General features: G+C 36.4%; 1 long non-coding RNA gene across 1 annotated transcript; it reads left to right on the top strand.

The window, feature by feature from the left end:
* Positions 1-29,615: 29,615 nt before the first annotated feature.
* Positions 29,616-116,343, top strand: LOC119531042. The gene is made up of 3 exons (XR_005216174.1): positions 29,616-29,727; positions 112,689-112,746; positions 116,299-116,343. It is a non-coding gene; the product is annotated as an uncharacterized LOC119531042 (long non-coding RNA).
* The last annotated feature ends 27,836 nt before the right edge of the window (positions 116,344-144,179 follow it).

The raw sequence follows: 144,179 nt of genomic DNA, 5'->3' as shown, positions 1-144,179 counted from the left end.
TTTTCATTAGTGTTAATGGGGGGCTATATGCATAAATCCTCTTCCCTTTCCCCATATCAATGGTGGAATAGATGCCAAGAGAGAGCTTTCTGCTTTTTCTCTCACTGATTGGTTTCAGATGGAACACAAAAGCAAACCCCTGAGCCAGAGCCCACTCATCCTCCACACACCACACTCCGGGCTCTATTCACACTAATTTCTCTTTTCTCCTTTGCTTTCCCAAGAGTGGCCATGGCTGACACCACCCCCCCCCCCACCACCACCTTACTTCATCCTCTCCCAAGCTGTTGAAAAACACTTCTCATTTTTTCTCATAAGGAGCTCAAATTATTCTTTTCTTCTTGATATAAGTAAATCAGGATAAGCCAAAAAATGCACAAAAATATAAATATATTCCCCTTAGATCCCACAAAGACTCTTGAAACTTCTTTCAGTTTCTGGGACCCCAATTCCACATATGGGTCTGCTCTTGCTTGAGCCTGTTTACTGCATAGTGATGTCACCTTGCTAGTGTGATAGCTCTCCAAATTTACCCTGGTGCTTTTCAGGACTCTGAGATATATATCTTAATTATTGTCAGGTTTCCTGTAATCTCCAAATTCTCACCCAAATATTTATCTCTCAGCTTGTCAGAGCATTATGCATTAGGGTGTAGGAACTGGCCAGGTTTCCATTAGCAACCTACAGATGATCTCTCCATTCATTTTGGTGCCAAATCACACAACTTGCTATAATGCTTTTTCTTTCTTTAAATTTTTTGGTTTGCTTTTACAAGCATATACTTCTTGGTGAGATTTTTCTCCTTATTCTGGTTGTAATCTAGTGAGAGGATGGACGTGGGTTTCCCTGGCAGCACAGAGAGGGCAGTCTCTTCCAAATCAGAAAGGAGAGGATAGTACCAAATTAGGACACAAAATCCCAGATTTTTATTCGGTTGCTCACTGTAAGTGACTGCACAGTTCCCATCTGCAGAGATGAGAGTGACAATGAGAAAGTTGAAGAAAGAAGTTGTAATCTCATGGAGTATTTATGGGTTCCATCTCTTTTGTTAAATAACAAAAGCAAATAGCATCCTCTGTAGTAAAATGATTAAAATCTAGAATGAATGTTTATTGATTTGTACAAAAAAAAATTCCCAAAAATCTGTTTGTTTTTTTTTACATTTAAATGCCTTTGGATCTTTAGGAAATTTGATAAAATTTACCTTGAACTTCAACATATTTAAGTGTTTGTCCAGGTAATTTGGGGGACTCCCCCTAAACCAAAATTACTCCTTTTTTTTTTAAGTTTGGTTTTGCTTGAATGATCGGGTAAAACCAGATTAAAATTTTCAGAGATCAAACTGCCTCTTGGAGCACTAAACTTTAAAATGTTACCCATATTAATATGTAACTTTACAGTTTTACCTATCAGTGTTGCGTTATTAATCCTCAAGAAAACCCTGTGCTTCACATATCACAGTCTCATTTTTAATAGAGATCAGCTGATTTTCTTGGGTCCCACTGACCCACATCTTTTGTCATTAATCTGGGTTTTCTTTTGCTCCAATGATTATTTGATGAAAGGAGACCTAAGTCATCAAGCTTATCAGCAAGACCCTTTGTAATCCCTCCTTATTTCACTTATTTTCTGAGTACTTGTCCTTCTCCATTTCTGTGTCCATTCTCTAACTCAAAGTATGTAATAAGGAAAATATTAAGTACAAAATTAAAATGTTAAGGACACAGGGCCAAAAAAATATTTCTCCCTCTATCCCAGAAACTCCCTTTCCTTTCCATAGGTGGATTTAATATGTGACCTGCATGTTGGGAACATTCCTCATTGAGATTTGGGGTTCAGGGTGCTGAAAGCCTGTTGGTCCTTTACAGGCTATTGTTAAACACATCACTGGGAGCTATGTTCAGGAAACATATTTGTAAGAGAATGGTCATCAACATTAGGTCTGACTTCAAGGTTCTTTGCTGATCTGTCATTTCCTCATGATCTAAGATGAGCTATGTGTAATTATTAATTTTTCTAAGAATCAGATACATTTGTTGGAATAATGGCTCTGATTTACTGACAAAAACTATTTGAGTAGTTTCAAGGAATTCTGAGTGTGGCTGTGAAACAGTGTCCACCCTTCCCGCAGCAGCCTGATGGCTTGATAATTAAGAACAAATCGCCTTGCTGACAAGGTCTGCAGCACTTGATAAATTTTCCTCAAACTACATTGAAAGATGAAGTGAGGCACCCGGGGAGGAGCCTTTAAGCCTGACTCAACATGGGAGGGTATAGAATGTCAATTATTGCCACTAATGTGGACGGGTGGCATTGGAGGTTTTGAGGGACTGAAATCCTGAGACAATCTGGCTGATTATGTAGAAGTGATAAATGCCTTAACAAAAGCATGCATCTGAATTAGAAATGAAATAATTTGAAAGTCAATGCAGCGTAGACTTTAAATTGCTTTTGGCCCACAAACTTAATACACTGGCACACTGGCATAATAATTAAGCCAGGGAGTTAAGTTCTTAGAGAGCAAAGTGATCACTCTTCTTGGACAGGCAGGAAACCTGTAATCCTTATACCCACACAGGTCTAAAAAAAAAAGGATAAATTGCAAGACACCCTTGTGTCTTTAAAAGGCTGATGCATGTGTATATGTGTTGAGAGAGGAGGAGTGAGAATGTGTGCCTACTTATAAATATAACCAGCTTTATGCGCAAGCTCCTTATTCATGTATGGAAATGATCAAATGCCCAGGGACCAAGTTGTTAAACTCAGCAGCTCCAGAAGATGTGGTTTGGTTGGTTGTAGGTTCAACCACCATTCTTTTCCCCATAATGAGAATAGACCTAACATATTAAGGGTCTGCCCACTTTCCTCTTGTTTGCTCCATTGACTGCCCCGGCTGGATTGTTATGAGAACTAAGTGATCCTTAAAAGAACAAAGCACAACTGTCTTCTCTTAGAATAACGAAGCGCTCTCAGCACAACACAATATTATGTCTTTGATAAAAGGTCTAAGTTAATGGTTGTTGCTAATATCTTCACCAACATCAGGAATAACCATAATAAATAGACATCTAGAGATATGAATGGACCTGCTCAAGAGAACAGTTGAATCAGTGAAAACCTGAACTCCTTTATTTCCTTTTAAAAATATTTTTGAATGAGTATTATGTGTGCTCATTCTCAATAATATAAAGATGAGCAAGATATGGAGGTGAGGGGAGAGAGACCTTTATGTTCATAAATAATAACTAGGGTAAACCAAGAGACAGGAGAGAATGGGGTTCAGAGAGGGGTTCTGCATCCAGGAATAGGCTCTCGCCAATTTCTCTTTGAAACATAGGGTTGTGAGTCTCCTGCCAAATCACAACCCAGTAAATTTGTTGAGAGAGTACTAAATTGCCTGGAAGTAGAAAACAAAGATCCACCCAATGGCTAGTATCCAAGACCACCGGAAAAAGGAAACTAATCTAAATTTACGACAGCACAGCTCAACTTGTGGCCCAAAGACCACTTACTCAAAATTACTTGGAGTGCCCATTTGCAACAGATTTGTGCTCTCCACCCGGAATTTCTAATTAGAATCTCTTGGGGGTAAAACCCATAACCTGCATTTGAAACAAATTCCTCAGGTGATTTTTACATACACTAGAGTTTAAAAACCAATGCTGTGAGCCAGGAGAGTAAGTTCATTGGAGGAATTGCCAGGGATTTCCTTGAAAGTCTTGGTTAGTTATGGAGATATCATGAGCACCCTCTTTTCTGTCCCTAAATTCCCAAGATAAATCAGATGCAGAGTAGATCTCAGAAAGAAAAATGAATAGAACAAAAGATGGAAAGTGGGGAAAAAAAGAAATCATACAGGGCTTACTTTAAGACCTCCTTTTTTTCACACACCACACAAGAAGACATTCTAATCATGTGTCAAGTTTTTACAGTGGAGAAGGCAAATATCTAGCACTTGTTCCTCTCTTTCTACCTTCAGCATCCATAGTAACCATTGTTCATAAGTTACAACACTTTCTGATAGAGTCCTGATATTACCTAATGATTCCTCCCACCATCCCTCTGTGTAAAGACCTCCAGTCAACTGGAGTTGCTACCAATGATGACACATCTATGCCATATTTGTGTACACAATTGGTCCCTGGCTCCTTTCAAGGAGCAAACAGGTGAAAATCTATTTCTACATGAAGTGCCTTTCAAGGGATTCCTGAATGCATTTGCTCTCATCTTCCTTTCATGCCACTGGTATTATAATGTGGGCATGAGGCTATGTTTAACTTGGGGTCACATTTCCTCAAAATGTAAACATATATTCTCAGAAGGCTATCAGGCTGAGTGGGGACCAGGGTTTGAAAAGCATTTTGTAGATTATTTAAGCAAGTTCTCCAAATCTTGGTGCAAAATAGTGTAATGTGATTAGAAGGCAGGCTCTGATGGCAGATTGCATGGGTCATGTCCCTTCTGTATCTTTATGGTAGTGGATTGGGCAAGCTAAAAGCTTGTTATTCAGTCTCCTTACCTGTGAAATGAAAATGATAATGCCAGCTAGTTTGTCAGTATATTGACTGGATTAAATGAAATATTGCACAGTACCTGGCAAACAGATGTGCACATGGGTATAACAATTTGTGCTTCTTTTCTCCATTAGAGTAAATTGAGAGTGAGAAGAGCTAATCAGGTTATGGACCTAAAAAATAAAAAGGCAGCTGGAATTCAGTTTTTTAATTCTAGGACTTAAGCTTGAATAGTAAAAATGATCTCACCAAACTCACATATGATCTCATATCATTCACCAGGGTTGGAAAGCACATATGGGATCAGAGTCCAAATCCAAGTATAGGACAATGTATTTTGTCTGTCGAGTCTTCTGGGCTATCCTAGAGCATTTTAATTTGGATGATTGTGGCCTCTGGTTGAGTGATTATCTCAACAAAGAAGAAAAAATTTCCATAGAGAAAAATGTCATGAAAGGGATTCACCTATCTCTTAAGCATTGTGTTAAAATACAGACGAGACCATTGTAATTATGACTCAATGATTCTTTGCCTCTCGTAAGTAGCATCGGAATCTTAAGAGGCTCACGCTCTCTCAGTCATTTCTTTATGGGACTCCTGACACTCTGATTTCCAGAACTATAGTTTACCTTGGTAGCTGCTCTGCAGAGTGAGCACCGGTCAGTTTCTTTCTTCTTCCTTTTGGAAAAGTAATGAACTGTTGGTTATAAAGAGTTGAAAACAAATATTAGAAGGTCATTGTGCTGCTAAACTTTGATATACTGAGAAATGTGAACTTTAGCAGGGCTTCTAAAGTACTGTCACGCAGGAACCAGGGAAGTAAATGGATTCATCTATCACTGCTGAAAACATGGACACAGCCTCATTGCTTGAAGGTTGAGCATGGAAATACTCAACCCTGATTAAATGGCCATAATTCCTCAAGGCTGTGACATGGCTGGCGGGCATGGGAAGCTGGGACCTTAAAATATAAATTGTTGGAATTTGTAATACACTGTCACTCTGACAGGAAGAAAAAAAAAAAAGGAAGTGTTAGATTCCCCCTAAATTTAAACTATTGGGTAATTATTTTAATATTTCCAAGTGTGATTTGAAAATGAATTTTGATGGTCAAGAGAAAAATCCATATTTTTTTCTGCTTTAACAGAAATATCAGGGGGCAGTTTGCATACAATGGTAATACTTAATGTTTCTTTAAAATTCATACCTTTTTTGATAGCTTGGGTGATTTGTTAGTAGCATTATCTTAAAGTATGGATTGTGAGGTTTGGATAATGAGGGATGCTGAACAGTAGATTTATCCTGGAAATTCTAGACACTTATGCTGCAGAAATGAAAAATCAGTGAGTGTATTTAGTTTCTTTCATGAAGAAACCTCCCACAGATACTCCAAACTTATTTCAATTCTTTAAAATAATAAGAGAATGTACAGGTAATCATTGGAGCAAGAAACAGATTATTTGTCTGGCACTCAACTGAGGCTGGAATCATGGCTGGAAAGCATGCTTGGAAACCTAGAAGTCAAGGTTGTGTCAGTTTTCCTTTATTTTGTTGTGCTCAGCATATGTATCTGTAAGTGAACAAACATTTGGTGGAATGGTTAATTTTATGCATCAATTTAGTTAGGTTAGAGCGTCCAGTGGTTTAGTTATACACTAATAGAGATGTTGTGAAGGTATTTTAGTTTTGATTACCATTAACAATCAGTTGACTTTCAGTAAAGGAGATTACTGTAGATGATGTGGGTGAGCCTCATCCAATCAGTTGAAGGCCTTAAGAACAGGGAATTGAGGTTCAAAGAAGAAATTCTGCTTCATGTCTACACCATCTCCTCTTGTCTGATTTCTAGCCTGCTGTCCTCCCTTACGGATGTCATCAAAAAGTTGCAACACCAACTCTCGGCAGAATTTCCAGCCTGCTGTTTGCCCTACGCATTTTGAATTTGCCAGTTCCATGATTTCATGAACAAATTCCTTAAATCTCTCTCTTTTAAATATATATGTATATCTCTTCTTAGTATTCTTTCTCTGGAGAACCTTCACTAATACACTATCTAAAAAGAGATTTGATGAATAGTCCTAAGATCCTAAATCAATAAAAGCTATTGCTGAGGGGGATTTGAAAAGCATTTCCATAGCTCTAATACATATTTTCTGGTCAGAGCAATAAGTATTTATTAAGCTCTTACTATGTGTCTTGCTACCCACTGTGAAAAATGGGACAGAAGAATAATGGGTATCTTCCTTCAAGTTGCTTAACATTTAATGAAACAAAACTCAAACCAAATAAGCATCTAAACATATGTAACTGTATAGATATGATTGATTAAAAGGCAAATAAGGTGACATGTATTCCACGAAGATAGACAACAATACAGGCTCAGCCTTGTGGAAGGCTAAATGGGGTAGATGGGCCTTCAGAAGGATCTTGAATGATAAGGATGATTTTTTAAGTCTGAGGGAACATTCCTGAAACAGTACCTTTCAGAGGTAAGTCCCTCTAAGGCTGTGCATGATGGCAAAACATTTTCTGTTTTTAATTCACTATTTGATTTTATTCTTAACTTCTCTTATCTCTCATAAAACTCCCCTTTGAACTCCATCCTCTAGCGGTTAACTCAATAATCCCTAATCTGCATTTTCCTCTAATTAGGATTATTTTGTTCAGAAAAGACTTCATTTGTGGTCCCACCATAACCTACCTCAACCCCACAGTTTTGTAAAAGTCCCATCAAATTCCTATTCTTGTGAGAGCCACTCCCAAAGGGATAGGCTTTCCCCTCATCGTGCAATGTTTAGTCTGCTAAAAATACTGAAATGCAATATACTAGAACTAAGTTGGCTTTTACAAGGTGGATTTATTAACTTAGAAGCTTACGATTCTGAGGCCATGAAAAATGTCTAAATTTAGGCATCAGTAGGTGATGCTTTCTCCCAGAAGACTTGCTATCAGAGATCCAGGACTTCTCTGTCACATGGCAAGACACATGGCATGTCTGCTGGTCTCTCCTTCTCCCTCAGGTTTTTTTGCTTTTGGCTTCTGGATGTTCAGTTTGTGACTTTCTTTCTCAGCTTCTGTGTCTTTCTCTCTGTGTTTCATCCTCTTATAAACGATTCCAATATGAGGATTAAGCCCCACCTGGGGCATGCCTCAGTTGAACTAACCTAATCAAAGGTCCCACCCACAATTGGTTTATACCTGCAGGAATGGCTTATCTTTAAGAATGTGGTCTTTTCTGGGGTCCATAAAGCCTCCAAACCATCACAGTACTCTCTTTATTTTGGTACTTACATATGAATCTCCCTCTTTCTTCACTCCACCTCTTTCACTCACCATATTGTACACCCATTGAGTCTTAGACATCTTTGCATACTGTGCTGGTTTGAATCTTTTATGTACCCCACAAAAGCCATGTTCTTTTAATCCAATCTTGTGGATGCAGACCTATTGTGGGTGGGACCTTTTTATTAAGTTGTTTCCATGGAGATGTGACCCACCCAATTGTGACTAGGATCTTTTGATTAGACTCTTTCTGTGGAGATGTGGCCTTCAAGGTTGGTCTTAATTAGTTTACTGGCATCCTTTATAAGAGGATAAAAGGCAGAGACATTTTGAAGAGAGCTCAGAGATGCTTAGAGAGAAAATGCCCAGAGACATTCTGGAGTCAGCCATTGAAACTACAAACAGAAGAGAAGCTAAAAGATGAAATCCAGAGTTTGTCCCCCAGATGCTTAGAGAGAAACACCCTGGGAGAAACAAGCAAGGATGCACAGGAACTTAGAGAGAGAACTGAGACAGAAGCCTGGAGACATTTTGGAGACAGCAATGGAAACTAGAAGCTAACCCCAGAAGAGGCCCAGCAGACTCCAGCCATATGCCTTCCCATATGACAGAGGAACCACAGAGGCCATCAGCTTTTCTTCAGAGAAGGTATCATCCTGTTGATGACTTAATTGAGACATTGTTATGGCATTAGAACTGTAAATTTGTGAACTAATAAACCCCCATTGTAAAAGCCAGTCCATTTCTGGTATTTTGCATTCCAGCAGCTTTAGCAAACCAGAACACATACACAAACAAACCTAAGAGAGTGCTCTACTTACATGCTTAGATGCAGAATAAATACCTGTTCATTTGAATTTCCAGCCCTCAATCTTTCTTCAAATAACAGAAAAGTTGCATAATGCTCAGAAGAAGAAAATGGGAAAAACAAATGACTTCTTCCTCAGGAATGAGCAGGTGAGTGCTACTGGATTAGAGCCACTTAAAGACTGGGCATATGTCTTGTTCATCACTGCGTTCCCAATTTTTTTATAAAACCTGTCACAGAGTAGGTGCTGAAAATTGTCTGATGAATGAATTAGTTAATGAATACGCATGGGTGGTTGTGATATTTTTGAGCTTTACGGAACTCATGGCTGTGTCATCAACATATTTATCAGCACTGTCTGGATTTGCCAGGTTCTGACAGGTGGTCTTAGTGAGATCAATAGCATGTGCACTGCCCCCTTCTCCCAGTGCAGGCAGTTTTTCACAGAGGAAGCTGTAACAGGGTAAGCTACCACAGAAGAAGACAGATGTAAACTATATGCCAGATCTTGATTCTGATAGTCAAAAGAGAGTGATCTGCTTGAAATGGGAATATATAAAAAGGCCCATAATCTCTCTTTATCTTCTGATTTAATTAAGTCTCAAATGACTGAGATTTATGATTCAATTCCTATAAGGAAGTCTTGTGCCCCTCCAGAAGTCTAGGCAAAAACGTGGCTATGGCTTCTGTAATCTCTCTTTAACCTGAATACTCTACAGCTACAAATGACATATTTTCCATATGATCTGTAGGTCTTCCCTCTTACAAAGTCTGGAGAGGCATATAAACCATTTTTTTTTTTTTTTCTGTGAATGTTCATTGTCTGTTTGGGGCTTTAAATGAAAATAGATTACCTGATTATAGGGAAATATGACATCCAGGTGCTTCCTGAAAAAAAAAAAAACAATCAAAAATACTATTTTTAAGTTCCTAGATGAGAGGCCAACAGAGATGACAAATCTCACTTGGACCAGGGTTACTCCCATTTAAATAGAGAATTCTAGAAACACCTAATGCTAAATGAATCATGGTCATGAAGATCAAAATCGTAACCCATTTAAAGTGAGTAGTTAATTGAAAAAATCTGTGTTCAGCTGTGTCCACTGAAAACTCTCAATAGCTTTAAAATATTTACATTCTTCTATTTATTTTTTGCATGTGCCTTAGCACTTTTATATACAGATGTTGCACAATATCTCATCTGCTGACTAATCAGAAGACTTCTCCTGCAGACCTGCAGATACCCGTGACGTCTCACAAAGAAATAGGCAATGTAGCAGAATTAGCAGGTGCAAACATTCTTCCTGGTTTTCTTACACTGAATCCACATCAATGGTAAGGATATATCTGACTAGTTCAAAGTGATTCATTAGCACAAAGAAATAGCAGAGTGGGAACAGTTCTCAGAGCCTTTGGCAAGCATGTTAAAGCAGGCCCATGACAGATGAACTCAATGAACTAACAGCTTAAATAGCAGTTGGGAACTTGGAGTGCTGAGAAATGAATGTACTGACCTTACAATAGTGAGCAAAACTTCATGACTAGAAAACACAAACTTTTGGGCCCTTGTGGGAGAATGTATCCCATTATGTGGTGCTTAAAGAGAGGAGAAGGGGACTATACAAGTTATACATGCCATTAATTAAACTTAGCATAGAGAGGCCACTGATGTCTACCTTACTGCCTGATTAACATATTGGGTCAAGAGCATAAGATATTTACTGACTGTTTTTGCATCAGAAACCATAAGGGAAATGGCCCCTCAGAAGTACATCTATAATTCATAGACAAAATCAGAAGCTGTGCATGTAGGCTTACATCGCTATGCATTCTTTCCCCTCATTCAAGTGAGAAGCAGTCATGTGTAAGGAAGGTCACATCATGCTGTGTGATTCCATTTTTCTTTCTGCTGTTTTCAAGATGTTTTGGATATCCTGAGGCCTGGGCAAGGACTTTGGGGAAAAATGGGATAGGTAGGTTAAATTAAAGGAGGCTTATTTATTTTAGTGGATCTCTCAAAGACCTGCAGGTATCTAATTAGACAAAAAAAAAATGAATTACTATAGCTCCGGAATGTGTAAAATGCCTCAGAGACTCCATTATCAGAATAAATTATAAATACATATGTGCAGTATATTTTATTACTTTGATATGTCCTGATTATTAATATAGACACTGCATTAGCCATTACAGTATTTTTTTCTCAAGTATCTGTATTTACCGTCAGTCTTATACTTTGTTGTATCAAAGGTGGGTGTTTGACATAATTTGTTATTTATCTTTTGGAATATGTATATGTTGTTGATTTTTTAATAATTAATGTATTATTTCACAAATTTCAAACAGAATCCTTATTCTGGATTTTTTTACTTAAATGATGGCCTACTCATATTTTGCAATTTCTCCTACAAAAATTAACAATTTTAGTATGCCATTAATAGAAATTAAGTGAACCAATGAAATTAGCTTTAAACTGGGAATTATAAGTTACTCGTGAGGGCTGTGCAACCAATCAGTTTAAAAATTAGATAGCTCAGAACTGTCATTTCCTAAGCACCAGGGAGCTGTCTGCCAATTGCAGTAAGTAGTTGTGGGGCTGATCAAATCCCTAGCCAGTTTTGGGGGTGATATGGCTGGTAGAGGGATGACCTGAGACAAATAAGTCATCAATGTCTGAGCCTGGCATAAAGCATTATCCATCACTACACTTTGCTGGTGCTCCAAACCCCTTCTGAATCCCTTTTAGTTTAGTTTGCAAAGATAAAAACTATTACTTTCTGGTCATTTAAGTCCAAATCCCCCAAAATACATAGAAACTGAAAATGGCCAGTTTTGAATATTCTATTTCAGCTCTCAGTCTGCTGAGCTTTTCCATATCTAGGTCAGACAGTAGGATTCTAGAAAGCATAAACATAGTGTGTGCTGGTGGGCTGGTTCTTTGTGCCTTGTATGTTGTAAGGCAATATGGATTAACATATGTGCATGCATTAAAAAAATCTCTGCTCATTCTCCAGTGATTATTAGGTGTGTAACTTTGCCTCCAGTTCCTGTAATTCTTGGGTCATAGCAATTTCCAGCCACACCAGCCAGCTCTTGCCTCATACTCCTTCGTTAGTATGTGATCGTAAAACTTCACTATAAGTCTGTGTTCCAGGACCATTGTACCTTCAGTGATCCATCCTAGTTGGTGCTATATACTCACCCAATCTCAAACCCTCACTTTATTTCTATCACATCTGAAATCCCTCTCAGTCTTGTTCCTTTGACCTGTAAGCAAAGGAAAGACATAAGTGACAGAACCATCAAAACAGACCAAAGGCTGTTGATTGACCACATGGAACTGGGTACACATTCAAAGGTGTCTCTGTATCTGCCCAGGCTGGTTAAATGTGGATAAATGATGCCCATCTGCAAGCCAGCTGTTGCCTTTGGATGGATCCCATCTGATATAGTAATCCCAGGAGGTCAAAGAGAAGAGCCTTTTGGTTCCCTGCTCTACAGACATATGGTGGTGCAGGTGGATCCTAGGCTAGTCCAAGTGTCAGAACTCAGAGAAGGAAGGGTGGCCACACTGACCCTTCTTCCTATAGCTTTCATCTGCATTACATGTTCATTGAATTGCAGGTATTACTTACGACAAGCACCTTGGAAAACGGAAGACTTTGTTCTTTTCCTTATCAGCAGAAAATCACCAAAGGGAACTGGAGAATTTTCACAGATTCCTTTGTTTATTCCTTTATTTCTACTTTTAAATGCAGTATGTTTCATGAAAAAGGAAGAGGATGGGAATCATTTTTAAAGTTTGCAAAGGACTTGACTGATTGACTTTGTTTAAAGAGATGAGAGGAATTCAAAGTTAGATTATTCCTTGTGAGGATGACAATCACCTCTGACGTCTATTCTGATGTGATCTCTCGAGAAAACATCAATCAAAACTGGGAGCTGATGGTGACATGGAAAAGATAGACAGATATAAAGTCAAGGAGAAACTTAGATGAAATATATGGGAACTAGCACAAAAAAAATTAAGAACATTAGTATTAATTTAAGAGTTTCTTTAGGAGGGTCAGCAATGATATGAAAGGAACAAAGACAAAGATCTTTTGCAAGACAATAGGTCAGAAAGAATGAATAAATCAGGCATTAATGAGCAGATTGAGAGTTCCTTTGGGATGTCTGAATTCAAGAATTTCCTCCCAAGTCTCATCTCCAGTCAGTCCTGTGAAATCCTGTAACAGGCAAGGGCAAGAAACAAGCTGTGCAGTTCCCTGCTCCAAGCTTCCATCCTCAATCCGTCTTCCATAAGCACCTGATCAGGCATCTCTGTTTGTAGTGAAACATGTGAAGGAGGTAGCAGTTGCCTCTTTCCCAAAAACTTCATTTACTCCCACAGGGCCTTCTCTCTATTTTAATTTCTCCCTTCCCCACTGCCAACTGCTACCTCAGTCTTTTCTGCAATGAAAGAAAGGGATCTAATCAGTTTTGTGCCCCTGTGGACTTTATTAATATTTTTATTGCTATTTTAGTTAAAAAATAATTTCTGGAGCAGCCATTGCAGAGCCCATCAAAATGAATCCATCATTTAATTTCAGGTATGGTCAAGAGCATGTGTGGGGGATTTGTGACATGTCTCAAATCACTCCACATGTCACCTCTCTACTTTGTTTTAAGATTAGCCACATGTCAACGATGGTCTTTGGAGTGCTCATTTGAATGGGGAGTTCTTACCTCTCAGCCATAAGGTTAATCTTATCGGTACACATTTCAACTGGAATGCAGAAACCGTTTGGAAAAGGAAGAAGCTCACAAAACATTTTGATTAAAGTGATTTCTCTCTTAAGGAAACCTTACTGTATTAAAATAATATTTGTCAGGTTATTTGTGGAGTGGGAAACAACTTGAATTATCAGTATGCTTCCCATTTGCTTTATAAAGCTAAGTGGCTATTTTCTCATTACTGAAAATCATTAAACTATGCAAACTTATGTCCCTGTGGGCATGTATGACCTGTTTTTCTCTTATCCCTTATTTCCTCCTTCATTCTATGAGACTAGTTATGGATAATGGTTGCTCCATAGAAGTTTAAATCAAACAGCTTCCTCATTTAAATTTGCCTCCAGACAGTAGTTTGCTTTCTTAATTAATGCTATGAAAACACATATTATTATCTTTACCTGACAGATGTTTTGATTAACACCAATACCTATAGTTTTGGTTGACTTAAGTCCTCTTTTCCCCCTGTAGAGAGGCTGTGCTCTATTAAACAGCTGTTCCATTTCACCCCAGAGTTTGCTGCGTTTTGCTAAATGTAAAAATAGTGTTTATTTATCATAGAGTTTCTAAAGTTCTTCATATCAATTCAAATACAGTCTCACCGTTCTCTTAGGCAGATAAACATCCCTCACACACTCTCTCACTCTTTCTCTTGCTTTTTCTTATTCTGTCTCCCTCCCTGTCTCTCTCTCACACACAGTATCAGTATCTGTATAACTTCACATAATAGAATGCCTATGAGCAATCTTGAAACACACCTCATAATTATAATGATAATAAAGATAGTGGTAATTTATTGAGCAACTCTTATGCACTTGCCTTTATTATAAGGTTTTGCATTACATTACCTCATTTGTTTTCAAACTTTTAAAGTAGGAAATAATATTATTCCCCTTGTACAAAGGAAACCAGCTGAGGCTCAGAGCCATTAAACAGAGAGTCAGAGGAAGAAGAGCTTGCTGTACCGTCTTCAGATCCATCTGTTTTTCGAGTCGTAATTAAGCATTCAAGCTTACTGCATGGCTACTGTTCACTTGAAATAAATGAACCAATCTCCATAGAGTAGAGTGCTTTTTCTAACATGTAAAACTGATCATGACACTCTACAACTTAATATTATTCAAAAGGCCCCAATTTCTCACAAAATCAAGTTCAAGTTCTTTATCATGGCTTCTCCAACTCTTCATGGCCTGACTTTGGCTGACCCCTCTGAGTCCATCTTCACCTTTAAATCTGCCTTACACCAAGCATTTGTCTATTCAGCTTTAGTCTATTTTCAGCTTGCTTCTTTCCTGACACTTAATGGCTACTTGGATCCTAGACAACTTTTCCTCTGGGTAGGTTTCATTGCAACCTCTCCCCACCACCAATTTTGTTCTCTCTTGGTGTTTCCACATCAACCTGAGCTCACCTATTTCTTTATTTTCTTACTGAATTTTCCTCTAACTATTAGACAAAAAGATCCTTGAGGGCGGGGGGTAGCTACTCCAAAACTGTATTTCCTTCCCTTCAGTGCCTGGCATCAGGTTACATTCCAAAAATATGTGCTTAACAAATGAATAAACAGGCAATCAAAGGAGACCTAAAATAACACTGTGATATACCTTTAAAGAGTTGATATATGTTGGTGCTTATAACACCAAACTGATGTATGGGAAAATGAAACTTCTCTCCTTTCAGGTCAGTGCAGTGGTCTGGGCATATCGTGAGAACAAAATTTGGCAAATGAGTTGCGTTAATTTGGCAGGAACTATTAGGAAGAAGTTTTCCTTTAGCTGAGGGTATTGAGCTGGAGGAATGTAGATCTGCATCTGTGGATAGCCTCCAAATAGATAAGCCATACACACATGCAGACATAGACATTTATATATATTTAATGTCTTTGTCTAAGTCAATCAATCCAAGTTGGGTTTCTGCAATGTCCTACTAAAATAATCCTGACTAGTACCCAGTCTTGGTTTATGCTCTCATAATTCTTAACTATTCTTCAATCATTTAAGAATTCTTAAATGTTTGCCTGAGTTATTCTGAAATGTAAATGTGATCATGTTACTTCCCTTCCTAAAATGCTTCTGTGATTCTGTGTAGCCTCTTCAGTGAATGCTTTAGTACTGCACCCAGTCCCATCTTCCTATCCAGCCCCATTTACTGCTGCTCCCTCATGGGCCATGGCTCTAACTCTTACCCTCGAAAGTCCCTCTACATAACATGATGTTTCACTCTTCTGGACCTTGGCAAATACAATATTTTCTGTCTGCATGTCATTAGCATTCATCATTGTGAATATATGTCCCTACATTCCCTGTTTCCTATTCAGTTAGTTGATTCATCCTCTTCTCTTGTGTACAATTTAAACCTTCTTATCTTAGCATGCATTGCACTGTATTGTAATTGTTTAATTTCATGGCTGCCTCCTCACGGAACACTCCTTAGAGTTACTTTTGGGGTCTTGTTCCATCTTTGTAGACACATTGTATGACATCCTTGAAAAACAGTAGTTGTTCCATAAGTGTTCACAGAATGAATAAATAAAGGGATCGAGTTAGGTGGTGCTTTTTCTTTTTATTATTTTATCAATATAAAGCAAGGGTTGGCAATTTTTTTCTGTAAAGAACCAGATAGTAAATATTTTAGGCTTGTGGGTCATATAGGCTGTTCTGGTTTGCTAATGCTGCCAGAATACAAAATACCAGAGACGGATTGGCTTTTATAAAAGGGGGTTTATTTGGTTACACAGTTACAGTCTTAAGGCCATAAAGTGTCCAAGGTAACACATCAGCAATCAGGTACCTTCACTGGAGGATGGCCAATGTCGTCCAGAAAACCTCTGTTAGCTGGGAAGTCACGTGGCTGGCATCTGCTCCAAGTTCTGGTTTCAAAATGGCTTTCTCCCAGGACATTCTTCTCTAGGCTGCAGTTCCTCAAAAATGTCACTCTTAGTTGCACTTGGGATATTTGTCCTCTCTCAGCTTCTCCAGAGCAAGAGTCTGCTTTCAACGGCCCTCCTCAAACTGTCTCCCATCTGCAGCTCCTGTGCTTTCTTCAAAGTGTCCCTCTTGGCTGTAGCTCTTCTTCAAAATGTCACTCTCAGCTGCACTGAGTTCCTTCTGTTTGTCAGCTCATTTATATGGCTCCACTGATCAAGGCCCACCCTGAATGGGTGGGACCATGCCTCCATGGAAATTATCCATTTAGAGTCATCACTCACAGTTGGGTGGGGCACATCTCCATGGAAACACTCAAAGAATCACAATCTAATCAAAACTGATACATCTGCCCACACAAGATTTTATCAAAGATAACGGCATTTGGGGGGACATAATACATTCAAACTGGTGCACAGGCTCTATCACAACTCTTCAACTCCACCACTGTAGCATGAAAGCAGCTATAGACTATAAGTGAATGGACATGACTGTCTTCCAGAAAAAAAAGAATTTCATTACTTCATTTACAGAATCAGGTGTCAGGCTGGATCTTGGCCTTGGCCTTGGTTTGCCAACCACTGGTATAAAGGAAAAGGATTGACTATAATTCTTAAATTGAGTATAAGTATATCTTGAAAGAGAGCTCCTTGCATGAAAGGGACAAGGGGTACATAGCTTTTAAGACAATCATTTTGAAGCTGATGTCCCTTTGATATAAAAGCTCTGGTTTGCAGCCTAACATGACAGTTGTTACCATATGTTCCTATAGCTCTATTATTTTTTATTAAAATCTCCCCAGTCCAACAAAGGCAATTTTATGCAGATAATAATATTATCAGGGGTGTATCCTGTTTCTCTTTTCATTTTTTAAAATTCCAAATCACATATTCTTTGTTTTTTGTTTTGTTTCATTTCTGTTTCTTAGCTTGCTAGACACATGGTGGAATTTTTGATGCTTTGGTGTACAAGAATATCACCAGTATTCAAATAGTCTTTATATAGTTTATAAATAGCATATAATATGCTTTTATTATATAAGTTTTAAAGAAACTTTGTATCAGGGCATTAAAACACTTTAAAGACTACATTGCCACATAAACTTTCATGCCTACCAAAATAGTACATCCTTTTGAAACAGTGGAATTTATACAGCAAGTGGTCCCCAAATTAAATGTTCCAGATACCTATTGTCCCACCCCCAAATATAATAAGCAGAATAGGACTACACTGGAAGTCAAGAAATCTGAGTTTTATATACCACCCTGCCAATCATTATCTGATAACATAAAAAAATAAGTTAACGTTCTAGATTTAACTGGCAAATGAGGGATATGGACTCAATTTGGATGTCTTCTAGATCTAGTATTTTACAGCTCTAGATTTAAATCACTTAGGATAGTGTTTCTCAATGAAACACTATTTTGATACACTTGTGTCAATGTGTACAAAGTATCAAAATTTCTTCATTTTGTAGAAATATCTTGTTTATTTTGGGCTGATAAGCCTTGTCCCCTACTCACTGAAATCTATGCCCCCCTACCAATGTATGAAATTAAAATTTCTCCCACACATTCCTAAACACATAAACATGTGGAGCATTATCATCCCCAGTTGATAAGCTACTTATCAATTTCTGCAGAAGCAGTTTTTTGGGAATTTTGATTGGGATTGTATTGAATCTGTAAATCAATTTGGGGGAGAATTAAAGTCTTAATAACTTTGATTCTTCTAAACTAAAATTGTGGTTTATATTTCTGTATATTTCGCATTTCTTTAGTTTCTCAAAGCAATATATAGTTTTCAAAATAGAGATTATACATATTTTTCATAGACATAGTCCCATGTATTTTATGTTTTTGATGCTATGAATATTTATTTCTTATTCTGGTTGTTTGCAACTAGAGTATAGAAATAAAATGGAAATTTTATCATTGAAAATATAGCTCATCATCTTGCTAAGTTCACTTATTATTTGCTCAATTATTATTTTTTTTTGTAAATTCCTTAAGGTTTTCTCTGTCAACTATTTTGTTGTTTTCAAATCAAGACAGTTTAATTTCACCCTTTCCAGTCCGAATGTGGTTTTATTTTATTTTATCACTTTATTGTAAGGCTTAGAACTTCATTGAAATGTTTACTGGAGATAGTGAGAGCGAAAAGCTTTGACTTGTTCCTGAATTAAGGAGAGCAAATTTATTTTTTCATCATTAATATGACATGGAATTTTTGCAGTTATGCTTTATCCATTTGAAGAAATTCCTTTTTATTCATATTTTGATGAGCTTTTTTATTAAATGTGGCTGGTAAATTGTGCCAAATGTGTTTTTTAAATCTGTATTTTTTCTCTTTCATGTTTGATAATTTGGTGAATTGCATTGATTTTTAAATGTCAAAACAAGTGCAATAAATGCCCCTTGGTCAGAAAGATTTATATTTTCTGTTTCTGAATTTGATTTGCTAATATTTTGTTAATTGTTTCTGTATCTATGTTTATGAAGGAATAATCATCTATACTTTTTTTTGTAATATCTTTGCAAGATTTTGTTATCAGAGTTTTTCTGGATCATAAAATGGGTTACAGAATCATCCCTCCCCCTCTATTTTCTGAAGGAGTTTCTGTAACTTTTTATATGTTGTTTCTTTTTACATATTTGAAATAATTCACCAAGGAAACCATCTGTGCCTGGAGTTTTTCTTTAAGACATAAAGTTTTTCTTTATGGTGACAAATACAAATTCTTAATAAATATAAGGCTGTAGGAGGTGTTTTCCTCTTTTGTCAGTTACGGTACATTTCATTTTTCAAGAAATTTGTCGCTTCATCTAAATTGTAGTGTAAAGATATTTATAATATTGCCTTATTATCCTTTTCATTTGTAGACTGCTTGAGCTATCCCCTCTTTCATTCCTGATACTGGCAATTTGTGTTTTCTTTATTTCTTGGTCAGGCTTCCTATAGGTTTATTGATTTTATTAACATTTCAGAAAGCAATAGGGATTTGTTAACTTTATATTGATTTTTTCTAACTTCATTGATCTGCTCTTATCTCTATTTCCTCCCTTCAATTATATTGGGTTAAATTTTTCTCTTTTTTTCCTACCTTCATATGATAGAAACCTTAATCTTTGAATTTTAAGAATTCTTTCCTTATGCAAGACTTTTAAAACAATTTCCCTTTACCATTGCTTTATAGCAAGGGTCAGTAAACTTTTTCTGTAGAGATTCAGATAAAAAAAATATTTTAGGCTTTACAGGCCTTACTGTCTGGGTCACCACTACTGAATTTTGCTGTCGCAGTATGAAAATAGATAGATAATATATAAATGAGCAGAAGTAACTGTGTTCTAAAAAAACTTTATTTAAAAAAATAGGCATTAGATGAAATTTGGCTCTAAGGCTGTTGTTTGCCAACCATTTCTTTGGATACATTTCAAAAATTGTTACATGCTATATTTGAAATACAATTCATTATCATATGTACTTTCTTTTGATTTCTTTTTGGCCCATGGGTATTTTAACATGTGCTGTTTCATTTCCAAATATTTTTGGCATTTCTCTCTATCTTGTTATTGATATCTAATTTAATTCCTCTGTTATTGGAGAGCACAGTCTGTAAGATTTTAATAGTATGAAATGTATTGAGATTATATTTTATGCAATAGCATAGGAAAGTGTTGGTCAACATGCCATGTACATTTGAAAAGGATGTATATTCTGCAGTTTGGGGTTTTAATATTTTATATAAATATCAAAGAGTTCGAGTTGGTTGACAGTGTTATTAAAGTCTTCTATGTCTATTTTGCTTCTATATATGTGCTTTTGCCTAGCTGTTGTCTCAATTACTGAGAGAGTGCTAAAATCTCCAACTGTGACTGTGGATTTGTCCCTATCTCCCATTTGTACTGTCAGTTTTTGTTATATGCATTTTGAAGATCTATTTGTTGTATAAATATTTAGAATCATTATATCTTTCTAAATCTTTTTTGTAGTGACTGGAAGAAAAAAATCATTTTAACATATTTAGACTTATAAAAATGTGGTCAGCTAACATGCTGAGTGACAACCTTCCTTTTGTCTACAAAATATAAAATCTAACCACAGCAACTGGAAGGGCCTAAGCAGAAATGATCCACCTTTCATTTCATCATCTTCACTTTATCCTCTGAGCTCACTGTCCTGGCTACATTCCTGGGCCAAGATACTAGAGTCTCGCAGTAGATCAACCAAGCCTATACAGCAAAGACAAAAGGAGAAGAATGCCTGGCAAGAGACTGAGTCTGCCAAGGCCACCAAACCAGGAGCTTCCTTTTGATAATGTATATGATAGTCCTGTTAAATATGTGCTGGTTTGGACCTGTAGGTACTCCAGAAAAACATGTACTTAAATTTAATTCATTCCTGTGGGTATGAACCCATTGTAAGTAGGAACTTTTGATGAGGTCACTTCAGTTAAGGTGTGGCCCACTTCTTAATCCTATTACTGGAGCCATTTATGTAAGGAAATGGAATTCAGAGAGAGAGAAAGCCGCCGAAGGAGCAGCCAGAAGCTGAACATCAGTGCAACCCAGAAGAGAAGGGAGAGACCAGGAGATGCCACCATGTGCCTTCCCATGCGACGAGCTAAGGACCAAAGGTCCCCGGCAGCCAGCCCCAGGACTCCAGTCTTTGTGGAGAAAGAATTGCCTTGATGATGCCTTGATTTGGATTTCTATCTCAGCCTCAAAACTATGAGCTAATAAATTCCTGTTGTTTAAACCAACCCCTTTCATGGTATTTGCTTAAGCAGCCCAGAAAACTAAAAAATGTCATTTGTATTTAAAATAACATATCTATTCTCAACAGCATGTTAGGATATTTACTTTTGCTTTCTACAAGCCCATAAAGATGAAAAGTGAGCACATGCTTTTGCGGAGAGACAATAAATCCAATTTAGATCAGAAGTAAATTTGGACTGAAGGCAAGCAAGTAAGGAAAGAAAAGCAGCCTATAACCCTTGGAGGGAATTCAATAGCCAGGATCCAATTTGGGAGCTAACCTTTGTACACCATATCACTTGTCATGAATATTAGAGTAACATTATAGTCTACTAGGTGAAGGCTGTATGTTGAAGGACCAAAGAGACTAACATAGTTCGGGAATTTGGGGGGGCAAGAGTCAAGACCCACTCAAGCTAACCCACAAAGGAAGTGATTTATTGCAAGAAGTCAGTAGAGAGTTATTGAGAACCTGAGGCCAAATACTATGTCATAGCAAGGTCTCATGAAAAATGGGACCTAGAGAAGTTTTGACATCAAGAACAAGACAGGCAGTTGAACCCTAAAGGACAATTCCAGCCCCAAGAGTGTATTTATTAATCTAGTTATTCCTGACTTCTGGATGACTGTGTGTCTCTTAGAAGTGGGCAGGAATGGAAGAAGGCAGCCAATTGATGAGCAGAGAGGTGAACCATGGTGTATACATATGAAGGAATACTGTGTGTCTGCAGAAAGGAATGGAGTCGTGAGGCATGCAATGAGGCGAATGAACCTTGAGGACATTATGTTGAGCGAAACAAGCCAGAAACAAAAGAACAACTAATATGAACTGACTATAAGGAGAAAACTCTGAGAATTAAATTTGAGAACACAGGTTACCAAGAGATAGAAAGTGGGGAGAAATTGGGCAATCAATGATTAAGGAGTACAGAATGTTCAGTAAAGTTCAATGTAAAGGTTCCCAAATGAGTAGCACAACACTGCGTGATGGTGGCACAGTATTCTGTAAGTGTAATTAATAAAGTGGAGTGGAGGATGGTTGACAGAGGAAGGCTAGAGTTGTGTATGTGGAACCAGAATGAAAGAAAGAGGATAAAATCTGTGACTGTATAATTCAGCGAAACTGAGAGTGGACAATGATGGTGGTTAATTGCATAAATATAAGAGAGTTTTTACACGAACTAGAACAAATGCATGCCACTATTACAAGGTATTAATAATAGGGTGTTATATGGGAAAAAATACAGTTAATGTAAACTAAGGTCTATAGTTAACTATAACATTGTAATTTTCTTTCATTAATCATAATGAAGGCACTATCCCAAAGCTGAATGTCAATATAGGCGGACATAAAGGGTATGGGGATTTTTTTCTTTGGAAGAAATGAGAATGTTCTCATATTTACTGTAGTGGTGAATGCATAACTGTGTGATTATACCAAGAGCACTGACTGTACACTTAGGATGGATTGTATGGTATGTGAATTAAACTGTTGAAAAAGAAAAAAGAAGTGAGCAGGGTTATTGCAAGGGGTCTTTGAATTCATATACATACAAGGAGCTGTCTGTAGAATGTAACAAATTTACAATATATAGTTCTTATACGGTCTGCAATGTGGAGAAATGAGGGCCCTTGGGAAGCCTAAAATGTAGCAGCTCTTCGAGTCTATACTTCTTAATTACTCAACATCTATTTAATAAAAATGGAGGCTTGGAACCTTGAACAGGTTTATAGAGTTTCCACTTGAAGATGCCATCTACTGCAGCAGAAGAACCAACCTACAATTGAGTGAGAATTTAGTAAGTCTGGTTTAGTTTAAGTTAACTAACATGGTGGTTTGGAGCTATGTACCCAGAAAAAAACAGGTTCTTAACTGTAATCCATTCATTCTTTTGTTTGTGAACTCTTTTAAATAGGACTTCTTCATTAGGTTACTTCATTAAGGTGTGGCCCAGATGAATCAAGATGGGTCTTCATCCTATTACTGAAGCCCTTATGGGGAAGGTCACAGAGAGAGAGAAAGCTAGAGGAGCAGCCAGGAGCTGAACATTTATGGAACCTGGAAGAGAAGGGAAAAGCCAGCAGAGGCCACCATGTGCATTGCCATGTGACAGAAAATTCAAGGTTCAGGGATCACCAGCAGCCGGCCCTGAATGCCATCTTCTGGGAGAAAACATGGTCTTGATGGTGCCTTGATTTTTTTCTCCTAGCTGCAAAACTGTGAGCCAATAAATTCTTGTCTTGAGTTGGCATTTGTTTTGGCAGCTAGGAAACTGAAACAACTGACAAACTTATTTTTTATTTATTTCAGTGGCATTCTGGTGCCCTTTATAGATTGGCATCTTGGCCAGCTGTCTGGCATGTCCACTCCTTAATCTGGCTTTCTGCATATGGGCCACCTTTTTTTGTTGATTTGTTTATTTTTCTATTTGCATACACTATTGTGTAATGTTGTAAAGTGTCAGTAAATTTACAATAGCTTTTAGTCATTTTCTCAAACACTGACAGTACATTAACTATACTATGGAGTTCTGTAAAATTCTTTGGCATTCAAAAACAGTCTTTTTACATGAAAAATTTGCAAACTAGTATATTAAAGTACAAGGCTTCCAGCTGCAAAAACAAAACCTGTTTTTATTTTCTGTGGGATGCATTTTCTTTTTATTTATAAGCTCAATCTCACTTATAAATACAACCAGAGTGTCTTTTTTCATTCAGCGATTGCTTTCTATTTCATTTTATTCATTTACCCAAATACCCACTTTCTTTATTACAGAAATCATTTCTCATTTGTTGTTCCTTGCTCCCTACCCCTGCCTGTTTCCCACTGAATAAGGCAATGTCATCTGTAGAAATGCTGGGATTTACATCATTATCTGTCTATATTTCTCTCTCAAAATAATTTCACATCTATGGCATTATAAGTGTCTTTCAGTTTAAACAATTCTAAAATTTTCGTAGAGTTTTCCAGATGTTATTTCTGAGTGGAAACTTTGTTAAACCACGTTCTTTTGGGGCCCCCCAAAATTTGGTTGTTTTTTTTTTTTTTTGCCTTCCTCTCTTTGCTCCAAATTGAAATTGAGTTCTATGCCATTTCTGGTTGGAAAGATTTTCTATTTTTTTCCTTCCTCAGTGGGCCACACTACTCTATCCTTTTGGAGTAATAAAATATCATTTAAAAGAAATGTACAAGGTAATGTCCACTAAGCTCAAACGCCATTAAATATTTATCAATACAATAGTACAAGTTTGACTGTGAAATAAACATTGGGCCTTGTAAATTTAGAAGTTTCCTGTAAAAGGGAAAAATATTCCTCTCCAAGCATTTGCAGCCCTGAATACTGGACTTAACAAATAAATAGTTCATAGTGTGCCAAAACTGAATTGCCAAATGATTGACCACATCCTATACTGCACAAGGAAAAGGCCACTATTGTTTGTACAAGTGTGTTTCATTCAATGTTTGACTTTGGTGAATAAATAGTATGAAGTTAGCATTTCTAAATTAACCCTTGTTTTCCGCTAACTACAGGTGAGGAATGTGAGTATAAGGAAAAGAAGCTGAAGAATTTAGAGAAAGAGAAGCACCAAGAAATCTTCACCTGTCACAGCCTGCTGAGATACCAGAATTGTGATTTGAATTGGGGGGAATTAGCTCCAACTCAGTGAATTTTTGTATTCATATCTATGTATAGGAAAAATATCTACTGTTTATTGTTTTTTCCCAGAAAATAGCAAGAATAGAAATGTGAAGTAGATAGTGATTTTATGGTTCTAGAAGGCAGATGAACTTCTTCTTTGAGATACATGCTGACACCAATGCTAATATTTTAGTAAAAGGTATCTTTCCAACAAATATGTAGCCTTACCAGAGCTATTTTACATTGGATAATTTTCCCATTTCTTGTTTGAATTGGGAATACTGGCTTTGATATAGTCTATGATGACCAAATTGATAGATTCAATCAAAAAACACCAAATTCAGAGCACCATCTTTTAGTTTCAAAATATTGTAGAATATGTTTGTGTATAGACATGTGTGTGTGTGTGTGTGTGTGTGTGTGTGTATACACACACATATATACCTCAATTGGCCTCCTAAAGCAGCAATTATCTATAGAATACAGATAATATACATTAACATAATCATGATAAATATTTCTGAGATTAGAGCTTAGAAATGAATATCTCAACATAACAATGGTGATTATGATAAAAGGTACAATATTCATTCCACAAATTATAAAGCTCGCAGATTACTTCTCACCTTTCAGTTCAACTGATACATAGCCCTGTAAAGAAGGCAGGAGGGTTCCAGCATGCTAATTGTATAGGTAAGGGGCCTATGACTCAGAGTTTAAGGTCACACAATCAACAAAAGTCAGTATCCAAACAAAATCAGGGATCTTATTCCTAATACTATGATACCTCTAGTTATGAATTTGCCTAATTTTTATAAGTAAATTATAAAATGGTCTTTCTTGAAATAAAAATTCTGAGATCTTGCCTATATATGATCATGACCCAACAACTTAGTCTGCCTTTCCAGGTAACTCCCTCAGATGATGATTTAAGGTAGCAAAATCAAAAAGGAGATTATACTGATTTAGAAGGTGGTTGGAAAAGCAACATGCCATCTGCTACCATGACATTCTACAACTCAAAATCAACTTGTTACAAATAACTTTGTCCCAACCCAATTCTTTGGCATGCCACATCTAATGAATACATGGCATCCCCAACCACCAGTTACCCAATGTAAAAACTTAGAATCATCCTCCAGGTCTCTCATGTCTTCTTTCTTTACTGTGATATTTTCTAAACCCACTCATATCTACTAAATATTGGTCCCATCCAATCACGCTTCCCCCACATCTCCAACCAAATTGTGGGAAATGGATATAAAATGTCTTCTACAATAAGAGAGGTGAGTTCTCTCCCATCACATTTAGAGTTTATTACCTTGTGCTCCAACGAGCTCTCCAGGTGTAGGAGTGTCCAATTTTAGCTTCAGCCTTCAGTGGTGTTTGCTCAATTGGTTTCTCTGGCCTTGCTAATGTGCCCAAGAGAGTTTTAGAAGCAGCTTGGGAAGTTATTTTCTGTAAGCAGATCCTCCCAACATTTTTCATATCCCACCACTGATATAACATCTACCATAGGACAAGTGTAAGGCTGTTTTTATGATGTCTGTAGTTTACCAAAAAATACTTCAGTAATGACACTGAGATATTAGACACATGCCAATTAGTTAAATCTTTGACTCTAGTGGCAGATGCACCCACCCATAATTTGCATCTCAGGAACTACACAGTAGCAGTAGGACTCTAAATTCTTCCTTTATCTATGTTCACGGTGAATATCAAAAAAGGGTTTCCATTTGATTGATTCATTGCTGGCTAATCCACCTAATGAATGTTAGAAATGGGCTCTCACTGCTGAAATCCAAGATATTCAATATATGGGGACCAACTAAACATATGTTAGGGACTTTCCCGTACTTGCATGAAAACATCACTATAATGATCCAGTGAGGACTTGATCTTATACCTGGGGGATAATGTTTGAAGCTAAATTTCCAAACTGTCCTGCTTTCAAGTGTGAATGCTGCAAGATTCTTTTGCCTGAAGCCAGCTGTGGGGACTAGTCTTGTATCTGAAAACTTGGTGATTGCCTTGAGTGAACCCCCCATGCAAGGTTGGGAGAGCTAGACTCTGCAGAGCAGTCATGTGGGCTGCTTTTTGTACATACTTGTTAATGAGTGTTGAATAAATAAATATCTGTATGCATGGCAGAATTTGGACATGCTTTCATTAGAGCTTGCAAACAATGTTGACAGTGAGTAGTTAACATTACTCACCACGAGACTTCTTGGTAACTACCATTAACAACCAAAAACCCCAACAGTTGTGCCTGACCAGTTCTGTAGGTCACTATACTTCTATACATGCTGACGAATGGACATATGGTTATAATGATGAGTCATACTAACATTTCTATCTCAATACTCTAATCAGATTCAGAATCATTAGGATCACTTTTTGTTTCTTCAGGGTATCAAGAGAAAACAGCAAAAAGCATACTCAGTAAAAATCAGTGCTAATTTGGTTGTTTTATTAATAACTCATTTACTTGAGGAATATGCTTTCTATTTTCATTTGAAATGCTTAATTTTCATATAGTATTTTGATGCTATTTCCTTTATCCTAACATTTGATTATAAAGTCTCCATGGAAACATTATATCTTTTCACAATTCTTCCCCCCTGCTCTGTTAGGAAAATAGCAGCTCAAACAGGTTCTTTTATTAGAATCTATGATTTTTTCCTTTGCAATGTTATTTGAGGAGATTTCATAGTGCCCTGTAGTTATTCTCTGAAAAATTATTTTATATCATAAGATATAAATAAAAATAAATATATATGGAAATATCCTGTGTATAGCATTTGAAAAGATTTTTGTATATATTGTTTCAATATATGCATATATTATAGATTCATACAAACAGAAATCAGAAATATATATGTATTTATATATACACACAAATATATATATATTTGCCTATATATGTATGGATGTTTTTACTTATATATAGGTATACACACACATAAAATTTTAGATTTAAGTAAAACCATCCATTATAGACCAGATCCACATTTATAAGACCAATATAAAAACAGGCAAGGTGCTAAATAAGGGACATCCACTGGTGATATGGCATAATTGACAGAGTATAATATAATTATATTCTAAATGCATTTGTCTTTCAATGAGCTTAATAGCACCAGAACATTATTAGACAGGCCTGAAGAGTAAAGGAGAAAATAGTTTTCTCACCTTGACCTTGAATATTACCATATCAAATTCCATTAAATTTCTGGCATCTGTGTGATGGACTTGCGTTCTCTTAGAAATTAATCTGAAGTGTGGAACTATGAGCTACAGAAGCTCTGTAGACCACATATACAATGAATAATGTCTTTACAGGGTTGGTGATGGAAACTTAATCTGCAAACTTACCTTTAATCTAAGTGATTTCAAAGATCCAGATAACAAGGTATCAGTAATAATGGCATATGTTTTTGGGCTATTCACCTAGGTAATTTTGCTCCCCTCTCTTCTTCTCTCCTCTGCTCCTTCTCCTCATTTTCCATCTTTGCTCTATTGCTAAAGTCCCATGTCTTTCATCTCTCTCTCCTTCTCTCTGAATTTGCAATACTTGCTGCACTTACTATGACCGTTTTGAAAGTTGAGGTTTTCTGGGAGATTAGTAAAGAAGTCTGATCCATGGAGAAGAGAGCCCCACGTCAAAGTTATGTGGTTCAGTAAATGTATAATGAGGGGCCTGTCCTCTAAGAGTTCAGGAGGCTGGGGGAGGTTAACGAGGTCTATCGGGGAACCCAGTGCTCCTGCATCTGGGTGGATTGGTTAGAAGGCAAGAGTGGTGTCAAAAGTCTAGCCTAAGAAAGTGGTAAATAGGAATGATGCATTCTGCTCTATTAATTTAGGTCCTAGGACATTAGTTTGAGAGTTGCATACCTTTCTCTAACTGCACTGATAAGTTTTCCAGTTTAGCAAACTTGAATTTATGAAGTTGGACTGTTAGAATGAATATAATGGATGTCCTGTGTATGTTGTTCTTGCATGAGCAGCCACTGGTTCTGCCTGTGCTAACCTTCCAAAGTTGAAGCAGAAGCCAGTGCCTCATGCAGCCAGAAAAAGCAAATCCACTGCACAAAGCCTTTAGCGAGAAATGTCTGTTTTACTGAAGATTTCTGAGAAAAGAACTAGAGGGTTTGTATTAAATGTTACATAGGAAAAATCAATACAAATCCCTGTTAGTCATTTCTGTTCTTTTCCAAATGTAAGCTTTGTCCTTCAGTCATGAGGTCTCCTACTCTCTACAGCCACTTTCAATGCAGACTCACAATTTCCCCTTGCTGATGTTCTGGTACCAGAACCAGGAATCTTCCCTCCGGGTCTCCCTATATTTTTCTTCTGTATTATTCCTTTTCTGAGTAGTTTAAATCTGTAGCAGTCCTTACCCACCCTAATTCCCAAATTTGTTTCCCTTGATTAAAAAACCAACCACCCCCTTTATTATCATCTGACCTCCTTAGAAATCTGTGGGAAAGTGTTAATAAGTTCTTTCTTTTCCTATCACACATAAAATACTATTATATACATTGTTTACTGCCTATGTGATGCTGTGGAAGAGACTTAACTTCTCTGAACCTCAGTAATAATAGTATTTATTGCAAATGAGGATCAAATGAGTTAATATGTGTACAGGGTTCAGAATAGTGCCGGTCCATAGTAAGGGCTATAGAAATTTAAACTGCTATTTTTTTATTTATCATACATAAGAAATTCTTGGAGGTTATTAAAGGGGATTTTAAAATAGGATTTTCAACACTGTCAATAATAGCGATGAAAAGAAAAACTAAAAAGTGACTTAGTTTTAAAATCCAGCCTCAAACTGCAACTTGATCAAAACAATCTTTAAAAAGAACTAAAGTGTTTCTTTTTCTCTCTGGTAGATTTGGCAGGACTCAAGTGCAGCTCTCTGACCTTGCTTTGAACCCCAAGAAAACATCTTTTCTCTATCAGAATCCCTGCCTTCTCTTTGGTTGCACTTGGAGGCAGTGATCAGATGATCTGCACTTTCATTTGGTAAGTGTCAAAATTTACATGGGATCATGAATACCTAGCTGTCACTGCCTTGCTCTAGGCATCTTGCCAGGCTGTGAAGTTGAATATTCAGTTGGGTTTGTATCTCATCATTACAGCCATGGCCTTCCAGGGGTGGGGGAGAGGGGAGATGCAAAAGGGCCAGACAGCGATGAATTAATGAAGCTCTGTGGGAAGTCTAAATAGAGACAAAAGTTTTCATCTGTATTTGTTTAAGAATGTTGAAGTAGAGCCTGCTTTCCAAATGCCATGTCTAATTTAAGAGCAGGCCTGCAGTGGTAATAGTTCAATATCACCAGTCTCCTCTGCCTGCTAACGCTGATACCAGGCAACATCATGCTGGGGAAACAATTATATCAACATAATTGGGAAATATTTTTTCACTGCAGTTCTGCCTTAATTAAAGCTCATTTTTCATCTTGGGGAAGGAAACGTTTTCTCAAAACTTTGGGCTATATTCAAATTTCTTTCAATAAATTAGGTCTCAATGAAGTACACAAAGGAAGGTCAGTGTAGATAAGAGTTAAAGAGAACCAAATGGAGATTTTTGCATCTGGTGACACAAGTTTCAATTCCAGACCTACCACTGACTGGTTACATGACCTTAGGCAGGTGACTTCAACTCTGTAGGTGTAGATTTCTTCCTCAGAAAACTGCCAGTGAGAATATATGCTTCTGAGTATTGTTGTGAGGAAAGAAAACTTGCTTATGAAAATATCTGGAGAGGTACAGTGGTAGAAAGTAAGATCTTGGGTAAGTATGGTTCTAGCTAAGCTGCTTTGCATGAGCAAATGAGAAAATTTTTGTTTTACACCCCTGAGAGGGACAGTACAAGGATTTGAGAATTGATAGAGGAAGGAGATGGAAGTTAACAATATGGCAGAAGGCTGGACCTGTGTAGGTTCATACATCTCCATCTGTGTTGTAAGACTTTTAAAACTTTTAAGAACATGGACATCTAATATATAATTTTTTATAGCTGCTCTCCAATGTTGGTGTGACCCCTTTCCATTATCCGTGAATTCTCAGTGATGTCTACGAAACGTGGGTGGTTATTTGAATTGTTTATTGTTGGTGGCATTAGTGGTGGAATCTGAAATAAGGAGCATCTTAGCTGAGATCTGTCTCTGGTTCGACATGGTACAGGTAAAGGGCACTGCTGGTAACAGATTAGCCACAGAAGTGATAGTGAAGACATAAGAGCACCAGTAAATCACAAGTATCTTGGAGGGATGAGGTTTACTATTGAGTATGGAAGAGAGGTTTGAGATAAAGATATTTTTGTTTGGTAGACCTATCTAACAATGGGTTACAGACATACAGCAATTAATATCTGAACCAACTTACACAGACCTCAATACATTTTTACTGTAGTTATTAAACCAATGATGATACATCAAAACAGTAATTACATATTTGTCTAAATAATATTTTACCTTTTATAATGTCATTTCACTTTTGTGATCTCCCTGTCTTGTGGATCAGATTGTTCCTTCCCTTCTTCAATGGGTTCTCCCAAAATATCACAATTTATTCAAGTTTAGGTAAATATATTTTCTAGTAGACATCCTTTAGAAATGAGATCACATTCACCTTGTGTACCTCTTTGTTCCCAAAGCCTAGTAAAATGCCTGGTACACAGTTGGCAATCAGCAAATATTTTTTAAATGAAACATTGGATTTGATTCTAACAATATTAGATAGAGGAAATATTGCTTCTTTTTATTTAAAGTTGAACTGAAGATCCAAGAGATGTGCCCAAATTTACAAATCTAATAAGTAATTAAGTCATAATTTAGCCCTAGACCTTCTTCAAGTTTAGCTTTCCACTCATTATGCTTTATATCATCACAAACTTTTCCAAATAGATAAGACAGCAAGTAACCCGAACTTAAGATTTCTGAGTTAATTATCTTAACTTTATGGAAAATCGGACTATACTCTCTTCCGAGTACTACTCTAAAAAGAGATTGAATGTTTAATGACAGATTTTATAAATTTGTTTAACTTGGTGCTGGATTTTTCCTTCATTCCTCAAAATTACATAATTTTATTTTCCATACTAATAACTTTTAATTTCCCTTCTGTTTCCAGCCTAGAAGAAAAGAATGCTCATTGTATTAGACTTAATGAATTCATTAACTTTGAGATGGAACCTGGGATCCTGAAATCTTGAACCCTGATCCTTACTCTAAATTGTCAGAGTTATCAAGGACTGGTTACCAAGGACTTTTGCCTTTAAGTCTTGAAGAAGCATGTTGGGAATGAAAAACAGATGGAGAAGGGCAGTGCCAGGGACTCTCTAAAGCCAAAGACTAACCAAGTTCATCAAGACCTATTACTTATTTCCTCATTTCTCTTGTCTGGTTCTCTCATCAAACTCAGCTTAATATCAGATTATTGCTGGAAAGTTGGTTCTTCACACTTTCAGAGGTTTGTCATCTCTGCAATATATAAAGTACAAGATTTTGGACATGTAACTTTTATCCACATATAACCCTATTCGTTTCAGATCTTTCTGGCTAAAAATAGCAGAAAACACAGCTGCAGTGGCTTAAACACGTGTAGGCTTATTTATTTTATGTAACAAGAAGTCCAGAAGAAGTTACTCATTCCTTGAGAGCTTGGATGGATGCTTAGGGTAGCTCTCAGGAACCCAGCTTCTTCTCATCACTCTGCCTGAATGCCAGAGCTTTACACCACATGGTTTTAAGATGGCTGCTGTGCCTTCAGGCATCTAGTGTGAATATCAAATAGTAAAAAGGGAATGAATTCTCTCATAGGGAAGCCTTGCCTTTTTATTCATCAAGAGAGAGCCTTACAAGAGACTTGTGTCTACATCTCTTTGATTAGATATGTTTCAAATATCCAACAGTAGCTGGAAGTGGCTGGTGTAGAAGGGGTTGTTGCTGGGGTTGAATTGAAAGATCAACAGTGTCTGCCCAAATAACTGATTTAAAACTCACCTCAAAAACCTGGGTTTAGTCTTCTGTTCTCAATGTTGCTATCACAGATCTCTAAAGGGTAGAGGACAGGATATCTAACTATAATACATCTATTTTCTACAGTTAAGCTTTAAGGATGTCCCAGAGTCTCAGAATCTAAGACTTGATAAGGACTTCAAAGCTCATATAGACCAATCCCACATTCAGGGCTGATTCTCATGAATATAACTTTGAGCAGCTTGTCTTAGAAAATACCAGCAATTTCCATGAGCCATTGGCTGGCTGAGGCTGCCCATCAGTAGAGTATGGTGTTCCAATTTGCTTTAGATCTCCCTAAAGTTGCCATCTACCAAGTAAAGTGGCTTTATACTCAGCATTCCCCAGGGCACAGATAGGAGGAGGAAGTGCAGCAGATTATACAACAGCGTGATTATCTGGGGTTCTTTCTCCTAGGTAGCTGCTGCCAGCCTGGAAGGCTGATACAGACAACTAGAATAGTCTGAGAACGAAATTAATGGTTAGAACAAGAAGTGTTGTCAGGGAGATTGCCAACAAGTCCTTTTCCTAGAATATTAGCCATTCTTTGAAAGTAACGTGGGCGGGCAGACTAAATTGTCAGTTCATTTTGCTGGATTTAAAAGGGGAGAATAATAAGAACTGCTTGCTTTTGAAGATGGCTCCCCCATGGCATGGCTTAATAAAGGAGACTGTATTGACAGGCTTGAATTAGCTCATCTAGGTGGAGACATTTTAATATTTCATTGGCAGTTTAACTTTTATATATACTCAAAAGCTTCTGATCTGGTCCTTAATAGTCAGGGAAGTGAGAATAAAAGGGGTTCTTTTAATTTTGAGTGAGCAATTTATAATTTTTTGAGAAAGTATAGAAACACGAATGTTCTCACAAATTACATGTTTTTGAAAACCAAAACAAAACAATACCAAGAGATTTCCAAATTCATCCACTGCATTGTTAAGGACAGATTACATCAAAATATATATATAATGCCCTTTACAAACTGCTGTGGAAGTTGTTTTGACTGAATATAATTGTCTCTATGCCCATTTTAGCCACAGTTTTGACAAACTTTAGAAAATGTGAAAGCACAAAATTTTAAAAAAAGAATTCTTTAACACCCAGAAAGAAAAAATCTCCACTCCATAAAGTCTCTACTACAATGTGATTTATTTGATGTTTATTTGATGATTTATTTGATGTTTATTGATGTTAGATTTCATTTTCAAACTTTTAAAATATGTTTTACAATTTCCTTTGAGAGATATCATCAAAAGAATGTGCAGAACTTTCTCAACAAATTCCAAAGACTTGTTTGACTACACAGGGACATTTAAAAAATTACTTAGTTCAATACATATACATATACATATACATATACATATACATATACATATACATTGTAAGTAGAATTTTTTGACAAGGTTACTTCAGTTAAGGTGAAAATTATACATAAATTATATATGTAATTTAGCTTTGGGGGTTCTTGTTATCATTGATACACACTCATGTTTAATATTTAATTGAAAGTTTAACTTTTTCTATGTACAGAAGCTGCTGATTAGAGATTTAATGGTCAGGGAAGTGAGAATAAAAGGGAGATAATTCAAGCCTGCCAATATAAACATATCCTCTACTTTTAGAATCTCCCAGTTCTTATTTCTAAAGTTATAACATTTTTAATCCAGCAGAATCAACTGGCAATTTAGCCTACCTACCCATAGCTAGATTAGGTAGGTAGGTAGGTAGGTAGGTAGGTAGATAGATAGATAGTGTTTTAGTTTCCTGGGCTGCTTAAGCAAATACTAACACAATGCTTTGGATTAAAGAATAGGGATTTATTTGCTTATGGTGTTGAGACTAAAAAGAATTTCCAATTCAAGGCGATACTTTCTCCCCAAAGACTGGGGTCCTTAGCTTGTCACTGGCTTGTCACGTGGCAAGGCACATGGCTTTATGTCCTGGTCTCTCCCTTCTCTTCTGGATTCAGCTTCTTGCTTCTTGTGTGTGAGCAGCCACCTTCCGGATTTGGCCTAGTAGACAAGCTGCAGCCTGCCCTTGAGTTCCCCCCGCCCATCGAGTGGTGCCAAGATGGCGCCCACATCCTGCTTCCGGCTTCTGATGTATGTAACCACCCGCTGTATTCACCAATCATGCTTGTGTGCGTGGCGTTAGCCTATTGGATACACGCAAGGTTTATAAGAAAGTTCCCGGGCAAAGCTCGGGGAGACAGCCCACAAGGAGCCGTACCTGACGGCCGCATCGAGGTTGTTCTCCCCCGAGGTGTCTCGCCCCGGGTGGAACCTGTAAAGATGATGATTGCCTAGTCCCATTAAAAGTTTATCTGCTTTACCACCGCGAGTCCTGAGTGATCACAAGTGCTCCGGGTAAGACGTTGTCCGCACCCTCTCTCCCCTTATCTCTCTGGTCCCCATCGCCGGCCGACCGAGGACTCGAGGCGGGGCGGAGAAGCGCCGGACAAGTGGTGGCCCGTACGGGGAACTTCGAACCCGCAACCTCATTTGCGTTCCCCTCGCCCCGACGGAGACGTGCTTCCGGGATCCGTGGTTTGACCTCCGCGACTGATCACCGCGAGAAGGTAAGCACCCCCTTTCCATACGAGGACTAGGGCCCGTGGGCGTTCAGGTAGCCCCGGGGACTCGGAAGAGCTCTCCGAGTGATTACAAGACAGTGCCGGCTGCAAGCATGGGGCAGTCCGGGAGTTCACCCCTACTAACCCCCTTAAAGACCCTTTTGAAACAGTGGGGTATCTCAGTTAAGAGAAGCTCTCTCCAGCGATTTTTTGATGATGTGGCCACTTTTGCCCCCTGGTTTCCTTGTTCTGGCAGCCTTAATCTGCCCTCTTGGATGAAACTTGGTCGTGATATAGACCGAGCGCGCCAAACGGGTGTCTGTTTGGACCCGATTCTAGTCCTTATATGGGAGACTGTTCGTGCAGTACTTGAGTTAGAATCAGCCACAGGCCTAACTACGCCTACCGCCTTGTTGCAGGCGCGACATGCACTCCAAGAGGCTCAGTCTGTTTCATCTGCGGAGGGCTCCCATAAGGGCAAGCCGCTGGAGTCGAGTGCTAGTTCTGATAATTCTGACTCAGAATCTGAAAGTGAGGCAGATGAAGGGCCGGAAGCGCCTCCGCTGATTGACCTAGAGGGGCCTCCTGTCTCACCCACGCGGCCCTCCGCCCCACCAGCAACGGCTGCTGCGCCTCAGAGGATGCACCTGCATCCGGTGGATGGTTTCAGCGGTTCCGTAAAGGGCCCTTATAGAGGGCTCCCTCTGGCGGACATGCCGAGTACATACCCTAACCTTCCCGCGCAATGCCCAGAATCCCCACCCGACTACGCGGACCCTCCGCACCCTTCACCCAATAGGAGGCATTTTTGGAGGTGGAGCCCTTTTACCACATTCAGACCTTTTGGCGTTCTTGGCGGCTACCGACCGCTGCTCAATGAACCCGAACCAGCCTCCGAGATGTTCCCAGTCATTATCAATCAGCAAGCTCGTAATCATGAACCCTATGATTACAAGCTCTTGAAGGAGCTGAGGCAAGCCGTCCATCAGTACGGCCCTAACGCCCCTTACACCCTGAATATGGTTGAAAACCTCTCCGCCCTAAATCATACACCTGCAGATATCCTTCAGCTGGCTCGCTCTTGCTTGCCTCCTGGCAGGTTTATCGATTGGAAGGCGTGGTTTGAGGAGTTAGCTGAGGAACAAGCCGCAAGAAACGCTGTGGCAAGGCACGGCGGGTGGAATGCGGATATGCTTTTAGGGAAAGGTGCTCACGCCCAGAATCAGACAGGATACCCCCAGGAGGTTTATGCCCAAATTTTTCGCTGTTTCATAGGGGCTTGGAAAAAATTGACAGGGGAAGGAGAGGCGCAGGCTTCGCTTAGCGGCATACACCAGGGTCCCACAGAACCTTTTGTAGATTTTGTAGCGAAAATGCAGACTGCGGCTGAGAGGATTTTCTCAGATCCAATGGTTGCAGAAACTGTGGTTAAGCAGATGATTTTTGAGCAATGCAATAAGGAGTGCAAGGTTATCCTGGCACAGAATAAGGGAAAGAGCTTGACAGAGTGGGTTCGGCTTTGCAGGGACGCTGGCAGCCCGTTAACTAATGCGGGGCTGGCTGCTATGTTAGCCAGCTCCTTACAAGTAAACACAAAGGACCCCAGAGCTTTAGAGGTAAAGCCAAAAAGATGCTATGGCTGTGGCCAGTCTGGGCATTTTAAGAGAGACTGCCCCAATAAAGATCAACCGCCTGCCGTTCAGCACCTCCGCGGGCCACGTGCAGTCACTAGGCTGTGTGGCCGCTGCCACAAGGGGCCTCACCGCGCCGAGGACTGTAAGTCAGTCTTCAATGCGCAAGGAGTACGCCTTTCTGGTCGTCCTGAGCAAGATTCAAAAAACGGGCAGGGGGGGTCCACCCTTGCGGTGGGCCCCCAAACACACCAACGGACGATGCGGCCCCCATCCAGACCCGCGCATCTCCCGGATCAGCAGGATTGGACCTCCGTGCCACCTCCGGGCTCGTGCTAACCCCAGCTATGGGAGTCCAATTGGTGGGGACCTCTTTCAGGGGGCCCCTTCCAGTAGGAACCGTGGGGCTTATATTAGGGAGAGCATCCATAGCGTTAAGAGGATTAACAATTGTGCCAGGTGTTGTAGACTCAGATTTCACGGGTAATGTCCAGGTTATGGTGCAGTCTCTGCAGGGCACTCTGGTCATTGCAGAGGGCGATAGGTTGGCACAGCTTCTGCTCTTGCCCAGCCTGCATTCAGTCTTTCCAAGCAAGCCAGGACAGAGGGGGAATAAAAGATTTGGGTCCTCCGGAGAAGTTTTTGAGGGTCTTCAGATGTCCCTAGAGTCTCGACCCATGCTGACTCTTAAAGTACAAGGCCGAGCCTTCCTAGGTCTGTTAGATACTGGAGCCGATAGGTCGATTATAAGACAGCAAGATTGGCCCCCCGCTTGGCCAACGAACCAAGCGGAAGACACCATCAGAGGGATCGGCCAAATCTCAGCGCCCATGGTGAGCACCATTACTCTCCATTGGGAGGATGAGGAAGGGCATCAAGGCAGTTTTCAGCCTTATGTGCTGGCCCTGCCTGTTTCGTTATGGGGAAGAGATATTCTAGCTCAAATGGACGTGACTTTAACCACTGGTTACTCTCCAACTTCTAAACAGTTGCTGAATAGAATGGGATATGTCCCGGGCAGGGGGCTGGGAGCCTCCTTGCAAGGGCGCGTGAAGCCCATTCAGGCTGACTCTAACCCCGGTAGACAAGGCCTGGGTTTTTCCTAGGGGCCACTGAGGGTGCATACCCGCCTACACCTATAAAGTTAACATGGAAAGTTAAGGCTCCAGTCTGGGTACCTCAGTGGCCCTTACCTCAGGAAAAACTTTCAGCATTGCATGCTTTGGTGTCAGATCAGTTGGAGAGGGGGCACATCGTCCCTTCCACGTCACCCTGGAACACCCCTATCTTCATCATCAAAAAAGAAATCAGGTGCGTGGAGGCTTTTACATGATTTGAGGGCCATAAATAGTTGCATGGAGCCTCTAGGACCTGTCCAGATGGGGTTGCCCCTTCTCTCAACTCTGCCGGAGCGGTGGCCTGTTGTTGTCATAGACATTAGAGATTGCTTCTTTTCTATCCCACTTCACCCTGAGGATGCCTCAAAATTTGCTTTAAGACAGACAACGGCCCGGCTTACGTTAGCAAAGCTTTTCAAAAGTTTTGTGATGTTATGGAAGTTAACCTAAAACACGGCATCCCATACAACCCTCAGGGGCAGGGTGTCATCGAGAGAGCGCATAGGACCATTAAAGAACTATTGCAAAAGCAAAAGGAGGGAATAGGTCATGGTCTGTCCCCCAGGGCCCAATTGTCTGCCGCCCTATTTACATACAATTATTTAAATGAAAACGCATCAACCATGACGCCTGCCCTACAACATACCACCCCAGGTCCTCCGCATAGAGGCCTGGTCCGTTGGAGGGATGTTCTGTCGGGGCAATGGAAAGGTCCTGACCCAGTGCTCAGCTGGGCCAGAGGCTCTGTTTGTGTCTTTCCCCAGGAACCAGGACGCCAACCAGTGTGGGTACCGGAGAGATTGGTGAGAACCGTGCAGTCGCCTGAGAACACCAAAGAACTGCAGCCTGACGGGTCGTTAAACCCCCAACGTGACCTGTTGGATCCAGTCCTCAACTCGCGTGATGAGCGGTCAAATGATGTCGACGGTGTCGACCACTCCCCAGCAGACCGGGAAGAGGGCCAGGAATATTGACCTTTTTTCCCTCCTGGTTCTCTTGGCCTAATCTGACCAACTGGGTTCTTCTTGCTGTGGGGTTATTAGTAGGTTTGATCATTGTTAAGAGTTTGCTGGAGCGTTTGTTTCAAAGACAACAGCAATTACGTGTTACCGCCATGATGGCCATGTCCTCTGCCTGTAACCCTCCTGATAACTATAGTCCCTCTGCCCAGCACCCATCCCAACCACTCGAAGCTGGGCATTCGGGGGTAAGGTTCGCAGCTAAGTATATGAAAAAATCTCGTATATAAACATTCGGTACCAGTGGCCCTAATTTTTGTCTCAGGTGGACCTCTTACGCAGAGTCCTAGTTGTGGCCAGACGGGACCCTTGGCGTTTGCACAGAGGCTCCTAGTGACGCCCTCGGCACTGGCTACCTTCTCCTAATCCTCCTGTCCCCCAGTTGCGAGACTGAGTACTGCAAGGAGGGCCACGTGGTTTCCGGCTCACGGGTTCTCCGGTCTCTATATGAAGTGAGCATTCTGGTCGGTGCCAGAGGTCCCACCTTGGTATGGCCGGGACCTAGTCCAGACTCCCCAAAGCACCAAAAAATACGTTGTGGGCCATCTTGGTCCACGGGAGCACATTCATCACTGGAGACACTGGGGCATAAAAACAAAAAAGGGGGAGATGTGAGCAGCCACCTTCCGGATTTGGCCTAGTAGACAAGCTGCAGCCTGCCCTTGAGTTCCCCCCGCCCATCGAGTGGTGCCAAGATGGCGCCCACATCCTGCTTCCGGCTTCTGATGTATGTAACCACCCGCTGTATTCACCAATCATGCTTGTGTGCGTGGCGTTAGCCTATTGGATACACGCAAGGTTTATAAGAAAGTTCCCGGGCAAAGCTCGGGGAGACAGCCCACAAGGAGCCGTACCTGACGGCCGCATCGAGGTTGTTCTCCCCCGAGGTGTCTCGCCCCGGGTGGAACCTGTAAAGATGATGATTGCCTAGTCCCATTAAAAGTTTATCTGCTTTACCACCGCGAGTCCTGAGTGATCACAAGTGCTCCGGGTAAGACGTTGTCCGCACCCTCTCTCCCCTTATCTCTCTGGTCCCCATCGCCGGCCGACCGAGGACTCGAGGCGGGGCGGAGAAGCGCCGGACACTTGTGTTTTTTTCACTTTCTCTGTCTGAATTTTACTCTGTTTATAAAGGACTTCGGTAATAGGATAAAGACCCATACTGATCAGGCTAAACCACACCTTAACTGAAGTAACCTTGTCAAAAAATTCTACTTACAATGGGTTCACACCCAAGGAATGGATTACATTTAAGAAATTTTCAGCTGCAAACCACCATACTCTACATTCTGGATGACAAAAAGACATGTTGTTTCCATATGCAAAATGTATTCATTCCATCAAATGTCCTAAAAGCCTTACGCTATTTCAGAAACAATGCTTAGTACAGAGTCTCATCAAAATTGATTATGGGTATGTTCTGTCATGGGGCAAACTGTCCCTCTGATTGTGGACCTGGGAAACCTAGAGAACAAGTTATCTGCTTCCAATAAGCAATGGAGGGACAGATATAGGATAAATGTTCCCATTCCCATAGGGGGAAATTGGAAGGAATATGGGCGTCTGGGTTTCCCAACAATTCTGAAACTAGCAGGACATAATCTATTAGATCTCAAGGTCTAAGAGTCATCTATGGAATGATGTTTTGTCCTCTGGATCTGATGGAGAGGCAGCATTATCCTTTACAAGTGTTTGTACAGCAGCCATGCTCTACCCAACACTGGGGTGAAGGCTCTACCTTCTCCAGGCATAAAGTCTTGTTCCACCCTTGAAGTGATTTTTCCTTCAGTTTGTCTCTTCTCTATCCCTTTTATTCCAGGCTGGTGGTGGTTCCATTCATACATATCACACAAAAACACTTACCATTTTTCTATGTAGCTCGCAGTGGTCCACTGCATCAAATAGTAGTAGGATTGTCCAAAGATCCTCTTGAATAATTAGAATAACTTCTAATCCTGACTTGCATGGACATTTCTGACAGGTTCCGTGTTCAGTTAAAACTTCTCATGTAGCACTATTCTCTGGGGACTCATTTTCCAGAAGCTCAGAATTTTCCAAACCATTAATTTCCAGTTTCTTTGTACCTAGGAGTTCAGTTCTCAGCTTATCCCTTCCTTTCTCATTTCACTATAAGCTGCAAGGAGAAACCAGGCTGCACTTTTCATACTCTGTTTGGGAATCTCCTCAGCTAAGTATCCAAGTTCATTTCTTTCATGTTCTGCCTTCCATCCAACACCAGGACTCAATTTTGCCAAGTTCTTGGCCACTTTAAAATGAGGATGACTACTATTCATTGACAATTATAGATAAGCTGTATAATCTAAATACAGCTAATAATGTTCATGATTTTGCCTCTATATCATTGTCTTCAGCAGTGTATATCTGTGTCTAGTCATCAACACCAAAAAAGGATCAAACAGGGTTGCATCTATGGGCCAATAAAGTCAGATGTCTGTTGACAGAGGTACTTCAACATATTTTGGGAGAACATAGCAGATTCATTCATTCATTCATTCATTCATGTACTAAGAACCTGCTATGTGAGATATTTATTTTTGAACTGGGTCTACAGAGATTAGTAAATGCTGTGTTAGTTCTCAAAATAGTGAATATTTGAAGGAGTTAGACAAGTGAGAGGGCACTGAAAGCAAACTTTGACTTTACAATGTTAAACTACGTATTATTTTTTGACAGCAAATTGAAAATTAATACACTTACTGGTGGTATGAGTAAAGGACCTGGATGGAAGAACATGACTTATAAAAATTGAGTATTGTAAGAAGAATTTAATATGTGGGCTATTTGCAAAGATATAGGCAGGATAAAGAATCCACAAAAGATAGGGAAATATTTAGAACTGAGGGCTGGAGAGGGAGTCCTTAGTGGAAAATGAAGAAAGCTGTATGGAAAGGCCTTTCAGATAGGAGCTTGGACCTTTGATTGACAGCTTCAGATGCACCTGTAAGGAGAGAGCTGGGAGAATAAATATCTGCACCTCTTTCTGTACTCCTTCCAATCCCCTGCTGGAGGTCAGTCTTGAAGCAGGGCCATGGGAACCTTACCGGGGACATGGAAAGGGTGGAAGAAGGTGGAGGCTGGATCAGAAAACATCTGGCACAGTGAATAGAAGCACAAACTATAAGCCAGCCCTCCGGATTTTAAATACCAGCTTTGCCACTTACTAGCTTTGACCATAGACAAGTTATTTAAGCTTATGGTGCATCAATAGATTTATCTTTATTATGGAGATTAATAACAGTACTCATTAATAGAGTTTCTTTTAATAAATATTTTATTTGAGAAGAGTTTTAGATTTACAGAAAAGTTGAGAAAATTGCATTGATTTCCCACATAACCCACACCCAGCTTCCCTTATTATTAACATCTTACATAACTATGGTAAATTTGTCACAATTAGTGTACCAATATTGATATGTCATTATAGACAAAAGCCCATAATTTAATCAAATTTCCTAGTTTTTACCTTTGTCCTTATTATGTTCCTGGGTCTCATCCAGGATACCACATTACATTTAGCCACCATGTCTCCTTGGTCTTCTTTTGGTTGAGATTGTTTCTCAGCTTTTCTTATTTTTGATGGCCTTGATAGTTTTGCAAACTACTGGTCAGGTACTGGAGAAGAGTACAAGTCAGAAGGATCTCAACTGGGACATTTTTTATATTGAGATATAATTAATATGCCATAAAAATCATGCTTTTAAAGTGGTTTATAGCATATTTAATAGGTGTAACCAACACCACTATTTAATTCCAGAGCATTTTCCTCTCCCCAAAATGAAACCTGTACCAATTAGAAGTCACTTTCTATATCTCCATCCTCCAAGGCCCTGGCAACCACTAATCTACTTTCTTTGTCTGTGGATTTGGCAATAAACGGAATTTATATATGCATGTAAATGCTTCTACAGATTTCATGTAAATGGAATTATACAATATGTGCCCGTTAGTATTGGAGAGGAAGACCACAGAAGTAAAGTGACATTTTCACCATACCATATTATCAACAGACCTACCTCTATTGATGTTTACCTTGATCATCTGGATATGGTAATATTTGCCATGTTTCCCAACTGTAAAAATCCCTCTTCTTCTCCTCTTTCCATACTGTCTTCTATGAAGGGAAATCAGTATGCAAAGTCTACACTTAAAGTCAATTATTCTCCATCTTCTGGAGGGCAGAGTATCTGTGTAAATTATCTGGAATTCTTTTTCATGGTAATCTATCTATTCTCTATCATTTAAAATTCTATTTATATCAGTATGTAATCATGGATATCTATTTAATAATTTTGGTTATAATTCAATAACTGTTAATGTTGCTGTTCAAATTGTTTCAGCTTTGGCCATTGGGAACTCTTCCAGCTGTGCCTTGTACCCTGTTGATACAACTACATCACTGTATATTTGTTGAGTACTTCCTTGCTTTCTGGCACCATAAGATGGCCCAGGCTCATCTTGTATATTTCATGCCTGAGTTCTTGAATCAGCTATTTCCCCAAGGAGTATAGTTTTCTTTTATTGGAGACTAATATTAAACCAAATCTGGTGCTAGTTGTTTTCATTGCTATTAGGAAAACATTGCTTTAAAACCCTCTCAGCTGACAGTGCAGGGAAATATATGTGTATATACTAACTCATGCACACACACATTTCTATAAGTACCCTTCTGTATCTATATTAAGTTAAATAGGATTTCATTCTAATGTCTCCAACTCTAATCCATTACCACATGGATCATTCTAGACTTCTCCCCTTGCTTATCTGTAACCTCTCACTCCAAAAGTGAGAAACCTGGCTCCCACCCTCCACTCTCCATTTACTCAGTTGTTCAGTACTGTACTTGACAGGAGTCTCAGAATTAACTCACACCCCTTTGGGAAACAACTTTACCAAATAAAATGCAACACTTACTTACAGTTTCTTTGGCCTTTAATTTTATAGATTCCACTCATTTCCAAAGTTACTTAGAGCTTAACTGTATGTCCCCACCTTATTCAATGAGTTTGCTATATGCATTTTTAGTATATTTAGATTCCTTGGTCACATTCTACATTATATCCTGGCATCCCTTGACCTCCTAAATAATTTTTTTTAAATTTGCATACATTTATACTTTGTGCTGTGAAATTCTATGGATTTTGACAAATGCATGATGTCATCTACCTACCATTATGGTATCATACAGAATAGTTTCACCACCTTAAGAAATTCAGTATACTTCACCTACTCAAACCTTACCCCATCGTGAACCTGTGGCAACCACTAATCTGTTTGCCTCTCCATAATTTTGCTTTTTTGCTTTTTCCAGAATGTACTATAGTTGGAATCATTCAGTATGCAGTTTTTTGACACTGCCTTCTTTCATTTAACAATAATAATTTAAGATTTATCTGTGTCTTTGCCCAGTTTTATAGCTAATTCATTTTTATAGCTGAATAGTATTTTGTTATATAGATGCAAACATCTTACTTATTCATTCACCTATCGAGGGACTTCTTCAATGGTTCCAGTTTGAGGCAACTATGAAAAAAAAAACGGCTATAAATATTCATGTGCAGGATTCCTGTGTCTAAGATACACACACACACACACATCCAATTGATTCAGCACTATTTGTTGAAAAATCTATCATTACTGCATTAGATTACCTTTGCACTTTAGTCAAGGATCAGTTGAATATATTTGTGAAGGCCTATTTCTGGACTCTCTATTTTGTTCCATTGACCTATGTGTCTAGTCTTTCATCAATACTGCACTCTTTTAATTATCGTAGCTTTATAGTAAATCTTGAAATAGGATAGCATGAGTTCTCTAATACTATTCTTCTGTTTCTGCAGTTTTTTATTAGTTATTCTAGGTCATTTGACTTTCCATATAAATTTTAATATCAGTTTGTCAATATTTACAAAATAGTATGCTGGGATTTTTATTTGGATTGGAAAGAATTGACATATTAACAATATTGAGTCTTCCAATCCATGAACTTGGAATATCTATTAATTTAAATCTCCTTTGATTAATTTCGTCATTTTAAAAATTTTTTACATGAAGATCTTATAACTATTTATTCAATTTGTACCTAAATATTTCATTTTTTTGAGGGGGGAGATGTTATAAATGGAATTTTTTTTTTAATTTCAAATTCCAAATTTTCTTTTCAGGTATATAATAACCATAGAAAGTAATTGCCTTTTTTTTTTTTTTTTTTTTTTAAATTACCTTATGTCTTGTGAACTTGGTATACTTCCTTATTTGTTTCAGGAGTTTTTTGGTTGAGTCTTTGGGATTTCCTTTGTAGACCATCATGTCATCTGCTTATAAAGACAGTTTCTTTGTTTCCAATCTATATAATTTCATTTCTTTTTCTTGTCCTTTTGCATTAGAGAAGACTTCCAGTACAGTGTTGAATAAGATTGTTGAGAGATGATATCCTGGTCTAGTTCTTGATTTTAGGGAGAAAGTGACCAGTCTCTCATCATTTGAATAAAGTTAGCTGTGGTTTTTTAAATAGATGTTCTTTATCAAGTTTGGGAAGTTCTCCCCTATTCTTAGTGTGCTGAAAGTTTTTATCTTAAAAGGATTTGGATTTTGTAAAATACTTTTTGAGCATTAATTTACATGAGCATGTGATTTTTCTTGGTGGTTTATATTAATTGATTTTTGAATCTTGAATGAGCCTTGAATAACTGGATAAATCCCAGTTGGCCATGGTGTATATTGTTGGATTTGATTTGCTAATATTTTGTTGAGGAATTCTGAATCTGTTCATAAGAGATATTGGCCTATAGTTTCTGTATCTTTTAATATTCTTCATCTGCTTTTGAACTAGGGCAATGCTGGCCTACATGCTTTACCTTACTAGATTAAGAATTGTTCCATCTTCTGGTGGAGATTGTGGGGAATTGACATTATTTCTTCTTTAAATGTTTGGTAGAATTCACTAGTGAATTCATCTGGGCATAGTGCTTTCTTTTTGGGAAGTTATTAATTATTGCTTCAATTTCTTTAATAAATAAATTCACATGATTTTTCCCTCTGTGAGTTTTTAGTTTATGTCTTTTAGGAAGTTTGCCTATTTCATCTAAGTTAACAAATTTGTGATTATAGAGTTTTTCATAGTGTTCTTTTTTTTCCTTTTAATGCCTGTGGGTTCACTAACAATGACCCTCTTTTTTATCTGTTATTGGTGATTTGCATCTTCTGACGTTTTTCTTGGTTAATCTTTCTAGACTTTTAACAATTGTATTGATCATTAAGGAATCAGCTTTTTGTATGTTGATTTTTTCTATTTTCCTATTTTCAATTTCATTGTTCTCTGCTCTAATTTTTATTATTTATTTTCTTCTGTTTGCTTTGGGCTGAAATTGTTCTTCTTTCTCTAGTTTCTGAGGATGAGAGCTTAGGTGACTAACTTTATATCTTTCTTCTTTTCCAAGGTATGCATTCAATGTTATAAATTTTTATTTAAATACTGCTGTCACTGCATTTTGTGCATCCCACAAATTTTGATAATTTGTATTTTCATTTTAATTTACTTCATACAATTTTAAAATTTCTCTTGAGACTTCTTATTTGACCTATGTGTTTTTTAAGTAGGATGGATAATTTACAAATATTTGGTGGTTTTCCAGCTATCTCGCTGGTATTGATTTCTAGTTTAATTCCACTGTGATCTGAGAACATACTTTTTATGATTTTTATTTTTTTAATTTGTTAATGTTTGTTTTATGGCTCAGAATGTGGTATATTTTGTGAATATCCTATGTGGGCTTGAGAAGTATGTATATTCAGCTGTGGTTGGATGGAGTATTCTATAATGTCAATTAGACCAAGTGATTGAGAATTCTGTTCAAGTAATTTATATCCTTACTGATTTTCTGCATGGATGATCTGATGATTACTGACAGAAGGGTGTTGAAACCTCCAATTCTAATATTCGATTTTTTTCCCTCTTTCCAATGATTAATTGCCTCATCCATATCGATGCTTTTTCTTAGGCACATCTACTTGTTGAATTGATGTCTTCTTCAAAGTAAAGTTCATGAGTGTTTGGGATCCACACTAAGACTGGAACCAAGAGTTTCCCCATGCACACACTTGTCCAGCTAGTCTACACTCAGCCTCCAGCAATTCATCAAAACTATCATATAAGTGCTTCTAACAATTTATGGCTTTGGCAGCTTTTAGATTAGCAGATCCCAGCTGTGTTTCTCAAGATTTTGGAGTGGCAGTTTCCCCTGCGGCCTGTTCTCTGATGATTTCAAGAGAATAGATTAATTTTAGGTTTTCCCAGCTTTTATTTTTTTATTTTTTTATTTTTTGTAGGAATGGTAGCGATGACTTCCAAGATTTTTACATGTCAAAAATGAAACTGGAAGTTCCTAAATGTGAAATTAAATACTTATTATTTGTAGAGTTATTAGGACAGAGACAGGTTCATGGTGAGTTGTGCAAATAGATTTGTTAGATAAGTAAACAAATTTCATCTGCAATTCTCTACAGCATTCCTAGTTTTCTTTCTGCTTTTGATCTGTTCTGTTTAATTCACAGAAACTTCAATTGTCTTTCCACAGTACCAGAAACCTAAATGAAAGGGTACAATTAAGTCAATGAAATGGATGGATTTCAAAAATCTAGATGTTTGGAAATGATCAGATTAAGCATTCAGCAGTTGAATTGTTCCTTTTTAAAAGAAATATCCATTGTCTTCGGCCCATATAAATATGCCCTGAAGCCTGACTTAATGGAAAACAGAATTCAATTATGGTAGTACATCCAAGTGAAGTTGCTACAAGATTTAGTATCAAAACAGGCACCAAGCCAAATAACTCAACTAGAGTCTGAATTCTGGAGGCAGGAGACATCCAGGGTCTAAATCAGGATCAAGTTTATAAGGAAAATTACTCACCTATAAGTTAAAGGAAATTGGAGAGACTGCATCTTTGTGATAGTCCCAGGACCAAGTCAACTGGGTTCAACATGAAAACTAGATGATGGAGTGAGAGTGCAGGAAAATGTGAGCTGAAAACGTTTCTACGTGCAGTATTGCTGATACTCCATTGTAAAGGTCCAGAAACCCCTGCTGATTCACCTTTGTCCAGAAAAAGGCACAGTGTGTTAAGAAGAGTATCTAGCGATTATTGAGGAGTGAGCAGAACCTCATTCAATCTTCTCTTGAAGAAGGCCAAACATAAATAAACAAATAAGTACTGATACATAAACTGTGTGAACAATCTTGAATGCAGGTATCTGATGATATATAATGTAATACTTGAAACACATGCTATACTTCAATATGATTCATTAAACTCACTAAGTGCTGCTGAGTAAGATATATACCTCATTTTCCCCACCTTCCCTCCACATTCCATCCACATGAAGTAGAGACTTTTAGCCTGGAGTGCACAGTTTTTATAATCAAATCTCCTCCAAACATTTCGTTTTGTAAAGGTTAGTGTCAACATGACATGTTGAAGTAACTGCAAAAACAAGTCTCAACTGCAGTATTTCATTTTTGACACAAACCACAAACTATCAATCTCTTCTAATACTTTGAATTAAGAAAGAATAAAGGTCTTCAAATACCAAACTTCTAAAATATTCTTGTTTTCTTTCAAAATAGTGTGTAGAAAACACTTTCTTGCAACCAGGCAGAGTTGATCATTACAAAGTATAATTCTTTGTAAAATCTGTCACTAGAAACTCAGCCTAGGTGTCCTCATGCAGTAACTTGAGAGCTCAATGATACCATTTTTTTTTCTAAGAAATAATGAAACTCTGGATCTGACAACCTCCCATTCCTTTCTCAAAAATTCAACTCTGTAATAAGGTAGAGCTGACTCTGCATTCATTTAATTTCTGTCAAAGGTATCACAAGCAATTTGTTCTCTAATGAAAATAACAAAAGAGCCATGTCTCATTTTGCAGGCAATTTTTCGTAGAAAACACAAGGGACTTGAATACTGGCAACTTATTTTCTGGTGGTAGGATTAGTTTGTAGAAAAAAATAGTAGAAAGCTGAGGTTGGAGGGTGGGCAGAACTAACTGAGTACTTGAGAGGAGAAACAAGTCTTTTTATCCATATATTCCCAGAACTAGAACAGGCCACTGTGCTCAGTTATTGTTTGTGGAATGAATGAATGAATGAATGAATGATCAAACTATGAAAATCCCCACAAGGGCGTTTGCCATGACATTTAAACTAAATCCTCAAGTTTTTCTTAGATATTCATGAGGGAGAGCAATGAGGTCAGAGCTTGCAAGATAGACTTCGCATGTTCAAGGTATCAAATGACTTGGCACAAATGTGAAAGTCATTCTTTCATTGAAAACATAGGTACTGGGTACACACTCTGCTCCAAAAAAATGCTGGGTTTATGAGATGTCTCAAGGATGCTACAGATATGGCTCTTCCCCCAGAAAGCAGTGGTATAATGGAATAACTAAGCATTAGTCAAATAATCTTTTAAATATGCTATTATAACCTGTTATTAGTACTAGGGAAGAAAAATATAGTGGGCTTGTGAGGGTGCATACAGGGACTCTGGCTTGGCTGGGGAGGTGGTGAAGGAAGGTATCTCTTAGGGCATTATACCTGAGCTAAGATTGAAAAGAAATTGACTATGATAAGGAGTCGGAGTGTGGTTATGGGAAAGGAAGGCAGAAGAAGATACTAAAGCTCCAAGAAGGAAGGAAGAGTGATTATGACGTAGAAAATCACTTCGGAAAGCTGTATCCAGGCTGCTCATGCCAAATGGAACTGAGTATACCTGCCTCTTACTGAGGTGGTCTCGATATACCCAGGTCCTGCTTCACGGCTCTGAAGAAGCAAGGAAACCCTCAGCTCATCATTGTCCTGCCTCACTCACGGAAGCTACTGCTAAGACCTCAGCCATGCACAACTGTGACATCCTACACTGATGGTTTCCACGTCCCACTTCTAACACTTTCCTGTCCTCAGAGCAACAGACGGGTCACTGGGATGGAATCTGTCACATTTTCAATGTGAATCTTCTATATTCTCAGAAATTTGCTCTTTTTTTCTCTATTAAAGACATTAATATTGTTTACATAGGGCATCCTCTCACCTGATCTGACAGGACACCCATCAAACGTGGAAATCCAGCCATGCCATTTCCTGGCTTAGGCTTCAATCACTTTCTATGATCTACTGAAATCCCAGTTTCTGAGTTAAGCATTTAAGCCCCTCGTGATTTGGCCCCAGTCTTCTTCTTTGGCCTCATGTTCTTTGCTCTCTATAATCACTCAACAGAAAAAATGCTTTGATTTCAATAAACACACAGTTTACTTCTGGTATGTAAATAAATTCCTCCTGATTAAATTAGTTTCCTTGCACTCCTTCCTCGCCTGCTTAATTTTACTTTGTTTTCTTTCCCAACTATGGCAGTATCTCGTCCAGAAAATCTTCCAAATTGTGAACTAGGGGCCTGAAAAGTGAGGAGTTATAAACATGGGCTTTGGATTTAGACAGATATGACACTGAGTCCTGAATCTTACACTTAAATACTATGGAAATAAGATATATACTCTTCTAGTTTGCTAAAGCTCCTGAAATGCAATATACCAGATGGCTTTTTCAGTGGGAATTTATTAGGTTGCAAATTTATAGTTCTAGTTCTAAGGTGATGAAAGTGTCCAAATTAAGGCAACAAGAGGTAGATACCTTCTCCAAGGAAAGCCAGTGGCATCCAGAATACTTCTATCGCATGGGAAGGCACTTGGCTGGCTCTGCTGAGCCTTCTCTCCTGGGGTTTGCTTCTGGTTTCAGTGACTTTCTCCAAGTGGTCTCTGGGTTTCTTTCTCAGATCCTGTGGGTCCTTGCTTGCTTCTCCCAGGGGCAAACTCTAGATTACATATCCTAGCTTCTCTCCAAAATGTCTCTTTCAGCTTCTCCAAGCATCTGGGTCTGTGTTAGCTCTGAACCCTCTCTCTCTCCCTGAGCTCTCTTAAGAACTCCAGTAAACTAAGACCCACCTTGAATGAGCAAGATCATATCCCCATGGAAATAAATCTAATTAAAAGAGCCCACTCACAATAGGTCTGCCCCCACAAGAGTGGATTAAAAGAACATAGTTTTTTATGGGGTACCTAACAGATTAAAACCAACACATATAACTTTAAGATCATTATCATTGTTTTCATGATAATAATGAGGACAATTATACCTACATTGTTCAGTGAGGGCTCAAGGAATAATGTATATGCAGCACTTAATAGGGAATCTAGAACATAACAAACAGTTCCTAATTGGCACTAATGATTATTGCTACTGTTCTCTATCTTTGTTATAATATAGATTACAATTCTATCTGGTCTCATGGCACAGTTATCATGACATTAAACACATGGGATTGAAAATAAATTTTTCATATCCGTGTTTCTCATTAAACTGCAAGATTCTTATAGTATACATCCTAGCACACAGCAGACTGGAATTTAGACAGTCTATGGCTGTTCAGTCTTCTCTGTTCTCTAAGCAGCAAATAAACATATTTTTCTGACTAAATATCTATATCCAGATAAAGCTCATAACTTTCCAACTCATTGGCTGTGTAGGTGTTAGAATTTCTCCATTAGTGTCAAGGAAATAAAGCCAAATGGAAAAGAATTAGTTTTGGGGTATTTTTTTTCTCCTTTTTAGCTCAGTCTAAATAAAGACAGACTAAATAACTTCTGCAGCTTTACTTTTAACTAGTTTTTTCTTAAACTCACAGATTGTATTTTGGGTATAAATAGAAAAATTACAACTTTTCACATTTTAAAAAATACACTGAATTCAATAAAATTATAATGTGTGTTTATCTATGAATTCTGTAACAGGTAATAAATGTTTTTAGGAAAAATTCTCTTTTTGTTACTAAAAACCTCAACCTCTTTAGATCTTGTTATATGAGATTTTGTTAAACATCAATTCTATGACATTACAGGAAATTCAAGAGAACTAAAATTTATATGCTGATAAACTTTTAAACCATAGAAACCAAGAATGATGACTTTGTATTTTCCCAGCAAAATTTCCATTATACATTAGTATTAGTAGTAGCAGAACACAAATGCCAATTTCTGATTGATATAAAAATATGAGCTTTCCATTTTCTTTTATTTTCTTAGCTTTATTAGAAGTAGATTATTCAGTCTGTTTTTGGGGGAGGGAGATGGGAGTTGGGGTTGGGTTGGGAAGTCACCTTCCCAGAGCAGAATCAATATCTTTTATCCTCACCAGAAAGTGTCAATTACACAGTTGTTCAATGTTCACTGCCCTTTAGGAGAAGGAAACCCTTTTTTATAATTTTTTCCTGTGGTTCATTATTTAGATTCTGGTTTTAATGGATTATTATCCATATTATTCCTAATTGGCCTCAAGCAAAGAAGAAATTATCCTTTTTTTTTTTTTGTGGCAGGAAACAAAGGATGTGAGCTGGAATGAGATGGAATCTGAGAAACATGGGAGAAGGAAAGGGTGTGCAAATGTCAGGGATCCTCTAGCAGGAAGATCGGCTAGAGAAGGGACAGTTTGTAAAAGAGCTTGGCAATAGAATTGTGTTGGTTTGAAGCTGTATGTACCCTAAAAAAACATATTCTTAAATTTAATCCATTCCTGTGGGTGTGAACCCATTGTAGGTAGGACCTTTTGACAAGGCTACTTCCGTTAAGGTCTACTTCAGTAATAGGTCTTACTCCTATTACTGGAGTCCGTTATAAGTGGAATGAAATTCAGACAGAGTAAGCCACAGAAGCAAGAAACTGAAATTCAATGGAACCCAGAAGAAAAAGGATAGGTCCGGAGAGGCCACCATGTGCCTTGCCAAGTGACAGGCTAAGTCCAAAGATGCCACAGTCTTCAGGAAGAAAGTGTTGCCCTGATGATGCCTTGATTTAGATTTTATCCAAGACTCAAACCATGAGTGAATAAATATCCATTGTTTAACCCAACCCTGCTAGGGCCACCTGGAAATGAAAACAAGAATAAAGATTTATCGACTATTTTATTACTCAAGGAGTCTGTTGACTAAAGATTCTTCCAATTCATTTGTTGTCCGGGTTCCCATAAGTGAAAGCATTGTGCTAACTTCACTAACAGCCCTCAAGAGCCAACCTCTCTCCCAGCCAGCAACTGATCAATGCCATGAGCTTTTGCTCTGTGGTGCAGCTACTCTAAATGATGCCTGTCTCTCGTTCATTCTTGGGAAATTGTAAGATCAAATGGACTCCTGAGCACTAAGTGGGAAAGTAGGAGGAGATCTTGTCTCTTGCATTTATTAGGTAGATTGTGATTATTCACACGTTTCTATAGCGGTGACAGTTGGATATGGACACTCCTAAGGTACACCTAGTTAGCCGCAGACCATAATTATATAAATTCATTTATTTTCTAGCCCTAGTCATTCACCAAATATCATGACAATAGCACATGTAAGCGTATAGAAAAGCCACAGTAAAAGGGAGGTATTCTGTAGTTTTCCTTACATGATATGAGCATCAATTGAATTGTATACAAAAGGAAAAAATAAATTTCTCAGCAATTTTAAGAGACTCAAGTGCTAATACAGAATATTTAAGAATATGGTCTAAATAGCTGCAGTTGACCAGATTCATGTCTCTCAAATGACAGACAATTAATTCAGGCAGAAAAGGACAAATTTTATTAGAGACCACTATTTCAAAGCAAATAGAGTACAATTTTCTCCTTTCTGAACTAAGTCTTCACTTTCCAGCTCTGGAAAGTATTTCTTGTAATCTTTATTTCAGGGTAATGCACTGAAGTACCCAGTTCTCTCCCTTAGGAATTTTTCTCTCTTTTCAAACCTGAGAGGCAAAAGTACCATAAGAATTGTGAAACTATTCAGAGGAGGAAAGTTAGCTTTTCTTAAGTTGACTTTTCTTTCACTTAATGGGACCAGAAGTATTAATGGAGAAATCCACAATCATAAAACACTAGAGGAGACTTGAAGCTTTTGGTACAAAAAACGTATCTAGGTGTGCTACCTCTTGTGAGTCACTCACTTTCTCTCTACCCCTTACTTCAGCTCCAGTACCACAAAGTACACTTCAGATATCAACACTTGCATGGTCTACTGGGTTACAAAGATCTCCTGGGCAGGTTATGTGGTACTGAAAACTGGCTGAGTAATTTAATTCTACAGAAAAATTGATGTTTTTTCCCTTTGGACTACACTTTGACCAAAATGAACTAATAAACGGTTGGTTTTAATATTGCATAGGGAACAATTTTAATTTAATGACTTTTACTAATTATAAAATATTTTTTGCCAGAATGCCAATTTTATACTTTGCATACTTTAATAACACTGCTATTAAAAGTTAAGTTAAATGTGGACCACAGAAAATGTTGCTAAACATGATCCACAAGCTTGTTCAAGATGGCAGACTGAACACATTTTATTGCCTCTTCTTCACAAACTCTCAAGATTGCAGAAAGTTGTAGCATTAAGACTATAACTGCAGGAAAAACAAGAAATCCGTGGAGTAGATTATCTGAGAAAATATGGTAAAAATTCTAGCAGATATGTTGCAATCAATGGAAAAATATAGTTTAAAACATCAGATGTAGGATCTTTGCAAAGGGAACCCTTTAAAAAGGGCTGAAATCTGAGCTAATTGCACAAAGGACAGAGGTGAAGCATTTGGGCAATTATTTATTTAATTGATTAAAGAATTTTATCAGGAATAACTCAGCTATTTAGGATTTCATCGTCTATTTTCCCTTCCTCCTATGCTCTACTATATAAATGGCAGACCCCTAGTTCTAAGATAAAATATATGAACTGCTTTCCATATAAAGGAGGTAGAGCCATAAAGATAGCCTCAATGAACTTCAAAACATTGAAATTTATCAGAGTATATTCTCTAAGCACAAAGGGATTAATCTAGAATTTATTTTAAAAAGATAGCTAGGAAAACCCCAACTCCCTGGGAATTAGACAAAGTTATTTCTAACTATTCCAGTGCCAAAGAATAACTGAAAAGAAAATTGGGAAAATATTTAAAACTGAAAGACAATGAAGCTATAACGTATAAAAAAAAATATAGGCTACAGCTAAAGCTATGTTTTGAAAGAAATGTATAGTTATAATTATATATCAGAAAAAAAGAAAAACTACAAATCATCAGTTTATGCATTCATCGCAGAATTCTAGAAGAAGAAAGTCAAATCAAGCCTATGGAATGTAAAAGAAAATAAATACTGAAGATGAGAATAAGTCAATGAAATGTAAAATAAGTATACAAGAGAGAATATATAAAAAACTAAAAGTTTGTTTTATAAAGTTTGTGAATAAAAATTAGTATTTTATTAGATTAATAAGATTGATAAGCTATTAGAAAGACTGATCAGTAAATAAATAAAGAATATATGAATTGGCAATATCAAGCATGTAAAAGGAGAAAAAATAATTCTATAATCAGAAAGATGGTAAGAGTATAACATGACCAACTTTATGCTAATTTGATTATTTGGAGGAAATAAATTCCCTTTGAAGCCTGAGGCAATAACTAGAAAATCTGATTACTTAAAAATTTGTTAAAAAATAGAATCATAATTTAAAATCTTCGTAATGTAAACCTCAGGCAGAGGTGGGTTTTCTGGTAAAGTTTTCAATAACCCTAATCTTAGTCAAACTCATTCTAAGAAGAGAAAAAGAAGGAATAAATCTTAACTATTTTTGGAGGTGAGCATCTATTTCCATCTGTTTTAACATCCCGATTTTGTCCAGATTTCAACTTCTTTCTCACAGTCATGCATCTCTGGGGAAGTTACACCTACTCCTAGCTCCAGAGGTAAGCCTGATTGGTTAATTCCATATGTCCTGTCATTGATTGGTTTTGGAATGATAAATTGAGTCTCCTCTGCCCATTGAAATGTGTGAAAAAGTATGCTGGAAATATTTTCTGTCTACTGAATAGTGGCTGAAGGAAGAGACCATCTCTCCATTTCCTCTGGATGTTATGATTTCTGATTATTATATTGGAACAACTGCAGTCACCTTGATACAATATGGAGGATGAAATCAGCACTGAGGGTAGCAGAGTGTAGGAATGGAGAGACCTTGTATGCTTGGTGACAAAATCAATGCTTCAACTAAATCTGAAGGCTTTCCTACTTTAGGTCTATATATGTAAGAAATAAACTTATTTATGGTTTAAGCCAGTGTGAGCTGGGCTTTCTGGTACTTTGAGGTGATAATTTAGTGAGCTGAAAGATAAAGTTACAGAAATTCACAGGTGAGAAAAAGATAAAAAAACAGAAAATAGAAACATAAGGGATTTGAAAATCTAGTAAATTTAACATTCATCAAATATAAGAGCAAAGAGAATAGACAATAAAGGGAAACATGCTTGACTAAAAATAAGTATTCATATGTGAAGAATGATGTCTTTTGATTGAAAGGATCCAAGTATTGAGCAGGAAAAATAAAGACTTACATCTAGACATATCTTTGTGAAATTTTAGAAATAAAGATTAGAGAGAAAATTCTAAAACTTTTCAGAAAAAAATGTAAATCAGACATATGTAAAACCGAACTCCAAGAAACAATGGATGACTTTAAATTCCTAAAGGAAAATTATTTTGAGGGTAGAAATTTATATCTGATCAGTCTATAAATAGTTGGTTATGGCATTATAAATATATTTATGTATTTAAGAAGCAAGAAGCATGCAAGAAGCCAGAAAGTTGGCCAACTAGACAACAAAAATGCCTCCTCCCTATCCACTCCTCATCCACATCCAAATCCATAGGATTTGAGGAAGACTTTTATTAAAATAAAGATGATACAAGAGGAAACAGGTGAACTAAGATAAAGAAAGAGAAGCTGAATGTGACCTGGGTCCTAGAAGTATAGAGAAAGCTCACTAGAAATTGAAAGAAAATGCTTTGGACCATGAGGCTTAGGAGATTTTTACTTAGAATATTAGGCTTGCTCATATTATGCTTTCTTCTCCATGAGCATAAAAACATACCATAGAGAATCTAGCCCCTATTATCTCATGGACATCTCTTACCATCCTCTTCTAGATCATTCTGCATCAGCTGCATTGGCTTCATGACTGTTCCTTGAAATTCCATATATTACTTCCTCAGGGATTTATTTTCCCTCATATAGCCTCACTTTTCCTTCTCCATAGGCATACCATCAGAGACCTTCCTTCCTTGTCCACCCAACCAAAATAACATCATCACTCCCCAGTTTTGCTCTGATTCTTTCCCATTATTTTTTTATAGCACTTGCCTTCTGATTGTGTATTGATATGTTTGCTGACCCCCATTGAAATGTAAGTTCCTAGAAGAATACTGGAATGAAGTGGGCATTCATAAACCTTTGTTGGATAAGTGAATGAATGAATGAATGAATGATATTTACAATATTATGAAACTGCAAGTGTCAGGGTTTTTTTTAAATGGGATTAGAATTTTAGGATCAACGTATATTAATTCTAAATGGTTCTTGACTAGTGGTATTACTTCCTACTTGGGGTATATGATTTTCATAATGACTGTGGGAAACCTGGCACTTTGTATTATGGGGAGGGGGTAAAGATTCAAAACTCTTTGGTGGAAAGAAAAAGAGGTCTGCCCTAAGTTTTTACTCCACCACAACACTTCCAATGAGAAACGCTGCCAATGTATATAGGGCATGATTTTAACTAGAGAGAAGAAAGTGAGCATATGTCTTGAAAATGTAAATACAGTTTCCTAACACAAAATACTAGGTAGAAGAGGAAGGAAAAGTGGAAATGTGATAATTTCTTTATCTTTCTCTATGTGAAGTTTATATTGCTTAAAACTAAAAAATGAAGAAATAAGAATCTAAAATTGATTATTTAGAGTTAAAATGGTAGCAACTAGAATTGTATGAAAAATTAATTAAAAATCAGGATGTAGATAGAGGAAGGAAGATATGAGGTTGTTTAAGTGAGAATATTTCTTATTCTCATAAAGGGGATTTCAGGACATAGTATCTTAATTTGATGGTCAAGTAATGGATAAACAAGTAATTTGAATTAAGCACATTAAGTTCCAGAAGAAGAAATAAACAAAAAGTTTTAAAGTGCTCACCTCTGGTTAGGGGACTAGAATCAGGTGTGGGTGGAAGGATCGCAGTGCTGAGCCCTATAGAAACCTGGGGCAAAAGGAAAAATCAGTAAAATTGTCCTTGTTTTATTTAAAAGTTTGATGCTTTATTCAACATGAACTTTTTGGAATTAATTTTTATTTCTTTAAATATTGCATTAAAATATTATTTCTATTGAATACTGTGTTTTTTAGCACTCATTTGAATTGTGAACACAAGAACACTGCACCAACCTCACCCAAGCCCGGACCCTATTGGGATGACAGGAGAATGTACTTATTTGCGCTTCTAATTCTATCTATCTATCTATCTATCTATCTATCTATCTATCTTTTATCTCTACTTATCTACCTACCTATCAATCATCTGTCATCCATCTTTATCATGTCTTACTTTTATAATTTTGAAAAGATTAGTTAAATTTTTTAAAGGTAGTAAAAAAAAGAATGAAAATCATGTTTTTCAGTCTGAATTATTTAACAAACTTTATCTAGATTACATATATTACCCAAGAATTAACTGATTATATAGCTAGAGAAAATGTTATCCTATATTTTTAATACATCTAAGCTCCTTTTCAAATAACACCATAGTGCATCATGTGTACTGCAGATACATTATAAGAGTATTCCCATTTCCTCCCTGTGATGGTTTGGAGGCTCTGTGGACCCCAGGAAATTGTGTACATAAAATCAATCCATTCTTGTGGGTGTGACCCCATTGTAAGTAGGATCTTTGGTGAGTAGGATCTTAAATTAAGATGTGACCACTTCATTCTGGGTGGGTCTTAATCCTTTTACTGGAGACCTTTATATAAGAGAATGGAATTCAGACAAATAGAGCAAAAGACATAGAAGACAGAGAAAAAGACACAGAAGCTTAGGGAGAAAGCTACAGAAACAGAGAAGGCACTGAAGTCTGAAGCTGGAAGCAACAACTGGAAGAGAAGGGAGAGACCGGCAGAGGCTGCCATGTGCCTTGTCACCTGACAGGAGTCCAGGATTACCTGCAGTCCGTGTCTTCAGCAAGAAGGTATTGTCTTGATGATGCCTTGGTTTGGACATTTGTGATCGTTGAAGCTGTATGTATTCCAGCAAGATTATGTTCTTTTAATCCATTCCTGTAAGTGTAGAACTATTGTAGGTGGGACCTTTTGATTAGATTATTTAAATTGAAAGGAGGCCCACCTCATTCAAGTTGGGTCTTAATCTCTCTTCCTAGAGTCCTTTTTAAGAAGATAAAAGGCAGGAAAAAAAATGCCCAGAGGATCTGAGTGAGGAAGCCACTGAAACCAGAAGCTGAAAGGGACAAAACCCAAAAGAGAAGGACCAGCAGACGTTGCCTCGTGCCTTGCTGTCTGACAGAGGAGCCCAAGCTTGCCAGTACTGATCTTCAGAGAAGGTATCATCCTATTGATGTTTTAATTTGGACATTTTTCATGCCCTCAGAATTGTAAACTTGTAAGCTAAATCCCCATTGTAAAAGTCAACCCAGTTCTGGGATATTGCGTTTTGTCAGCTTTAGCAAACAGAAGTATTTTCTCGGCCTCAAAATCGTAAGCTTGTAAACTAATACATTCCCATTGTTAAAAGCTAGCCTATTTCTGGTATATTGCATTTTGGCAGTTTTAGCAAACCAAAACACTACTTTCTTATTACATTTTTGTCATTCATTTCACTTATCCATATGCTACCATCACTCAATATATTGTTACTATTGCTTTAAAAAAGCAATTAACTTTTAGATCAATTAAGAGTAAGAAAAATAAAATATTTATTTTGCCTTTATTCATTCCTTCTTTGATGCTCCTCCATTCTTTACGTAGATCAGAGTTTATCAATCATATCATTTTGCTTCCCACTGAAAATCTTTTTATTTTTATTTTTTAAACATTTCTTACGGAGAAAGTCTGCTGTCTATGAATTCTCTGTTTTTGTTTCTCAAAGAATGCAGTTATTTCTTCTTCTCTTTTGAAGGATGATCTTACTGGACATAGAATTCCAGGTAAATCCTTTTTATCCTTCACTACTTTAAATATTTCACTCCACTGTCTTCATGCTTCCATGGAGTTTCTGACCATCAGTCCTGTGCAGTTCTTGCCTTTGCTCCTCTGTAGGTAAGCTTCGTCTCCCCACCCCACCTCCGGCCTCTTTCATGATGTTCTCATTGCCTTTAGTTTCCTGCACTTTGAATATGATATGCATATGTGAGATATTTGGTATTTATTCTGCTTGTTGTTTTATGAGTGTCCTGGATCTATGATTTGTTATCTGTTATTAATTCTGGAAACTTCTCTGCCATTATTACTTCAAAGATTTTTCTGCTCAATTCTCTTTATTATCCTTCTAGTATTCCAGTTACACATATGTTAAAACTTTCGAAATTGTCACATAGTTTTTGGATATTCTGTTCTGTTTGTGTCTTTTTGAATTCTTTTTTCTATTTGCATTTCATTTTTGGAAGTTTCTTTCGACCTATCTTACAGCTAACTGATTATTTTCTCAACTGTGCCACATCTACCAATGAGTCCATTGTAAGTATGCTTCATTTCTGTGTGTTGATTTATTGTTTTTATTTCTAGAATTTCCTTTTAATTCTTTCTGAAAGTTTCCACCTCTCTTCTTATATAACTATCTGTTCTTGCATGCTGTCTACTTTATCTATTAGAACCCATAACATATTAATCATAATTATTTTACAACTTAAGTGTGTCTACTGACATATGACTCCAGTGACTTCTTTTCCAGGTAAGTTGATCTCACCTGTGACTCTCTGCATTTTCCTGCCTCTCTGAATTTCATGGCCATATGTGCTTTGTGACCTCAGTTCTCTGATGGATCAAAGAAAGTCATTCGTTTTCACTCTTCTCAGCTTTTTCTTGTTATAGGGATGGAGTGATGACTTCCTAGCTCTTTACAAGTCAGAGCAAAACCCAGAAAGTTCTCCTTTTTTACTCTATTAGTAAAATAAACTAGTTAAAATTAACTATGTTTTAACTGAAAAATTATTAACTCTCTATATATGCTAAAAATGTAAAAATGTCATTCTTAGGACAATAAAATTATATCCTCTCTAACTCCACATGCCCAATTAGATACTACTATTATAGTTATGCATTTGCAAGATATAGTATATTGGACAAACATGAATGAAATTTCCATACTCTGAACTTTGTCTTACTCACTCAATAATGTATCTTAATCTAGATATCAGTATATATATATATATGGATTCATCCACCTCATTCTTTTTAATATTTATACCACATTTTATTAATCAGAGCTGTACTAAGGCACATATAATATTGTTTACAATCAGTACCATATATAAATATAGATGAAAACAATAGTTACAATGATCCCATAGCCTATTTGCTTTTTGGTGTAATATATTTTGAACCTAATGTCATTTATGCATTCCTCTGTGCTTAGCAAATAAATGTTCATAATTCATAAACTTGTGACATTTTCATGTTATATATTTTCTGCACCTCTTTTTTTCAGTAATCTGATTCTTCAGCAAAATTATTAATGTCAACTTAGTGTTCTACTCTTTATATGCACCCAGAGGCTGTTTTATCATGTGGGTAATAACACTATGTTTCTGGGCCCTTACATTGCTCAGGTCTCTTCCAAGTTCCTCTAATTTATATTCTTAATTTCTTGTTCTTATCTCTTGAGAGAATTCTGCCTCCAGTAGTGGAATTGTTAAGGGATCCCTACAAATTCTTGGATTTGTCTGGGATGTAACAGTTTAATTACCATTTCTGCTGTTTTTAGATCTAACTTTGTTTCCAATATGTGACAAATAGAATAGTGGCCCAGACTGACACATTCAAAATTCAGATGGATGCGACTGCAGATAGAATTGGCAGAAGGAGTCACTGGGAAGGGCTCAGAGAATTCCCCTCCATATAGGATTCCACTGGGAAGAATATGAGTCAGTTCTCATTCACATTGGAGCTGAACCAATTTTAGCTCTGTTTGAAGCATCTGTTGAGCAACGCCTCACAGAAGTTAATGTTGAGGGTATTACAATAATATCTCTGAGTAAGCAAAACGTCTACAGGTGAGGCACGGCATATGTAATTTTCTGACAGTAACCTGACGACAGGTAGCAGGAGTGAGGCTGGGGGGGGGGTAGTTACCTATGTTTTAGGTGAAGATTATGTAATTTTAAAACGAATTCACTAGAAGAAAAGAATTTCATTAATAGTTCAAACAACTCCTGGTGGTGAACTTCATCCACTCCTTGAGAACTGGGTGAAATGGAAATAACTTTCCCACAAAGAGCCCAAGGAGTCCCTTTGTGTATCCTCTGAGAACAGCAGTGAGAGAGGAAGGATGAGAAATGTGCACTCAATGGCTTGATTTTATAAAGAGGCAGCAGACCTCCTTCTTTAAGTCCTCAGAGAACACTTGGGAGAAAATCCCTTTCTGTCTAGTGGGACAGACTTAGCCCTAACATGGACTTCCCAGGAAACTCAGTGTAATGGAGCCTAGGGTTCATTGAAGTTATTATGCTAAATGTGGTAGCAAAAGTCTGGACATTTTTATTTTGTGTGTTTCCTTAGGATGAATGGTGTCTGGGTATTTTCTTAGAATGAATTTCTAGGAGGGAAATTACTTATTGTCACTTCCAGCCTCCTGTAATACCATCTCCAACCTACTCAGATATGTTTTTCTGTAATGCTGCTTTCAATAAAGGCCATTATTTCTTAGAAACCTATATAAATACCCATCATGGTTTAGTTTCTCTAACTGCCACATGTTTCCACATGTTTCTTTACAATAAAATTGCTTTATTGAGATGGTCTGAATGAGTCTTTTCCCCTAAAAATTAAAAGCTCAACACATCCAACTGATTTTACTTTTCACAATCTATATGAAATGAAGCCTGTAGAAACATGAGAAGCCAAAAGAGAGCCAAAGTCCACTTTCTACTTCCTGTTTACAGCAATTCCTGAAACCAGCAGCTTACCTGCTCATGTGCTCTGTGACACGCAGCTCTATCTTACAATCTGTATAGCTTGTTCTCATTGGTTTCTGTATTTACCAAGAACAGAGCTGACTAAGAAATTGAAGTGAGGAGGCAAATGATGGAAACCTGAATCAATTACTAAAACAAGGATGAAGGTATCCACAAAGAAAGGAAGGCAGGATGGAGGGGATACGGTGGAGGGTGAATCCAGGGACATTGTGGGGAGAGGTACAGAAGTATGTGGCTTGTTCCCGAGTGCATGAAAGTTGAAGAGAGCTTAAAAGTCTAAAATTCTCTATAAAAGGAGTCTAACTGGGAGTCAGGGACTCTCTACCAATCCTGACCCTCTTCAAGGATAGCGTGAAAGCTTGAGTAAGTCATTGGTTTTTTATGATACCCATTTAGCTGCCCTAAAAATGGCTGGACTGGAAAATATATAAAGTCTATTTATAGCCTTGATATTGGTAGATTATCTGTCTTGCAACTATTTGGTGAACACATGGGTTACTTTTTATGCTTTTTGTGTCTTCAACTTTGTGTCTTGCATTTTCTAAGTAATCATGACTCCGATGTGCATTGATTTTTTTCCTGCATATAAATAGAAAGAGAAAGAAAATGGAGAAAGACTGGACAAATACTTGGTTTTTGTTTCCTGCATTTCATGAAGTCTTTCACAGTCCTGCCATGGAGCATGACAGCAGTCCATGTGGGACAATACGTCTTTCATGCAGAAGGAACAGAGAATTCCCAACAGAGGTTCAGAACCCAACTCGAAGCAGTTGCTGTTAAGCTCTGAAGCAATGGAGACCTTACCCTTGGCAACAGTTGGGCTTTATTCCCAAGTACCACCCACATTTTTTCTTTTCAACCACAAACTACAACTGTGGTTCAAAATAGCAAAACACAACTTTAAAATAAACTGAAAACTTTGACTGGGTTTCATTATAACACGGAGTCTCAAAACCCTTTGATACAAAGTCACATTTCAATGTACCGTAATAGAAAACACTCTGTAGGGAAAGAAACTACTTCATTCTTTTTTTTTTTTTTTTTTTTGAATAAATTCAAAGTTACATGAATAGTTGCAAAAACAATACTAGCCCCATACACAGAATTCCATCATACCCTGACCCCCCTCCCCTGATAGCTCAATCCACCAACTTTAACATGCTGTCACATCACTATTTCTTTCCCTCCCTATCTATCATCCATCATATATTTCTCTGCCTTCTGAACATATGAGAGTTAGCTGCACACATCCTTGAACATACACTATAATTCACGTACGTACTTCCCATGAACAAGAACATTGTTTTATGTAATTCCATTAAGCACAGCTAAGAAGTATGAGATTCAACAATGATACAGTGCTTACATTCTATATTTCCTTTTCCTTATGTCTCAACTGTGTCCCTTCGAGCCACCTGTCCTCCACCCTCCAATCCCATCCAAGTTCATCCTTAGCATTCAATTGTCGTCTAGTTAGACTGTCTTTTTTTTTTTTTTCCTTTTTTCAATTGTGGAAACATATATACAGCCTAAATTTTCCCATTCCACCCCCTCCCTAGCCTTCCATTAGTGGGATTAATCACATTTAGAATGATGTTATGCTCTTTCCCACCATCCATTGTTGGAAATTTCCCTTTACCTCAAACAGCAACCCTACACTCCTTTCTTAACTTCCCATTGCCCCTTCCCCTGTTTCTCTTAACCCAAACTCTAATTTCATCTCTATGGTTATATTCTCTGATAATTTCTTTGTGTTTACTGTGGGGCTTAAAATTAACCTCTTAAATTCCTATCAATCTTATTTTTCTTTGATACCACCTTCACTTCAATAGGGCACATAAACTATGTTCCTATACTCCTTCATTCCTCCACCTTTACATAGTTGTCTAAAATTACATATTTTACATTGAGTTCAAAACCACTGATTTGTCCTTAGAGTTTGTGTATTTTTTATCATGTAGGAAGTAAATAATGGAGTTATAGTTCAAAAATTATTGACTTCTATTTGTATTCCATTGCGTCTGGAGAACGTTCTTTGAGTATATTCAATTTTTTTTTTTTGTTTTTAATTTCTTGAGGCTTGTTTTATGTCCCAGCTTATGGTCCCTTCTGGAGAAAGATCTGTGATCACTAGAGAAAAATGAGTGTCCTGGTGATTTGGGATGTAAGGTACTATATATGTCTGTTAAAATTCTCTATATCTCTTTCTCCTTTCTTTGTCTCTCTGTTGGTAGGGCTTCCTCTAGAATCTGAAGTAGGGCAGGTCTTTTATTGGCGAAGTCTCTCAGCATTTGTTTGTGAAAAATTTAAGCTCTCCCTCAAATTTGAACGAGAGTTTTGCTGGATAAAGTATTCTTGGCTGGAAATTTTTCTCTTTCAGAATTTTAAATATGTCATGCCACTGCCTTCTCGCCTCCATAGTGGCCACTGAGTAGTCACTACTTAGTCTTATATTGTTTCCTTTGTATGTGGTGAATTGCTTTTCTCTTGCTGCTTTCAGAACTTGCTCCTTCTCTTCAGTATTTGACAGTCTGATCAGAATATGTCTTGGGGTGGGTTTATTTGGATTTATTCTATTTGGAGTTCGCTGGGCATTTATGCTTTGTGTGTTTATACTGTGTAGAAGGTTGGGGAAGTTTTCCCCAACAATTTCTTTGAATACTCTTTCTAGACCTTTACCCTTCTCTTCCCCTTCTGGGACACCAATGAGTCTTAAGTTTGGACGTTTTATTTTATCTATCGTATTCCTGAGATCCATTGTGATTTTTTCAATTTTTTTCTCCATTCTTTCTTTTGTTCTTTCATTTTCTGTTCTGTGGATTTCTAGGACACTGAGATGTTGTTCAGCTTCCTTTAAACATGTATTGTGAATATCCAGAGTCTTTTTAATTTGGCCAGCAGTTTCTTTTATTTCCATAAGATCTTCTATTTTTTTTATTTACTCTTGCAATGTCTTCTTTGTGCTCTTCTAGGGTCTTTTTTATGATGCGTATATCCTGGGCCATGGTCCTCCTGATGTCCTTTAAATCCTTTGCCATGTTTTTGTTCTTTGATTGTAGTTCTTTAATTAAATTTGCGAGGTATAACGTTTCTTCCAAAATCTTGATTTGTGTGTTTGGAGCTGGATTCTCCATATCATCTGGTTTTATCATATGCATTAAGATTTTCTGTTGTTTTTGGCCTCTTGGCATTTGTTTTGCTTGATAGGGTTCTTGCAAGTTGTATCAAAAAAAAGGGATATAGATCTAATTTTTCAGAGACAGTTTGGTGACGTACACTTTCTCTAAGTAACCAGCAGATGGCGTCTGTGAGCCACCTATATCCCTCCAGTCAGTTCTGAGCCTTTTTTCCCACGTAATGAGGGGAAATGATTCCTGTGTGCTCAGTTGGAGAGCTCAGCCTGGGTGCGCCGCTGGAGTCGCCTGCCCTGAATGTGGGGCGCGTGAATGGTTTGCCAGCGAGGAAGGGCAGCAATCTCTCAGTGTCCCATAAACCACCGGACTTGGCGTAGTGCCCCTGGGTTCTCCGAGCGGTTCCCCCCTCCCAGCAGCAAGCCGAGGGAATGCCGTGCTACTTCATCAGTGTGCACCATCCCTCTAGGGAAGCCCTGGGCCACTTGGCTGTGCCACGGGGCTCTCAGCTTGTTTCAGAATACAGAATGTGTGAGGCTGTCTTTACTGCAACGCCTTGTGGGCTGAGAGCAGCTAAGGTTTTCTCCACAGAGAGAGCGCGAGAGACAGAATATTTCCCCCAATTCTCCCAAAGTCAGTTGTCACCAAAAGCCTCTGTCTGCTTGTTGAGGATTCGCTGTCTGTATTGAGCAGTTGTTATTAAAACCTCACTTGGAGCTGGGCTGAGAAAGTGCATGGCACACGGCTTCTGTGAGGGAGGGGCTCCCTGCTCTAGGTTCTCGGCTCTCAGCGCGGGTCCGCAATTTTACTTACAGATTTTATGCTGTAATCTCGGGCATTCCTCCCAGTTCATGTCGGTGGAAGTTGAGTGTACTGTCACGTTTGTCTCCCCGCTACCATTCCAAGTTATTTACTGGTTTTTTGTTCATTTATGAATTGTTCTGGGGGAGACTAAGTCTTCCACTTCTTTCTATGCCGCCATCTTCCCAGAATCTCAGATCATTCTTATATTCTCTTGTTCAAGAGTGCCCTGATCATTTTGTATGACGCTATTGATTTTATCTTAATTTTTATGTCTTTATTTGCTGATACCACAGACAAGCTGATCAGCAAATGGAAGAAATAGTCCATTGTTAATATTTGGCTAATTCTTTTTAAAAGCAGAATGGAGTAAACACAGATTATTTACAAATGAACTTTTTTATATGTAGTTTTGGACTTAACATAGCCACTTTAAATTCCAAATAACTAAATTTTGAGGTCAAAATCCTAACTTTGTCAGGCTATGTTGAATAATGTAAACTTCCTTTCATGTTAATTATTAAAGAAACTTGTCCTCAAAAGTTCTCATATAATATTGTAGCTAAGCCAAATAGAAATAATTCTCATGTTCTTCTGAATTGAAGTGCTTTAAGCAGGAAGATGTTTTAATACCCTCTTCCCTGAAACTAGTGAGAAGTAAGAGCAGAAATTTGGCAATGAGAACTAAAGTAAAAATGTTTTTAAATGAAAGAATATTTATTTTTATATATATACTATACATGTGTGTACGTGTCAGTATTTAACTTTTGCAAAGCTTACAATTTTTTTTTTAAAAAAGTATTATTCATAATGATTATCTTGGACAATCAAGTAAAGATTAAATTATTGCCTAGGGTGTCATTATAAACAGTTGGAAATGTGTGAAATGCACTTTAGAAAAAAGAATCTAACAAAATTAAAAAGACTGAGGATCTTATTTAGTTTTCTGAAAAAAAGATGAATTATCCAAAAACCTTGTTCTCCGAGAATCCTAGAGATGATTTATATTCAAATAAATTGGTAAAACCACCACTGTATCTGAATCTACTTTTTAAAGCTATGAATCAATACCATTGACTTGTACATAAAAATCCCCAAAATCCAATTTTGTCATTATCATAAACAGAAAACAACATAGATAACACTATGATTTTTGATATTTTTATATTTTTGGTGGAAGTATTGAAGTGTCTTAAATATTCCTGTGTTACTTCAGGGACTATTTGATGAAAGTTTCCTCTAGGTATATCAACTATGTAATTCATAGTTTTTAGATTTGATTTAAATTAAAACCATTTTACTTCTCCCATCATTCTGTAGTAGGAGACCTTCTTACCAATTCTCCCTGAACAATGCATTTCTGTTTTCTAATCAAATTGTTCTAGTCTTTTTGCTATGGCAATTTCTGAGGATTTAAATTTCTGAATATTATGTGGAGAAATGTTCAGGTGGTAGCATCGATTAACATCAATTATATGCTACAGGAAATGGGAGTGGGAGGTAAAAATAAATGGAGAAAACTATTTTATAGCTGCAATAGTCTCATATTTGCTGTACTTTCTTTGGTGAAATGAGTTCCTTTTGCTTACCTATTCAAAGCTTTTTTGAGTGATTTTCAATATTCAAGATAAATGAAAGTGTCATCACTTTGGAATTCCAGCTTGAATATTGGGAGGAAAATCTGTTGAACTTAGGGAAGTGGAATGCAGGTGGCAGTTGGGGCTCTTCAGTTAAGAAAATTTCATTGGTCAGTGAAGCAGGGCTCAATTTAGAGAAAATACAATTTTAGATAAATAAATATGTTTCATAAGATGGCTCAGCTGGCTGCTTCTAACACCAAGCTCACTATGGAGATATTTATGCCTGCAAATAATGCTGGGTTGAATGTAAATCATTTACGCATTCTTTTTTAGCCGTTAACATTATTTGTGATTTGGGATGTGTTGCTGCAGATAGATATCAATTTAATAGTCAGTTTCCCTAATAGGACATTTTTACTTTCAGACTGTTGGCACAGATACCTACACAACTCAGTGTACCTGTTTGGCATTTGGCCACCTCTTTAATTCATATTTATATTTGTTTTCACTCTCTGTCTCGCTTTTATCACATGAACGTACAAATATCTTGTATTTCTATGCATTGTCTAAGGAACATATTATGAAGTAATTGTTCTCATCACTTTGATGTTGTTCAAATTCAATTTATTATCTAGAACCATGGTTCCTTTTTGCATATCCATGACTCAGAAACCATTGTCTCCAACTACTAAAGACTCCTGAAGAAGACAGGGTTTCAGGTGATAGAGTGGTGCACAACACTCCTTATTTTAACACATTAACTTCCCAGGCATCTTCTGATTCCATAGTTTTCATGCCTCATACATTGTGTCACTAATAGATTTCGTCTCTTTTATGAACCTATTCCAAACATGCTTTCATCACATAACTCCAGCTTGGCTATAAATATCAATTCTGTACTGATGACTCTGTAAATTCTTTTATTTTTTAAATTTATTAACTGTTAACTCCAACAGGATTTCATCTACATCAAGCCAAGGACTTTGTCCATTTTGCTTATGGTTATGGTTCTAAACTATAGAACAATGTTTGGCAAATGGTAAACCCTCAATAAATATCCATTTGAATACATTAGTTAAATATCATTTTTCTTTTTAGTATATATTTAAAAATCATCCTTGTGCTATTTAGAACTTGTTCCAAATTTCAAGGAAAATATATCTAAGGTGACAGTGTTTCACAAGAGATAATTTTCTTCATAGGTACACCCACAGTTCCTTACTGATCCCCTGCATACTCTTCTAAAGTAACCCCTTATTCACACATTCCATGAAAATCTATACTCCCCTGACTCACAGACAGTGTTTATTGAAACTAAACAGCTCAGAGTTTAAACCTTTGCTTAGTCATGTTCAGTCACATGGATTTTGTAAGTCATATAGCATTTGTGAACATGTTTTGTAATCATAAATAGATAACACTTCATTTGCAGAGACGGTATAAGAATATGAAGCAGTGCACATAAGTCAATATCACAGAACCTGAGCATGTGTTAGGGACTCAAAAAATGAAAGACAGTTATTGTCAATATTTTAATTTTTATTAGAAAATGTTTAGGTGCTCTTAAAAGAATAAAATTTAACCAGTATTTATTAAGTACCTACCAAGTTCAAGGCATTTTGTTAGATTGTGTAATGTTAATGTTTACTTTTGCTTCTGGAAGGCAGCCAGGGTGGGGCAGATCACTGTAACTCAATCAGGAACTGAGATGATGTCAGGAATTGAGTGTGTCAGTCTTTGTGGGGCTACTCTACTTCTGGATTCCCTCTCCTCTTTAGGTATAGGACTTCAAGGGCCTCAACAGAAACTGGCAGTATTTACCAGGATTCCCCCTCTGTGTTGAGTTCCCCCAGATTTGTTCCCCCCAACCCTCTAAGAAACTGTTCAGCTTCTCAGCCTTCAGACCTCTACTTGTGGGTCAGCACCTAAAAGGAAAAGCTGTGCTGACTGTTAAGCTTATACCTGAGTTCTCCTTCTCTTCAAGAACTTGATCCTGTGAGTCCTGGCTGCCTAGGTTTTCCCCCAATGCATTCAAACAAATTTTGTGAAAACTATTTTTTTTCTAGTTTTTCTGTTTGCTGTCAGTGGGAGCATTTATCTGCAACTAGCTTATCCTACATGACCAGAAGGAAATCTGTAACATTGATATTTAGAAACAATATATTATTCATCATTTTTTCTCAAAGTCAGCACATATCCATTTTCAAAATACTGCATCACATTTAATGTTTGTAATTTGGTAAGATTCATAAATAAAATTTGAGACCAACAGGTACATAGTTAAATTTCTATTTAAGTATCGATCATCACAAGTTCTAATTAAAGTGTTAAGTTCCTCTATTGTCTCACTGTCTTTGAGCTTCAATTAAATTTGCTTTTAAAAATTTCAAATTCCACAGTCTCTGCTAAAAAAAAAAATAGGATGGCATCTTACTAGAGGATCAATGACGATATGGGATAATATTGATCCTGTGTGCTCCGACGCCTGCTGAGGAAAAGGAGAGAGTTTTCCTCCGAGACCTGGCTTCAGATGTAGTTTGTGCACAGACAACTTTCAATGCAGATTTGCCTGAACTATTTTATTTACTTAACATGGCTGACTGGCTGTGAAGGCCTCAGTGTCAGACTGCATTAGCATGCACGTACATGTAAAACTACTCCACAGACCTTGCAACATGCAGTGTAGTCTCCTTAGAGCCTAGGGTTAAACATCTGTCTGGAGTGATGCTTCCTAAAAAGCTTTATGTAATGGCCAGAGGAGCTCAAAGTAGGCACTTAGTGTGGAGGGAAGAGCAAGACAGACACTTGAGGGAAAGTGCTGGGTTTTAGTGTACTGACAGCTTCACCCAAGCAGCCAAAGGTTACAACCTTGGATCCAAAAGCTTTTAAGGCTTCTTGCATCTGTGTTGCCTGACTGCCTTTAGCATTAAGCACTTATGACCAGAATATTCTGAGCATGTGTTATTTTTTATTCCCAAAGTTTCTTTAATGTGGATGAAAGTGTCTGGATCTTTTTAAAATATCCACCCCACAGAGACCAAGTTTAACTTTATTGTATTGGGCTGAACTATTTGTTTTTTTCCGTGGTTTGCCACTAGGAAGTTGAACCATTATGATTTAGATGCATTTTGTGAGGTTGTTTAAAACCACAGCCAGGTTTCTCCCTAATATTTGACAGCTTTCTTGAGTTGTTACAAGGTAACAAGGTAAAATTGAAAGAATATGGGCTTTGGGTTCAATTCAGGGCTCTACTACTTATTATCTGTGTGACCAAACCTGTCTTCATGTCCATTGAGCCACACCGTGCCATCTCCTTAAGGACATCATTTATAAGTCTATAGCTGAGATTTTATGGATTGTGTTCTGTTTGGAAGGTACACTATAAGCATAGTTAACCATGGAACCAGGCTTAATAAATCAGTCTTATTTAATTGCTACTTTAATAGTCTTAAAGAAATTGAGCTCCTTTATAGATACCCTACAAATATGAAAATAATTAACAGTAAGAAAAAAAAAAGCTCTTAATGGCAGAGTAATTCCACTAGTTAGCTGTTTGAATGCTGCCCAGAAAATGTAGCAAAGTAAACCCATCTTAAACCAGTTTATTTAGGAAGAGGAACATCTAGAGGCATACATGGGATAAGTTTCCAGGGATGAACAGATGCATCACCAAGAATCAGTCACTAGGAAGTGAATAATAGCTAGCTGCTTGTTGAGTTGAATAACAGAGTTTTTCATTCAGTGTAACCTTTGAACTGAATGTTTGAAGGTGTTCTGTTAGTGAAATAAGAAAAAAACATTGACTGGCTTTTTATAAATGTTTCCTCAGATTAGTTTCTTATTAAACAATGGACTTTTCTCCACAGATTTAAAATGAACTGAATTCATATATGAGATCTGACAGAATGTTTCCCTGGAAGTCAATGGACCTACATTTATGAGTTTTCAATTTTAACAATACTCTGCTTCTATCATATGTGACCTTGGGTGGTTTAATTAAACTCCCAGGACATCTGTTGCCTCATTTTAAAAATAATTGCAAAAGAGATGGACTTTTCAAAATGACTTCTTGTTCCATGGGTGGTTGAGAGACAGTGCAATATTTAGATTATTTGTCAACTTGGTAGTGAAGACAGTTAATTGGTTTGGAGGACAGCCATAGTCAGGCATTACAGTAGCGGGGGCACTATAGATTTGTACCTGTGATAGGCAGAATAAAAACACCCCCCAAAAAATATCCAAATTCTAATTTCTGGAAATTGTGACGATGTTTACTTTACATGGCAAATGGACTTTGCAGATGTAATTCAGATATAATTAAATAAAGAACTTTGAGATGGGGAGATTACCCTGGATTACACACATGGGTCCAATATAATCACAATAGTCTATAAAAATGGAAGAGAGATTCAGAAGAGGAGATCAGAGTGACACGTTATGAAAAGAACTCAATCTGTCGTTGTTAGCTTTGAAGATGGAGGATGGGAACAACAAGCCAAGGAATGAAGATGGTTTCTAGAAGCTTGGAAATACAAGGAAACAGTCTCTCCTCTAGAGACTCCAGAAAAGAATGACACCCTGCTAACACCTTGATTTTAGTCCAGTGAGACCATGTGAGACTTCTACCCACAGAATTATAAAATAAGGTGTTTTAAACACCTAAATTTGTGGCAATTTGTTACAGCAGTTATAAAAAATATAAGACAATGCCTAACATACTAACCAGCACACAAAAGCTTCTATATATTAAAGGTAGCTTTAGGTTGGTTGGTTGAATGAGTCAATTACTTGATAAACATCCATATGGAGCTTCCTGAGTAATTTGGCTAAACATCAAGAGCCTTTCACTTACATACTCTGTATGCATCTTTCAAATTCACCCACAAGTTTCTCCTCTTTGGGAAGATTTCCTTACTTGTAAGAGCACTCCTCTTTGCTTGAAAACACCTCTGTATATTTCCCATAGCAGATGTACTTTAATGAAAATACTAGCTTACATGACTGTCTTCCTCGAATGGAAGTTGGAGAACAGAATCATGTCATCTTCATTTGTGTTTCTCCAATGCCCAGGACAATGCTTGGTCCAAATAGAAATGAAATGGATAGTGGATGAAGGAATGAATGGAATGAACGATGGAAACCAGGAAATGACTGAGAGTTCCATTTGCTCAGCTCTGAATCAAATGCCTTGAAAAATTTAGTTAAACATATTTGAGTATGGTAAAATACGGGGATTTTGAAGAATGTCATATCCCCCAGTCCCACTAATCCTGCCCTGCCAAGCCTCTAGCCTTTATCTGATGAAGCTATTGCTGTCTTACTTGAGCATGCTTGTATTAGTTAGGGTTTGCTAAACTCTATAATAAAATGCCAAATCTCTGCAATTCATCACAACCAAATTTATTTCCCTCTGCACACTCTAGTCCATAGAAGATTTTAAGCAGGTATTGTGGTGGTGGTAGGAATTCAGCTTCACCCAGACATTTGTGTTTATAGACAGCAGGTGCAGGAGGCTCCATCTTCATTGCATTAGTCTCCTGGTTGCCCTGGACATCTATATATAGCCATCAGTCAGGGAAGACAGTGAGAGTGCAATACATGGTCTTAACTAAGTTGGACCAGAAAAGACACACTACACCCACTCACATTTCATTGGAGGGCAAAAGTAGTATGCTCCCCCAGACCTGGAAAAAAAATGCAAGGAGGTTAGGAAAAAAAAGAGCCAGATTTTGTGAGCATCTTGCTAATCTCTTAGGCAGTCTTTCCCCAATTCCACTTCACTCTTTCGTCCATGCACATTCACTCCATCCCCAAGAGAAAAAGCCTGAGGTCCAATCTAGTAACTGTATTTAGCTCAAATCCAGGATCTCCTGGAGTTGAACAGTCTCTGCATTTAGTTTCAGGAGGGTTCCCTGGGGATTGGCCACCCATGATTTAAAAAGACAACTGCTCCCTCCACATACATAATAAGCAATGGTGGAATAAAAACAGAGACAGTGGTTTGAATTACAAAGAGAAAGAATTGGCAACACAGCCATTACTCTCTTGTAGGAATTCTGAAACCCCACTGAGGAGATATTATGAAGTCCTCTGAAGTCAGAAGAAGGGAAATGATCTTCTTGACCCTGGCGGCGCCCTGTAGAGGTTCTATCTTGTCTATTATCCTCCACGACAATGTCTGAAGCAGGAATATGCCCTTTTCAGAAACTCTATGGCTTTCGGTCAACTTCCTGTAGGTAGAAGCTTGGAAGACAAAAGATTGTTGTAAGTGTAGAAAAGTGAAATAATTTTCAGTCTGTGCCAAGGTTTATTTGGCAAAATTATTCCTTCAAAAGATTGTAAGCTTCTGATCTAAGTTCAATCACTTCCATATGTTAATAATCATGCCTAAAGTGTTAAACAGCTTTCAAATCTACTTTATATTTTTGCTTTCTGAACTCTATGGATCTAATTTTTAGATTAATTATGGATACATTAAAGATAATGAAGTTTCAGTGGAAAGGGTACACAATTTGATATTTGCCGCAGAGTGCATTTTTCATCACCTATTGAACTAAAATTTACAAACAATTAAATTGATCAATTTTATATATACAATTTGATGAAGTTTACAAAATATACATTTGTGTAACCGCTGCCACAATTATGATATATATCATTTCCTGGTACACCAAAATGTTCCTTTATGCACCTTTGCAATCAGACTTTGTCCCCCCATCCACATCCATTGCTGATAACTTTCTGCCACTACAAATTATTTCCACTTTGTCTAGAATTTATTATAAAAGGAATAATATAGTATGTACTATTTTGTGTCTGGCTTCTTTTACTCAGCCTGGCAATTTTGAGATTCATTATTCTTTTGCTCAGTTGTATCTTGCTATACAGATATACCAAAATATGATTCTCCATTATCCTGTTGATGGACATTTGTGCTGTTTCCATTTTGAGGCTGTCATTAATAAAACTCCTATAACCATTTGTGCAAGTCTTTGTGTGCTCATATGTTTCATTTCTCTTTGATAAACATGAGAATGGTAAATATGGAAAGAGTATGTCTGACTTTATAAGAAACTGACAAAGTGATTGGATGATTTTACCATCCCATGAACAAGAGTTTCAGTTATTCTTTCCAACACATTATATTGTCAGTCTTTTGAATTTTTAAATTTTAGCTATTCTATAACGTGTATCGTAATTTCATTGTGGTATTTATTTTCTCTCATTCATTATTATGCTGCACATTTTTGCATGTGCTTTTTGGTCTTTCAGATGCCCTCTTTTATAAATTGTCTCATCAAATATTTTATCCCCCTTTCTGATTTTTAATTGGAATTTTTGTCTTATGAGTTGTAGAATTTTGCATTTATAGTTAGAGAAAAAAATGTCCTTTGTCAAATACTGTATTGAAAATATTTTCTCCAAATCAATTGCTTTGAAATTTCCATAATTGAATATGTTTGCATAAAACTTTTTGATGTAACTCCAGTATATCAGTTTTGTCTCTTATAGTTTGTACTATTTGTGTCCTATCACAGATATCATTGCCCTCCCCAAGATTACAAGGATTTTCTCCTATGTTTTCTTCTATAAAATATATTGTTTTTGTTCTTACATTTAGGGCACTGTTCCACTTTGAGTTCATTTTTATGTTTGATGAGGGATCAGTATAGAAATTCATTATTTTACATAAAAATATCAATTTTTCCATAACCATTTTTTAAAAAAATGAATACCTTTCTCCAATGAGTTTCCTTAGAAATTTTGTTAAAACAGCAGTGGGTGATATCTGTATAGATCTGTTTCTGGAGCCTTTATTCTGTTCCATAGGTTTAGTCATATGACAACATAACACTATCTTGTTTACTATTACTATAGAGTAAGGCTTTAAATGAGATATGGTAAGTACTCCAAATTCCTTTTTATTTTATTTTAAATTTTTTCATATATTTTAGTTCTTTTGCATTTCCAAATAAATTTTAAAATAAACTTAACTTCTAAAAATAATCCACTGGGGTCTTGGTCAGAATTGCCTTGAATCTACAGACCAGTTTTCAGAAAATGGATCTCAGTAATTTTTTGTGTCTCAATCCATGAACATGGTATATATCTCCACCTCTACTGGTCTTCCTTAATTATCTGACCAGTGTTTTATAGTTTTCAGGTCTTGCTCATGTTATTTAAATTTATCTCTTGGTATTTCATATTTTGATGCTATCATAAATGGAATTGTTCTTATTTCAAGTTGCAATTTTTTCATTGCTAGAATATAAACAAACACAATTTCTTTTGCAAAATTGGTATTTTATCTTATGACTTTCATAAACTCATAGCATTACCATTTTCTACGTAGGCAACTGTCATCTACAAATAAAGACAATTTTATTCTTTCTTTCAAATCTTAAGTTTTATTTTGGTTTTGCCTTTTGAATTTCTATTACTTAATGTGATATTTAAGTTCATGTGTCAAATTGGCTAGGTTATGGTGTCCAGTTGTTTGGTCAAGCAAGCACTGCCCTGATTATTCCTGTGAGGATATTTCATGGATTTAAATAATCTGTAAGATGATTGCAACTACAGTTAATTACATCTATAATCAATTAAGAAATTGCCTTCAACAGTGAGAAAAATCTCATCCAATCAGTTGAAGGGCTGAAAAGGAGGACTGATAATTTCAGCAATCAGAAGAGAGAACTTCCATCTCTAATTAAACCAGCCAGCTTCTCCTGGAAGATTCATTGACAATCTTTGTTGGATTTTCCAGTTTGCAGCCTGCCATACAGAATTCTGACTTGCACATCCCCACAGTTGTGTAAGCCAGTTCCTATAATAAATTCCATAATACATTTTATATCTCTCTCTCTATATATATGTACAGTTCTGTTTCCTGGAAAAGCCCTGACCAACACACTTACCTTTGGTATGGTATTGAACAGGAGTAGGGAGTTCATACACCCTTTTCTTGTACCCAATCTTAAAGGAAATTATTCAGTCTTTTTCCTTTAAAGTATGATATTAGCTATACTTGTTTTTATAAATGCCCTTCATCAATTTTAGGAATTTCACTTTGATTTTTTCATTGAATAGATTATTCTTTTATGTTTTTTTTATTGTGAAATATAACATATATACAGCACAGTTATAACTTTCGAAGTATGATTTAACAAGTAGAGAGCAAATTTCAAAGAATTTTATGGGTTATAGTTTCACAATTTCACTTATTTCCTTATTGTGAAATATACAGAAAAGTGATAACATTCAAAGTATAATTTAATGAGCAGCTATAGAGAAATTTCAAAAAACATTATGGGTTACAGTTCCTCCATTACATTATTTCCCTCTAGCTTGAATAGATTTTATTTTCATTAATATCTGTTCAATTTTGTAAAGAAAAAATATTTCTGCATCTATTGAGAGGAAAATATAGTTGTCTTGTTTTCTCTCTCTCTCTCTCTCTCTCTTTCTTTCTTTCTCTTTTATCTTCATTTAAACTTGGAATAATACATTATTTGATTTTCCAAGTTTAAACCAATATTATATCCCTGGAACAAATTACAATTGGTCTTGCTGTGTTGTCTATTTCACTTACTGATGGATTCTGCTTGCTAAATATTCTTTTAAGAGGAATTTTGCATCTTTATTTATGAAGGACATTGCTCTGTGGTTTTGGTCTGTAATTGATATGTAATTTTCTTTACTTAAAATGCCTTTGTCTGTTTATAGTACCATAGTAATTCTGACCATATAAATTGAGTAAAGAAATATTGCTTGTATTTTCTGGAACAGTTTGCATAGAATTGGAATTAATTAACCTAAGGTTATGGAAGTTTTATTTCTTCTTTTCTGAGTTTGTTAATTTGGTCATTCAAAGAATTTATTATTTTCATCTGCATTGCCAAATTTATTGGTATACAGTTTTTTTCCTAATATTTTCTTATTATTCTTTAATTGTCTGTAGGACCTGTAGAGTTGTACCACTTTCTTTCCTGATATAAAAAATTTGTGTCATTTTGTCCCCATTAGCCTATTTGTCAACCAATAATATTGATCTTTTCAAAGAAAAATATTGTTTCTTTGACTTTATTTTTGTTTTCCTTTTATATTTTCTATTTTTACTTTTTTCCATTCTTTCTGTTTACATTGGATTTAATTTATCTTTTTTTTTTTAATAATTTCTTAACATGGAAACTTGGATGTTTGGTTTTTAAGCCTTCAGTATTTCTGATTTAATCACAAATTTCCCTTTATACCTTACCTTAGCAACATCTCATGGATCTTGGTATGCTTTGTTTCTATTTTTATAGCTCAACTATGTTCTACTTTCTATTGTGATTTTTTTTTTCTGCAACCCATAGACTGTTTACAAGAGTGCAAACTAATTTCCACATTTATGGGGATTTTCAAGTTGGTTGATTGTCTTGCTCTTGTCTCCTATACCCTTACTTATTTACACTCTGCTTCTCTCATTTACTGAGACACAGGAGTACAAATCTCCAACTACAGTCACAATTTATTCTCATTACATTTTATCAGTTTATACATAGTGCATTTTGATGCTTTGTTATTAAGTACTTGCACATTTAGATTTTTATATTATTTTGAGAAACTGTCTCATTTGTCATGACAAAATACTCATTCTTGTCTTTAGTAATAAATTTCATTTTGTAATCAATCTATCTGACATTAATATAGTCAATCTAGCTGACTTTTGAGTAATATTTTAATAGAATATATGCTTCCATCCTTTTAATTTTAACCTATTTTTGTCTTTTAAACCAAAATGGGCTCTTGTAGATATCATAGAGCTGGGTCTTCTTTTTTTTTTTTTTAAAAGCATTTTTCTTCCTCATTTTGTTTGAGTATTTTTAAAACTTCTGTTTGTCTCTCCCATTGCCTCATTCACTATACATCTTTTTAAAATTTTTACTTTTCAGTGTTTGCTCTGAGGTTTAAAATCTACATGTTTGAGTGACTATAGTGTATCCTGACACATTATTATACTACTTTAAATACTGTGTAAGAATCTTACAACTGTATAATTCAATTTCTTATTTCCCCATCTGTTTTTTTTTTTGCTGTACATTTTATTTTTATATTGGTTATAAACACACAGTGTATTGCTATTATATTACAGTATATTGTTATCTCTAAAATAAATTAAGCAATACAATAAAAGTCTTTTATATTTTCCCTTATTTATTCCATCTCTAGCACTCTTTATTCTTTTGTATGTGTGCACACTTGAATCTGGTATCATTTTCCTTTTACTTGAATATCTTTAACATTTCTTTTAGTGTGGCTTTGTGGAAAATGGTTTGTCTTTTTTATTTGTACAAAAATGCTTATTTTGCCTTCATTTTTCCACTTGGTATCAAATTCTAGCTAGGAAATTTTTCCTTCAGTACTTTATAGATGTTTCTCTGTTGTTTTCTTATTTGCATAGTTTCTAATGAGGAGTCAATTGTCATTCTTATCTCTGTTCCTCTATGCAATGCTCCTTTATTTCTTTCATGACTATTAATATGTTCTGTTTATCAATAGTGATAAGCAATTTGTTTATGATGTGATTAAGTTTGCTTTTCTGTATGTTTATTCTGTTTGGGATTAATTAAATTGCTTGGTTTTGTGAGTTTACACTTTTCACCAAATTTTGAAAATTACTGGTCATTACCTCTTCAAAACTCATTTTCTATGACCCTAATGACATGCATGTTCAATTATTGCTATATATTTTTCCACAGGTCACTAATGGTGTGTAGATTACTTTCCAGTCTTTTATTTTGTGCACTTTTTTGTTTGTTTGTTTTGGATAGTTTCCTTTGTCATCTCATCAAACTCCTTGATTGTTTTAATCTGCATTTTCTAATATGTACTTATCCCCAGAATATGTAGTTTTATTTGAGTTATTGATACACTCAGGCCTTTTTAATTCTCTTTCATTCACCTTATCATGTTCATATTTACTTCTACCTTTTTGAATACATGGAACACAGTTATAATGGCCATTTTAATGCCCTTGTCTGATAATTCTCTTAGCCCTATTTTTGGTTTTGTTTCTATTAAATAATTTTCTCCATATTATGAATAATATTTTCTTGCTTCTTTTCACGCCTTCTGATTTTTATCCAATGCTGGACATTGTAATTTTTACATTGATGTTTCCTGGATTTGGTGTATTCTTTTAAGGAGTATTGGAATTTGTTTTTGGCATGTAGTTAAATTACTTAGTAGTTGACCCTTTTCAGGATTGATTTAAGGTTTGTTGGTGGCATCCAATGAAGCCTTTCTTTTCTGAAAACAATTTAGCCCCACTCATAATATCTTCTGAAGTTTTACCTTATGCTCTTTGTGTTATAAGTTCCTTCCCCTCTGGAGAGTGGGAACACAAAGTGTTACTAGCTCATGCTACCCTTGGGAATTTTTTTGGTCTTCTCTTTTACAGATTCTTTCCTGGCCTCATATAGTCTCCTCTTATGCATGATAAGATCAGCATTCAGCAGGTGACTCTTCAAAAACCTTCTGAATATTACTCTGGCTCTCTATGTGCAATCTATATCTCTACAATATTCTGCCCTGTGAATTCCAGCAGCTTTGGCATCTGTTAACTCCAGTACTGTCTCCTCAACTCAGTGAAACTTCTTAGCTATTTTAAAATTTTCCCTCCTGGACTTTTGCCTGGAATCTGCATCCAGGCAATACTTTGGAGCAATCATAAGTCAGCCTTTTAGCGTCTCTTCTTCAGAGGTCTCAGTCCTATGCTGCCTGTTGTACTATGCCTGAAAAGCCATTGTTTCATATACTTCCTTCAGTTACAATAGTTATTTACAGAAAAAGAATAAATTGGGGGCCTATTACTACATCATTACTGTAGGTGGATATCTCCTACAAGGTTGTGTTTTCTTGTAATTTTTGTTATTCAGATATTTATTCATTCACTTCAGAAGCCAGGGACAATTATTTTTATCACTCTTTAAGGTCTAAATTTACTGAAATCTGTGTTTCCTTGTGTCTCTGCTTCCAAATTGGTCAATAACCCCCTGCTTGTGTTTATTTCTTATAATAATTTGTCAAAATTATCCAATAGCAGCCAACACTCAGTAACACTGATTTCTCAATCTCTTACCCACAAATGCCAGTATATTAGACATGTGATCTTCTCCCAGGAAATTGAGGACAACAGTGTTACTAAATATTTTCCATTACATAATATATATAAACATCTCTTCACCCTCTGATAACAGTTTTTCTTATTTCTTGTTTCCTGTCTGCTGAACTTTGCCACATGTTTTATTCTTTTGTTACAAAGCATGTCTCTTGACTTTAACCTGGGAAGTGACATTGTTGGCAGTGAGAAACAGGGATGAGGGAGAAGAGAAGTCACACAAGAAGTGATTCATCAATTCTACTCTAATTCCACTGGGGAGAATTAGTTCCAGATAACACCTATGTGTAAAAGGTCTAAGGAATTATATTTAGCTGTTTAGTCAGAAAAAGGAATGTTTTCAGTGAGGTGTTAGCCGTATTTGTTACAATGCTGTAACGAATTTTCTTGAGGGAATTACACTGCAGGAGTACATCACTTTATCTCATGAGAAAGCACTGCTGTGTGTGGAGCAGGGGTGATGGTTGGGGTTCAATAGACTAATCAAATTCTAGAGGAGAAACTGACTCACTTAGAGAACTTCAGCACTTTGCTAAATGTTATCATCAAAAATCTTATTAGATTTGAGAATAGACTGAAGATTTTTGACTGAAAAAGAGGAATATAATTTTTCATCAATCTGATTTGATCAAAATGCCTAACTTGTTCAGAGCTTTTGGATTCAGTGTGTTAGCTCAGGCAGCTGGGAGTAGTCACAACCGTTTGCTCATAATTGTTCACTCAGTGGTGTCTCATACTAAATCAAGTTTAGATGTGAGTAACTTTAAAATAATATTAATGAAGTAGACAACATAATCAGGAGAGGGAATGACTGGAGTGAATATATCTGGTGCAGCAAGCCCATCCACCATTTCCTTCATGAAAATCCTGCAGACACAGGGCCTTTAGAAATATATTGGTGAGTTCAGAACCAGCACATTTTCAAAGGAATTAAGTGTCTGCATTTTTAACTAAGGTGCTGGTGTGAAATGCTACAGTTGAAATGTGCTCATTAAGTGGGATTGTGAGACTCATGGAGTTGCTGTATTTAAGTGGAGACACATAACCAGAAGTTACCATGGGAAGCAAATGGGCTTCCTTGGAATGAGAATATTCTGACATGCTGCAATATTTGGCTCCTTAATTGATCTTCTGATCCAGAGCCCAGATAGATGGGCAGCATAACTTATATGAAATTGCAACTGAAAAAAAATTAAAGGTATTTTGAACTGTTACCCCATTTTAAGACAACATGATAGAGAATTAAAACCTCTCACTCAATCATCAGCTTGAGTTATGTCACAGACTTAGAGTTAATTAAATGAAATACATCTGACTACAATTGAAGAAATATCCTGTGAAAAATATATATCACAAATATACACCACTACTATTCCTCTTAGCCTTCCCCAAAGGTAATTGTAGCCATTTGCCATAGATAGCTACACACAGAAAAAATAGAAACATTCACATTTTAAGAAATTTCTGAAATATTGGTTCTGAGCCAACACTAACTTATAAAGATTCAGCACTTCATTGTAGTTTACTGGTGAAAAATGGAATTAATGAAAAATTGGCAAAAAGGTAAATTTACTTCTTTCATTATTTAGTCATTTACTCAAAAAAGCATATATTAAATGTCTAATAGGTGTCTGGTTGTGTTTTCATTTCAGGGATAGAGTGGTGAAAAAAACAGACAAAATTCCTTGATCTCACTGAACTTGCATACTATTAAGAGGAGGGGAAATATCACAATTTTTTAACTTCAAGAAAGCAAATTATAATGTATTATAGAAATTTAGAAATGAAATTATAAATCAGAACAGCATAGAAATATTGACAGTGCTATGGATCAGGGAGGGGGGTACAAATTTAACAAGTGAAATCAAAGTAAATACATCAAATAAAAACCTGAAGGATATGTAGTTTTTTATGTGGTTATTCATGGGAAGAGAATTATAGACAGAAAGGAGAAGGAACGCAAATACCCTAAGGTGTGGCCTTTCCAATATATGTTAAGAACAGTATGAAAGACTACAGTCAACAAAGATAGCAGAAGATGCTCCAGGGTGCCGTCTCCTACAGAATCTTTGAACAACTGGTATAAACTGGCAGAGCTGTCTTTCTCAAAACTCCAGAAAATAGCTAAAGGGTTGCAGTAACTTGATAAGTGCTAAATCAAGAAAAAGTAGCCTGGAAAATGGGAGGCAAAACTGGTGGTGCTCTTGAGAGCCCTTCCCTCAACACCTCCTCAGTGCTGTGTGAAGCCAGTTTGCCCTCCTATTGTGGATCCCAGGTCTTGTTGCAGAGGAAGTATACTAAGCCCTATGCATATCCTGGGGAACCTGTATGTCAGTGCCAAGCTATCCAGTGGAAGCCAAAAGACTGAACCAGGAAACTTGTACTGGAATTTTCATACCAGAATTTTCCCTGAAGGCAGGGAAGCAGCTTGTAGACAACTAAAGCAGAGATATAAACAATTAAGCCTAAGTGGCCTAGGGAAAAGGATCACCTGAATTAAGTCCTGCATTACTCAGGAGGGGTTGAAGTTCTATTTCAAAGGAAGTAGAGGGGGTTTTTGAACTCCTGTAAACTGTAAACAGAGGAATTCTTAAGGCTGGAAGCAAGCAGGAGCCCAGGAAAAAAAGTCAGGCTTCTTGGTTCCAGGTGGATTCAGATAAGACAGAGAAGATTCTGCACTTTGCATTCACCTTGGGGGGATGATCTTCTTGATAGGAGAGCTAAGCTCTGAAGGAAACAACTAGACAAAGCAAAGCCAACTTGTAAAGAATGTGACAAGTGCTTTCCCTTTGATTAGATTGTTTTTGTTAGTTCCTCAGCATTCAAAGAGAACTCTGCTATATCACTGCCTGGATACGAACTTAAGAAACAGACATCTCAGGGGTTAAATCCCAGAGTTAACACTTTAGCATATTAAAGTGTTCTGTGTACAACAAAAGATAACAAGACAAAACAACAACAACAACAATAACCAAAAGCAAAATACTAAAAGGCCAGAAGCCATCAATGAAGGGGACCAGACTTTGGACACAACAGACAAAGACTTTATAAAATGATCCTCTATATGCTCAATGACTTAAAAGAAAGCAAGAAGAACTAAAGCTTATGAGGAAAACAATGAATGAATTCTATGAGAATCTCTTTGAGATTCTTAATTGAAAACAAACAGAAATACTGGAGTTGAAGACAACAGTATCAAATGAAGAATTCCCTAGAGGGATTCATCAGCAAATTGGAGTTGGCAGTAGAAAGTATCAGTAATTTTGAAGACAAGACAATTGAAATGATTTTGCTAAGGAGCAGAAATTTAAAAGAATGACAAAAAGAGAAGAGAGCCTAAGAGACCTGAGGGACACCATCAAGCATACCAGTATATACATAATGGGAGTCCTAGAAGAAGTAAGAGAGAAAGAGGCATAAGAAATATTTAAAGAGATAATGATAGGAAACTTTCCAAATTTAATGAAGGACATGAATGTGCACATTTAAGAAGCCCAACAAGCCCCAAACAGGAAAAACTAAAAGAGAACCACACCCATACACATGGTAATCAAACTGTCTAATGACAAGAATAAAGAGAGAGTGGAAATTCTAAAAGAAAAGCAATGAGTAAGGTACAAAGAGTCCCAACAAGATTAAATGATGATTTCTCATCATTAACCATGGAAGCAAGAGATACGTAGGAAGAAATATTTAAAAGACCAAAAGAAAAAAAATACCAACCAAAAACTTTATATCCTCAACAAAGTGTCTCTAAAATGAGGGTAAGATTATAACATCATCGGTAAACAAAATCTTGGAGAGTTCACCATCACTAGATATTCTGGTTTGCTAAGTCTGCTGGAATGCAAAATACCAGAAATGGATTAACTTTTACAATGGGGGTTTATTAGCTCACAAATTTATAGCTCTAAGGACATAAAAGTGTACAGACAAAGACATCAGCAAGTGGATACCTTCGCTGAAGAAAATCTGATGATGTCCAGAACACTTCTGTCAGCTTGGAAGGCATGTGGCTGGTGTCTACTGGTCCTTTACTCCCAGGTTTCATTTGCTTTCAGCTTCTGATTCCAGTGGCCTTCTCTTTAAATATCCATGAGTTCTCTCTTAGCTTCTCCAGGGCAAATTCTGGGCTTCATCTCTTACCTTAGCATCTCCAAACATCTTTTTGTCTGCATCTCCAAGCGTCTGGGTCTGTGTTGTCTGGTTTCAACAGCTAACTCCAAAATGTATCTGGGAATTTTATCCTCTCATGGAGGATGCCAGCAAACTAATTAGCACCACCTTAAATGGGCAGGGTCTCCATGGAAATAACCTAATTAAAAGCTCCCACATACAATAAATCTGTACCCACAAGAGTGGATTAAAAGAACATAGACTTTCCTGGGGTACAAAACAATTTCAAACTAGCACAATAGACTTGCTGTACAAGCAATGCTAAATGGAGTCCATCAGAGAGAAAGAAAAGGATAGTACACAGTGGATCAAAGTGGCATAAATAAAGACCCCCAGTAAAGCTATCCATATGGGTAAATCATAAATACCAGTACTAATCTTTTGTATTTTTTGGTGTATGACTTTACTTTTTACTTCTCACAGGTTTTAAAATGCAAAGGAATAATAAGTAATGAGAACTCTATGGTTTTGGACATAAAGTGTATAAAAATATAATGTGTAGAACATACAGCAAAAAAGGTGGGGGATGTAGGCTTATAGGAACAGTGTGTGTAAGCTATTTAGTTAAGTTGGTATCAAATCAAATGTGATTGTGATAGATTTAGGATGGTAAATTTTAGCCCCATGGCAACCACAAGGAAAGTATATGAAAAATATATGCAGAAAGAAATGAGAAGGAACTAAAAAATTTACAATACAAAAGATCAAATAAATATGAAAATATTAATTAATGGAATAATTGAGAGTCAAAAAGTATGACTTACAAAGACAAAATGACAGAAGAAAGTCCTGACTTATCAGTCGTTGTTTTAATGCAAATGGTTGACGTCTCCAGTCAAAAGGCAGAGTTTGGGAGAATAGGTTAAAAAAAAAAAAAAGCACTCTCCAAGTAAATGCTGTTTACAAGAGATTCACTGTAAATTCAGAGACATAAATAGGTTGAAAGTGAAAAGATGGGGAAAAATATATATATAGCATTCATGTAGTAAACAAAAGAGAGCTGGGATAGCTATACAAATGTACAATAAAATAGACTAAGTCAAAAACTGTTATAAGGGATAAAGATTGTTTTATATAGATAAAGAACCCAATTCAACAAAAAGACATAATAATTATAAATATATATACACCCAATAGTGACTCCAAAAATACATGAAGAGAATCTTAACAAATTTGAAGGGAGAAATCTATGGTTCTACGTTGATAGTAGAGGACTCAATACACCACCTAATGGATAGAAAATCAATAAAGAAATATAAGACTTGAATGATACTCTAAACCCACCAGACCTAACAGAAATATGTAGAACATTTCGAACAACAACAGCAGAAAATACATTCTTCTGTAGTACACCTGTATCATTCTCCAGGATATAACAAATGCTAGGTAACAAAACAAGTCTCAATAAACTCAAAAGTATTGAAATCTTACAATGTATCTCCTTGGACCACAATGGAAGGAAGCGAAAAATCACTAACAGAGGGAGAACTGGAAAATTCTCAAATATGTGGGAATGAAGTAACATACTGTTAAGTGACCACTAGGTCAAAGAAAAATCATGAAGGAAATTAGGAAATATCTTGAGGCAATTGAAAATTGAAACACAACTTTCCAAAACTTATGGGATACAGCAAAGGCAGTGCTGAGAGGAATATTTATAGTAATAAGTGTTTACATTTAAAAAGAAGAAAGATCTCATGTCAGAGACTGAAACTCACAACTGGAGAATCCAGAAAAAGAACAAACTAAAGCCAAAGCAAACAGGAGGAAGGAAATAACAAAGATTAGAAAGTACATAAATGAAATAGGAAATTTAAAAATAAATGATAGAGACAATCAACAAAACCAAAAGTTGGTTCTTTGAAAAGATTAATAAAATTGGCAAACCTTTAACTAGACTGACAAAGAAAAAAAGAGAGGACATAACTAATATCAGAAATGAAAGGGGGAGATGACTACCAGTTCCACAGAAATAAAAATTATGTGAGAATTTTAAAAGAATACTATGAATAGCTAAATGCAGCAAATTAGATAACCTAGGTGAAATGGAAAAATTCCTGTAGAAACAAAATTCCTATAAAAACATAAATGTTTTATTCCTATAAAAACATTGGCTATGGAAGAAATAGATCTCAACAAATCAATTACTAGTAAAGAGATTGAATCAGTAATCAATAACATCAAAACAAATAAAAGCCCAGGATCAGATGGGGCAACAGATGACTTTTACCAAACATTTAGAAGAAGAATTAACAGAAATCCTGCTTAAATTCTTCCAAAAAACTGAACATGGGGGAACACTGCCTAACTCATTCTATGAGGCAAACATCACCCTAACACCAAGCCAGATCAAGATACCACAAGAAAAGAAAATTACAGACCAATATCCACTATGAAAATAGATGCAAAAATCTCAAATACTGCAAATCTAATCCAACAGAACATTAAAAGAATTCTACACCATAATGAAGTGGGATTTATCTTAGATATGCAAGGATGGTTCAACATAAGAAAATCAATGTAATATTCCACATTAAAAGAATGAAGGAATAAAACAATACATGATATCCCAACTGATGCAGAAATGGAATTTGACAAAATCCAACACCCCCTTTTTTTGCTAAACACACTTAGAAAACTAGAACAAAAGGAAACTTCTTCATCAAGAATATGAAAAAAGTCATATAGGAAAAACCCACTGCTGACATCAAACTCATAAGTGAAATACTGGAAGTTTTCCCTTTAAGATCAGGAACAATTGAAAGATGCCCCTGTCATCACAATTATTAAACATTGTACTGGAGCATTTAGGCAAGAAAAATAAATGAAAGGCATCCAAATTGGAAAAGAAGTGAAACTTTCCTTATTTGCATGTGATATGAGCCTATATATAAAAAATCTTGAAAAATCCACATGAAAGCTAGTAGATCTAATAAACAAATTCAGCAAAGTGGTGGGATGTAACATCACCATGCAAAAATCAGCAGTGTTTCTATATTTATGAGTAAGCTGAAAAGAAAATAGAGAAAAAATTCAATTTACAATGGCAACTAAAAAGATGAAATACAGGAATAAATCTAACCAAGTATGAAAGGGCATTTATGCAGAAAACTACAAAACATTCCTAAAGGAAATCAAAGATCTAAATGGTAGGGCATTCTGTGTTCATGGATTGGAGGACTAAATATTGTTAAGATGTCAATTCTACCCAAAGAAATTAATGGATTCAATGCAAACACTGCTTTTGAAAAATGGAAATGCCTATTTTCAAATTTGTATGGAACAGTAAGCAGCCTCAAGTAACAAAAGCCATCTTGAAAAAAAAGAATGAAGTTGGAGGATTCACACGTCCTGATCTTAAAATTTATAACAAATTCATAGTAATCAAAACAGCATGATACTGTCACAAGGACAGTCATATAGACCAATGGAATAAAATTGAGAGTTCAAAAATAATCCCTCAAATCTCTGGCCAATTGATTTTTTTTTGTAATTTTACTATTTTTTAATACTACTTACCTATGTTACATTTGATGAAAGACTATTAAAATAATACTATGAAAGACTAAAGACTATAAATAATACTATTAACTATATACATAGTTTACATTAAGTATTTTTTCCCATATGCCACCCTAGTATGAACACTTTGCATTAGTGTTGTACATTTGTTATAATTCATGCAAGAATTTTCTTATACTTGTACTATTAACTATGGTCCATTGTCTACAACAGAATTCACTGTGTTATAGTTCTTTGTTTTATCTTTTAAATTTTGTCCTAGTAAAAATTAAAAGTTTTCGCCTATTTTTTATGCGTACCAAATCCACTCAATAGGGAAATCATAGTATTTTCAAGAAATGGTGCTGAGAAAACTAGATGTCCATGTGCAAAAGAATGAAGGTAGACCTCTACCTGACACCATATACAAAATTTAATGAAAATGTGTCAAAGATACAAATATAAAAAACAAAAGTATAAAATGCCTAGAAGATAACATAGAGAAGTATCTACAGGAGCTTGTGTAAGGCATCGATTTCTTGGAATTTAGGCCAAAAGCATCAGCAACAAAAGAAAAAATAGACAAATGAGACTTCATCAAAATTAACAACTTGCATATCAAAGGACTTCATCCCAAAAGTTAAAAGACAACCTACACAATGAAAGAAAATATTTGGAAACCACATACCAATACTGGTTTTATATCCAGAATATAAAAAGAAATCCTACAACTTAAAGACAAAAAGACAAACAATCTAATTTTTAAAATAAGCAAAATACTTGAATAGACCTTTATTAAAAGAAAATATACAAATGGCCAAAAAGCACATAAGAAATGCTCAACATCATTAGCCATTAGGGAAATATATATCAAAATTGCAATGAGATACCATTTCACCCCCCTTAGAATGAGTACTGTTTAAAAAAACAAAACAAAACAAAAAAACTAAAGAAGACACATGTTGGAGGGAATGTGGAAAATAAGAATACTCTTCCACTGTAGTGTGAATTTAAAATGGTGCAGCCACTGTGGAAAAAGTTTGGTGTTTCCTCAGAAATGGAAGAATAGAATTATCATATGACCTGGCAATAACACCTCTATGTATTTAACTGAAAGAAGTGAAAGCATGATTCAAACAGATATCTGTGCACCAAGATTCATAGCAGCATATTCACAATTGCCAAAAGATGAAAGCAAGCCAAGGGTCAGTAAACAGATGAATGGATAAACAAAATATGATGTATACATACAATGGAATATTATTCAGTAGTAATTAGGATTGAAGTTCTGATACATGTGGCAAAATGAATGAGCCTTGAAGACATTGACTGAAATGAACCAGACAAAAAAGGACAAATATTGTATGACATTACTGATATGAAATAATTAGAATAATACAATTCATAGAATTGGAACCTAGAATAGAGGTCATCGGGGGCAGGTGTTGGGGTAGTGAATGGGTAGTTAATACTTAATTGGTACATGTTTCTGTTTGGGGTAATGAAAACGTTTTGGTTAGTTTGTGAATGCAATTAACAGTGCTGAATTATATATTTGAATGTGGTTAAGAGAGAGAATTTTAGGTTGTATATATGTTACCAGAATAAAAATTAAATAAAATAGGACTGTACAACAGAAACATTGAACTCTCCTGAAAATTATGGGCTATAATTAATTATAATAATACTATTTCTTCAGTTTTATCAAAGGTACCATACTAATGAAAAGTATATGTGGAGGGAGTACTGTTTAGTTTCTGAGCTGCTAAAACAAATATTGTACAATGAGATAGCTTTACAACAAGTATTTATTGGCTCAAGGTTTTCAGACTAGAAGTCCAAAATTGAGGCTTCAGTGAGCAGATGGCTTTCTCCCTGATGACTGTGGCATTCTGACAGCCAGTCATCCTGCGACTTACTTGGCTTTTCCATCACATAGCAATGCACATGCTGGTGTCTTCGTTCTCTTCCTGGTTCCTTTGACTTCCAGTTTCTGGCTTCTCTCCCTGTCTGAATTTCATTTTGCTTATAAAGAAATCCAGTAATCTAGATTAAATCCCAGCCTGTTTCAGTTGTGCCACACCTTAATTGAAGAATCATCTTGAAGAGATCTTATTTACAATGGATCCACACACACCAGAATGTGAGGAGGAAGTCTTAACTTACAGTTCAGTGGCATCATTATGGTGGCTCCTGGTGAAAGCACTCCTCCTTTTGGAACTAAAACCAGTAGACAAGCAGAGATTAAGGTTGCAAAGGCAGGAAACAAATATTTCTCTAATGGATCACTAGGGGTAATAGTGCTGCCACTCCCATTTCCATCCACCCCTTTATTCCTGGACCCATGAATCCTGGAAATGGGAGAAACAGAACCATATAGTGGACACTGATTTACAGCATACATAGCCTCCTGGAGTCTATGCTTCAGCACTGCAAGATATTGCCACTCATTTAGCACTGCAATTGAATCTTCAAAAGGTCATACAACCATTCTAATCAAACCAGCTGCTTCAGAACAGTGGATTACACAAGCATGTGCCCATTCCTGCACTTCACTTGCTGTGAATTGTGTTCTTTGATCAGAAGCAATGCTGTGAGGAATACTATGATGATGCATAAGACAACCCGTAAGTCCACCTATGGTACTTTTGGCAGAAGCATTGTCTGCAGAGAAGAACAATCTGTATCCAGGGTATGTGTCTATTCCATAAGAATAAGATGCTGTCCCTTCAGTGATGGAAGTGGTTCAATGTAATCAACCTGTCACTAGGGAGCAGCCTGATCCCAATGAGGAATGTTCCCATACCAGGGTCTGAATGTTGGTCTCTGCTGATGACAGATTGGGCACTAATCAGTGGCTACAGCCAGGGCAGCCTTGGTGAATGAAAGCCACCCTTAACGAGCCCATGCACAATCTCAACTCTCCCAACATGGTCACTTTGTGAGCCCACTGGGCAATGACAGGAATGAATGGGAAAAGAACTTGACTGGTATCCACAGAATGAGCAATCCTATACAACTGATTATTAAAATGCTCAGCTGCTGGAGTCACTCTTTAGCAAGCATTCATATGGGACACTAATATTTTTAAGTTTTTTTTTCCCAATTCAAAATGTCTATCTACATACCTCTCCCTCAGAACCCCTTTGTAACCAATTTTCCATCATATTCCTTACAATTCATAGCCATTCAGGTCAAACCACTAATCACAGCTTATTAGTGAGTATACAAATTCACCTCTGGCCATTTCTCCTTCCAAGATAATGAATAACCATGGTAAACTGCTCAAAGTTCTGCCCACAGGCAGGATTTTTCTTAACTGTGGTCTTTTAGAGATGTCCCAGAAAGGGGCTCTGTTTCTTCAGCTTTCTGCTTCTGGGTGTATCATGCAGAACCATCTGTAAACCAGGATAGAATTTTCTCTTCCTCAGTCAACTTGTCAAAGGGATCTCCTCAACTGGCCTTAGTTATGGGCTGGGAAAACAAGATAATGTGGCAGGAGTGGGAGCCAAAGGCATTTGTCCATGTCTTCATGTAACTTACTTGTGTCTTCAGGGCCTACTTAAGCCTAATTTCATATATACTACTTCCATTTGATAATGGAGTGCTGTGTGGCCACCCAATTTTATGGCTTTGTGGGGCAGACAACACCAAGTTTATGAGGGGCAACTCAGGTCTCATGGTAACTTGGCATTCAATCTCCACTAAGGCCCAGAAATAGGCCAAAATCTGTTTCTCTAAAGATGAGCATCTCCTGTAGGGGACTGCCAAAGGCTCCAAATAGCATTTCTATTTGCATGAAACTTTAAGCGTTGTAGGGTCTGCTGGATCATATGGTCCAACTGTAGAGTAGCTTGTGTGGCAGCCTGGTCTTGTTGCAGAGCCTCCTCTTCTTCCAGTTCCTATTCAAAACTAGTAGCTTTTTCGGTCATTTGGTAAATGGGCTATAGTAGCACAACCAAATGGAGAATGCATTGCCTTCATAATCCAAAGAGGCCAACTAAGCATTATTCACCCTTGTTTTGGTTGTTGGAAGGACCAGATGGCAACAACTTATCCTTCAATTTAGAACAGATATCTTGACATGCCTCAATCCACTGGATTTCACTGACATGGAAGGCTCTTGAATTTTTGTTTAATTTTTTCCCATTCTCTGGCTGGCAAATGCCTTACCAGTAAGTCTAGAGTAGTATCTACTTCTTGCTTAGTTTGTCCAATCAGCATGGAGTCATCTGAAAAACAAAACAAAACAAAACAGTGTCATGTCCAGTGGACAGGAAGGTGATCAAGGTTCCTGTGGACCAGATTATGACATGGGTCTAGAGAGTTGATATACTCCTAAGATAAGAGAAGGAAGGTTAATTGCTGGCTTTTACAGCCAAAAACAAACTGTTTCTGGTGGTCTTTAATTACAGGTATTAAGAAAAAAACATTTGCTATTTCAGTCACCACATGCCAGATACCAGGGGAAGTGTTGATTTGCTCAAGTAATGATACCACATCTGGAATTGCAGCTGCAATAGGAATCACCACCTGGTTAAGTTTATGAAAATCCACTTTCATCTTCCATAGTCCATCTGTTCTGTCTTTGGAGAAGGCAGGGTGAAGATTATAGTATAGAGCAGTGTCCATCCCTAAGAGGGCCTACCCTTCTCTTCATTACAGGGCTTTGAGTCTGTAAACTGTCCCGAATCTGGGCTTTTATTGAGTACATGTGACTGATTTTATGATACAAGTTATACTTTTGTTCAGTTGACCTAGAACTCTTATGCTTATACATTTCTAAGAAGGTAGTAGACTTCCCATCTAGTTCACTTCTGGGTACCCCATGATCAACAAGGCAACATCATAGATCTCTGTGAGTCAGACTATTCTGATTATTGCTTTGGCTTTGCTGCCCATTATGGTAATCAAGCCCACCTTATCTTTGGTAATTAAGTGCTGCCATTTGGCTCCTGCCAATGCAGATTCAATCTGCCCCATTGTGTTTAAGGATCCAAGTTCAGTGACAGCAGTTCCCACAGTAATAGCTGATTTCCAGGGAAGAATGACCACAGAGCTCCTAAGGGATGATAAAGGTGCTTTCACAAATTTATTTCTCAAAGCCCTGGTGAAAAGTATGTCTTCTGGGCATTCCTGGGGTGGGTGAGCAGATCTTACAAGAAAAATATACTCTGACATTCCAATCTCTATAAGCCTTTGAATACCCTCATCTACCTTATAGCAGGGCAGTTCTGGCACTTCAACTTCGGTAGGTCAACTTTTGTTTCATTCTTCAGCCAACCACCATAGCAAGCTGTTAGAGCACTTGCTAACCTCTCAAGCTACGGCATTAAATCCAGAATCTCTGCTAAGTGGGCCCATATCAATAAATTCAGCCTGATTCAACATCATGTTCCTTCCACAATTATCCCACACCCTTAAAATCCATTTCCACACATATTCCCCTAATTTATGTCTATATAAATTGGAAAAATCTTATAGTTCTTTTGAAGTATAACACACCTCCTTATAGGTAGCACTTTGTACCACACTTTTCTGAGCCTTTTAGGACTTCAGGCTACTTACAGTTCTTGAAGAAAAGAAGGGTGGAGGCTGTGGATTATAAAAGGAATTAGCAGTGTCTTCCAAGACAACTACATCAGGGCATTCCATTACAGTTTCATCTGGTGAAACGTGGTTAATACCTTCAGTAGGTGTGAGGGCTCTTTCCTCATGGCAGGCAGTTACAGGTTTATCAGGTACAGGCACAACAGGGTTAAATTCTTAAAGGAAAGTTTGGATGGCTGATTTCTCAGGGCAGACTGGAAGTCAGATGACTGACTCCTCAAGACAGATGGTTACAAGTTTATCTGGCAAAGAAGACTCATCAGAATCTATGGTTTTAATATCCCCATTGTTATTATTATCAACCCTTATGTCCCCATTCCAATTTTCAGGACCCCATTCCTTCCAATCAATGGTCTCACTTTAACAGCAGACACCCTATAAGCTTGGGGATTCAATTTATATTGTAATTCAGCCACTTGCACAATAAGACTCTGTTTTCTCATTTTCTGAAATCTCAAGCCTGAAGCTACAAGAAATAAGAGTTTCTTTCAAGGCCCACATAGAAATTTTCCTGTCCTTCATGTGGCCCTTGAGTTGAAAATTTGAAGTCTTGAGCTCATCCCGTTCTTTAACAATTACCTCCAGCATATTTAGGAACAACCAGCCAACATCATAATACTTTTTAACTACTCAAAACTCTGTTACGGTATTAAATACTCTGTCTCCCAGAGCCTTGCTTCTAATAAGCATTTGAGTAGCAGTATCCAATGGTGTTGTTTGGGGATCTCTACTGTCAATTCACCCAATGGGCTATAAGTACCAACTTGATCATTGGAAATAGAGACATTAAGGCCTTTTAATCTAATAATATTAGAAAACCAATTCAAAAAAACCCAGAACAACTCAGAAATCTGATTCTTAAGATTCTGTTTCTCAAGCCCTAACACTGGTACCAAAATCTGTATTAGGTGGAGTTCTCTTGAGAAATAAAACCAACAGAATATCCTTTGGTTGTGGGGCACACACACACACACACACACACACACACACACATACATAAGTATATGCTAAGAGATCTATTATAGAAATTTTGGCTCATGCAATGACTGCGAAGATTGTGAAGTCCAAATTCCATACTGCAGACTGCAAGTTGGAACCTCTAATGAAAGTTTGATGAATTCCCCAGGAGAAGCTGGCTGGCTGAAGTAGAGATAGAAATTCTTTCTGACTGCTGAAATCATCAGTTCTCCATTTAAGGTCTTCAACTGATTAGATGAGATTTCTCTCATTGCTGAAGGCAGTATCCTTTTTTGATTATAGATGTAATCAACCACAGATGCAATCAACTGATTTACGATTTAAATCCACAGTTTACCCTCACATGGTCAGGCCAGTGCTTGCCTGACCAAACAACTGGACACCATAACCTAGCCAAGTTGATATACTAACTTAACCATCACAGGAGAGATATGCAATTTGAGAATCATCAGCATATCGGTTGCGTAGCTGTGAACCTAGATGAAATCACAAAGGGACTGAATTGAGTAGTAAGGAGAAGAGGACCAATAAGTACTGAAACCAAGGCTACTTCAAATTAAGACTTCACATTTTATGAAGAGGTTAAGAACTTGGAAGGAAATCTGATTGCATTAGGGTAAATGGAATCCTAACCTGTTGTCTTGTATGCTTGTTTTTTTTTTTTTTTTCCTTCTCCTCATTTCCCATGTAATTGTAAGAGATATGAGCAACTGGGAAAAAAAAAAACAAAACAAAAAACCCTACATTGGATTGATCCATGGAATAAGAATAAGAAGGGCTAAATGGAAGTTACCAAGTCACCCCATGTTACAAAACCAATCAATCAAAAGTAAATTCACATTTCATGTGGGATGTCACAAATTTGTAGCTATAATCAAAGATTTCAATGATGCAGAAATTGTGACTTCCAACATAATACTATTTAATGCTGCATTTTTGCTAATACAAAAGACTTTGTAAAATGACTGTAATTCATCATACACTTAACCAAGTAGGAATTCCAATTGCAACTATGATCCTATGATGGTATCTTCCTTCTATGCTAGCAGCACAAATCAGTATAAAGTAGAGGCATTTATTTACTTTTCTTTCTTATCTCCTGTAAGGAGCTCTCTTTGCTATTACTCCGAGACAAATTCCCCCAATTTGTACCACTTTTTGGTCCACAGAGATCTTGCTTATCATATCAAAACATAGTATGTCATGTTGGTCTATCACATTGATGACCTCATGCTTTCAAGGTGTGTAGAGCAAGAGAAAAACAAGTCCTGGAGATGCTTTCATAAGAAATATGAATTATTGAAGATGAGCAGTAAACCTCTGTGCAACCAAGGATACTGTTTGTCACTGATAGATTCAAACTACTTGTCTAGCTAGCTAGATTAGATATAGTCTAGTTACAGGTTAGATATAGATATTGATATACAGATAAAGATACATGTAGGTACTATGCTCATTGTTGTAGATAAAATGCAAATAACACTCAATTCCTAATTTCATGGTCTAACAGCTTAGAACTGAGAGAAACAGGATCCTCAGGCATGAAATAAATCACATTAAGGGTGCATTTCTTAAAATTAGAAAATAAATTCAGCCTGGAATTCAGCAGTATTGATAGGCACAATCAACAAAGGAAAATATCCAGATAACAATTCAAAAATGTTTTGAAATTTAAAGACAAAGACAGTACCTTATGAACTTCTGGAATGGAGAGAGGAACTGCAACAATTCATAATTTTGAATCTCAATACCAAACCCATGGTGAAAAAAATGTAGAGGGAAGCAAAACAAAGATAATTGAGTTTAAATCAATATAACTTGGCCAAAATGATTTTTCACTTTAAAAGCAGACAGTGAATATATTTCATATATAGAGACTAAAATAATTTGTCAACTGATTATTTATATTGCAAAGCTCAAAGCAAGAGAAGATTAAAACTTGAAGAACAATGTAAGTTATGGAAAAATAATGAATTTAAATGTTAGCATAGATAAAGTTTTTAAAACATAGTATATTAATTAAAGCAATAGAGTATGGCAACATAAATAATTTGCCTTCAAAATGTTTTTAACCAAGATATAATAGAAAAGATTTTTAAATATTAGGGAATAGTGTTAATCTACCTTCCGAATCTTCCTTGTCATGAAGTAAAAGAGTTACGTAGAAAAAAGTAAGTGAATACATTTAAAATTTATCAAAAGTTATATTAAAATGTGTGCTCTTTTTTAAAGAAAATGTTTAGATAATGCATCATGGTATATATTAAGAACAGAAAGTAAAATGAAGTTTTGAAAAGGAAAAAATATAATTTACTTACAGCAATTAAGATAATTATTTCCATCTTTTCCATTTCCCATGAGTTTCTGGACCTATGTAATCATCCTAGTTCAAAGAAAATAGAGTTTAAATTTCATTAAATACTATATAAATATTTTAAAAAGGAAATAAGAGGGATAAAGATGAATTTCTAGGATTGTTGAGGATATGAAGCATATAAATACATACACTTAAGTATATGTATATGCACAAGCATGTGTATGCACACATTATACATGTGCATACATGTATACACATATGTTATGTGTGTGTATATCTATATCTACATCTATATCTATATCTATATCTATCTATAATGTTAAATGTCAATGTCCTTTACTTCCCTACAGAAGTAAATGGGGTCACTGACTAGATTAAGAAAACATTAAAAATCATGTCATCTGTAAGTGGAAGACTAAATAGACTAGAAACAAGAGAATCATCTGATATTTACCAGTCTTGTGGGGATAACAGAAAGACACGCAGCTCTAACTGTGAAATCACATATTACACATATGATAGGAAAAATAATTGAAAGAGTATAAATTCTTTTAAATAATGTTAGAGATCAATTAGAAATAAGCAAACATACTACTACTAATAAATGTATATACATCAAAAACTATTGAAATGCCTTAAGAAAAATTGTAAGCAAAGAAAATAAAATTATATTTAGACATAATTGCAATTCCAATTTCTAATTAACTTATTTACCTGGATTTTTAGAGCAATATTCCCAGAAAATGCAAGAAAATGTAATATATGAGGAAAATGCAATAGAGAGTGAGTCTGGTCTATAACAATGTATTGGCCAGCTTACTTTTAATAACATTATGTTTAAGGAGAGATGTGGCTAGATATAATAAAATAAGTTGGGTTCATAAATGATTGAACAGCTGCAACCAAGGGACTTTGATTAATGGATTGATATCAAAATTAAGGAACTTTAAAGGGACATTGCCAGAACACTGTTTTCTGCCTTGTTCTATTCAACATTTCAGGTAATAATTGGGACGATGACAAGCTTATCAAATTTTAAGAGAATATAACATTGAGCAGTATCGGTTAGATGGCAGAATCAGGCTCCAAAAACCATTCATTTTTTCATTTATGCACACATTCATTTATTCAAGAATTATTTAGTAATCACTATGTGATAAAATCACTTATACAAGATGACTGAAAACTTACTAAGAAGTTTAATAAAATTCATAATATGTCTTTTTATTTAGGACCCAAAATTCAAAATATAAAACTTGTAAAACTGACTTATAAGTCATGCTGAAAGAAACTAACTGTAGTTGACGATAAACTCAAAGTCAACTGACAATGTCTATAGATACCAGAAATGTCATGTGATCATAGGTGCATTTTAGAGCCAGTATAGATTGAAGTGGGGTGGGGCAATTTCAATACAGATGAAATAAAGACAGGAATAATAAAGAAAGAGTAAAATACTGCAATGTTCACTAAAATATTTTTAAAGGATAAATGCCAATGGATTCCAAGCAGAATTGTTACAAATATTAAAAGAATAATCTACCTGTTATAAAAACTGTTTCAAGTATATATGTATATAAATATGTGGATAAATTATTAGAAAAACAGCCAAAATAGCACAGTTCAGGAGACCAGATGTACAAAATCAGTTTCACTCAGCCAAAATCAAGGTGTTAACAGGGCTATGCTCTACAGAGCTCTTTCCTTCCCTCTTCCAGCACCTGGGAGCTGCAGGGATTACTTGGCTTGTGGTTGCATCACAGTCTGTCTTTGTAGTCACATTTCTGTCTTCACTTCGGCCACGTAGTGAACTCTCTCTGCCTCCTTATAAGGATAGATGTGACTGCATTTGGGCCTGCCTGGATCATCCAGAATAATCTCCCCATCTCAAGATCCTTATCGCAATATCCTTTTTTTTTTTTTTTTTGCTATTTTTGGTCACATGCACAGGTTCCAGGGATTAGGATGTGGATATTGGTGGTGGGAGGCATTTTATTCAGGCTACCACAACATTCACCCACAACAGGAATAGAATTTCAAGACTTGGGTATTAACTCAATCAGAAACAGAATTCATTTACAAAATTGCTTGATTTCCAGTCAGAGAGGTACTGAAAGCATAAAAAATGTCTATTTTGTTTCTGCTGAGAGTGAATGATAATTAAAGACTTTATGGAATATATTTCATGGAACTTGACAAATTGTTAGTAAAATTAAATTAGAAAAATATATTAATTTAACAAATGATTAGCATATATTTAAAATTAATGATGACAAGTTTATCATACAAGCTTTTAAAATGCATTAAAAATTATAATCATCAAAATCTTTGGCCTAATGTTAGAAACAGTAAAATATGACCAGTGGAAAGAAAATTATAAATTGAGAACATGATTTCCAACTATTATAAGAAAGGAATGTAGAAAATAATTATTGTAAGATATATTTTTATGGTCATTAAATCTGTATTTAAAGATTAATTAATTTATTGCCTTATTCATTTCATATGCCAAAATAAACTACAAAGGTTACAGCTTAGTAGGATCAATTTGTGAAATTAAAGAAAAAGTACAATGTAATATTCCAAATCTGAAGATTGACCAATAATGAAAGGAATGAAAATATTAGAACTATAATTTATGGGTATAAGTGTACGATTTATAAAATTTCACAGTAAAATTGTACCCAGCATGCCTTTGGCTGTAAGTAATAACATACCCTACCCAGAAGGTTCCAAACAGTAAAAACATTTCCTTGTTTTAAATAAGAGGAAGTTTGAAAGATGGCAATCCAGAGTGGTTCACGCTCAGTAATTTCATCAAGAACATCCACTCGCTCCACTGTCTGCAGCAGGTTGTTGCAACATGCAGGTGTTCAAATGGCTGTGGCAACTCTAGACTTCATGAACACACTCAAAGGGCAGGTGATAAAAATTTGTGTGTGTGTTTGTGCATGTTCGTTTTTCTAGAGTGGCTTTCTCTTTTTTTAGCAAAAGAAAAAATTCCCAAAAGTTTTTCCAGTAAACTTTCTCTTGATCTCTTTGGCAAGATGTGGGTGATATAATTACCACTGGCTGCAAGAATCTCAAAAATGGATGTCTGTCAAAGAAGAATAAAGTCCACAAAATTGGCTTAGATAACACATTGTGAGTACATAATAGTTCTAAACAAAACTGGTATGTTTTAGCAGGAAGAATGAGTAGAATGGCTATTGGTTAAGAACTGAAAAGGAATTTATCAGAATGGATATATACATATAAAACTGTATCCATGAAAATGTAATATTCATCATATATTAAAGCATTTAAGAAAAATCAAATAAAATCAGTTCTCCTATTAAAATAAATAGAATATCAACAGTAATAACCATTAAAGCGGTACATGGTAGATCTTATGTAGTGATAAAATAATAAATTGACATGGGGATATAAGAAAGCTATGGTGCTAAAATATGCGTATTAAACAAAGAGGTAAATTAAAGTGGTAGTACCAAATATTAATTAATTAATTTTTTCATTAACTCATTTAGCAATTAAGTTGAGTGTTTACTGAATATCAGGCACTCAGTTAAGTCCTAGGTATGTATTAGTAAATGAAATAATCTCTATCCCTGTGAGACTTGAAATTTAATTATGGAATCAGTCAAAACTGATTAAACTCTGGGAAATCTAGTGCACTTACATGTTACCGGTGGTATTTAAAATAAAATGGTTGCAATTTCTTCAGAGCTCAATGTTGGAATTTTTTAAAACATCTGTAAAACTATAGGGTCAACTTTATGAATGTACTTTAATTTTTCAAAAATTATTTTTTCTGAAATATATATATAGTAATTTAATGAAAAACTGAAAGTAAGTTATCTGGCAGAAGGTGGTTGGCTTATTAACCTGTGTTCTATTAATGCATTAAAAGGTAGTATGACTATTAAAAAGTTAAGACTTTGGACATTGAGCTTATATAAAATATGTATATAAATAGTAATATGTGAAAAAACAGACCAAGCAACAATAAATTGAAACTAATTACAATCTTCTTGAACCCTCCTAGATCTAAGTACTCCTCCTTCTTTTATACTACCAAGGGAACGACTCTTCTTCCTTTGTTAACCCTCACCAGTACTTCTTCTGGAAAGCCTTCCTTGCTCCTCTTCCCTGCACAATTAATTGACTTACCATCTTAATGTCAATAAGTTTTTAAATTTCTCTTTATCTGCTACCATGATGTGCCAAATTAGTTATATATGCTTCTCTCTCTCTGGTTTTTCAGCCCCTCATTAAGAGAAGAAGCTGCATATAATTCATCTCTGTATTCCTGGAGCCTGAAACATGGTGTGGTGTTCTTGTGTCCTCAATGTCTGCAAATATGTCTGGCACACAATAGGTGCTCAAAAAATGTTTGAAGAATGGAGTTAGTAAGTGCTCAGTAAATATTGGTTGAGTAAGTAAATGGACTCTGTCCTAATTTCCCAGAATTGCTGTAACAAAGTACCACAAAGTTAGTGGCTTAAAACAAGAGTAATTCACTGTCTCACAGTTTTGGATGGTAGGAATCCTAAATCAAGATGTCAGCAGGGCCTGGCTCCTCTTAAATCTGTAAGGATGGATCCTTTCTTGCCTCCTCTAGCTTCTGGTTTGACAGCAATCCATGGCGTTCTCCACTTCAGACATCATATGGTGTTCTCCCCTCATCTCTGTCTGTGTCCAATTCTCCCCTTATAGGGACACCGGTCATAATGGATTAGGGTCCATCCTACTCCTGTTTGGCCTCACCTTAAACAATAACATCGTTAAAGACCCTATTTCCAAAGAAGATCACTTTCACAGGACTGGAGGTTAGAACTTGAACATGTCTTTTGTGGGGGGAGGTGTTACAGTTCAACAAATACTCATCAAATTTTAATCCTATTTATGATCAAAATTAAATTTCAAATTGTTCAACAAAATTTAACATTCATTATACAATTTTCTGTCTGGAAAGATGTAATACCTTGACCATTTTACATACAGGATATTCCTACTATGGGAATCTACTTAAATATCTTTGCAACATTGCCTATTTTTTTTTAATGGCAGTTTCTGTTGGTTGACTTTTTTGGACCTCTCCCTCTAGTCTACTGAATTCAGTATCACACTTGACTCAGGATTGCTTGATTAAGCCCGTCACACAGTTGGCCAGACAGGATGCTACTGATGTAGCTCATTATATTTAAATCAGTACTTGCATTCTTCTCTAATTTAAGATCCAGGGTAACCTCACATTTGTGTTTTTCTTCCACATTAAAACAGGACAAGGAAGGCCATGGTGTAAGTAAATATACATTTCTAACTGGATAAGAGAAAAGGGTCTCATCACCTTTTAGTCTTTTCTCCTCAATAGATTGCCAATAAATTGTATTTATCTCTTTATACAAATTACAAAAGGCTGTATTTCATTTAAATATACTGACTGCAAGGTCTGCTGATTCTTCCACTTGAATTAACACCAGGCTTAAACAAAGGAAAGAACAGTGAATGGGTAGTTCAAATAAGAATGTATATATATGAATTCTGCTGGAATCTAGGAAATCAACCGATAATGGATTTTTATTTTCCAGTGTTAATTACAGTGCAAGGGCATTTCTTTATATATATCTAGTAATGACAGCCATCTAGATTGCCTTAAATGAATGATTCTTAAAATCTGATGACAAGAATACACAAATCTAGGAAATCTTTTGTGTTCAATAAACAATACTATTTTCATTACATATGCTTCCATAAATTCCCATGAAAAATTAAGTTTTGACTCCTCTTAAGGGCCAGAGGTGGGAGGGAGCTGATATGAAAGGATAAAATGCAAAAGATAAAAAGAACTCTATCCTCTTTCTCTTAGCCAAATGTTTTATTTTTAGCTACCCTTGTTTTTGTTGGACCTGAAGAGAGAAGTGTGGTTATTTTAATCTTCTTTTCAAAACATACAGACTTATGGAAATTAAGTCAACAGCAATTCAGCTGTCAGGTTACCAACTAAATTCAAGCCTGAATAGACAACAATGTCTTTAAATGAAATCTTATTTTAATGAAGGCCATGGTTTCAGCATTTGCCTTTAAGGAAAAAAAAAAAAATGTTTCTCAAGTAAAGGATCTTTTTCCAGGGCAACTTTTTTTTTTGTTTTAAATGTTGAAAGTCAATATTCAAGGTGAAACTCAGCAACTGGACTGTGTCTCTGTAGGAGAACCAGAATATCACCATCTGTGGTAGGTTGATTAATGTGTCCCAGATAAAAATATGTTCTTAATCTTATCCGTACCCTGTGGGTGTGAATCCCTTGTAAATATGACCTTATGACAATCTTATTTTAGTTAAGATGTGGTCCAACTCAATGTGGAAGATTATGATGAGAGAGCCACATGGAAGAACAGAAGCTGGAAATCAACGGAACCCACAAGAGAAAGGAGAGGACATTGCCAAATGATAGAAAAGCCAAAGGAAACATGGATTTCCAGCAGCCAGTACCAGAACACTGCAGTCTTTGAGGAGAAAGCATCACTGTGTTGATGCCTTGATTTTAGTCTTTTCCTAGCCTTAAAACCATAAGCCAATAAATTTCCATTGTTTAAGCCAACCTATAGTGTGGGATTTGTCTTAACCACCTGAGAAACTAAGACATCATCAAATCCTTATCATGAACTTTTCAAGTTTGGTAGTCAGCCTAAGACAATATGTAGAGTATAGAAAGTGTTCTAAAATACATGTTAGTGGAGTGAATGAAAGGAATACTCAGAGAAATCAGGTGGTTACCTTTCCTCTTTCTTGTCACCATTTTTCAAGGGCCTTATATAATGGATCTCTACATAAGAAAAATAAATAGGATATTGTTTAGATAGTTTTTAAGAGTTCAGGAAATTATGAAATAAGGGACTGGTCAAGAAAAGGAATAACCTCTCATTATGATAATGATTAATGAGTGTGTTCATTATATTTTTTCACAAATGATAAGAATGTTTGTTCATATGTGTTGCCATTTAAAAGGGATGATAAGATAATGTTATTTTTTTTCCACCCAAATTAGGCTGCCTGGTTACAGGCACTACATCTCCTAATGTAATGGCCTTAGTAAAAACAACTGACCAAAGAGCTGCATGTGCAGAAAATCAATATACGAAAATCTTATTATATTCTTACGAGTCACACTAAAAAGACTTAGAAGTCATTAATGTGTAAATAAAAATGACAATGTATTAGTTAATAATTGTGACAGCTTCTCCAACCCATATTCACCCCAGCTGTACATCATATAGTCAGTGCTGAGAACTATTGGAACTGTAGTTATTCCAACTGAAAGAGTCAAACTATTAAGATACCACTCTGCTCAAAGGGATTCTCCATCCATTGCTCATTTTTCTATTTATTTTGGTCAATACCTCATGTATAAGGCTTTATGAGCTTCCATCTTGTACTGCACTGTTATCCCCAATGTTCTGTACTTCCAGTTCCTGGATTCTGCTTTCTACCATACCTGTACCTTCAAAACTTTCCTAATGTACCTTCTAGAATCATCAGTCTGGAATAATAATGAAAAACTATTATCTTTCATCTTCTTCATTCCCTTGCCATAATTGAAATTTGACTCCTGTCTAAAGATATCACTTTCATTGCTTCTTTCTTAAATGCTAGTTGCTTATTTTCCTACATCCTAATATTTCAGGATAATGAGATAGTACAGTGTTTCTGTACTCCGTACTCTTCAGTGACACTTCTAGCAACAACTCCCCCACTCTTGTAAAACTAACAAAGTACGTGTGCACTTACACACTCACACATGCATGCATGCACACACACACGTGCACATTCCAACTCATTTAAGATCCGTGACATTTGCCCATATAATTCTGTCTTCTTATTCTCATCAACAGAAAAATCCAGTAAATTCCCTATTATTTATCAAAGATTTTGGTGACTCGATCATAAACTTTCTCTTTCCTAAATACTGCCATTACTATCTTAGGTGATACCAATATATATTCATGGACTACCTAAATTTAAGGTCTTCATCTCTAAAGATTCTTCATTCTACCTCACATCCCTGTCTCATCTCTCTGAATTTTGTGAAGAATGTAGACTATTTATACTACATAATCACTATTTCAGACAGTGGGCTTTCTTGGTCCTCAACCTGCTTTACTACTAGGGTTGTTCCTTGATTTCAGAGAGTTACAGTTCATTGTCTTTTCTGAACTCACATGATCCTTTGGGCTCCTCATTTCTGCAACTGAATTTCCTTTCTAGCCATAAATGCTCATAGTAAATATTATTCCATGTTTCTTGTTGACAATTCTTCCCCATATTTCTCAACATTTTGATCCAGCACTGCCTCCCACCCACAAAGGAGAAAACATATCATCTTCTGCTTCACAGAAAAAAAGGTGAGATATCCCTCAATGCTCAGCTTCCATCTATATAAAACTATATAAAACTATACCTGCTTCTATTTTGTCCTGTCTCCTTCTGTTCAAGTACATATTCTTGTAGGCCATTCCTCTCACACACTCAGAAACATTTTCTTATGAGAAAGGTTATTTTACATATTCAACATTTCTCTCCTAAGATCCTTCAGATATTATTAATAGTATGTATAATTTTTGGTGTTCTGTTTCACAAACTGTTATCTTTAACTTTATGGATTTTTTTCCTTGATGCCTATTAATGAAAATAGAAAATTGAAATAAGTTTTATTTAGCTTACTAAATATTAAATAAACAAAAACACTTTAAAAAACTATTTTAAACCTAAGAGCCAAACTTTTCCTGTACTTTCACAAATTATGATTGTTAGTTTACAGATGGGAAGCTTACTTGAAAATGTTCTAAAGATGAATTCTTCCTTTTTATGACATTTTGATGAGCTGTGTGTTTCAGATGTAGCTGAAAAGCAAGTGTAAAAACAGCAGTCCTTCCTATCTGAATATCTGTGAAACTTTTCTTCAATTTGTGATTGCATCTCCTTTCCCACATTAGGAAATAACCTTCAAGATTCTATAATTCTTTTCCATTCCTTCTGCGTCTGCTAAGTATGTGCTCTTATGACAATGGAAAAAAATCTAACAACTAAACAACTACCTATATACATACATATATATATTTGCATATGTGTGTGCATTTATTTACAGACACACATTTATGTCACAATAATACAATACATGTAATATTTATGTGGCTTCCCTGCCACTTGCTATTGTAGGAGCAACTGTTGCCCTTAAATAAGCATTTATTCATGGTTGTCCCCAAGGGTCATTCCCATGTGTGCCGAGGAACTCATTCCCTCCTCTACCACTTTTTTCCTCTGTTGTTTGTCCTGAGGGGAGATGCTGCAGAGAATATAGCACCCAGAAATCAATCATTATGACTGACTCACTTGAGGTCAGTGCTCTTGCTTCTAGGCTGCTGATGCCCTTAAAAAGTATTGCATCTACTACTGATACTTCCCATAACTGAGCTAAAATATTGATAACTGTGCAGTGGTATTTAATCCCATCACGCCACAGTTTTGATATTCTTTCCAAACTCTGCACAATTTTCAGTCGCTATCAGTGTTTGCCAAGAGTACTCTGGGTTGTCCCCTGAAATGAGAATTTTTATCCCCCTCCCCTTTGTTCACTCCTAAAAATCTAGGTGGTCTCTCTTGGTATGGATTGAAATTCAATGTCTATCATTGCACTGAGCAGTGTCTTGATTTTAGAAGTGAAAGATCCATAAAAGTAAATCCAGCTCTCAAGGATTTTAAAAACCGCATGGGAGAGAAGCATGTGAACAACTAACATGCAGTCTTGGCTCTAACAGAAAAATGTAAATTGTTATGAAAACATAAAGGAAGAGATGTTTTATTCTGCCTGAGCATTAAAGTTCATCACAGAAGACAAAACCTTTAACTGGGTCCTGAATGGTTAGGATAAATTCACCCAAGCGACAGAAGAGGGAAAGAAATCCAAAGTGCGGAAATGTATGCGCAAAAGGAGTGCAATACAGACATTTATTCAATGTCTGGGGGACACGGAGTACTTTCATGTGATTAGAATAGAGGTTAAACTCTCAAATGTCTTTCTGGGCCAGGAAAGTACTGAAAGAATTTAAACCAGCTAGATGTTAGACTATAGCAAAGGGCTGTGCAGAAAGAATACGAATAAAGGGCTGTGGAGGAAGAGACTCCAGCTAATATTTACTAGGGTGGAATGCTGGGTTGGCAAAGACAGATTTTTAGATATTCCTAGAGCAATGGAAAATATGTATTTTTAATGTGAATTATCCCAGTTTTAAAATGTTGGCAACTAATTACATTTTTACTTATTTTTTTATGTCTCTGAAGGCTGACACCATTTAGGCAAAATTATTTCTTCCTTGGTTCAGAAGTTTGCAACCTGAAAATTTGGATTTATGTGTTGGGGGAGATGTAGTATGAGATGTTTATACTTAGTTAAGTTTGTTTCACCCAGGTCTGAAGCAATAGGCCAAGCAAGCACCATCCTATTGCCCAACTCTTAGAGTTCTCCAACTTTGTTCTTAGCAATCATTCTCTACCCTTCTTTTATTGTTCTTTCTTGGGATTCATTCTTGACATTGTGCCTTCTATCTCCCAATATTGGATTAATCTGTAACTAAAATTCTTCTTCAATCTGTTTTTACTTGGTCTGTGGTACAGACTCTTTCTTTGTCTCATTGGCCAACACTTGCTCTTTTCTTCTGTTTCTTCTGGATTCCAACTACATCCATATGACTTGCATTTCATAATCAACTACTCAGGATTCAAGTTTTGATTTGCTAGTCAGTATTATCATCGAAAAACATGGCCATCCACAGAAAAGATGGGCCAAACAGACTATTCTGGTCCTGGTTTTGAATTTGTACAATGCTAAGGAACTAGATATACTTGGACTTGAAAATAGGGAGCTATCAAGAATTTATAGGCAAGCCACTCATATGATACAATTTGAATTTATATAACAGTAGCATAAAAATGGATCATGGATGGGAATAAGAAATAGAAAATGTTTCATCAGAAATAGATAAATTTTTAAAGATCAGAATAAATTATATGTCCTTAAGAAAATCTTTTTCAACAAATTCAACCCTTAACATATTTACCTTTCTCTTAACTCCTGTGTCACTTTTTGTCTCTATCATACTATTTAACATAAATGGTCTCTCTCTATATATATCTTATCTCTTGTTTAATTCCATTAGTGGAAATTTCAATTCTTTCCAACTTTTGAACTTAATAATACAGTTTTATCCATAAAATGATTCATATAGCCAATCATATATCCATTTTATAAATATCCATTTATTTATTTTATAAATATCCATTAATTCAGGTCAGTTGATAGTGTTCTTAAGATCATCTATATCCTTATGGGCTTAATGTTCTATCAATTAGTGAAAGAGAAGTTTTGAAGCTTCCAAATATAATTGTGAATTTGTCTATTATTCCCTTCAGTTCTATCTGGTTTTTATTAATGCATTTGAACGTGTATCATCAAGTGCATCCACATATTTAGGATTATTATTTCTTATTGATAAATTTTTGCATTAATCATTATATCATATCCCTTTACATCACTTGTAAAACCCCTTATTCTGATATCTACTTTGATATTAGCACAGCACTCAAGTTTTCTTTTGATTGTTTTTTTATGCATTTTTTCCAACCTTTGCCTTTTAACCTATCTATATATTTATACTTAAAATGGGCTTCTTGTAAATAATGTATGGTTAGATCTTGCTATTTCATCCAATTCAATACTATGATTTTTAATCCGGAGTATTCAGACCAATTATATTTAATGCATTTTTAAATATGTTTTGGATTAAATCTATCATTTTACTACTTTTTTTCCTTTTTTATATACTCTTTTCCTCTTTTAGATTAATTGACTGTTTTATGATGCCTTTTGATATATGAAATTACTTATAGCTCTAGATGAAGTTTTTAACACCTATTTGAAAATTATTCCTTTTTTTTAAACTTATTTTATTGTTTACCCCAGGATTTACAACATACATCTTTAATTTATCACAGTTTAAGTAATATTATACTACCTTACATATAATAAAATAAACTTACATAATGTATTTCCAATTTCTCCCTATCATTCTTTGTCCTAGAGTTGTCATAATTTACAAATGTAATAAATCCCATAATCTTTTATTAGACAACAGATTATATTTACAGTTTTTTTTTTTAAATAAGGAGAAAACCTATTTTATTTACCTTTATTTTTATCATTTATGGAGTATTTGTTTGGACTGTTATGTTAGCCCATGTTTGTATCTATGTGTCTGTTTTTGTCAGTTCAAGTTTTTGTCTGGTACCATTCTCTTCTTTCTTGAATGAATTATTTTTCTTTTTGTTTGTCTGAAAAAGTCTTTATTTTCCCTTCATTTTTGAAAAATATTTTACTGGGTATAGAATTCTGGGTGGATAGATTTTTCAATTTTAAATATATTAAAGTTGTCACTCCATTGTTTTCTGGCTTGCTTAATTTCTAGTGACGTAATCTTATCTACTGCTGCATCTTTCTGTGTGTAATGTGTCCTTTTTTACCCCATGTTTTGGTTGCCTTTAATATTTTCTGTGTATCTTTAGATTTCAGCAGTGTGTCTGTGACGTCTTGATTTTTCCCCCTGACTTGGAATAGTCTGATATACTTGGCCAATTAATTTGTTGCCTCCCTGTATTTGGAAATTCTAGGTCATCATCTATCATATTATCCCCCAGCTCTGGGATGCTCTGTTCCGTTTGATTCACTGTGTGTGTGTGTTATAGTTTAGACAATTTTTATTAACCTAATTTCACACTCATTTAGGGCAACCAACAATCTCATTTTACCTGGGTCTATCCAGGATTTAGCACTGAAAATCATGTGTTCTGAGAAATCCCTGAATCATATGCAAACCAGAACAGTTGATATCCCTATACTCACTGGCCATGTCAATTCTACTGATGAATCGATTGAAAAAATTCTTCATGTCTGATCATTTTTGTTTCTGGAATTTCAATTTGAATCTCTCTTTTGGTTTTCATCTCTCTGCTCAATTTTCTTACTTGTTCAAGAATATTGTCCACCTTTTCAAAGAAATACGTCTTTTAACATTTTAATCTCTAGTTATTTTAAAGTCTTAGTCTGAGAATTCCAACATCTGCATCATCATTGAGCCAGTATTTTGGTTGCTTGGCTCTTGATAATGGGTTCTTTCTTACTGTTTTGTCTGTCCCATAATTATTATTGAATGCTGGATATTATATGTAAAACAATGGAAACTTAAACAATAGTTACATCTGGAAACAAACACACTTCTTTAATCAGGCCACTAGCGTAGGCAAGAAGTCAATCTATTCATCTGGGTTTAGTTTTAGTTACTGCTATGGCTACCTTCAGTGGACTTCAGCTCAATTTCTTCAGATGTTGGACTGGTGCTTAGAGTAGAGGCCAGGATGCTGGAGGGATTTTCTCATAGTTGGGCTGCCACCCTCAGCTTTTTGCTATCTCTCAAGCCTACGCTACAGAGAGGAACCCCACACCACACACTTACCCCTTTATCAGCATTAGATTGTTGTTGCTTAGTAGTCTGATCTCTTGGCTCATTTGGGGAGGCATGGGGAGTTTTCTGTTGTTCTGCAGCCTCAGTCTTAGGTAAGCTTTGTGCATCTTAGCCTCAGGGGTGGGACTTTTATACTGTTCCTGTCGAAGACAGACAATTTATGCTTTATATCTGCAGTTTGTCTTGGTGGGGGTTTTCCCGACCCCTTTCCAGTAATGGACCACTAGTCGTCAGCCTAGGATCCTAGAAATTACCATCCTCCAGAGAAGAAAATTTTTCTTTTATCTTTGTACCAGCAGCAATGTGTCTTTGCCTGTGTCCTGTTGCCAAGAGGGTTTGCTACACCAATCCCAGCAGCTTGAGGCATGTATTTCTTGTGGATAAAAGTTGGGAGAAGTGCATGGTGTTTTTTGAGTGTACCCCCATACCACCACTCACCTCTTTCATGTCAATCGGAGACACTCTGCTCTTCTACCCTGCCCCCCATTCGTTCCCAGTAGTACCTTATGGAGGCCTTGTAGGAAGGAATGTAAATGAGTGACTAGTTTTTAGTGCCCCCAGAACTTTTGGATTGTTATGCCAGCTCACTTTTAATCTTCAGAAGTAGATATTTTATCTAATTATGTTTTACCTGCTATTACTGAAGTCTCTTTCTCCCTTGCTTTGCCAAGTGGGATCATTCTTCACATCCGGTCTCCTAGGAAGGAACTGGCCCTCTTTGGATTGAAGGTATGTGTTTCCTTGAGAACTCAGCTTTTGATGAGTTTAAAAAAAGTTATGATTTCAAAGTATATCTGCATTTTTATTGTTGTTAGAATGAGAGAAACATCTCTTGCAGCATCTACGTACTAGGCAGTAGTTTAACTTTTATATATTCGTTTATCATCCATGTAGCAACTGATAGAGTTTTGACTATTTTAATGAATATATTTGTTGCTTAATTATTCCATTGTTTCCTTCACCAGCATATTAAGGTCATGAGGCAAATTCAATGCTAAACATATTTATTCATTGATTCATTGTTAAAGAGCATTTCACCATTTACAAACGAGCTTCTTTCCCTCCCTAAACTGGATCATATACTATCTAGAAGTTGTATTCTGTATTTTAAAATAAAATAGGCATTGGTTTTCTATTTGCAATTAGGTTTGGCCATCTAATTAGTTTCATTTGTTTTATAGAAACTTACAGTTTAATGACCATTACCTTGATAGGTCATCTCTTGTGATGCAATTTCATTACACCCCTGTGGTTTCCTCAGACTTTTCTCAGGTTTATGATACAAACATCCTTTCTCTCCATAGCTCTTTAGAAAAGGATGACATTTTCATTATTTGCAGTGAGATATAGGCTAGGCAGCAACTGAGGCTTGTATTGTTGATTATGTTTTTAATGTTATTACTATTATTAGTAGTAAACATTGATTAAATGCCCATTGTGCAGTAAACTAAGACAGACATTGAAAACTGGTATCCTTTCACAGGAAGCTCCATCCTTTTAAAACGTGATAGATCCCTCCCACCCCAAAATAGCCAGTACTACTTAAATTTGCTTTATAGGACTATAAAACATAGATTTGGAGCTGTCAGCTAATCCAAAGTTCCTTGGTGGGTTTGAGTTCCTCTATAACATCCCTTTCTGGAACAGTTCCTGTATGTTTCCAAGAAGCAAGATCAGTTATTAGACAGCTCTAAATGTTATAGAATCCTTTCTTCTTTTGAGTTAAAACCCAGGATAATTATGGGCGAATTTATCTGAGACAGGGCTATGGTCAAGATAAACTTTGAATATTAGGGACATCATTTTGAGCACAAGACAGTACTTATTTTTACCCACCTCTCCTTGTGAACAGGAAAAGAAGCAAATACTAAAGTTTTCAATAGGATTGTTGGGAGGCAATTCAGCTGACCAAGGCATAAGGAAAGTCTACAAGATATCTTCATGACTGTCATTCCATAGCCAGTTATTGTTTATTTCTTGGTCAGAATAGTAGAGAGGAGAAACTAAGTGTGATAAGAGTCACTTTATTTCCTTGGTGCAAGTGCCTGCCTAACTCTTTGCCAAGTTTTTACACAGATTAGCAAACTGAGGATTTGTACGTAAGGTTGTGCATCTGTGATCCAAAGGGATTTATGTATGCTTAGTGTGAATTCATATGAAAATAATGATTTGGATTGATAAACAATATATATTTAATGATTTTTTAAAACCTTATTCCATGAGCTTTTAGAACCTTTGAATATGCAACTAGATGGTTTAGAATTCCAAACAAAGCGAGAATTATAAACAAAAAACAAAAGAAACATAGCTGTAAGCATATGATGAATTGGGTGAGTGTCTGGATTAAGCTTTCCAGTGTAATGATTTTGAATGGCTTTAACTTTAATCTGTGCAGGATACATGTAAATGCAATAAGAAGGTTTTTGTTAAGGGAGATTATAAAGAGTTAGTATTTAGTCCTATAAATATTGGGAGAAGTGGTACAGATGATACAAAGAATCAAATGTCATTCTTAATGGAATGATAACAGATTTATCTTCTAATAAATAGGTTGATTAGTTTGTTTTTACATAACAGGAGTTTTCCATGGACAGTATAGACAGGTGGAAAATGCACAGTGGTGATATTTTCTCACTGTATTACTAGAAGCTTGCTACAGTATGATGATGCACAGATTATGCTCATGAAATCTTAGTCATGTTCTTTAGTTTCTTTTCTTCCAGCCTTTAGCACCACTCTCCCCACCAGGAATGTGATTGGCCATGGCCTCAGCATATGCACTGGCTTTGGGGGAGGAGTGAAGATGGTTTGTAAAGAAACATGTGCTAAAGAAAATATACAAACACACTCAATATGGACACAAGTAAAATTCAGTAGATAAAATTAATAGTTTCTCAGATTTCCCCAAAGAGTATCCAGTACATGAATTTGTATGAAATGGGATGATATGCAAGGAAAACAAGTCTTAATGAAACTAAGAAGGTTTGCAGCACATTTATTTACTTAAAGTTATACTTGGCTTGAACAAATTTCCCACCTTCTTAAAATCTTACAACTCCTAGAACTTAGATTTATTTTTTTTTTGCATTTACATACACTTATTAGAAGATTCATAAAAAAATATTCTGTTAATTCAAGTTGGTGGCAGTAAAAAGTGCTAAAGTGGCTAATACATAATGGCAATAAGACTAGCAAAAAAGTATCTGTAATGTTTGCAAGAAAACTTATAAACAAACAAAACATTTCAAACTCTGCATCAATAAGCTTTAGTACAAAAATTTAAATGCTTATATACAGTAACTAAGCAGAGTTGAGTTTGTTTAGGTACTTTTGGTTCTAAGGATCTAATGGTTATATACCTTAGCTCAAATAAAGAGTTGATATTTAGTCATATAAATATTGGGAAAAGTGGTACAGATGAAACAAAGAATCAAATTTCATTCTTAGTGGAATGACAACAGTTTTATATTCTAATAAATAGGTTGCTTAGTTTGTTTTTACATAACAGGAGTTTTCTGTAGACAGCACAGAGAGTTGGAAAATGCACAGTGGTGATATTTTCTCACTGTATTACTAGAAGCTTGCTACAGTGTGATGGAAAGAATTAAAATAGACTAATACATTTCCAGAAAAAGGTATGTCCCTTGTAATATGTGATTGTGTCCCTTGAGTCTAAAATAAGATTTTTTTTTTTTTTTAATTTTAAATGTAGTGAGTGAGCTTTAATGCAATACAACCTTCATTAATGGGTTGTTCAGTATGCACAATAAAAATGGATATATTTCCTTTTAAACAATCCTGCCTGAGGTTTTGTTTTTGTGATTAGGCCCTTTAGAAAGGTCAACAGCAAATATCCTTTATGTATTTGTGATATTTGCTTCAGCTCATTTCTGTGAACGAGCTATTATCTTAACCCCAAGCTCATTGATGGCAAAGCTGGACCTGAAATGAATCAATCTGGTGGTAGAACTTGAGGTCATTCCCACTAAATATGAACATTCAGATGTTTCACTGTAGAAATGTTAATGTTTTGATTACTAGCCTGTCAGAAATATTCAAGGTGGATACACTGTATTACCATTCTAAACTCCCCCAAATTCTGAATTCCTAAACAAATTTGTTCCAAGGTATCCAATGAGAGCTGGTGGGCATGGGCTTTCTACTTTCTTTCATAGATTAACTTATACAACTTTTAAATATCTCTTAGATAGTCTTTCAACACAGCTTTTTTTTTTTTTTTTTGGTTTGTTTTTTGGTTTGTTTCATTTTTATTTGCTATAGGTAAGAAGCTGACATCATAAGAACCCATTTTGTGGCTGGAGAGACTGAGACCTTCTGAAAGATGAAGACTGAAACTATTTTTCCTTGAAGAGCATTTACTGCAATTAACTTGGAAGAGACTTTCCAAATGTTGCACATGCCAAGACTGTACTTCTACCAATAATGTTGGTAATAATTTTGGTAGAACAGGTTTTCATTTTTGTTGACGTTGACCATGGGTATTGTTGCTATTATTTGAGTTATTGAAATAATTCATTTCTGACAGGCAAAATAACTCATTAAACACAAGTATCTTTATGGCTTGAAAACATAATTCATTCTGCCACAGTGATGCATGGGTTAGGGAGGCTGGGATGCTACAGGGTCAGATGAGATTTCGGCTTTTAAGATTGAAAAGTTCTATGTCAGATGAGGCAGGTCTCCTGGGTGACAGTTTCATTATATACACAATGTTAGCAATATTTCTGTGATAGATAATTATTAATTTTCCATGGTTTTATTCCGATGCTCCTTGTTAGATCCATTTGGGCTACTCTAAATAATTCATTATTTTAGTTCCAGTAAAGGACTTTTCACTTCCATTTCCTGCTCCCACATCATCTAATAAAACCTTTGGTTTAAATTTTGTTATTCTTTAATATCTTTTCAGTTTATTCTCTGGACCTCAGTCTATGATTCATCTATCTTTTACCACACTAAGTTTCCCTGCCAGATATGGTCAGATATTCAATGAGAAGAATAATACATTTTTTTACACAAAAGTAGAATCAAATACAGTAATTCATATCTTTTCTGCTAACAGTCCTTGCACTTATGTTTTTTTCCTTCCAGCAGCCAACTGCCTTCCGATTTCCACTAAGACAATAAAACCTAATAAAAATAATGACTTTATATTAATTAAAAGCAAAAAGTAGCTGATTTTTTTTCCATTTAACAGCTGAAAACTGACTATCTGTCCTATAATTAGCTAACATTTGACATTTTGTTATTTTCTTTGTTTCCTTTATCTGATTTTGTAAATCACAGGTTTTATCATCTATATATTCTAAAGAATCATATCTAGAAATTCTCAGACTCAACTTCCTTGTACTGTTGCTGAGTTTTTTCTTGCTATATCTTATTTTAATAGTGTTAGTGGAAATGTATTGAAATCTTTCCTGCTTTTACTGTACCTAGTGCTACCTAAGCCACTGCAAGACAGAAGAGTGAAATTGATATGAATTTTACTCCTACTGAAACTTACAATATTGAGGAAAACAGATACACACAAAAATGGCCCAAAGGTAAGTGTGAGTAAGTGTTGGTGGGGAGAGGGGCATGGGATGTGAAGAGATGAGTATAAACAAGTCCCAGGCTTCCAAATAAAAATTATTATTTTGATGCCACTTTAAATTCACTTACTTTCAAACTCGTAATGAGAGTCAATACTGGGACCTTTAGTTAATCAAATATGACCACAGAGTGTTTGCAGCTCCACCCCTCAAGAAATGGAGGCCATTTTTTCTTCCCCTTGAATCAGGGCTGACCTATCAACTTGCTTAGACCAATGGCAAAGTGTGACAGTGACACCGTGGTAGTTCGAGCCTAAACCTCAAAAGGCCTCAACTTGCATTCTTTAAATCCTGGAAGTACCATGTGAAGAATCCTTGGCCTAGCCACTTTGAGGATGAGAGACTGTCAGTTTCCAGGCTGCAAGACAAATAGCATACAGTAGGTTGGCTTAACAATGAGAATGTATGGGCTCACAGTTTCAGAAGCTTGAAGGCTCGCTTCCTCCCTGGTTCCTTAGGGTTCTGACCGGCAGGCAAACCTTGGGTTCCTTGGCTTTCCCAACACATAGTGATGTCCTTTCCTTTCTCATACAGATCTGTTGATTTCCTACTTCCACTCTCTGTGGCTTTCTCTTTATAAGGCTTCCAACAATAGAATTAAGACTCATCCTGATTCAGTTGGCCACAACTTAACTAAAACTAACACCCTCGAAAGGTCCTATTTAGAACGTGTTCACACCCACAGGGATTGAGTAAGATTAAGAACATGCTTTTTCTGGGGTGCACACCTCAGTCTATCACAGAGACTATTTTGCAAGAGGTGTCCGAAGGATGGCCAGCACTAATCATCAGGACTGTGGTGGACCAGGTTAGCCCATCCAGCTCCTGGTGAACTGCCAGATGACAGAAGTTGCATGCATGGCTCCAGGCAAGACCAGCAAAAGAAGAGTCCAGCTGAGCTCAGCCTGAATTGCTGGTGCACAGACTCATGAGCAAATAAATTTTTGTTACATTAAGTCTGTAAGTGCTGGGTTTGGTTTGCTATGCAGCAAAAGGTAACTGATACAGGCAAAAACAAACATGAAGACAAAGCAAGGGAATGTTGACTGATCAGAGGAAATGATATTAAATTTTATTTGATAGTAATACAGGGTTGGCAGTTTCTCTGCAAGTAGAACTTGTCCTACTCTAAGGCTAATTGTAACACAATCAAAATCAAGCAATTGGGCCACAATTAAGAGATTGTGTAGTCTTCAAATGGTAGTTTGAGTCTTAAATAATATGACCCTTCAGTTTAAAAGTTATTGAAACCTTCAGCAAAAAGTTGAGAAGAATCACATCAACAAAATAAACTTGCTATTTGAACAAATCAGATACGTATACTTAGAGATATTTTAATTAAAACTTTATATGCATCATATTAATACTTATACAAATACATTTCACTACCCAGTACCAATTTTCATTTCTCAGATCCAACCACTCTCAAATATTTTAGAATTTTCTTCTGCTATTTACTTTCATATTCTCAAATAACATTTTTATGAATTACACTCTTTGCATTTTCTATCATATATATATATATTCTCTTGATTTCCTACCATGGAATTAGCATCCACACACATCACAACTTAAATCACACATGCTTACATTCTCCCCTTTCTCCCAGTATATCACTTTCAGTTTAATTACTATTCAACATTAAATTATCATGATTAGGGCATAAATATTTTTCACCAGTAAGCCATGCAATATATACTTTCTTACCTGTAATCTTTTATTTTCTTCAAAATTCATAATTGCTTCCATTATTCATTTCTTAGTCCTACAATCTCCCTGTTACTAAATTTATTACCAAAATCTCCTTTGGAGCTGCAAAATCTTCAGAAAATGATATGATACATCTGAGAATCTACATATTCATTTTTTTCCCTTGTAGGCATATACTTTAAGACTTCTGCATCCCTGTCCAGTATGAACTTGTTTTTCTCTAGACTTAGAACTGACCTTAATCTCAATCGTGGAAATTTCTTTTCCTTTCTGTTTTATTGGTGGTACTGTTTTCTATATTCCATGTCTTTTTTCTTTCATGTATTAATACCTCATTTTGTTGGAGCTTATTGTCCAGTAACATCTTTACAAATAATGAATAACAATAGAACCACCTTGATGCACAAATCTAGGGAATGGCATTTACCCTGAAGCTTAATTAAATGGTGACAGCTAAAGATGGGCAGTTCATATCATGTGCACCTGCACCTGGTGGAACTAACTCGGAAGTAAAATTTTTTGAGATGTTGAAAGTATTTTTATTTATTTATTTATTTTTCTTAGAGAAGTTGTGGGTTTACAGAACAATCATGCATAAAATGCAGGATTCCCATATACCATCTCACCTCCAATACCTTGCATTGGTAAAATTGATGGAAGCATATTTTAATAATTGTAATATAAACTATAATCCATGGTGGTTTGATTTAGTGCTCGCTGTTTGTGTATTTTAGTTCCATGGATTTTTAAAAACTTTTATTCTTTACCATATATGCAATTTCATGTCTCCTTTTGTAATCACATTTAAATATGTGTTTCAGTGCTAATAATTGTATTCATGATTTGCTACCATCACTGCCATCCTTTACCAAAATATTTCCATAATTCCAGAAAGGAAACCTGTACATTTTAAGCCTTAACTTCCCATTCCCTATCCCTACTCCATCTACTGGTAGCCTACGTTCTAGACTCTGACTGTATGAATTTAGTTATCCTAATTAGTTCATATCACTGAGATAATATAATATTTGTCCTTTTGTGTCTGGCTTATTTCACTCAACATTATGCCTTCAAAGTTCATCCCTGTTTTTGCATGTATTAGGCCTTCATTCCTTTTTCAGCTGAATAATAATCCATGGAATGTATATAACATATTTTATTTATTCATTCATTAGTTGATGGACACTTGGGTTGTTTCCATCTTTGAACAATTGTGAATAATGCCATATGAATGTTGTGTGCAAATATCTATTAAAGTTACTGCTTTCAATTTTTGGGGTATAAAATGAGTAGTGGGATTGCTGGGTCATATGATAGTTCTATCCTTAACTTTCTGAGAAACTGCCAAACTGTCTTCCACAGCAGCTGCAGGATTTAACATTCTCACCAGAAATGACTAAGTGTTCCTATTTCTCCACATCTTCACCAGCACTTTTTTTTTTTTTTAAATATTTTCATTGTTTGTTTGTTTTAATAGCAGCCATTCTAATGGGTGTGAAATTGCATCTTTTTGTACAGGGTAGCATTTCCCTGATGGCTAATGATATTGAGCATTATTTCATTTACTTTCTGGCCATTTGTAATATACTGTTTGGAGAGATGTCTATTCAAGTCTTTTGCCCATGTTTTAGTACTGTTGTTTGTCTTTTTGTTGTTAAGTTAAAGGACTTATTTATATATTCTGGATATTAAACCTTTATTGGATATGTGGTTCCTGAATATTTTCTCCCATTGTGTAGGTTGTTGTTTTGCTTTCATGATACAGTTCTTTGAGACACAAAAGTTTTAAATTTTGATAATGTCCCTTTTATCTATTTTTTTCTTCTGTTGCTTGTGCTATAGATGCTAAGTATAAGAAATCATTGCCTAACACAGGTCCTAAAGAGGCTTCCTTGCATTTTCTTCCAGGAGTTTGATAGTTCTAGCTCTTGTATTTAAGTCTTTGATCCACTTTGAGTTGATTGTTGTATATGGTGTGAGGTAGGTATCCTCCTTCTTTCTTTTTGCAAATGGAGATTCAGATTTCCTAGAACCATTTGTTGAAGAGACTATTCTTCACCAATTGAGTGGTTTTTGCCCCTTGTCGAAAATGCTAGCCATAAACTTGAGAGTTAATTTCTGAGCTCTGAATTTGATTCCGTTGGTGTATTTGTCTGTCTTTGTGCAAGGCTCAAACAGTTTTTATTACTGTGGCTTTGCAATAAGTTTTAAGATTGGCAAATGTTAGTTCTCCAACTTTTTTCTTTTATTTAAAAATGGCTTTAGCTATTCAAGGACTCTTACCCCCCCATTTTGATTATTGGTTTTTCCAGTTCTGCAAAGAAGGTTATTGTAATTTTGATTGGGATTGCATTGAGTCTATAAATTGCTTTGGGTAGGATTAACATCTTATCAATATTTAGTTTTCAAATCCATGAACATGGAATGTCCTTCCATTTATTTATGTATTTTTTTTTTATTTCTTTTAGCAAAGATTTGTAATTTTCTGTATACAGTCCTTTTCATCCTTGATTAGATTTATTACTAGATATTTGAATCATTTAATTGTTACTGTGAATGGAATTTTTTCTTGATTTCTTCTTCTGATTGTTCATTGCTTGTGTATAGAAACACTGATTTATGGGAGTTGATTTTGGATGCTGTCACTTTGCTGAATTCATTTATTAGCTCTAGGAGTATTATTGTGGATTCTTCAGCATTTTCTGCATATAGTATCATGTCATCTGCAAATATGGAAAGTTTTACTTCTACCTTTTCAATTTGGATATGATTTATTTATTTATTTATTTATTTATTTATTTATTGCTTTGCCTAATTGCTCTGGAAAGAACTTCCAGTACAATGTTGAATAACAGTTGTGACAATGGGTATCATTGACTCATTTCTGATTTTAGAAGGAAAGTTTTCAGTCTTTCACCATTAAGTAAGATATTAGCTGTGGGTTTTTCATATATACTCTTCTGGTTTGAAGTTGTAATATACCCTAGAAAAGGCCATGTTCTTTTGATCCATTCCTATGGGTGTAGGCCTGTTATGGGTAGGAACTTTTGATTAGTATGTTTCAACTGAGATGTGACCCACCAACATCAAGGTGGGTCCTTTATGAGGAGGACTGGAGTCCCTTATGAAGACAAAAGACAGAAAAAGCACAAAGAGCTCAGAGAAAAACACCCAGGGAGCTTGGAGTGAAAAGCCCCAGAAATGCTAAGAGAGGACTCACAGAAGCTCAAAAAGGAGGCCACTGGAACCAGAAGCTGAGAGCAATGAGACACGGGAGCGAAGGACTAGCAGACACCAACCATGTGACAGAGGATCCCTGGATGCCAGCAGCCTGTCTTCAGAGTCCAGGTATCATCCTGTTGATGCCTTAATTGGGACATTTTCATGGCCTTAGAACTGTAAATTTGTAAACTAATAAAACCCTATTGTAAAAGCCAACCCTATTCTGGTCTAGTATATTGAGTTCCAGCAGCTTTAACAAACCAAAACTAAAACGCTCTATCATTTTGAAGAAGTTTCCTTCTATTCCTAGGGTGCTAAGTGTTTTTATCAGGAAGGGGTGTTGAATTTTGTCAGATGCCTTTTCTGCATCAACTGAGACGATCATGTATTTTTTGTTCTTCATTTGTTAATGTGGTGTATTGCATTAATAGATTTTGTTATGTTGAACCAACCTTTTATACCAGGGATAAATCCCACTCGATCATGGTGTATAATTCTTTTAATATGATGATGTATTCAGTTTGCTAGTATTTTCTTGAGGGTTTTTGGATCTATATTCAGAGGAGATACTGGTCTGTAGTTTTCTTTTCTTTTGATATCTTTATCTGGCTTTGGTATAAGGGTGATGTTGACCTCATAGAATGAATTTAGGAGTGTTCCCTCCTCATTGATTTGTTTTTGGAAGTGGTTGAGTGCAGAGTTAAACCTTCCCTGAATGTTTAGTGGAATTTTCCTGTGAAGCCATATGGACCTTGGCTTTTCTTTATTGGGAGATTTTTATTGGCTGATTCAATCTCTTTACTTATAATGGGCTTTTTTGAGATATTCTATTTCTTCTTGAGTAAATGTAGATAGTTTATGCTTTCTATGAATTTGTCCATTTCATTTAGGTTATCTAATTTATTGGTGTACAGTTGTTCATAGTATCCTCTTATAGTCCTTTTTATTTCAGCAAGGATGGTAGTAATGTCCCCCATTTTTCTGATTTCCATTACTTGAATCCTCTTTTTTTCCTTTTTCAATTTAGCTAAAGGTTTGTCAATTTTATTGATCTTTCCAAAGAATCAACTTTTGGTTTTGTGGAATCTATTTTTTTCCCCTCCATTTCATTTATCTCCATTCTAATATTTGTTATTTTCTCCTTCTGACCCTTTCTTTCTTTCTTTTCCTTCTGGGACTTCCATAATGTGTATATTGGTGCACTTAATGTTGTCCCAGGGGTGTCAGGCTATTTTCCCTTTTAGTAATTATATTTTTTCTTTCTGCTGCTCAACCTGACTCATTTCAAGTGTCTTGTCTTTGACTTCACTGATTCTTTCTTCTACCAGCTCCAATCTGCTATTGAAACCCTCCTGGGCATTTTTCATTTCAGTTACTCTGGTCTTCAACTCCAGTGGTTCTGTTTGATTCCTCTTTAAAATTTCTATTTTTTTTTTCCTAAGACTCTCATATTGCTTATTCATCATTTTCCTGATATCTTTTAGTTCTTTTTCTATATTTTCCTTCAACTACTTGCACATTTTTAAGATCTTTTGTAAAGGCTTTGCTTTGTATGTCCACATGGATTTTTATCCTCTTCCTTTCCTGCTTCTTTATTTGCTTTGTGCTTTTTTGTTACATATTATACATTTTAATATTTTAAAATGTTAGCTCTGAGATTTATTCCCTATGTCAGTTTTTTGATTTTGTAACCAGTGGTGATAAGACAGAGATTTTCTTGAGCTTCAGCTCACCTATCAGGAAGGTCTGCCTAAAGCAAATGCTTGTTCAGGTTTCTCTCTGTCTTTCTGGGCCTCTGTCTTGTCCTGGAGTTCCCTTGTTTACAGGATTTTTGTTGTCTACTCTGTTTCCCAGGAGACAGACCTCCCTCTCCTGGTGTTTGATGCTGGCAACATTTTGCCCCAGACTGTCTGCCTCTATAGTTTTCTACATTCCTTTCATTGTCTCAAGCTGCACTTGATTGGAAATGCAAATTCGGAGAGGAGAGGCATGCCAGAGAGGACTTTCCCAAATCAGGCTTTCTCAGCCAAACAGGGCCGGAGACTCATGAAGGGAGCTCAGACTGGCCCCAAAGTGCCCTGGGGAGGGAATCAGGAAAGGCAGCCTTCAACTAACTGCCCCCCACAGGAAATGTAGCATCTTTAATTCTCCACCACTGCCATTCTTGTCCAGGGCAGATTGAAACAATGGCAGCCTCCACCCTTTTCTGGGGAGGTTTGAAACAATGGCTGCCTGCCTCAATCCCAGGCTGAAACAATGGCTGCCCTCAGAACTGGGCCCCCAGTGATCTAAATTCTCTTATCAAAAGCTGTGATCAGTGATCAGTTGTAGTCATCCTTGTAATTGGGGAAAAGGATTTTTACTTCCCTTTCTGTCACCAGCAAGCCAACCAGGGACTGGACTACACAGAGGGTTGCCACAAGAAGGGGTATGGGTGCCAGTAGCTGTCACATGGAGAGAACAGTTTACTGTTCTTTACTGTAATTTATCAGCCTCTTCCCCTCTCTTTTCCCTGGATGCTGTTCAGTGTTCTTCTTGCCTCTGGAGTTTCAAAATAGTTGTGTCAGACAGTGTCTTCCTTCCTGTTTAACAGTCTTGGTGGCAAGACGGAGTTCTGGAGCTCCCTACTCCGCCATCTTCCTACAATCCTCTGAAAGTATTTTTTAATCTGTGCTCACATTTGATTTTTTTTTTTCTGGATTCAGTATTATAGAATAGAAATTGTTTTGCATAGAATTTTGAAAACATTGTTCAAAAGTGATCTAGTGTCTCATGTTCAAAATGTTTTTTTTTCTGAAAAAAATTAGAAATTTTTATACCAGTTTTTCTAAGATTTCTATATGGTACAACCTAAAAGAAGTGTCTTTTATTTTGGTGAGCTTACTGTATAGCTTTCAATTTAAAATCTCAAGTCCTTTCAGATCTTGGAAAATTGTATTTGTTTGTTTGTTTAGTGCATACTTTTTCCTTACAATTTTTCCAGCTCTGTCTTTCTGTAACTCTTATTAATTTCATTCTGGGTCTGGATGTCTCTAATTTGGATGTCTTTCTCTCTGATTTTCTATCTCTTATTTTTCTACCTTTTAAGTGACTCTTTGAACTTTATTTTCCAAACAATTGCATATCTTAAAATTTCTGTTTCTATATTTTAATTTCTGAGAAATTATGCTTTATCATAATGCTATTTATGATATAACATTTTGTTGTTGATACATTGATATAATATCTTTTCTTATCTATTTCAGAGTATTATGGTATTTTTATTTACCTTTTCTTCTCCAGTTATTGTTTCTGTTTCCTTGAACTTCCTTTAATTCCTAGGTTTCATTTTACAAAGCTTCCATAAATACCACATTACCAGCTTTCATTTCTATGAGAGAGGCATTAAAATATTAAAAGGATTACAGGTATGTATGAACCTGGCTAGTCAGTTGGTGGGTTTCACTATAAGAAAGAGTGTAAAAAATATGGCATTTTTGTTGGAGGGAGTCCAGATGTTGGCATCTATAAATCATTTAGCAAATCTTGACCTGTTCCAGTATTATTTTCTGGATACACTATTGTAGGTATTTTTTTTCTATTTACTTCTAGTAGTACAGGGGTGGTGATGATGGCAGTTAATAAAAATAACTGATTATTTAAAAGAGTCTTTGTGGAAGTATGGCATACTACAGTTAAAGCTTAAAGCATATCATTTTGACTTTGTACACAATTTACCCATTTGAATATGAGTAACTAGCACTGAGATAAAAAATATCAACTATTTCTAGCTTCTCAGGCATCTCTATTCCCAGTTAAGAACCATTTACTCCCTTGCCATCTACTAGATTAGCCTCTTCTTCAACTCAATATAAATGGAATCATACAAAATGTGCTTTTTAAGACTAGTGTCCTTTATTCATCATAGTATCTGTAAGGTTGAGCATATCAGTTTATAACTTATATTGTTGTATAATATTTCATTCTATGAATATATACACATTATTTATACATTCTACTTTTAATAGACATTTGGTTCTTTTCAATTTTTGTCTTTTATTAACAGAGTTAATTTGAACAGTCATGTACAATGTTATTACTTGAACAAAGTTATTTTGAATATTCTTATCTTCTTGTGGCATACACCCTCTTTTCTCTTGAGTGTGTACCTAAGAGTGGGATTCATGAATCATATAGTAGTCATATGTTTATCTTTAGTAGATAGTTGCAAATATTTTTTTTCAAGGTGGCTTTACCAATTTACACACCAACCAAAAATGTAATTGATCACATCCTCTCCAACACTGGTACTGTCAGACTGTTTACTTTTAGCCCCTCTGATAGTTGTGTAGTGGTATCAAATTGAACTTCTAATTTATAGTTCCCTGGTGAATAAGTATGTTCTGCCTATTGACCATCTGTATATTCTCTGTTTTTGAATTGCCCAGTCAAGTCTTCACTTAATTTTTCATTGGATTGTTTGATTTTAACCATAGAAGTTCTTTATAAATTCTGGATACGAATCTTTCAGTATATATATATACTAAAAATATCTTTTCTCCAATCTTTGAAATGTCTTTTTGCTCTCTTACTAGTGTCTTTTGATGAACAGAAGCTTTTAATTTTAGTAAACTACAACTTAATGATTTTTTTTTCTTTTAGGGTTAGTGATTTTTTTTTAACTTGTTTACCCTGTTGTCATGAGGATATTGTGCTATATTTTCTTCCAGAGGCTTTATTGTTTTAATTGTAACATTTAAATCTATGTGCATCTTGAATAATTTCTGTTTATGATGTAAACCAGGGGTAAAAATTCATTTTTAAATAATTATCCTAGCTTTATTTATTGAGAAGATAATCTTTCCCCCCAAGTAATTTGAAACGGTGTTGTTGTCATAAATCAGGTGATCATATATGTGTAGGTCTACTTCTGGGTTCTACTATTATTTTCCTTTTGTGTGTTTCTTGATCCTTGAGCCAATACCATAATCGTAATAATTATAGCTTCATAGTAAATCATTATACGTGGTTGTGTTGATGCTATGACTTTGCTTTCTTTCAAAATTAACTTGGTTATTCTAGGTCCTTTGGATTTCCTTACATCACCTGTCGGTTTCCCCAAGTGGAGAAACACACAAACATATGCACACACGATGCAGGGTTAGTAGTGGGATCGAATTAATTCATGAAGTGAACTTTGGCTGAGCTTTTTGAGAAATCTTCCCATTCACTAATCTTCACAACAACTCTATGCTGTTGGCAGTGTTTACTGCCAATTTCCCAATAAGAAAACTGAGGCTTAGAAAACTTAAAAAACCCAGATACAGTTAGACTGAATCATACAATACAGGTATGATTGGTTCAAATACTCATTGCACAACTTTTTGGAAACTAGTATATTTCCAAGGATGTCAGTGGAATCTTTCATTTCAGAACATTGAATAGACAACTGAACAATGAACAGAATAAATATTAACACAAATTAAGAATATTTGCCTTTAGAACTAAAGCATAAGCAGGAGTTCTCAGCGACAGTTTAACACTCTATTAACTGTTACTTGAGGTAATAAAATCCTGACTTAAAATATCTTTTCAAAGTATTAATGAGAATATGAAATAGGCCTGTCACTATAATAATTACCTTTCCCTTCAAAGTAATGTGACATAACTGTGGCACTTAAACTCATTTAGTTCATGAAATACTATGACTGCATTCTATTTCACCATTAATAAAAAGGTAGATAAGAAGGATATACGCACATATTTTATATGTCTTTTTTATGTATTCTCTCCTTGAGAATTTTCTACTTGAAAATGTATGTGGAACAGACTAGATTGATGATACTGGGCAAAATTGGGAATGATGGGTTTGTTTTTAACTATATTAATTCCTCCCCCCCCCTTTTTTATTGAGATTGTTCAGATATGATACAACTATCCAAAGATCCAAAGTGTACAATCAATTGCCCATGGCATCACCATACAGCTGTGCATCCATTAACACAATTTTTTTTTCAATTTTTAGAACATTTTCACTACTCCATAAAAGAAACAAAGGCAAAAACAGGAAACTCACATCCTCCCATACCACTAACCATGCCCCCCCTCCATTATTGATTCATAGTCTTGGTATAGTACATTTGTTACTGTTGATGAAAGAATGTTAAAATACTACTAACTGTAGTATATAGTTTGCAGTAGGCATATATTATTTCCCTATATGCCTCTCTATTATTAACCTCTAGTTATAGTGACATACATTTGTTCTAGTTTGTGAGACAGATTTCTAATATTTGTATAGTTAATCATGGACATTGTCCACCACAAGATTCACTGTTTTATACATTCCCATCTTTTAACCTCCAGCTTTCCTTCTGGTGACATGCGTGACTCTGAGCTTACCCTTTCCACCACCTTCACACAACTTTTAGCACTGTTAGTTATTCTCATTACATGCTACCATCACCCCTGTCCATTTCCAAATATTTAAGTTCACCCTAGTTGAACATTCTGCTCATAATAAGCAACTGCTCCTCATTCTTCAGCCTCATTCTATACCCTGGTAACTTATATTTCATGTCTATGAGTTTACATATAATTTGTTCATATCAATTAGACCCTGCAATATTTGCCTTTATGTGTCTATCTTATTTTACTCAACATAGTGCCCTCAAGGTTTCTTCAACCCATTTCTTTTAAGATGGTTTTGTTGAAACACTATACATTCCGTCCTAAGTAAACAATCATTGGTTCCCTGTATAGTCACGTATTTATGTATTCAGCACCATTGCCACTTTCTATATAAGGACATTTCTTCCACAAAGATGGAGGAAGAGACAGAGAAGGCAGAGAGGCAAAAGAAAAAGGCAAGAGAAAGAGAAAAACAAACAAACAAAAAGACTTGATAGCTAGAAGGTGACAAAAGGAAAGATAGCATTAACCTAAAGTAGACTAAAGAGTCAGACAACATCACCAATGCCAGGAGTTCCATACCCTTCCCCTATTCCCCACCCCCCATATGCATTTAGCTTTGGTGTATTGCTGTTGTTACAGTAAAGGAAGCATAATACAATGTTTCTGTTAATTCTAGCCTCTAGTTTGCATTGATTGTATTTTCCCCCCAATCCCACCCTATTTTTAACACCTTGCAATGTTGACATTCATTTGTTCTACCTCATGTAAAAACATATTTCTACCTTTTATTACAATTGTTGATTACCCTAGGTTTCCCTGAGTTACACAGTCCCAGTCTTTATTGTTCATCTTTTGTTCTGGTGTCCCACATGATCCCAGCCTTCCTCTTTCAACCATACTCACAATCATCTTCGTTCAGTGTACTTACATTGCTGTGCTACTATCTCCCAAAATTGTTTTCCAAACCTCTCACTCCTGTCTTTTCCTTTCCGTTCGCAGTGCTTCCTTTAGTGTTTCTTGTAGAGCAGGTATCTTGTTCACAAACTCTGTCATTGTCTGTTTGTCAGAGAATATTTTAAGCTTTCCCTCATATCTGAAGGGTAGTTTTGCCAGATATATGATTCTTGGTTAGTGGTTTTCTCTTTCAGTATCTTAAATGTATCATCCCACTTCCTTCTTGCCTCCATGGTTTCTATTGAGAAATCCACACATAGTCTTATCAAGCTTCCTTTGTATGTGATAGATCATTTCTCTCTTGTTGCTTTCAGGATTCTCTCTTTATCTTTGATGTTTGATAATCTGATTATTAAGTGTCTTGGCGTAGGCCTGTTCAGATCTATTCTGTTTGGGGTAAGCTGTGCTTCTTGGATCCGTAATTTTATGTCTTTCATAAGTGATGGGAAATTGTCATTGATTATTTCCTCTATTAATGCTTCTGCCCCTTTTCCCTTCTTTTCTCCTAGGACAACAATGACACATAAATTCTTACATTTCATTTTGTCTTTAAGTTCCTGGAGACGTTGCTCGTATTTTTCCATTCTTTTCTCTGTTTGTTGTTTTGTGTGTAGGCTTTCAGGTGCCTTGTTCTCCAGTTCCTGAGTGTTTTCTTCTGCCTCTTGAGGTCTGCTGTTGTATGTTACCAGTGTGTCTTTCATCGCTTGTGTTGTGCCTTTCATTTCCATAGATTCCACTAGTTGATTTTTTGAACTTTCAATTTCTACCTTATGTATGTCCCGTGTTTTCATTATATTGTTCAGCTCTTTCGCCGTATCTTCCCTAAATGTTTTGTATTGACTTATTATTAGTTGTTTCAATTCCTGCATCACAGTTGAGGTGCAAGTTTGTTCCCCTGACCTGGCCATAACCTCATTTTTCTTGGTGTAGGTTGTAGTTTTCTGTTGCCTAGGTATGGTTTCCTTGGTTACCCCAATCAGGCCTCCCCAGACTAGAATGGGCTAAGGTCCCAGAAAGAAGAAATATTCAGCATCTGGTTTCCCTGAGGGTGTGTCAGAAAATTGGTACACCCTCTGATGCCTCTGGTCACTGTGCTTTTCTGCCTAGCAGGTTGCACCTGTTAGCCTATAATTCTTGACTGGTGTAAGGAGGTGTGGCTCTTTTTCCCCAAGTTCTGAATGAAAGGCAGGTAGCAGAGCTGGGCCCCACCCCATTCCTCTTAGAGAAGATAGACCCCATTGGGGGAGGTTATTAGCATTTTAATGGTCTCTCTCTGCCTGTGCTATACCCTTGTCTGGGTCACAGAACTGGGAACTGAAAATGGCTGAGGCTTTCTCCACTGAGTCAAAAAAGGAACAGAGCTAGTCCGAGGCAACCTTCTGACTCTCCAAGGTCAGTCATCACCCAAAGCCTCTGTCTACTTGTTGGGGATTCGTACCTCGTAGTGAGCAGTTCACACTCGCTAATTAAAACCCCAGTTGTAGCTCCACTGAGCTATATTCACTTGCTGGGAGAAAGCTTCTCTCTGGCACCATGATGCTTTGTAGCTTTGGCTGCAGGGGAGTGGTCTCCCAATTTGGATCCACAGTTTTTGCTTACATATTTTATGCTGTGATCTCAGGCATTCCTCCCAATTCAGGTTGGTGTATAATGAGTGGACAGTCATGTTTGTCCCCCTGCAGTTATTCTGGATTATTTTCTAGTTGTTTCTGGGTTTTTTTAGTTCTTCCAGGGGGACTACTTAGCTTCCACGCCTCTCTATGCTGCCATCTTAGGTCTCTCTTTTAACTATATTAATTTATCCTATTAACTTTAACCTTAGCAACCTAAATGTACTAATATAATTACTGAGTGATAATTTTTATTGTAAATAGGATTTTTCTGTTATTCCCCTGAATTATTTTCTTATATTCTGCATCCTTTAATCTTTCTGGTGTCTAGTGGTGTCATACCCCCAGCGGATGCCCAAAGTTTAGCTATGGCTCAATCCATGACTTCCGTATTCCACAATCTGCCAACCTGTCATTCTTCAAAGCCAGCATTTTCAACTTTCTGCCCAAATAAAAAACCTCATTCCCTTGATTGCTGAAACTGTCAACAAATTTTTGACCTAATTATTTGATGAAATAAATTAATATTAAGAAATCTAGGATAGTTGGAGTGCCTGAACTTACCAATATTAAATTTCTGAATGGAGATAAATTGTCAAACATATATCATATGAACAGATACATACATCACACAGACCTCCCCCTCATTCTGTTCATTTAAACTCTTTATTCTTTTGAATGTGTTGATGTGAGTGCGTATTTCATCATTGATTTCTAAACACTTCCTCCAAATTTCTGGAAGGCAGGATTTATGTCTTCATGTCTTCTGATTCTTTTGTCTTCACCTTTATTCTCCAGTATATAATACTATGCAAAACTAAGTCATTCACATGGTAGAAATGCACCCTTTAAGTTAGGTCTTGGTTTAGCTGAAAATTGTAATGCCTGTACTTTGTTAATCAGTATGTATACATATGTGCACATGGAGGGGGGTATAGGGGGTATGGGTGTATTTTACTTAGCTTGTGTGCTAACTCCATCCTTGGAGAAACATGAGCAAGAATCTGCTGGGGAATTTTATCCTTAGTGAGGTACTGTGGTTGAACAGATGTTGCACTAGAGAGGAAATTATAAGACATAGTCTAGAAATTTTCAGATTCAGAACATTTCACTTTTGTTGCTAAAGACAAATACACTCCTAATAAAATTCATAATCATCCTTTGTTAGCTACTGTTCCAGTTTGCTAATGCTGCCATTATGCAAAATACCAGAAATGGTTTAGCTTTTATAAGGGAGATTTATTCTGTTACAAATTTATGGTCTTAAGGCCATAAAAGTGTCCAAACCAAGGCATCAACAAGAGGATACCTTCACTGAAGAATGGCTGATGGTGTCTGGAACACCTCTATCATCTGGGAAGGCATGTGGCTGGCATCTACTGTTCCTTTGCTCCTGAATTGCATTTCAAAATGGTGTTCTCCAAAATGTCTCTGGGCTTGTCTCTCTTAGCTTCTACAGATCAAACTCTGGACTAGCATCTCCAAATGTCTCCAAGCATTTCCAAATGTCAGTATCCATGTCAGCTCTTAGCTTCTCTCCAAAATGTCCCTCTCAGATGCTCTGAGTCCTTCTGTCTGTGAGCTCTCTTATAGGACTCCAGTGATTTAATTAAGACCCACCCTGAATGGGCAGGGTCCACATCTCCAAGGAAATAATTTAATCAAATGTTTCTGCCCTAATCAACAGACTAATCAATCTGTCCCCACAAGACTGCATTAAAGAATGTGGCTTTTCTTGGGGACATAATATATCCAAACTGGCATATCAACTTAAGGGTAGGAATGCTTGCCTTTTGTCACTGATGCATCCCTAATATCGGACAACAGTGTTTAGGACATGATAGGAAATCCGTAAATACTTGTTGACTGACTACATGTGTTTCCCATTTATTGAATTGTGATGGTACAGGCCCATCGAGGTTAGAAATGATATTACAGTTAAACGTGTGTAGAAGGACACTTTAGGGTCTATGTCCAGGAGCAAGCAATAATCAGAAGAAAACTGAAAAATAAATAAGTTTATCATTAGTCTTCAGGTTCATCTGTGACTCAGGAAACAGCATCTTGAGCAGGCAACAAGAACCTGTTCAAGACAGAGCCAGATAAATTATAGAAACATGGGATGATGTGACTTCCAGCTCACATGAACATCTCTTTACTTCCTGAGAATTCTTGTACATGGCCAACATGAGTAGAAACTTTCACACCTAAAAGCCTCAATGCCCTGTGAATAAATATAACTATTATTATAAATATAATTATTATTCTTGTAATTAATGATTTTGAGCACTTACTGTATGGCAAGCATTTTCCTAATCACTTAACGTAATTTTCACAAAAACTTTTGAGCACTTACTGTATGGCAAGCATTTTCCTAATCACTTAACGTAATTTTCACAAAAACTTCTGTGAATTAGGTACCATTTTTATTCCGATTTGACAAAACAGGAAACAGAGTATTTGACTTGTCTGATATCAAACAGCCAGTAAGTGGCACAGTTGTGACTTGTAACCCAGGATCTCTGATGGCAACACTCATGCTCTTTTTCACTAAGGAATTCTGTACCTTAAAAAACAATCTCTGGAAATACAAATGGCCAAGAAACACATGAAAAAATGTTCAGCTTCACTAGCTATTAGAGAGATGCAAATTAAGACCACAATGAGATACCATCTCACACCAATTAGAATGGCTGCCATTAAACAAACAGGAAACTACAAATGCTGGAGGGGATGTGGAGAAATTGGAACTCTTATTCATTGTTGGTGGGACTGTATAATGGTTCAGTCACTCTGGAAGTCAGTCTGGCACTTCCTTAGAAAACTAGATATAGAGATACCCTTCGATCCAGCGATTGCACTTCTCGGTATATACCCGGAAGATCAAAAAGCAGTGACACAAACAGATATCTGCATGCCAATGTTCATAGCAGCATTATTCACAATTGCCAAGAGATGGAAACAACCCAAATGTCCTTCAACAGATGAGTGGATAAGTAAAATGTGGTATATACACACGATGGAATACTACGCGGCAGTAAGAAGGAACGATCTCGTGAAACATATGACAACATGGATGAACCTTGAAGACATAATGCTGAGCGAAATAAGCCAGGCACAAAAAGAGAAATATTATATGCTACCACTAATGTGAACTTTGAAAAATGTAAAACAAATGGTTTATAATGTAGAATGTAGGGGAACTAGTGATAGAGAGCAATTAAGGAAGGGGGAACAATAATCCAAGAAGAACAGATAAGCTATCGTGGGTAAACTTAACGTTCTGTGAATGCCCAGGAATGACTATGGTCTGTTAATTTCTGATGGATATAGTAGGAGCAAGTTCACAGAAATGTTGCTATATTAGGTTACTTTCTTGGGGTAGAGTAGGAACATGTTGGAAGTAAAGTAGTTATCTTAGGTTAGTTGTCTTTTTCTTACTCCCTTGTTATGGTCTCTTTGAAATGTTCTTTTACTGTGTGTTTTTTTTAATTTTTTTTTAATTTTTCTAGTTTTCATACAGTTGACTTAGAAAAAAAATTAAAAAAAAAAAAAAAAAACCAAGGAAAAAAAATATGCAGAGCCCCCTTGAAGAGCCTGTGGAGAATGCAGGGATATTGGCCTACCCCACCTCGATGGTTGCTAACATGACCACAGACATAGGGGACTGGTGGTTTGATGGGTTGAGCCCTCTACCACAGGTTTTACCCTTGGGAAGACGGTTGCTGCAAAGGAGAGGCTAGGCCTCCCTATGGTTGTGCCTAAGAGCCTCCTCCCAAATGCCTCTTTGTTGCTCAGATGTGGCCCTCTCTCTCTGGCTAAGCCAACTTGAAAGGTGAAATCACTGCCCTCCCCCCTATGTGGGATCAGACACCCAGGGGAGTGAATCTCCCTGGCAACGTGGAATATGACTCCCGGGGAGGAATGTAGACCCGGCATCGTGGGATGGAGAACATCTTCTTGACCAAAAGGGGGATGTGAAAGGAAATGACATAAGGTTCAGTGGCAGAGAGATTCCAAAGGGAGCCGAGAGTTCACTCTGGTGGGCACTCTTACGCACAATATAGACAACCCTTTTTAGGTTCTAATGAATTGGGGTAGCTGGTGGTAGATACCTGAAACTATCAAACTACAACCCAGGACCCATGAATCTTGAAGACAATTGTATAAAAATGTGGCTTATGAGGGGAGACAGAGGGATTGTGGGGGCCATGGGGATCACACTCCCCTTTGTCTAGTTTGTGGATGGATGAGTGGAAAGGTGGGGGAAGGAAACAAACAAACAAACAAACAGACAAGGGCGTCCAGTGTTCTTTTTTACTTTAGTTGCTCTTTTTCACTTTAATTATTATTCTGGTTATTTTTGTGTGTGTGGTAATGAGGGTGTCGGGGATTGATTTTGGTGATGAATGTACAACTATGCGATGGTACTGTGAACGACTGAATGTACGATTTGTTTTGTATGACTGCGTAGTATGTGAATATATCTCAAGAAAGTGAATATATCTTAAGAAAATGAATATTAAATAAAAAACAATCTCTGATAATTTACATTTTTATCAGATTTTCTCAATATTTTGACTCCTCCTCGAATCACAGAAATTCAGTTTGCAGAACTTTATAACATAAATCAAGCATTTTTTTTGTGGGTTGCAAGTTAAATTTTTACTCCTCACCAGCTCCATCCTTGTTATGAAAGAGACCCTACAACCCGTGGAGTTGAGGATCAAACTAATGCTGGGCAGATGTTTCCCATGTGCTATCAAGTGTTAGAAATATTGGAATTGATCAAGCATCCCCAGCAGTTTTAGCTCTGGGGTATAGAGGCATCTTGGGTCACACAACCAGCTCTCAATAGCAGAGTGGCAGGCACATCATGGTATGGGAGAAAAGTGCGAGAACCACACAGTGATGTCTGAGAAGTGGAGCTTGTTCAATCTGAGAAAGAAAGGAGCTTTTAAATGCTCTGTACTCTAGTCAAAGAGTCTATATGCCTTTATAACTTACAAATTACTGGATTCTTAATCTTCTACACTTTTGTAAATCAGCACCCTCCTAATAATCTCTTAATTAGTTCATTTATATATATATATATAATATACAGATATATATAAATATATGATCAATTTTTTATTTAAATATGTTTCTATATAATATATATGCATTCTTACCACTCAGATTTCCTTTTCTTTTGTTTCTTTTGTTTCAAAGGGAGTTAATAACATTGCAAATTATTCTCTTTATCCCCAAGGTATCCTGTTTAATATTATGAATTCTGGGTTTGCAGGAAGAAAGGAGAAGTAGTTGCTAAGAATATTTATTCCTGCTTTTGAAAACAGACCCTCTTTAAAGGCCCTAGACTGATGTGCTGCTTTCTCTTTAAGAAAAAGAAAATACTACAGCCATACAATCTTTCTAACATTACTGATGCCTAAAAAGTGTTAAACTGCAATTAGTCAAGTAAATAATATTTCTGAAACATTGAACATTCCTGTTTGGTAGTTTGACAATCCATCTGTTGAAAGGAGAAGACAGTCTTTTGAGAAAAATATTTGTAGTCACTGGGTAACATTGATTATCAACACTTGCCAGTGCTTGGATAGACAGAAATCATTGTTGAATGACTCAGATTGCATATAAATATGTTGACAAATATGCCTGATGGTGTTGAAATGTATTATTTCCCCATACTCTAAAGAAAATCATTTGCCAACCAAGGAGAGGGATAAATAATATAAACAATGCAAACCAGCTACTTTGTTAACCGTCTTTATTTGTATTCAAAGTTAACATTTCTACTTCTGTGAGAGATGTCTCCCATGCACACTCATGGCAACCACAGCTTCCCAGGCATCTCCAACTGCCTCTGAAAATTATTGTGAAGCAGAGATTTGCCCATTTCCTGAGAACAAGAATGACTCAAAATCCAAGCACATGTGGGAACAGTTGAGCTTCTGAATTCTCTTTGCAGTTTTCCCTCTCTTACGAGTTATTCTCTCTGTGCCTGCATCTGATTCTCTCTCAGATAACAATCTGAGCAAGAAGGAAAAGAATAAAGGGACAATTTGGATCTATTGAGACAATCTTCAGGCAGCATTTGATACACCCAGACCTTGGAAAGGAGTTGAGAATGCATTAGCTTGTGGCAAATGTGAATTATCATCTTTTTATGTCAAGTTGTTCACATCTTTCGATAACACAGAGAACAATATGTACTCCGAGTATTTATCATGGCACTTAACCCACTCTGAAGGAAAACTCTAATGCCCTTAGGGAGAGCTTCCATTACCAAGAGATCCAATATCCATCTTGTCCTAAGTGCAACTTCTAAAGATAGTCTTATCTAAATAATCAATTTTTGTTAATCACCTCACCCAACAATGACTGGAAATGACTCCAAAGGAAAGACGAGTAAGATAATCAACTTTAAGAGAAAGCCCTTTTCCTTTCAAATATGAAAGTACTTTTTCTCACTTTCATTATCTGTGATGTGCCAGTACATATAAACAAATATATGCATCTGCACATATCACTCATTGAACTTGCCTATCTCATCTAGGCATCTATGTGGAAATAGTATTTGTTTATCCAAAAGAGGAAAAAAAAAGGTTGGAAACAAAGAGCACTGCATTATTAAGAAAAACAATTCTATAATATAGCTTAATATTCGTGATTATTTTGTTAACCAAGTCAGTTTAGCATAGCAAGAAGGAATCTTGAGTACATTTTCATTGTTGGACATGAGTCAAAGACTGAAAACTGACTCTTGGTGTTAGAAGAGTTTAAATGAAAAAAGAGTTTGTGAAACTAACTGGTTATCCTGACATTGCAAAAACTCCAACAAGTCTGAATTCATTGTGAAATAAACAATGTTGGGGCCCTGGACGAGCTCCATTTTATGACAAAATGTGAATTACCTTGGAATGGTATTCTTTATTGATCAAGAAACTTGGCAGTAATGGAATTCTGCTTTATTATGGTGCATATAGAGCAAACCACACCCTAAATAACAACAATTGGAAGAATAATTCATGATTATAATAACTCCAATGTTTTCATGACACTTTGAGCTCTGTTCTTTCAACTGATCCTTGCACAAGCCATGTGATTTTGGAAAGAGAAAATAAAGATCTGGAGATGGGCTCTAAGTGCTCCACAGAATGTCTTTTTTACCTTAGTTATGTGGATATATGCAGTTTCCATATTTATATAGCTTGACTCTAGAAAATGTTAGCATCATACCCAGCAAATACTGATAAATAAGATTCAGTAACTTAGATTCTATTTCACCATAACATAATGACATGGCTTATGCTCCCCTGAAATGCTAGGTCAATATATAGCTTCTGGGTCCAGGCATCAGTGTAAATGGCCCTGGGGCAAAGCCCTGACTCCCAGCAAAACACTGGTCACCTTCTTAATAAACCAAATATCTTCCTCCTCAGAAGTTTTGCAGTCAGGCACAGGGCTCAGTACAGCTTAATAGTCATCAACCTCCTTTTCTGATTTTCTGATGAGAGGATAGGGGAAGGGCATATTGCCTGAGGCATTTGAGAAGTTTACTTGTGTTTTTATAACTTTGTCTCTCATAAAAGAAATATTTTTTTTCAGAAAAAAATGAATTTATATGAAACACAAGATAAACTTGGAGTAACTATTTCAGAGAATTATAAATATTTCGTTAAGTGATTGGCAGCATAATTGACTAAAATATGTGTTTAACTCTTGACAATTGATGTGGGTAATTATTGATTTACTTTGGGTTTGTTTTGTTACTGTTTGCACAGTAAGACCAAAATAACAGCTTTATTCTTGAAACCTCGTTAACCAAATAAATTTGTGCCTGGCATCATTAATTCTGGGTGCAGCAATTATACTTTTTTCTTTTTTTCCCCATTATAAGCTCTCTTGTCTCATTATTTGGTGAATGCCTGTGAAGTTACTTACACTTTTTAAAGAGGGGAGGGGCATGTAGTTCAGAAGGAATTTTGTAAGAGATTTAGCCATGTAAAATATTTCAGACCTCTAACATTTTAAGTTACATTGAATTTCTCTTTAAGTGTTTTCCAACCCAGCTCTTGAAGGGCTTGGGTTGGCACAGTCCTGAGACCAAAGAACATGCCAGTCACAGAGAGAGACATGGGTTTACTATGACTTACAAACAGGAGAGAGTTCCTCCTGGTGGCGGCAGGCCAGGAAATGGAAGTCAGTGCTCCACAAAGGGTGGGGAGTACAAAGGGCAGCTTACAAGAGTTTAGGACAAAGACATTCCACAGGGCATGAGAACAGAGTTTCAGCAGAGTCTTGTGGCACAGGGGTCTGGAAGTTTATCAACAGTGATCAGGGAAGGGCAATTTCAATGCTTTGTTTACAATGCCGTCTGTACATACTTTCTTCCTTGAGGATGTCTAATGACCTTCAACTTCTGTCCCAGTCAGGCAGGCTGCTATGTGTTGTGGGGCTTCATTCCACATGAAGAAGGGGGAGCCCAGGCCCTGGGTCCACATAAAATTTGACCACTGTATCTCAAAAGGGAAGTTAACCATAGCTAGTGGATTTGGCAGGGAGGTGGGCACTCACAGAGCATCAGGTTCTTACTTAGTCTGGATATGATTATAATACAATGGCATCACTGAAGGCCATGCAGAGAAATTTGTGTTACTCATGTCAGTCGAACAGCTCTGTATAGGGTCAAATTACAATTTGAACATAATTGAGTCCTTTTTTCTCATTTTTGACATTGGAGTGTGACAATGAAGAAAAGAGAGTGTGAGTCTATATGGCAAATGCATCTCATGCACAATTTCTCTGATTCTTGGATTGACAAAATAGTTATAGAGCAGGATCGATATGATCAGGGTTAAGGTCTTTAAAAATATTTGGTTTAAATTAGCTTTCTTCTAGATCAGTTCTCTGTTGAAGATCCATGCACATCACTTGGAAAGAGAGATTTACCTTGGATTAATTCAATCCACCACACATTAACTAAGCCTCTGCACTAAGGTGATACAATGCTAAACAGTATGAGAGGTATGAGGAGGACAAAAGCCTTAAGAGTTTATAATCTGCTTTTGAGAGAGAGAGAGATGTCCCTTAATATTGGCAATGAAAGGCAGAGTATAATAAGTCCCATAAAATAGGGTAAATTGCATCCAAAAGAAGAAAAGAGAAGGAAGAAATTAATTCTTACTGAATGGAGGAGCATATTAAGGAAAGGTCTTCATTTGCCTGGATCATGAAGGATAAAAACCAGGGCTTGAAAGATGGTTGACTTTGTCTTATAATAATGAATCCACTTTGATACAAATTTTCTTCTGAAACCAAAATATTCCCTGAATAAGTACATATGAATTGCAACAAATGGAAGAAAGGGACCACTAATTCTATTATGGATTTTCACCAAGCCACTTTTGGAGGATAAATTATTTGACAGAAACCCCAAGGAATTCTCTGAGCAGATGGTCCATGGGTAGGGTGTTTCTTAATTTCCGCCTTAGCCTTCACCAACCCCAGCTCTGGTCATAAAGAAATGGACATTCAGAGGGTGCTCTCTGATGTCATTGTTTACAGAAAAAATGTAAATCCAAGAGGACTCATGAAATGTAAATTTCAACCATTTACCTCCAGAAAGTGTTCTCTGAACCTTACAGAATCAATGTTGTTTCATGAAACATTTGTGATGTTTGAATCTGTTTATGTACCCCAGAAAAGTCCATGTTCTTTTAATCCATCCCTGTGGGTGCAGACCAATTATGGGTGGGACCTTTTGATTAGATTATTTCAATTGAGATATGACCCACCCCATTCAAGATGAGTCTTAATCCTTTTACAGGAGTCCTTTAAGAGACGTGAAATTAAGAGAAGTTTACAGAGGAAAAAAAAAAAAAAAAAAAACTCAGAGGAGTTGAGAGAGGAAGTCACTGAAGCCAGAAGCTGAAAGCAATGAAACCTGGGAGAGAAGGACCAGCAGACACTGGCCTTGTGCCTTCCCATGTGACAGAGCTGTCCCAGATGCCGACAGCCTTTCTTCAGAGAAGGTATTGTCCTGTTGATGCCTTAATTTGGACATTTTCACAGCCTTAGAACTGTAAATTTGTAAGCTAGTAAATTCCCATTGTAAAAGTCAACCCATTTCTGATATACGGCATTCCAGCAACTTTAGCAGACTAAACAGCATGGAACCTGGCATAGTGGCCCAATGAACATTCTTGTTGCAGCATTTTCCATGTGATAAGTAATAAAGATTTATTCTGGAAGCATAATTTTTATAACTAGAAGTTATAATAAACAGAAAACTATTGCATAGATAATCTTCCTATACTTTAGATTTGTAATAGAATAAGTCTGTACTAATTAAGATTCTGTAGTAATTAATATTCAATTTTTATTGAAGCTGTCTTATAATTCTGAGTTTTTACTATTAATAGCTACAATATTTATGTGCAGAATGGCAAGATGAGATAGAGAAATTAGTTTTTTAGCATGGTAATAAAGAAGGGTAAAGGGTAAACAAGATATAGGGTTCTTCATCACAAAGTCTAAAAACGGGAAATACTTTTTAATAAAATAGTTAAAAATTATGTGAATCATTCATTCAGGAGCCATTATTTATTAAATTCTGTGCTAGGCACCTAAACATTGGGAAGTACTGTGCTATTTACCATCTTTTACAGGAAAGAAATTGAGCTTGGGAAATATTAAGTAGGTCTCCCGAATTCATGCAGACAAGTCAAGCTTCAAATGCAAGTTTCAATTACTTCACTAGTTCTCAAAGCCCACATTCTTTCCAATATTCCTCACTAAACTCACAGCATAAAGATGACACCAATCTTATCTTTACCACTGAGATGTCTTTTACATCCATTCATCATATATATATATATACCTGGCCAGCTGACATGTTAGATGTTGTCAATAGAGAGAACCAGATGGACACTGCAAAGCCCTAGCAGAAGAGTCTTCTCTTTCTGATTCCAGGGTGCTTTTTGTCCTCTTACTGCTAGGAGATCCATGGGTGAGAGGCTGGATGGTGCTCACTCTCAAGGAAATTCCTCTGCCAAAGAGCAGGCCGTTTCCTATGGACCAGCTTTAGACTGCACATACCCTTTACCAAGCTTCTCAGTCACAATGGGCTGCTTCTGCACACTAGGTCCAACCATCATCCTTTGGCAAGTTTTTTTTTTTTTTTTTTTTTTTGCCACTGGCAGCTGTAAGTGCCTATGGTAGCCATGTTCTCTTCAATAAGGTCTGATTTTGAATCTGGGTAGAGGTGGGGGGCAGTTCTTCAAAGTTCTTAATTCCTTCCTTGTTTACTTTTGGGTTGGCAGCTGCTTCTTGCATTTGCCTCTCTTGTACTTCTTGAGCCTTCTTCATACCTTTTTAGTAGTTAACCACTTTTAATAGCTAATAATTGTTTATGTTTAGTTTTTCCAAATTTCTGGAGTGGTATTTTGCTCCTGACTTTGACTCAGACATTTTCCCATCCATCCTCTATGGTTCTGAGGCCAAACTTTTTGTAAACTCTCTAAAACACCACCTTGATTACATCTGTCACCTCCTTTTATATCTCCCTGCAAGAAAATAAATTATCTTTCTAGAAGTAAAGCTCAAAGAGGGCAAAGAATAATGTCTACTTCATTTTTTAAATTCAATTTTACTGAGATATATTCAGATACCATACAATCATCCAAAGTGTACAATCAATCGTTCACAGTACAGTACTATCATACAGTGTATTCATCAGCCAAATCTATTTTTTTTTACATTTTCCTTGTACCAGAAAAAGTGAAAGTAAGAATTAAAAAAAAAAGTAAAGAACACCTAAATCACCCCCTACCCTATACTTCATCCAGCTTTTTGTCCCCATTTTTCCACTCATTCATCCATACACTGGAAAAAGGAAGTGTGATCCATAAGGCTTTCACAATCACACCATCACCTCTTGTAAGCTACACTGGTATATAATCATCTTCAAGAGTCAAGGCCACTGGGTTGCAGCTTGCCAGTTTCAGGTATTTACTTCTAGCTATTCTAATGCATTAAAACCTAAAAAGGGTTATCAACATAGTACATAAGAATGCCCCCCACAGTGACCTCTCAACTCTATTTGGAATCTCTCAGCCACTGAAATTTTATTTCTTTTCATTTTGCATCCCCCTTTTGGTCAAGATGTTCTCAATCCCACAATGTTGGGTCCAGATTCATCCCCAGGAGTCATATCTCATATTGCCAGGGAGATCCACACCCCTGGGAGTCAGATTCCACGTAGGGGGAGGGCAGTGAGCTCACCCACTGAGTTGACTTAGCTAGCGAGAGAGGGCCACATCTGAGCAACAAAGAGGCACAGAAGGGGACACTCCTAGGCACAACCACAAGCAAGTTCATCCTCTCCTTTAAAGTAACGAGCCTCAGAAGGGCAAGCCCCAAGACAGAGGGCTCGGCACATCAAACCACCAGTCCTCAGTGTTTGTGAAGAATCCAGGTGAGGAAGCCCAACACCTGTGCATTTTCCCCCAGCTCCTCAGGAGGGCCCTGCATATATATTTTTATTCTCTGTTCCAAATTCCTTTGGGATGTGTTGCTATTTCACAGTAACCTATACCAACCTACCAGGTCTCACTTTCAATTAAAAGTTCCATGTAATTATGGTATTTGAACAAAC

The sequence above is a fragment of the Choloepus didactylus genome, chromosome 4 (assembly GCF_015220235.1).
Source record: "Choloepus didactylus isolate mChoDid1 chromosome 4, mChoDid1.pri, whole genome shotgun sequence".
Classification (NCBI taxonomy): Eukaryota; Metazoa; Chordata; class Mammalia; order Pilosa; family Megalonychidae; genus Choloepus; species Choloepus didactylus.
The sequence above is the reverse complement of the archived record's forward strand: the minus strand, read 5'-3'. Positions and strand labels throughout refer to the sequence as shown.